This window comes from Emys orbicularis, chromosome 3 (assembly GCF_028017835.1).
Source record: "Emys orbicularis isolate rEmyOrb1 chromosome 3, rEmyOrb1.hap1, whole genome shotgun sequence".
Lineage (NCBI taxonomy): Eukaryota > Metazoa > Chordata > Testudines > Emydidae > Emys > Emys orbicularis.
This window is the reverse complement of record NC_088685.1, coordinates 3,285,387-3,424,970: the sequence shown is the minus strand read 5'-3', so window position 1 is coordinate 3,424,970 and position 139,584 is coordinate 3,285,387. Positions and strand designations below refer to the sequence as shown.

The 139,584-nt window shown below is 54.5% G+C and overlaps 4 protein-coding genes across 5 annotated transcripts; 2 read left to right on the top strand and 2 right to left on the bottom strand.

The window, feature by feature from the left end:
• Positions 1-6,204: 6,204 nt before the first annotated feature.
• Positions 6,205-18,566, top strand: ADGRF3 (adhesion G protein-coupled receptor F3). Its single transcript, XM_065400626.1, has 12 exons — positions 6,205-6,304; positions 6,938-7,117; positions 7,621-7,839; positions 10,253-10,462; positions 11,207-11,350; positions 12,391-12,587; positions 14,616-14,873; positions 15,501-15,977; positions 16,014-16,919; positions 17,234-17,275; positions 17,444-17,506; positions 18,486-18,566. Exons 1-12 carry the CDS (start codon positions 6,205-6,207, stop codon positions 18,564-18,566), a joined length of 2,877 nt encoding a protein of 958 aa, XP_065256698.1.
• Positions 18,567-29,487: 10,921 nt separating this feature from the next.
• HADHB (hydroxyacyl-CoA dehydrogenase trifunctional multienzyme complex subunit beta) lies at positions 29,488-49,059 on the bottom strand. The gene is made up of 16 exons (XM_065400687.1): positions 48,996-49,059; positions 48,041-48,115; positions 47,500-47,541; positions 45,137-45,233; positions 43,888-43,932; positions 42,340-42,439; positions 40,897-40,984; positions 39,879-40,066; positions 37,232-37,412; positions 36,446-36,567; positions 33,816-33,895; positions 33,682-33,729; positions 32,712-32,799; positions 31,649-31,723; positions 30,930-31,094; positions 29,488-30,055 (listed from the first exon to the last, which is right to left on the bottom strand). Exons 2-16 carry the CDS (start codon positions 48,105-48,107, stop codon positions 30,020-30,022), a joined length of 1,422 nt encoding a protein of 473 aa, XP_065256759.1. The 5' UTR covers positions 48,108-48,115; positions 48,996-49,059; the 3' UTR covers positions 29,488-30,019.
• A 263-nt stretch (positions 49,060-49,322) lies between these two features.
• HADHA (hydroxyacyl-CoA dehydrogenase trifunctional multienzyme complex subunit alpha) lies at positions 49,323-88,222 on the top strand. Of its 2 annotated transcripts, XM_065400654.1 has the most exons (21): positions 49,323-49,480; positions 51,248-51,333; positions 54,909-54,950; positions 55,048-55,118; positions 56,086-56,219; positions 57,615-57,753; positions 58,930-59,049; positions 59,126-59,228; positions 65,981-66,103; positions 66,898-67,016; positions 68,017-68,073; positions 71,476-71,585; positions 74,762-74,896; positions 75,849-76,020; positions 76,878-76,964; positions 81,046-81,186; positions 82,638-82,706; positions 84,156-84,351; positions 85,292-85,406; positions 86,114-86,259; positions 87,698-88,222. In XM_065400654.1, the coding sequence occupies exons 1-21, from the start codon at positions 49,323-49,325 to the stop codon at positions 87,841-87,843; spliced, it is 2,469 nt and encodes an 822-aa protein (XP_065256726.1). In that variant the 3' UTR covers positions 87,844-88,222. The 2 variants fall into 2 exon arrangements, with proteins under 2 accessions (XP_065256726.1, XP_065256727.1); XM_065400655.1 differs by lacking the exon at positions 51,248-51,333 and having other exon boundaries at positions 49,378-49,480.
• Positions 88,223-94,420: 6,198 nt separating this feature from the next.
• Positions 94,421-139,183, bottom strand: GAREM2 (GRB2 associated regulator of MAPK1 subtype 2). The gene is made up of 6 exons (XM_065401932.1): positions 139,072-139,183; positions 124,750-124,890; positions 102,215-102,345; positions 98,809-99,948; positions 96,437-96,600; positions 94,421-95,378 (listed from the first exon to the last, which is right to left on the bottom strand). Exons 1-6 carry the CDS (start codon positions 139,181-139,183, stop codon positions 94,421-94,423), a joined length of 2,646 nt encoding a protein of 881 aa, XP_065258004.1.
• Positions 139,184-139,584: the final 401 nt, after the last annotated feature.

Here is a 139,584-nt window from a genome sequence, read left to right as displayed (position 1 = left end):
CCAATGAGACTCACTCCCACTTAAACTCCCCTGTTAGCAGCCCTGTTGGCCGGCTCCTGGGGGCCGCTGCTCGCTGCTAGGGCCGCTGCTCGGCTGGGAGGCCTCTTTTATAGGCCCCCTAATCAGCCAAGCTCCGCCCCCTAATCAGGGCGGAGCCCCTACTCAGGGCTCGGGGCTCAGCACACTGCCCCTACAGGCCTCTACACATACAAGCACTACAAAGACAGACGCAAGTACAGATACCTTCTCCTCCAATGAGACTCACTCCCACTTAAACTCCCCTGTTAGCAGCCCTGTTGGCCGGCTCCTGGGGGCCGCTGCTCGCTGCTAGGGCCGCTGCTCGGCTGGGAGGCCTCTTTTATAGGCCCCCTAATCAGCCAAGCTCCGCCCCCTAATCAGGGCGGAGCCCCTACTCAGGGCTCGGGGCTCAGCACACTGCCCCTACAGGCCTCTACACATACAAGCACTACAAAGACAGACGCAAGTACAGATACCTTCTCCTCCAATGAGACTCACTCCCACTTAAACTCCCCTGTTAGCAGCCCTGTTGGCCGGCTCCTGGGGGCCGCTGCTCGCTGCTAGGGCCGCTGCTCGGCTGGGAGGCCTCTTTTATAGGCCCCCTAATCAGCCAAGCTCCGCCCCCTAATCAGGGCGGAGCCCCTACTCAGGGCTCGGGGCTCAGCACACTGCCCCTACAGGCCTCTACACATACAAGCACTACAAAGACAGACGCAAGTACAGATACCTTCTCCTCCAATGAGACTCACTCCCACTTAAACTCCCCTGTTAGCAGCCCTGTTGGCCGGCTCCTGGGGGCCGCTGCTCGCTGCTAGGGCCGCTGCTCGGCTGGGAGGCCTCTTTTATAGGCCCCCTAATCAGCCAAGCTCCGCCCCCTAATCAGGGCGGAGCCCCTACTCAGGGCTCGGGGCTCAGCACACTGCCCCTACAGGCCTCTACACATACAAGCACTACAAAGACAGACGCAAGTACAGATACCTTCTCCTCCAATGAGACTCACTCCCACTTAAACTCCCCTGTTAGCAGCCCTGTTGGCCGGCTCCTGGGGGCCGCTGCTCGCTGCTAGGGCCGCTGCTCGGCTGGGAGGCCTCTTTTATAGGCCCCCTAATCAGCCAAGCTCCGCCCCCTAATCAGGGCGGAGCCCCTACTCAGGGCTCGGGGCTCAGCACACTGCCCCTACAGGCCTCTACACATACAAGCACTACAAAGACAGACGCAAGTACAGATACCTTCTCCTCCAATGAGACTCACTCCCACTTAAACTCCCCTGTTAGCAGCCCTGTTGGCCGGCTCCTGGGGGCCGCTGCTCGCTGCTAGGGCCGCTGCTCGGCTGGGAGGCCTCTTTTATAGGCCCCCTAATCAGCCAAGCTCCGCCCCCTAATCAGGGCGGAGCCCCTACTCAGGGCTCGGGGCTCAGCACACTGCCCCTACAGGCCTCTACACATACAAGCACTACAAAGACAGACGCAAGTACAGATACCTTCTCCTCCAATGAGACTCACTCCCACTTAAACTCCCCTGTTAGCAGCCCTGTTGGCCGGCTCCTGGGGGCCGCTGCTCGCTGCTAGGGCCGCTGCTCGGCTGGGAGGCCTCTTTTATAGGCCCCCTAATCAGCCAAGCTCCGCCCCCTAATCAGGGCGGAGCCCCTACTCAGGGCTCGGGGCTCAGCACACTGCCCCTACAGGCCTCTACACATACAAGCACTACAAAGACAGACGCAAGTACAGATACCTTCTCCTCCAATGAGACTCACTCCCACTTAAACTCCCCTGTTAGCAGCCCTGTTGGCCGGCTCCTGGGGGCCGCTGCTCGCTGCTAGGGCCGCTGCTCGGCTGGGAGGCCTCTTTTATAGGCCCCCTAATCAGCCAAGCTCCGCCCCCTAATCAGGGCGGAGCCCCTACTCAGGGCTCGGGGCTCAGCACACTGCCCCTACAGGCCTCTACACATACAAGCACTACAAAGACAGACGCAAGTACAGATACCTTCTCCTCCAATGAGACTCACTCCCACTTAAACTCCCCTGTTAGCAGCCCTGTTGGCCGGCTCCTGGGGGCCGCTGCTCGCTGCTAGGGCCGCTGCTCGGCTGGGAGGCCTCTTTTATAGGCCCCCTAATCAGCCAAGCTCCGCCCCCTAATCAGGGCGGAGCCCCTACTCAGGGCTCGGGGCTCAGCACACTGCCCCTACAGGCCTCTACACATACAAGCACTACAAAGACAGACGCAAGTACAGATACCTTCTCCTCCAATGAGACTCACTCCCACTTAAACTCCCCTGTTAGCAGCCCTGTTGGCCGGCTCCTGGGGGCCGCTGCTCGCTGCTAGGGCCGCTGCTCGGCTGGGAGGCCTCTTTTATAGGCCCCCTAATCAGCCAAGCTCCGCCCCCTAATCAGGGCGGAGCCCCTACTCAGGGCTCGGGGCTCAGCACACTGCCCCTACAGGCCTCTACACATACAAGCACTACAAAGACAGACGCAAGTACAGATACCTTCTCCTCCAATGAGACTCACTCCCACTTAAACTCCCCTGTTAGCAGCCCTGTTGGCCGGCTCCTGGGGGCCGCTGCTCGCTGCTAGGGCCGCTGCTCGGCTGGGAGGCCTCTTTTATAGGCCCCCTAATCAGCCAAGCTCCGCCCCCTAATCAGGGCGGAGCCCCTACTCAGGGCTCGGGGCTCAGCACACTGCCCCTACAGGCCTCTACACATACAAGCACTACAAAGACAGACGCAAGTACAGATACCTTCTCCTCCAATGAGACTCACTCCCACTTAAACTCCCCTGTTAGCAGCCCTGTTGGCCGGCTCCTGGGGGCCGCTGCTCGCTGCTAGGGCCGCTGCTCGGCTGGGAGGCCTCTTTTATAGGCCCCCTAATCAGCCAAGCTCCGCCCCCTAATCAGGGCGGAGCCCCTACTCAGGGCTCGGGGCTCAGCACACTGCCCCTACAGGCCTCTACACATACAAGCACTACAAAGACAGACGCAAGTACAGATACCTTCTCCTCCAATGAGACTCACTCCCACTTAAACTCCCCTGTTAGCAGCCCTGTTGGCCGGCTCCTGGGGGCCGCTGCTCGCTGCTAGGGCCGCTGCTCGGCTGGGAGGCCTCTTTTATAGGCCCCCTAATCAGCCAAGCTCCGCCCCCTAATCAGGGCGGAGCCCCTACTCAGGGCTCGGGGCTCAGCACACTGCCCCTACAGGCCTCTACACATACAAGCACTACAAAGACAGACGCAAGTACAGATACCTTCTCCTCCAATGAGACTCACTCCCACTTAAACTCCCCTGTTAGCAGCCCTGTTGGCCGGCTCCTGGGGGCCGCTGCTCGCTGCTAGGGCCGCTGCTCGGCTGGGAGGCCTCTTTTATAGGCCCCCTAATCAGCCAAGCTCCGCCCCCTAATCAGGGCGGAGCCCCTACTCAGGGCTCGGGGCTCAGCACACTGCCCCTACAGGCCTCTACACATACAAGCACTACAAAGACAGACGCAAGTACAGATACCTTCTCCTCCAATGAGACTCACTCCCACTTAAACTCCCCTGTTAGCAGCCCTGTTGCTAGTTTCCCAGTATCACCACCAGTGCCACTTGTTATGGGGATGAATGGTTATGAAAGCCAATACCCCAGTAAAAGAAAAAAGGTTCTCCTGATCCCAAAGGACCAAGCCCCAGACCCAGGTCAATATGCAAATCAAATCTTACCCACAAACCAGGCTGTTGCCAATCCTTTAGAATCTAAAATCTAAAGGTTTATTCATAAAAGGAAAAAGATAGAGATGAGAGTTAGAATTGGTTAAATGGAATTGATTACATACAGTAATGGCAAAGTTCTTGGTTCAGGCTTGTAGCAGTGATAGAATAAACTGCAGGTTCAAATCAAGTCTCTGGAACATCCCCAGCTGGGATGGGTCCTCAGTCCTTTGTTCAGAGCTTCAGTTTGTAGCAAAGTCCCTCCAGAGGTAAGAAGCAGGATTGAAGACCAGATGGAGATGAGGCATCAGCCTTTTATAGTCTTTTCCAGGTGTAAGAACACTTCTTTGTCCTTACTGTGGAAAATTACAGCAAAATGGAGTCTGGAGTCACATGGGCCAGTTCCTGCATACTTTGCTGAGTTACAAGGCGTATTTGCCTTCTCTCAATGGGTCCATTGTATAGCTGATGGTCCTTAATGGGCCATCAAGCAAGCTAGGCAGAGCTAACACCAACTTGTCTGGGATGTCACCCAGAAGCATAGCATAAGTTTGCCATACAGACAGTATAGAGCCAATATTCATAACTTCAACTACAAAACTGATACACACATATAGACAGCATAATTATAACCAGCAAACCATAACCTTGTCTTAGACACCTCATTTGACCCCCCTTTATACAAGATTTGGTGCCACTACAGGACTTTGGTTGCAACAATGATCTATATGGTCCCAGATTATATCAATAACGTCACAGCCTCTTTCATCCCTTCAGCACCTCCTGCACGCTGCTGAACAGCTGATCGTGCGGGCGGGAGGCGCTGGGAGGGAGGGGGAGGAGCCGATCTGCGGGGCTGCTGGTGGGTGCTTCAGCTGTAAATACAGTGCATGCAGCACACCTGTGCTATGTGGCTTGAGGGCCAGGGATGCAAGAGCAGGTGATCCTGATGCAGCTTCTGTGCACGGCCCATACTGCTGGCTGTCAGGAGATTGGAGTGGATCTGGGCCCAGCGACCCCACCCCTACCCCCTGTGAGGCCAAGCCAGGCTCTCTGCCTGCCTGTGTGGCTCTTGCTAATGCTCAGTCTCTCTCCCTTGGTCCTTCCCCAGGGTCTCAGGAGCCCAGCGGGGGAGAGCGATGGCCAGGCCCCCCTGGAGAGAGTCAGGAGGACAGCTGGTGAGCAGGGCATGGTGGGAGATGGGGCCCTCAGCGGTGTTTCCTGAGCTGGGGGAGGGCAAGGGATGGGAAGGGAGACAGGGGACAGGGAGGAACGGTGGGAAGTGTTGCATACTCTGCAGATACCCTGAGAAGTTGGCTAAAACCTACAATACTCTTGCTGGAAGGCTGCACCATCACCCAGTTTTATTTCTGAGAAGTCAGAACAATACACACCAAGCAGCAAAGCAGAGAGAGACAAAGCAGGCTGCTCCCTGTGGCTGCGTGGCCCAACTCCCCTCACCTTAGGCTGGCTCTCTGCAAACTGACTGCTGCTAGCCCCCTCCCCCCTCCTCAGAGCCTGCAGGCAGCACCAGGCAACCCCCCTGAAAATTCACAGTTGGGAAACGGGCCGGTCCGGAGAAGCAGAACCTGCCCAGGGGCTGACCGCTAGGATGGGGGAGGGATCATTTCAGTGCCTCAAGAGTGGAGCAGCATGGTACTGACAGGAGGGACACGCTGCCCCCTCAGTCCCCAGGCTTTTCACTTCCTGACGCCGCTAGATGAGATCCCAGGACCCCACCCAGCCGCTCTATGACTCCCCTTCCCTCACCCCCACCCCCAGTGGGCAAACCCAGATCTGAGAGCCAGGATCCTGCTGCCGGCACAGACACCCAGTGAAACCCAGCCCGGAGCCTGTGCCTGGCGAAGTGCAGCCCGGGGCTCCCTCGGCATCACGTAGGTCACAGGGTGGGTCGAACGCAGAGCCGGGTCGGGGTCGGCTGCTGCAGGCGCAGGTCTGGGTGTGGTCTCTGGCCAGCCAGGGACAGGATGGCCTCCAGCCGCGTCCTGGGGGGCAGGGGCAGGAATGCGAGAGGGTGTATCTGGTTAGGTAGCTCCCTACGCAAGATCCGAGAAGGGGGGAGGTCTCTCGAGGGTCTGTCTATGGCCCCTGCATGGCCTGGTGTCTGGTCTTTAGTGTATTTCTCCAGGGAGGCAGGTGCTGGGGGACTCGCCCAGGGCATCTGGCAGAGATGGGAAGTGCCCTGGTTTGCTATGTCCCTGGTTAATGTGCTAACCACTGGGCCACCCGATCCTGCCCCCCAGGCCGTCGGCTACGCACTGCGAGCCCCACAGGGTCCCAGGTCCCATGCCCGGGCATCCTCGCTCTGTGTGACAGCACCAGGGCTGGGGTGGGGAAAGCTGGGCACCGCCAGGCATCCCGCACGCCGTGGGGGGAGCAGAGGCCTCAGGGCAGTGCCCAGCCCCCTGCCCAGACAGGTTCGCTCTGGTGTTTCAGGCCTGCTCAGCGGTGCTGCCTACGTAATGCTGGCGCCGCTCGCCCCAGGGACGATGGACGCTGCCCAGATCCAGCTGCTCCTCGGGGCACTGCCTGTGCCTAGGCCACTCGTGGGCTCTGCGGGCAACATCACAACCCTGGGCGTCAGCACTGGTGAGCGGCACGTGGGCCCCCGGGGACGGGCAAGGCCCCTCTCAACCCACACACCCAGTGCCTCTCTCTAACCCCTGCCCCCCAAATGGCCTGACCCGCATCAATCCCCCCAGGCCACCTGGCCCGCGTGTGTCCAGCCCCCCAGAATGGCTGATGCATGTCCGTCCCGCCCCACCACCACCTGACCGGCACTCCCGAACATCTTACCCCTGGCCATCCCCTCAGGCCCCCAGACTGGGTGATGCATGTCCGTCCCGCCCCACCACCACCTGACCAGCATCCACACATCCCTGAACATCTGACCCCCAACCACCCCCCAGGCCACCTGACCCGTTTCCATCCGCCCCGCCAACTCCCCACTGCCTGACCTGCACCCATCCCCTGCTGACTCTACTGCCTGCTCCACCCCCTCACAGCCACAGTCAAGTCTCCTGAGTGCGCGTGGGCCTGGCCGATGCCCGGCTGGCAGCCCCGCGGTACGCCCCAGGGTAGGCAGCAATAGCAGAGGGGTCTCTGGGGTGCTCCCGAAAGCCTCTGGCTGGCTCGGCAGCCCCCGGGGGTACCTCACAGCAGGCACCGAGCTGAGCAGGCTCCCACCCGTCCTCACCATCTCCTCTCTCCTCCTGACCTCAGAGTGCGGCCCGGTGCAGGGCGCCAGTCGGGAGTGCCGCTGCCTGCCAGGCTACGAGTGGAACGGCGTCGTCTGCGGCCAGTACGCCGCCTGCGGGACCCTCCTCCTCTCCCCCTGCAGCTGTCTCCGCTGGACGGCCGAGAGCCCCGGATACTGCCAGCCACTGCTCCCCAGCACCACAGGCAAGCTCCCTGCTGCCCTGTGCCCAAGCCTGCCCCAGGGCCAGGCGCCATGAGACCCTTGAGGTGGTGGGTGAAATGATCCCCGAACTCCTGGATTCCCATCTCGCTTTGCCAGCCCGGGGGAGAGCTGACTGATGTGGGGCCTCAGGCCCAATTCTGCATGTGGAACAAGTGGGGGCCCCAAGAAATGAGGCACCCAAGGCAGTGCCATGCTGGCAAGGGGCCTGCTCACCCTCCTGTCCCCTTCTTGCGCTCACGGTGCCCAGCTGCCTCGCTGGGCGCACGGGAGGCTTCCCGGAAGTGCTCCGAGATGCTGGCTTGTGGGTGCGCTGGGCCGGGCTCCGGGAGCCCGTCAGCTCCCAGGCATCCTGCCCGTGTATCTGAAGGCTGCTGTCAGCCCCTAATCCGTGGAGAAGGGGCCTGCTTTGGGCTCACCCGACGGGCGGTGCCCAGCGGGGGCTGCTGTCAGCACCCTGGGCATGATCCCCTGCTTCTCATTTCAGGCACTGCGAGCCCAACGTCGGGCTCCCAGCTAATCCCAGCAGGGGGCGACCTCACCATCTCCTTCAGCCTGGGGGCGGGGGCCACCGAGGTGACATGGTACCTGCTCAGCCCCGACGGGAGCTTGGCAAGGGAGATCCGCAATGGGACTCAGACGATGCTGGTAACCAACGGCTCAGTGGCCGTCCTGAGAGTCAGCTCCATCTCCGCGGACTGGGCAGGTACATCCCCCCACACCCCAGTGGTAGGAACAGTGCGGACAGCAGGGGACTGCGGCTCCCAGGCAGTTCTCACCAAGACCGGCTGCTCTCCCCAGGCCACCTCTGGTCGAGGCAGGCCGGTGACCGGAGCGATCTAGCTCTAACCCCTCCGGGGGGCTGCATTAACTCCTGGGCAGCAGGAGAAGTCACCAAGTCTCCCTAGACTGATCCTTCCACCCCCTGCCCCGGTCCCGCTCTCTGTGAGCCGCTCCTAGCCGGATGAGTTTGACTGTTGCATTCCGCATTAGGGGAGGGCTGGTGGGTCGCAGTGCCCCTGAGTCAGCATGAGTCACTGCGAAGGGGCGTCACTCGGGGATTTCACACGGGCGCGAGGGGCCGGCTTGGAAGCCCCACATCCTCAGCTCTGGTGCAGCACAGGCGGTGCAAGCTCCACCCACCAGCCCTCACCTGGAGGGACACCCCTCCCCCAATGATGGGAGGGGAACTCAGTCCCCTTGGTGGGGCATCCTGCTCCATGGGACAATATTCTCCTGGCGGGAAGCGGAGCTGTCCTGGGATTTTTGCCTCTCCCTTCCACGATGTGTTACCACGTCCTGACACGTCGAATGAAGAGAGGGGTTCTTTAATTGTCCCTTGTGCTGGTTGTAATGCAGCCGGCAGCGACTCGAGAGCGGGGGTACCAACCTCAGGGACACCGTTAGGCACCAGGGCACAAACCCCTGTGAGTTCTGCACTTGGATCTCACCAACCAGTGGGCAAGTGTGAACTCCCCAGGCACGATAACAGCCCTAACATGGAGTCTCAGACAGTCCCCTTGGGTACGCCGACCTGTCTCGCCACCCAGGTGAGCCTGCCTTTGTGATAGATGGTCCCTTACAACAAGGATCACAGCTATATTCAGGTTACTCCCAGTCCCAAAGGACCAGTCACTGACCCCAGGTCAATTGCACCTTAGATCTCACACCAAAGACAAGGCTTGTAGCCAATCCTGTAATCAACTATCTCAAGATTTATTAAATAGGAAAAGGAAACCAGAGAGTCATTTACAAGGTTAAAGCAGGTAAACATAGATACACCAGTGAGTTCCAATCTTACATTTAAAAAGGTAATAGAAGCTTCTATAATCAGCAAACTCTATATGACCTCTAGGGCTAGCCCAGGCTAAGCAGCTGGGGATCTCTCGCTTACGCCTAGTAAACGTGGCCACCCAGCGTCCAAGCAGCATAAAGATCCTGTTCCCTCTTGTTTGGGGATTATATCCCCCTTCTCCCTTGTGCTCTGAGCTGCAAACTCAGATGATGGGAGAAATCCCTTGCATGACTCTGCTTCCCAGGAGGAAGACAAAACAGCCAACGCCGTTGTCCTCTTTAACATCCCACAATAGCCTGCCTGGTGCCAATAGACCTTTCTTGCTGGGCAGGACGTCACACCTTCTGTTGGAGATGAGCACTTCACTCTAGTTATCATCTCTCTCCTGTCTGGTGAGCTGTACAGTCACAGAGACTCACAGTACAACCGCTCAGATATTACCTTACCCTGTGGGCTGCAGATGTTATCAACGAGCTGAATGCAGGCAGCCAGGCACAAGCATTTAATAAAGTCTAAACACATTCTTATAATCTCAGTAGCTGTTTTAACAATACTAACACGCAGCTGAGCCAGACCGACTGCAGCTAGGGATGTGTCAGTGTTCAGTGGACACATGGGGACCATGGCGCGAGCAGGTTTCTGGTCTGCCAGCATCACACTAATCTTGCTGGACCCTGTGAAAATCAGGTCTGTCCCACCCAGAGCAGGGCAAGGGGAGACCCTGTTTGATGTGCACCCTGGGCCTCTTTGCTGAAGCTGCGCAGGCGAGTTAGGGATGATGCAGGCGTCCATTCACCCACTAGGACCCCAGCGCATGAGCCCGCTAAAAGCTGTCAGCCCATCAGTCACGCGCGGGCTGGAACGGAGCAGGAATTCTGCACCAGCCAACAGGCACAGCAGGATTTGCAGGGAGGAAGTATTTCCAGTGGGAAGTGCCGAGGCGGGGATACCAGGAGGCAGAGCGTAACGTCTCAGGTTAGAGCTGAGCCATGCCAATGGGGCTCACGCCCACCCTTGGGCTAAGTCCTCCAAGACAGTTAGCCATCACACGTGCTGAGGACCCTAGTTCTCCACCTCATCCAAAAACGGCAGCACAGCGCTCCCTAGTGCTGACTTGGAATACCATAGACCAGCTCCACTTACTGGTTCACCCACAACACGCCCTGCAGCCGCTGATGCCAAGCCCTGAGCCTGCCTCCTTGGAGGGAGAGAGAGAGATCAGCCCCCCAGGTGGTGATGGCGCTGCAGAGGGTGCCTCTCCCCTGCGCGAGGCAGGCGGGGGGCAGAGCGAGCCAGCCCGTGACTCTGTTCTGGTGTCCGGCAGGGGAGTACCTATGCCAGTACGTCTATGAGAACTCCCAGCTACAGCTCAGGGAGCAGGTCAGCGTCTCGCTGGGCCCCGAAGACATCGTCCAGACCCCGGCCCAGGTGTCCATGAACTGCAGCTCCTCCGGCGGGATTACCCTGCGGTGCTGTATCAGGAACAGAGGCAAAGCCTATCGAGTGTCCTGGGTCCCCGGCTCCAGAGCTCCAGGTGCGTGGGGGGCTGAGTGGGGGGAGTACTGCACACCCCGGGGGGACCCTGGAACTCTAGGAACCTGCCCTGACTCTGGGAGTGGAAGTCATGGGATGGGAATGCAGGACGCACCAGCCTGGCTCTGACCAGTGGCCCAGCTGGTCTAGTATCCTGTTCCCTGGCGTTCCACACGAGCTGGACGCCTCCAACCAGCTGGGCAATGCCGGCCTGTCCTTCCTGGCCCCCGCCGATCAGCTGACGCAGGAGACGTGATGTCTCTTAGCTGAGTTTTCCTAGCTAGGAGCATCACTAGTGCCTATATAAAATGACCCATCAGGCCACAGGCTTTGATTCACCCAGCTCCCGCCAGAGGGTGCCCGATGGGCTGGCTGCATGCTGCCCGAACGAGTATCTCCTCTCGGCATCACCGTGGTGTCTGGTGGTTAGAGCCGGAAAAAGGCCCTTTTCCAGCAGTCCCTGACGTGCTGGGTGGCCTTCCACCGTCACGTATCCCTCGCTCTGTGGCAGAGTCCCCGGCTCTGCACTGCGGCTGAGGCTTAGTCGCACGCAGGGGCCTAATTAACGAACGCGTGTTGGTCAGGTGCTTTGAGGTCAGACACATCCTCTCCGAAACTCCCCCTCTCCACGCTGACTGGCCCTGGCCTCTGCAGCCTCTCGTCACGTCAGCCCGAGCCCATCAGTTGGTGTGCTAGGCCTGCCGTGTCCCTCGCATGTACCTGTGTCTCCTGTTCCCTGTCTCAGCTGACCTGGTGGGTGACACGGACCCGCTCTGCCATTCCCTCCCCCTGGAGACCTGCCCCGCCCAGGACACCCCGTACCAGTGCGTGTTTGAGAGCGAGGGGCTGGGCGCGGCCCAGGCGGTGGTGACGGTGTCTGTAATACAAGGTGAGGAGCGCTAAGTGTGCCACGGGAGTTTGGTTTGTCCTCTCAGCTCCCCAGGGGTCGGGGCTGGGGGCAGCAGCCAAACCACACTGGAGATGGGGTAAAGCCACCCTAGCTCTCAGGGGCCCTCTATGCTTGTGATTCTCTTTGCTCGTACGCGCTACCATAGCGTGAGCATCTCCCAGCTGTGTGTCTGACGGCGGGCACGCGCTACCGTGGCGTGAGCGTCTCCCAGCTGTGGGTCTGACGGCGGGCACGCACTACCGTGGCATTAGCGTCTCCCAGCTGTGGGTCTGACGGCGGGCACGCGCTACCGTGGCGTGATCGTCTCCCAGCTGTGGGTCTGACGGCTGTGACGAACTGGGACTGTTCTTACTGTGATCTGTAAGTGCTGACAGGGGAGTGTGGCTGGGATGGTCTGCGTTGGGGGATGGGAGAATGACTGAAGGGAAATACCTGAGCCTGTAACATGAGAACCCAGGAGGGGGCTGGGGCGAGGTGACACCTTTGCCCGGGAAACTGAACAAAGGCTGTGGGAGGGGTCGCTGAAGGCAGACTCGGGGAAGCTGGCTGGTGAGGTGGCTGGAGGCAGGGAGGGCTCTGACCTCTGGAGGGGGGCTGGGATGCCCGAGGACCCCAAGATGGACCTAACTGAGGGGTATCCTGTTGTCTGTGCCTGCAAGACCGGTCTCGGACTGTATTCCCGTCATCTAAATAAACCTTCTGCTTTACTGGCTGGCTGAGAGTCATGGTGAATCGCAGGAAGCCAGGGGTGCAGGGCCCTGAGTTCCCCCTTACTCCGTGACACGGCGGGCACGCGCTACCGTGGCGTGAGCGTCTCCCAGCTGTGTGTCTGACGGTGGGTAGCACCGGAGACGCGCCGAGGACTTTCCCTGGCGATTGGACCATGCTTGACAGCTCCGATCCTTGGTGTGCACCTGGTTCCCGTTCTTTGCTCCACACCAGTCGATCGTTATTTACCGTGTCATCGTCCCACGCGCTTTGCTCTCACTCTGTCTTCTCCTCCCTCCCTGTTGTCCCAGCTGGGGATCCCTTCTGTCCCAGCAACGACTCGCAAGGCACGTGGACGGCCACCAAGGCGGGGCGGGTGGCCGAGATCTCGTGTCCTGACAACAGAGCTGGGATGGTGCAGAGGAGCTGCTCCGTGGGAGGAGTCTGGGGAGAGGTGATAACCAAGTGCACCAACGGGGAGCTCCTGGCTGGACTGCGCAGTGCTCAGGTGAGTGGAGGCTTCCTGCCATCCTCTTGTTCCTTAGCCCTACGATGCCACACACCCGTCTGCATTTCAGCCTCAGCGCTCGCTCTCCCCAAGGGGAGATTACTCTAGCATTGTCCCGGGGTCACTCCGGATGGAAATGAAGGAACCTCCTTCCCAACGATCCGTGTGTAACCTTTGGGTGGGCTAGAGTTCCCTTCATTGCCCGACTCCAGTGCCTAAAAAACCCCAACTCCCATCGAAAGTAGCTGGAGACCCAGCGTTCAGTCTCTCAGGATTTTCACCGATTGCACAGGGTCAACCTCCCACCTTCAAGTCCCCAAAGGAACTAAAGAAATGAATTTAATTCAATAACTCTATAAAATCTTATGATAAAGAAACAAATCATAATCTAATGTTTACAGCATGACCTGGCTACGTTATAACCACAGACATTATCTTCACAGTGATACAGAAACATCAATAAAGAAAACAAATTCAAATCTGAACTGTTCAGTCCCCTCAGAAACACAGCGAGAAGAAACTGAGCGTTCCCAAAAGCTTAGGCTGAGTTCATCCATGTCTCAGTTAGAGTCTTTGATCACCAAGTCTAGACAGTCTGAGTCTCAAACAGCATCTTCCCTCCACTTGCTTGTCGGGATCTTAAGCTGGAATCCAGGCAGACCCTTCCCCTGCTGAAACCCCTGCTAGCCAGCCAGCGAACTGATTAACCAGCCACTCCGTTACGTGTCTAGATTTAAAGAAAACCCTGCTGCAAAATGCTTCCGAGTTCGGGACACCAGCCGGCTGTCTGCTCCCGGTTCAGCTTCTCCCAGCTCACCCAGGGCACATGGCCCTTTGCAGAGCAGCCGCCCTGACTGCTGCCCTCAGGGACTGACCCCAGCCACCGGGAACCTACTGGAGCAGACCCAAAACTACCACCCCCAATTCCAGGAGCTTCTGGCTGTGGAGTGCTTAATCTGCCTAGCAACAGTGACCCAGACACAGCTCACTCCTACCTCCCCCCAATGGGTCTCTTAAAAAGATATCTCCCTATTAGGCACATGGGTTACACATGAGCTCCTGAGGTTGCCCAATTTCCCAGGGTCTGAATTCTGCCCTAGCTCTTATCCTCATTAGCTCTCACACCCCTTTACTAAAGAGGTCATGATCATTATCTCCATATTACAAATGGGGAAACCGAGGCACGGAGCGTTTGCCCAGGGTCACCTAGCAGCAGAGCCGGGAATAGATGGCTGGTCTCCTGAACCCCAGGCTAGTGGTGTCGATCTAGGCTCTAGCCCATCCTGCCTCTTGGAAAGCCCTTCTGAGTGAGAGCAGATCTTCCAGAGACAGCCAGTCTGATGGCAGCCCGCCGTGTCCCCAGCTGAGTTGTTCTGACGTGAACCACCCTCGCTGTTCAGACTCTCGCTGTTCAGACTTTACAGCCCGACTGGAGCATGAGACAGCACAGCTGCTCCCCGCAGCCTCGGGAGAGAAAAGCCCCAGCAGGGATCCTGATGCTGACCCTTTGCCGGAGTGCAGGAAACGTTCTTGGATGTAGGTAGAGAGCCTGGAAATTCACAGCCGTCCCTTCCAGCATCCCAAAACTCCGTTGCGTCCGTCAGTGCAAAGCATAGTCAGCGGGTTGCCTCTGCTGTTGCAGAAAGGGGCAGGACCGAGACCCCCTGCGGCCCAGACCTCCCTTCCACACCATCCCGTGTAGGGTGACCAGACAGCAAGTGTGAAAAATCGGGACAGGGGGCTGGGGGTGATAGGAGCCTATACAAGAAAAAGACCCAAAAATCGGGACAGTCCCTATAAAATCGGGACGTCTGGTCACCCTACTCCCGTGGGAGCTGAGAAACGGCCACTGACTTCAGCGACTGCACTGGCTCCTCTCCCGCATGGCCGGGGGAGCTGGGTCCCTGCACACCAGGCCCATGGGTTGGATTGGAAGTGGAAGGCTCCGAAACGTCCGTCCCTGAGATCGCCCCAGTGCCCCGGCCTGTTAAATCTCAGTCTCTCCTCCCCCCGCTTTTCACTCTCCAGCTGGTCCTGGCAGGGCTGGGCAACCCCCGGAGCGAGCTGGCGCGGCTGATTGAGTGGCTGAGGGCGGAGACTCAGCCTGGGCGGGGCTCTGTGAGCTCCGCCTCAGACCTGCTGGCTCTAGTGACCACGGTAGACACCATCTCCCGTATTGCCGGGGACGCCGGCCTGCACCTCAGCAGCAGCACCATGGCCGTGAGTACCCGGGACGCGGCGCTGGTCGGCTCGCAGACCCGGCAGGACGTGGGCAGCCCACACTGGGTGGGATTGGCCGGCGGGACGCTGCACATCTGGCACAGGGTGCTGAGGCTGGTGATCAGAGCCGGTTGGGAGAGCTGGCTGCCGGGCACGATGCGCTATGTTCACCAGGACTTCAGACCCCGTTGTGTGGGGCGCTGCACAGACACGGTGTCCCCGACCCCAGGCAGTAGCATTCTTATACGACGCATGGGTTTGGCCCTGGATCATTTTCAGTCTCTGTTTATTTTCAGCATTTGCAAAGCGAGGCCTTGTCCTGCCTCAACGAGGAGACTCAGAGAAGGAAAGGGGGGAGCCAGAAGGAAAGAGAAATGCGGGGGGAGGATGGAGAGAGAAAAGATGAGCTAGACGGGGAGCCCACACAGACCCCCTGCTGGCGTGGTAGACGTCAGAACGTCAGCATTCGCCGGCAAATACCAGAATGATCACAGTCACTGCAGTTATCTCCCGTGCTAAGCGTAGGGGCGGAGCGAGGCATCCCAGACAGGCCATGGCATAAACACTGACACTGTCGCTCCCGGAGGGGGGGGGGGGAGCAGGGAGAGGCCAGCTCTGGGAAATCAGCCCTTGAGGGGACGAGGCCCGTACAACCCAATCCAATGCTGGCAAATGCCGTCTTTGTGCTTGCAGACTTTCCTGGCAGTCGTCAGCCAGATGCTTGACTTCGATCCCCAGGCCCTGTGGGCCAAGGCACAAGCTGACGTGCCCTCTGTGGCCTCCACGTTCCTGCAGTCCATCGAGAACATCACCAGGCGGCCGGTCCCCGCGGACGGCAACTTCAGCTTCATCCTGCCCAATGTCGAGCTCCAAGGGTCCGTGTTCGGTCCGGATTCGCTGACTGACTACAGCAAAACCTTCCACGTGCAGCCCCTGCTCCAAACCTACATCAGCCAGGAAGTGCTGGAGCAGCTGGTGCAGCTGGGGGCCAACGTCACTGTGACCAGCATGGCGCTGAAGACGCTGGGCGGACTCCTGCCTGCGAACTACGGCCCAGGGCTGGGCAGCTCCAGCTACGTCCTCGACAGCCTGCTGTTGTCCAGCAGCATCATGTCCAGCAACGGGAGCGTGAGCCAGGCAGAGATTGCCATGACCTTTGGTCACAGGAACGTGACAGAGGAGGAGGCTGCGGCAGCCTCTGGGGAGGAGAGGCCCCAGTGCGTGTTCTGGGACCATGGCTTGTTCCAAGGGGAAGGAAGCTGGTCCTCCCAGGGATGCCAAACCTCTGGCACAGGCACCACCACCACCACCAAGTGCACCTGCCAGCACCTGACCTCCTTCTCCATCCTCATGTCCATCCATAGCATCACGGATAGCTTTTGGCTGGACTTCCTGAGCCAGTTCGGGGTCTGCGCTTCCATCCTGGCCCTGATCCTCTGCTTGGGGATCTACTACCTGGTCTGGCGGTTGGTGGTCAGGAATAAGATCTCTTACTTCCGCTACATGACTCTGGTCAACATCGCCCTGTCCCTGCTGATGGCCAACGCGTGGTTCCTGGGCTCCACCTGGATGACCCCGAGCCACGAGAACGAGCTCTGCGTGGCTGCCACGTTCTTCACACACTTCTTCTACCTGGCCATGTTCTTCTGGATGCTCGTCCAAGCCCTCATGCTTTTCCACCACCTGGTGTTCGTCTTCCACCAGCTGGCCAGAGCCTCCGTCACGCCTCTCATGGTGACCATCGGGTACCTGTGCCCGCTCCTCATTGCTGCTGCTGACATAGCTGTTTACTACCCCAAGCGGGGCTACGTCCAGGCCACGGCCTGTTGGCTCAATGGGCACAATGGGGCGATTTACGCCTTCTCTGTGCCTGTCCTGGTCATTGTCCTGGTCAACGTGCTGATCCTTTTCGTGGTGGTGATGAAGCTGATGAGGCCGTCGTTGTCCGAGGGACCCAAGGGAGAAGAGAGGAAGACCCTGCTCAGCATTCTCAAAGCCCTGCTCATCCTGACGCCCATCTTCGGCCTGACCTGGGGGCTGGGGGTTATCACCATGACAAGCAAGAGCTCTGAATTGTCCCATTACATGTTCGCCGTCCTGAACTCATTTCAGGTGGGTTATACGACATGGCAATCTGCCACATGTGCAAGACTCGAAATGCCCATTATCTCCTTCCAGCTGTGTGGGGCCCACATCCGGACACAAGGCCTGGGAGCCCGCTAAGGGACAGGCAGCTAGGGACTGCCACGGCACAGGGCCAGCCCAGCCATGTCCCCTTTCTCTCAGCCATGCCCCCTGGAGCTAACCTTGCTGAGCCTCGGAGGTCTCAGAAAACCAGGCTATAGGCTGGGGAATCACTGGACAGTATTTAAGCAGCATGAGGTTAGAACCGATAAGTAAATGCCCTTTATTTCTCTTTCACGCAGGGTGTCTTCATCCTGGTCTTCGGCTGCCTCATGGACAAGAAGGTGAGCTGCTCCTCTTCCCAGCCTTCACCAGTCACTCTTGGCCAAAGACACTTCCAACCAGCCATCAAAAACAACCGCCCTCTTAACAGCATAAGAATGGCCATACCGGGTCAGGCCAATGGTCCATCTCCCGACAGGATAACAGGAGTGACCTTGTGTTCCCTACAGGTGCGGGACGCTCTGCTCGAACGCATCCAGAAAGAGCTCACCTCCGTGGCTACCACCGCTCAGGTGAGTTTGACCCCAGCTCCTGTGTAGTACGCTGCACACCGGCACGGCCAGGAGTTAGCTGTGTTGTGGGCCACCGCGCTTCCCGACTGCTCCCCTTGGGAAGAAGGGAGCAGCAGCCACACAAGGTGCCGCAGGTTCAAGGCAAGGCAGTCGTCCAGGCTGAATAGCAAGAACGTTGATCCTGCTGGAGCTGAGAACAGACTCCCAAGTGAGGGGAGCCGGTGTCATTTACAAGAGACCAGACAATGCCCGGGAGCAGGGCGTGGCGAGATGGGATGAGGTGTAAGCTCACAGGCCTGCTCCACTGCAGGAGTCTCTAGCTCTCCCGAAAGGCTCGGTGAGAGGCAGTAAATGGGATGTGGCTAGAGACAGAGGCGACCGCACTGTGAGCGATCATCAATTTCAGTTCAGGCTCCTCAGCACGTAACGAGGACACGCCCGTTGGGCTAGGTGCTGTGGAGCAGACGTCTGCCCGGGAGGTTGGGTATTTCTCTTGGCTTGCGTGGTCTGGTGGGGATTGTGTTTGGGGACTGTGGGGGGAGGGGGCCAGAGGGCTACTAGCTGCTAGCGGCGTGGGCACTAGCCAGGATTTAGCCTCTTGTCCTTTGATCCTTGAGCGCACTTGTGATCACCCTTCCCCTGCGCGTTAACGAGGGCAGGGCTGGCCTAGGAGAGACTGGCTTGAAAGCCTGATGCTAAGCGACCAAGGGGGGCTAGTGAATGGGGGGCAGCAAACGCGGGGGGGGGTTGAGAGGAAGGTTCTAGGAGGGAGAGCGAAGAAAATCAGAGGCTGCATTGCCAGTGCCCGCACTGCTCCTGACGCCTCCACCTCCACCTGTGTCCAGCCAGGGATACCCCTGCCCAGGCCCTGGCGTGGGTTTGCAGAGACTGTGGCCTGCATTTTCCCCATCACAGAACGCCAGGCTGGCGGGACTGTCCTGTGTGAGAGGTGCCTGCTGGTGGAATCTCCCGGAGGCAGGCAGGAGAGCTGCAGGAGGAGGTGGCCAGGCTGAGGAGCAGCCGTGTGCACGAGGAATTACGGACAGGTGGAAACCGCTAGGGCTGAGGAAGCAATCCTGCTGGCGAGGACAGCCGTAGCACCACCAGGGGAGGAGGAAAGGGCACTGTCACAGGGAGGTCGCTGGCTGCTGGTTACTTCTGGCAGCAAGCAAAGCTCCACCCCTGCTCCCAACCCTCCGTCCATAGAGATAACAAACCGGTATGGCTGCCCTGGCAATGGAGGATGAGGAATCTCCCCCAAAGGGGAGGAGGAGAAGCTCTGTACCTCCAAGCGCCCCACCCCCGTCAGCTGGAGGAGCCCTGAGTGGGCCCCCCCTCGGCTGGAGGATCCCCAGGCTGGCCAGAAGAGCCTGAGCCCACCAAAGCCCTGAACCTCCCCCCCCCCACCTGCCCGGAGGTGCCCCGATCCCCCCTCCCCCAACCTCCCCAAGCCCCCACCCCTCACCCCAATCCAGAGGAGCCCCGGGCCAGCTGCATATGCGCCGCGCCTCCCCTCCCCAGATCCCAAACCGCTCTGGGGAAAAAGTCTCACTCTCCTCCCGAAGAAGCTTTTGATATGCCCCATGCAGGTTCTGGGGCGACTGAGGAGGCGGTATTTGCTACTCAGCTTCCTGGGTTCTTCAGTAATCTCTCTAGAACCCTTGGTGGGATAATACGCATGCCTGGAATATTGGTATAGAAAGGTGCAACTTGCTCAGGAGCGACCGGCAGGGAAAAAAGGGAGGAGGTGTTGCCTTATATGTCAAAGATGTATCCTCTTCCATGGAGGTTGAGATAGAAGTGGGAGACAGACATGTTGAAAGTCTCTGGGTAAGGATGAAAGGGGTAAAAAGGGTGATGTCATGGTAGGAGTCTACTACAGACCATCTAACCAGGTGGAAGAGGTGGATGAGGCTTTTTTTAAACAACTAACAAAATCATCCAAAGCACAGGACTGGGTGGTGATGGGGGACTTCAGCTACCCAGACATCTGTTGGGAAAATAACACAGCAGGGCACAGATTATCCAACAAGTTCTTGGAATGTACTGGAGACCATTTTTGATTTCAGAAGGTGGAGAAAGCGACTAGGGGAGAGGCTGTTCTAGATTTGATTTTGACAAATGGGGAGGAACTGGTTGAGAATTTGAAAGTGGAAGGCAGCTTGAGGTGAAAGTGATCAGGATTGGTAGAGTTCATGATTCTAAGGAATGGTAGGAGGGAAACCAGCACAATAAAGATAATGGATTTCAAGAAGGCAGATTTTAGCAAACTCCGAGAATTGGTGGGTAAGAGCCCATGGGAAGCAAGTCTAAGGGAGAAAAGAGTTCAGGAGAATTGGAAGTTCTTTAGAGACATTATTAAGGACACAAGAGCAAACAAACCCACTGCATAGGAAAGATAGGAAGTATGGCAAGAGACCACCCTGGCTTAACCAGGAGATCTTCAGTGACCTAAAACTCAAAAAAGAGTCCTACAATAAGTGGAAACTAGGTCAAACAAAGGATGAATATGAAAAAACCAACACAAGCGTGCAGGGATAAAATTAGAAAGGCCAAGGCAAAAATGAGATTAAACTAGCTAGGGACATACAGGGTAACAAGAAACCATTTTACAAATATGAGAAGCAAAAGGAAGACCAAGGACAGGTAAGTCCATTATGCAGTGAGAAGGGAAAGACAATAACAGAAAACACAATGGCCGAAGTATTAAATGCTTTTTTTGTTTCTGTTTTCACCAAAAAAGTTAGGAGTGATCGGACAACTAACATAGTGAACATCAGTGTCACTGGGGTAGGATCTGAGGCTAAAATAGGAAAAGAACAAGTTAAGAATTACTTTGATAAGTTAGGTGTCTAAAAGTCAGCAAAATACATCCTAGAGTACTTAAGGAACTGGTTGAAGAGATCTTAGAGCCATTAGTGCAGATTTCAGTTCCATACTCCTTCCCCCACCCTTTCCTGTTGCTAGTGGCCAAGGGAATGCTGGGAAATGTAGTTCTTTCCCTGCTCCAGGGCTGGCTCTATAGGCAGGGAGCTAACCAAGGAACTACAGCTCCCAGGGCCCCCTGTTGGTTCTCAGCTCCCATGCTGGATTCTTGCGCCCCTTGCAAATCTGCCGCCCCAAGCAACTGCTTGCTTTGCTGGTGCCTAGAGCCGGCCCTGGTCTTCACCTCCTGGGTCTGACCTTGGAGCATTCAGCATATGCCCCTCCGTGCGCTTCCCACAGCAAGTCTGCCCAGGCGGAGTCCTAGGGAAGCCAGAGGGTCCCGCACCCCCACTTTGCAGTCAGACGTGACTCTCAGCCAGCCAGTAAAACAGAGGTTTATTAGATGACAGGAACACGGTCTAAAACAGAGCTTGTAGGTACAGTGGCGAACGGGACCCCTCGGCCGGGTCCATTATGGGGTTCAGAGAGCCAGACAACCCCATCTGCCCTCCCTCCCCATCCCCAGCTAGCTCCAACTGAAATCCCCCTCCAGCCCCTCCTTCTCTGGGCTTTGTCTCTTTCCCGGGCCAGGAGGTCACCTGATCTCTTTGTTCACCTTTAGCTATTTCCTTGCAGGGGGGGAAGGGCCCTGGCCATTTGTTGCCAGGGAGACAGAGTGTCAGTGATTTATGCACACTGGCCTTTATCCCGCCACCTAGAGACTTAAGAAATGCATAGGGGAAACTGAGGCACCCACACAGTATTCAGAGGAAACATTAAGAACAGTCCCACTTCGTCACAGTGATAAGTAACAGTCAGCATGGATTTGTCAAGAACAAATCACGTCAAACCAACTAAATATCCTCCTTTGACAGGCTAACAAGCCTCGTGGATATGGGAGGCAGTAGATGTCATAAAGCTCAACTGTAGTAAGGCTTTTGCTACTGTGTCACATGACCTTCTCATGAGCAAACTAGAGAAATACAGCCTGGTTGGAAAACTGTTCCCAGAGAGTAGTTATCATGGTTCACAATTGAGCTGGAAGGGCGTAACGAGTGGAACCCCGCAGGGATCTGTCCTGGGTCCAGTTCTAGTCAATATCTTCATAAACGATTGGGTAATGGCATAGAGAGTACACTGATAAAGTGTGCAGATGATACCAAACTGGGAGGGGTTGCAAGTGCTTGAGGGGACATGATTAGAATTCAAAATGATCTGGACAAACTGGAGAGATGGTCTGAAATAAACAGGAGGAAATTCAATAAGGACAAATGCAAAGTATTCTACTTAGGAAGGAAAAATCAGTTGTACAAATATAAAATGGGAAATGACTACCTAGGAAGAAGAACTGCGGAAAGGGATCTGGGGGTCATAGTGGACCATAAGCTAAATATGACTCAGTGTAACATGGTTGCAAAAAAAGCAAACATCATTCTGGGATGTATTAGCAGGAGTGTTGTAAGCAAGACACGAGAAGTAATTATGCTGCTCTACTCTGCGCTGATAAGGCCTCAGCTGGAGTATTGGGTCCAGTTCTGGGCACCACACTTTGGGGAAAATATGGGTAAATTGGAGAGAATCCAGTGGAGAGCAACAAAAATTATTAAAGGTCTAGAAAACATGACCTATGAGGGAAGATTGAAAAAATTGGATTTGTTTTGTCTGGAGAAGAGAAGATGAGGGGGAACATGATAACAGTCTGGAAGTACGTAAAAGGTTGTTATAAAGAGAAGGGTGATAGATTGTTCTCCTTAACCTCTGAGGACAGGGCAAGTGGCAATGGGCTTAAACTGCAGCAAGGGAGGTTTAGGTTGGAAATTAGGAAAAACTTCCTAACTGTCAGGGTGGTTAGGCACTGGAATAAATTGCCTAGGGAGGTTGTGAAATTGCCATCTCTGGAGGTGTTTAAGAACAGGCTAGAAAAAAACCTGTAAGGATTGATCCAGATAATACTTCGTCCTGCCTCAGTGCCATGGGTTGGACTAGATGACCTCTCGAGGTCCCTTCCAGTCCTACACTTCTATGATTCTGACATCTCAGCATGGCTGGGTTTCCTCCTGGGTCCTTTTGGCAGCAGGGTCTGTGGCTGCTGCAGTGAAGGCTGCTCAGTTGCGTAAGGTCACCTCTATCCTTCGTCGCGGGGGTGTGCAGGTTCTCCTCCTCCAAGGCTGACGGGGAGTAGTCGGTCAGACCTGGTCTCTGGAGGAAATGTGTCACTCCGCATTGTGGACATCAGCATGGGACGTCTCGCTCCGGCTCAGGCTCTCCCCTGGTTGCCGTTGCTCCTCTCTGGGGTTGGACTGGGCTTTGTAGCTCTGTGGTTCCACCGTACGGTCACTGTCAGGCGAGAGCCTGCCTGGGTCATGCTCACTGGCGCTTGCTCTGCATGGGAGTCCCTAGCAGTCCAGCTTGTTGCTGGTACAGATCTGTCCTTCCTCCCCCTTATTCATTGTGCTTTAGGCAGGGCTGACGCCTTCCGACAGCTGGATTTTTATCTGGGTTGGGGTCCCCCTGTATTTCCCATGACTCCCCTTTGAAAGCACCCCCATGCTCACAAGCCCTGCATCGTGGCCTCTCTCCCGCTGAGCCGGGGCTTACCGCAGGGCCCTCCAGATGCTATCCTGGGGTGGGGGTTCCGATTTTCCTCTTCCCTCCTCTAGGGCCTGGGTGTGCTGCATCTGCCTGGCCTCCTGCCCAGCGAGGGAGGCACCAGGCAGATGTATCAAACGGGACTCACTCCCGCAGAGCAGGAGGAAGGGGCGCGAGACAGCTGCGTTTTGGCCATCAACAGGTGCCAGTGAGCTTAAAGTTTAGGGACCAAGTTCCCAGACTCCACACAAGGGCCCTGCCTGCTTGCATGGAAGCACCAGGCTCCTGTGAGCCGCTGGCTCTTGGCCAGATGGTGCTTTCTGCTGCACAGACGTGAGGTGAGCCTGACGGGTCTTCCTCTCTTTGCTCACAGAGAACAAGTGAAAGTTTGGAGCCAAAGCCAAGCAAATAAAGCGGCCGGAGGCCTGTGCATGTGAGTACGTGTCTGCTTGGGAGCTGCCTGGGCTTGGACTGCAGGGTCAGAGCCAGCACTTCCTTCCAGCCCTTAGTAGTTCTGGCCTGTATCAAACGGGACTCACTCCCGCAGAGCAGGAGGAAGGGGCGCGAGACAGCTGCGTTTTGGCCATCAACAGGTGCCAGTGAGCTTAAAGTTTAGGGACCAAGTTCCCAGACTCCACACAAGGGCCCTGCCTGCTTGCATGGAAGCACCAGGCTCCTGTGAGCCGCTGGCTCTTGGCCAGATGGTGCTTTCTGCTGCACAGACGTGAGGTGAGCCTGACGGGTCTTCCTCTCTTTGCTCACAGAGAACAAGTGAAAGTTTGGAGCCAAAGCCAAGCAAATAAAGCGGCCGGAGGCCTGTGCATGTGAGTACGTGTCTGCTTGGGAGCTGCCTGGGCTTGGACTGCAGGGTCAGAGCCAGCACTTCCTTCCAGCCCTTAGTAGTTCTGGCCTGTTGGAGGAGGAACCTTCCCCACTGTGACCGGATGCAGCACTGTGCATTTCCCTCCCGCACTGGGAGTCGGCAGGCAGCCTGGAACAAGCGCTCCAAGAGCAGCCACGCGCCTGCCTTCGTCTCCCTGGGCTGGGGGCCGGGGTAGGAGCTGCCCGCCCGTCCTACAAAGCAGAGCCGGGTTTGGAAAGGGAGGTGCGGGATGCTAAGGTTCATTTGCCTGCCCTGGGCAGCAGGTGGCTGCCCCCTGTAGCTCCGCGCTGTGCTCCCTCGCTGGCCACTGCCGCTACATGGCAGCCCCCCCCCCCCGCCACCCCCACCCCCCCGGCAGGCGACTGCGAGTCAACTCTGGGGGGAGGAGGGGGGGTTATCATGGCTGGACCTCCTGAGCAGCAGCCTTGGGGGCTTGGGTGAGTGTCACGCCAGGGCCCCTCCCCTCCTGGAGTTCGCTGTTGCACCCAAACTCCCTCCCAGCGCCCGCATCCCTCCTGCACCCCAATCCCAAGCCCACACACCTCCTGCACCCAAACTCCCTCCCAGAGCCTTAGACAGGTGTGTGTGGGGGGGTGGGACTTGGATCCATTCTGGGCACCACCAACGATTATACAAACCTGCCGCCCCTGGTGGCACCTAGGAACCCAGAGCTGCCTGTGGGTCCGGGTGTCCTGCAGCTAGGAGTAAGGCCCAGCTCAGGCAGACGTCCCCATGGTCGCTCTGATCAAGCTAGCGCACTAACAATAGCAGTGTGGCCGCCTGGGTGCCACCCCAGTACCACCCCACCTGAGAGCCTAGGCATGTGCTCATGGCCACACGGCTACGTTTAGCACTCTAGCCCAATCAAAGCTAGCGCCTGTATTTCTACCAGCCTGGGAATCACAACTCCAGCTGCCCTGGAGACGGCCATCTCCCGTAACAGCTAGGCAGGGTGTGAAATCCCTCGGGTGCATGAAGCATAGCTTGCCAGGGGCCCCTTTCCTCTGAGGATCTCCAAGCATCGCACATCTTGCAACCTCATCAACCAAGCAGTAAGCGCATGAACCCTTAAAAAGCTCATTCTGCTCCCCTTCCAGCCCCCAACGTTTAGCCCATTAGCAAAGCCCCATCTGACTTGGCGCATGACCTGGGCCACGCTACACCTCCCTAGAGTCTGTATGCCCATCTGCACAATGGATATCGTATACCCTCCCTTGCAGGGGGCACTGAGAGAGGTAATTCATATGTGCAAGGTGCTCTGAGATCCGCGGCTCAAAGGCAGCAAAATATATCGGCAAAACACCATCGTTGGCTGGGTGGATTGGGGCCCGCTCCCCACATTGCCAAGTGAATGCAATGCCCCCGCCACATTAAAGAACCCAATTCTCAGCATTAGGGGGATGGTTCAGTCCTGTTACATGAAGGCAAGGCCTGTTTTGAGGCCCTAAACTACTCAGTCATGGGACAAAGGTCACTCCTGTTTGCCAGCAGTCAGCATGAGCACTTGAGCAAGTACTGATGGCTGGTTACAGGCAGGAACGTGATTCCTGGTTGCTGCTCCCGTCTGTTTCCTTTGGGTGCTGTCTACACTAGGAAATACTGGACCCTTCGTTCTCCGTGCTTGCAGCGTCCCTGATCGTAGCTGTAAGTGCAGACCTGGCAGCGGCTCACAGAACAGGGGACCAAATAACCCATGTTCTCTCAGTGTCTCCAAGTCAGACCTGGTTAGTTCAGCCCTGCAGAGCAAACCAGCACTCACCGCCCCGATCTGTGTGCTGATTCTGTGGGGACATGAGCAGTTCAAGGATTTTTAAGGGGACAAGAAAGGGTTTGGAGAAGCCAGTCCAGGGTATCTCTATGCAATGACATCCTGTCAGCCCCCAGTAGCATGCCTGGTAAAAGTACCACCCAGAGGCGGCTTCCATTGATGTATACATTGGAAAAACTTATACCAAAGCTATTGAGAGAATTAACATCAATAAGTTTTCGTGCATCCGTCTCGTTACTTACAGAAGCAAATGCTTTTTGGAAGAGTAGTTCACTGTGTGTGTAGAAGTCTCTTTTAGGGTAATTAAAAAATGTTGACACATTCTATTGCTACAGGACCCTGTTGTGCAGTAATTTTTAAAGCCATTTTTCTCGTTTTACAACCCGCTTACCCGACCTCCATGTTGAAAGTGTAGCTTGTACACGTAAGCGGCCTGCAGCACTTTGCTGATTATGTAGTTTGATAAACATCAGCTGCCTTATTAATAAAACAGCTTTAATCTTTTAAAAACAGCTTCTAATGATCTCTTTTCTAAATATTTTTCTAATTGGCAGGTTTTTGAAGACAAAAGCGGCTTTCAACTGACTGAGATTCTTCCATATGTCTGCATCATAAAAGCATTTACAGCTTCTGCGGGTGTGGGGGTGGGGAGATGAAATCTGTAGCTTCATTTTTTACCATGTTTTAGTTCCTTAAAAAAAAAAAAAAATTCGATTCTAAATTGAAGTTGCAAAGATGTTTTACATTTTAAATATATGCAACCTGCTGCAGCGAGGACACGGTGAAGAATGGCAGCCGTCAGCAAAACGCAGAAATAAAACTTCAGCAGCAAATTCCTGTCAATATTTGAATGTATATCATAAAAAGAGGATGCTCATAAAATAGTAAAGTCATGTAGCAGTTGGTGTGTGCTGGCAGAAGAGAAGAGCTGATACAGTCTGTAGTGTAAATACGAGGCTATAAATACCAGCTTCTGCCTGGGAAATGCCAAGGTGAAGAATGACGTTAAAAGTTAAGTTTCGAGAGGACACAGGTGGAATAAGAGTGCTGGTTTGCTCTGCAGGGCTGAACTAACCAGGTCTGACGTGGAGACACTGAGAGAACATGGGTTATTTGGTCCCCGTTCTCTGAGCTACTACAAGTATTCCTTAGCCCAGTACAGCAACTCGAGCTGCTCAAGGAGCAGAGGTTAGCTGCAGCATGGTCCAGTGGGTAATAGGACACTAGACTAGACACCTAGTTTCTAATCCTGGGTCTGTGACCGACCTGCTGTGCAATTTTGATCAAGTCCCCTCTCCCGACCCCCTCGCCATATTTGGGGTTGGGAAGGAATTTTCCTCCAGGGTAGATTGGCAGAGGCCCTGGAGGTTTTTCGCCTTCCTCCGCAGCATAGGGCAGGGGTCGCAGGCTGGAAGATTCTGTTGTGGGTGAGTCAGCTTTTGTGGCCTGCATCATGCGGGAGGTCAGACTAGATGACCATATTGGTCCCTTCTGACCTTAAAGTCTATGAGTCTATGAGTCTTGTCTAGTTAGTTCATACGCCCTTTGGGAGCAGGACCACACTCTGACTGGGTTTGTACAGTGACTGGCACAGTGGGGACCTACTTGTATTTGGGCCTCTAAGTCTTACTGAAACACGTCTAATCAACACCCGTTTAGCAAGGGTAGCCACTGTGACAGCAGATAGTCAAAAGTACTCAGAGCTGTTCAGGTACAGCGTTGAGCAGTGGACAAGTAACATGCACCTGCTTGGATGGACAGAGAAAGTGCAGCAGTAAGAGAGCGACTTGCCAAAGGTCACCCAGCAATTCAGTGGCAGAGCTGGGAAAACAACTCGATCTCCCAGGCCCTGTGTCCTGGGCAACGCTGCCTCTCCCGTGCAGCAATGGCCAGCTCTATGGCGAAAGCTGGGGCACGCTTCCCTGGTCTCGGATGAAGTTGCGCCAGCTTACAGCCAGGGTTAATGTGACTGATGACAACTCGTAGGTTTGAACACCAGCTTTCTAGCAGGGAGAAGAGAAATCCCTTGACTAAAAACACAAATGGATACGTAGCCTCCCAGCGTTTACAGCTTGCCGAGGTGCCTATTTTAATCACAGCTGGTTCCTGTGACTGACCCTCCCCTTTTGGCTAGTGCCGTCACTGGTGAACTGCTTCTGGAGCCCCCTAAATTCATTCGGCTAGAAGGACCCCAAGGCACATCCTCCTATCTCCTAACCAGAGCGTCAGTGTAAGAGTTCAAATGGCGGGGGATGTTTTCGTTAGGCTCTGGGACTACGCTCCCTCCCACTAGAGAAAGCAGCTAACGTGGGTTTATGCTAAATTGCATGTTCTGGAGGCAGCAGTTCTGCTTGTTTAATCCCGTGTGTCTAAATCCAGGATACGTAGCCCCATTTTCAGCCAAGCTCCGCTCCCACTGGAGTTGACAGGAGTTGCGGCTGCTCCCCCCCTCGAAGCAGCCCTTGCGTAGATGTCTAACTTGGCCAGGCGAGCTAGGGACTTACGCTGCACCTGTCACTCTCCTATCCCAATGGGAAGGGACAGGTTGGTTAATAATTTACCAGCCATTAGCGGAACACAGCAGGTTTCCGGCCCAGCACTTCCATTTCCTGGGTGACAGAAGGTGACCGTATGGAAAAATGAATGTAACCATAAAATGTAATGGACACTCAGGATACATTTCGGACAAGCGGTTATAGAGAACAGGGCTTATCTCCCCAGCACCTGAACATTGCTCCCTTCTACCCAGTCTTGGTCACCCTCTTATGCAGCCGTCCCAGTGCTTGTGGAGCAACAGCATTATTCATGGCTTAGGAGGAAAGGGGGACCAAAACTAAGGCGATTTTGTGACTAGTATTTTAATAACCACTGGTGAACTCTGCTCTTAACCTCAGTTTCTGCCTCCGCTAATCCCGTGCATTATGTATTCAAAATCAGACCTGCAGTACGCGCTTCTTTTATACAAGGAAACTAGGGAAAATGGCATTGTTTAGTCAAAACTGTTTTAGAAAAGTCTGTTTCCTCACAGTTGCAAACGGCACAAGCTCTGTTCTGTTTAATGTCCTGAGAATTTTAAGCATACGACAGAAAAAAAAACAAGCCCAAAGTTACAGGCCGCTGTGACATATCCCATGTAGTTGTAGCCATGTCGGTCTCAGGCTATTAGAGAGACAAGGTGAGGGGGGGTAATAGCTCTTATTGGACCGACTTCTGTTGCTGAGAGCGACAAGCTTTAGAGCCCCACAGGTGCGGGAAAGGTGCTCCCAGCGTCACAGCTAAATGCAGAGTGGAACAAAGTGTCGCCCAAAGAAGAGCTCTGTGGGACTGAAAGCTTCACTCTCTCTCTCCCCAACAGAAGTAGGCTGACGTGAGATGAATCCTCCCATAATCCTGGTTTGGAGAGCACAGCTGATCTGCACGGCCGACAGCAGACAATGGAACTGAGAAACAATTTGATACTGAATTCAAATTCTTACATTGCTCCTATTTTTTCCCCTTCATGGTTCAATGTACTGCAGACTTTTGTATTAAAACATGGAACTAAGCTGTCCTGGGGGAAGCTGGAGGGTTTGGAAGATGAGTAGGGACAGTTTCACATGAACATATTAGTTTTATTTCTTAGCATTCAATTCTGGAGCACAGTTCTGCAGCACAGTGTGGATTCTGGGGCAAATTCTGCGGAGCCCCTTACTCCTATTTCCAAGAGCCCAGAATAGCCTGGTGATGTTTCCAAGCAGACAAGCCTCAGAGTACATACACTGATGGTTTCACGCGCTAAGTGTAAATAATCAAGAAGAAAAACAAACAAACCTGCCCAGTCTTCAAATTCTTCTCTGGTTTATTAAGGCTGACAAGTATCTAAAGCAGTTACAGTTACTTCCCAAGGCTGTTTGGACTCTGAACCACCCTTTATACACACTACCTCCTTCAACTCAGTTTGCACCTCCTCTTTGATAAGCCACATCCCTAACTGGACAGTTGCGCCTAAGAGACGGAGCCTGTAGATGGACACACTAAATACTTGGCAATTCTCTGTTTAGAACAACTCTTCACATTCCCAGACTGCATTACTCATTTCTTCCATAAGAAAAACCCCGTTTATAAAAAGTTACCGTTTTTTGGGTTAACTGCAGGAGCCCCGACAGGCCTAAGAGCCACGCTAACTGTTGGGTGGTGTATTTGACAGAGCGTTAATTTGTTCCAGGTCACTGACGGGGTAACGAGAAGATATTTACAAAGGCCACCAGGAATCCTTTCCAAAAAGGATCACAGCTATGTTATTAGTGCATTGAAATGGCATTGCCTGGCACAGGACACGTCCAATTCCATTCAGCAGTTCCTTGTCCTCTTACTGGGGGTAAAGTTCCACAATCATTGCATGGCCCTGAAATGGAGACGCAAAGCACGGTTACTCTAGGCTGAAAGGCACCGTCTGCAATAAACGTACAAGTCAGCAGAAGAGCTTCATTTCCAAAGGATGTTAGTCATATTGTAGGAACAGGAAGAGATTAATAGCAGGCGTTTACTCAGTGGCAGCACGCTACAGACATAATCCAACCTATCTGGTGCCATTCCCGAGGCACTGCAGGAGGCAATGCATTCCTTTCAGGGGATGGGATTAGAAAGCATGCTGCGGGCTACTCAGGGGTATCCCTCTCACCCAAATTAGAATGATTATGCAGCTTCCACAGAGAGTCTCAGCTAGCCCTCTTGAGATCGGTTAAGTGAGGATAGGACTGGTCTGGATGTGACCTCTCAAGTTACTGAGTAACCCAATCTACTGCTGCTAACCACAACTGCCTAACAGCAGTAGGTGTAATCCTTCTCTAGCGCTTTCCAAGTGCCACTGGAGAGCAGGTGCGATCTGCCTTTTTCACACAGAGATTCTCGTTCCTTACACGGGGAGATGGAACCTAACAAGCCAGACTTCAGTAGGATCCTCAGGGTTCATGAGACACTGAAAACCACCCCCGCAGTAAAGAATCATTCCTGCCTTTCGTACTATATCAACGGTGACATGCAGCACTGGCCACCAAATAAGGGTCACTCTCGGACAGCACTGAAATGCTGCAAAAGCAAGACTGGCTGGCTCCTTAGCCCAGCTGCCTGGATAGTATTAAGGCCACCTGATGGTAAACTTCAAAGCTGCACCGATGTCCAACGTACATAGGACATGACTTCTTAGTACCAAGAGGAACAGAGGAATTCCTGCCCTTCTCAGCAGAGGGCACAATGTCAGCAAGCCCATGCAGCATTACCTGTCCTCCCGCAGCACAGGCAGCAACCACACCGTACTGCCCTCCTCCTTTCTTCAGCCGGTGCGCCGCAGTCATTACTAAACGGCAGCCAGTGGCACCAAAAGGGTGGCCCAGAGACAGGGAGCCACCCCACTTATTGAACTTTTCCAGAGGCGGGGCTCCAACCTGCAAGAACAAACCAAAGGAATGGGCTTGCCAACCTCTGCCTCCAGGGAGCCTGTCCTGCTCCCTCGGAGTCCTTCCCGCCGCAGATGAGAACATAACCAACATGGAGATCAGGGACTGAAGAGACCTACGAAGCCAGCTAGTCTCTGCTGCTGGCGTGCTCCCTACAGCTTACATATGTGTTTCACTGCAGTGTAAGCAAATGTAAGAGGCTTTATGGTGATAGGATGCCATCTACAGCCAGTTAGCTGCTAGAGGCCAGTGGTTTAATCTCACCTATCATTTTTACTGAGAAACATTAGCCGCACAGCTCTAGGTCTTTGCCTTCTCTTGGTGCTGAAGTGCCAGAGGTCACGTCAGAGTAGCTACAGCTCCTCGAACTAGGAAGAACTGAACCAAATTATTGATTTTTAGGAAACTGAGTATTTCTCCCTTATATCAACACAATACGGGCCTTAGAATTGCTATGCAGTTCAGATAGGTTTTTACAGCAAGGAATGAAAATTGCAAAAGCAACACCGACCTTAAAACCTGCTTCCTCATTATGTCCTTACCTTAGACTTTCTGCCCATGTAGTTTTGTGCAAACCAATCTGAATCCATAGCTTTCAGGTTAGCCAGAATCTGCCCCTAGAAGGGAGGGGAAAAAGACTCAAGGACTACAGCAGACTCAGAATGAAGTACAGTAAAAGGTGTGTTATCCGGCCCTGTACCAACCGGAAAACTCTATAAACCGGCATTTCTAATCTTCAGAGAAAGTCCAGTTGCTATAGTCTGTTTGGCACCTGCCTGGCTCCCCATGGCTCCCCGGAAGCGACAACAGGTCCCTGCTGCTCCTAAGTAGAGGCTCAGCAGGCGGCTCTGCGCACTGCTTCTGCCCACAGGCGCCGCCCCCGCAGCTCCTATTGGCCGCGGCTTCCGGCCAATGGGAACTGCGGAGCCAGCATTCGGAGCAGGGGCAGCGCGCAGAGCCGCCTGCCATACCTCCAACTAGGAGCGGCAGGGACAGGTTGCTGCTTGCGGGAAGCTGCCCAAGGTGAGCGCCCTCCCCGCCCCCGGATCCAGCACCCCGAAACCCCAACCCCCTGCCCCGAGCCCCCTCCTGCACCCAAACTCCCTCCCTCTTAGTTAAATAGCATTTTTCACTTACCAGCACCCCCAATTCCCAACTATCCCAACATGCCGGACAGAAAAGCTTTTACTGTAAATGGTGGAGTACTAACAACTAACAATCTTAGTTTCCTCAAACTAGTCAGTGATCAAGAAGGATGAACACAGCTGGCTGTACACAAAGGGCTCAAAGGAACATCATTTGCATGAGCCTTGTCCCAGTCAGTTGACACCTTAGAGAAAAAATGTTGCCTCTGATTAACTGAATAAACTGTCTGCACAGAGCACCTCAGCCCAGACTAACTGTTAATGTACAAAATCATAGTGTGCATATATAAAACTTACATCCGATGAAGGAAACCGAATAAGAAGAGAGCTCTTTCCACTCCTGATATAAAACCAAATTAAATATCCTTGCTATAGATCTTACGCAGGAGAACCCAGATCTGCAACCCAAGACACACTGGTGTGTCACCTCCTCCATGCATGTTCCTGTGCAGATACTTACAGCGAAAGCTTCATGAAATTCAAACACATCAATATCAGCCAGTGTTAGACCAGCCCTCTCCAACACTTTGGGAGTACCATATGTTGGCCTAAAGAGTCAGAAAAGCAAGAGTGACATTAATGCATGTGTTCCATGGACTCCTCCCCACTTCCTTCACTACGATCCTATTATATCCTCCTCTCTCGCAAAATGGAGCTGCAGCGTTTAAGATGCCAAACAAGTAAGTGCTCACGAAGCTTTCAGCCTCTCTCACTCAAACTGATGTACAACCCAAAAGCCACCACCATCCCACACAGAGATGCGTTAGGGAGGTGAAGACAAGCATTTCACGCCATTTCTAAAGTTAATTGACCTCTTTTGGCTTTGTGTGCAAGTCTGGGAAGACCGGGCATCAAATCCGATTAGCTGGATTTTAACCACATTCAAATTCTCCAAGTCTTGAGATGTATGCTAACATCAACACTAATGAATCATAGAACTGGAAGGGACCTTGAGAGGTCATCTAGTCCAGCCCCCTGCACTCATGGCAGGACCATCCCTGACAGGTGTTTGTCGAACCTGCTCTTAAAACTCTCCTGTGATGGAGATTCCACAACCTCCCTGGGCAATTTTTTGCAGTGCAAAGTCTGGTGACTTGTTACTTGGCTGGTTAAGGCAGCTTAATACTGCCACATGTGTCAATAACCTGAGGCAACACCATGCCTTGCACATACCTGAGTACCCATGTAACTGTGTTGCTATAATCCCCGCCTCAGCTCTTCCCTATTCTCAGTCATCTCCATTTGCTGCCTCATGTCTTGTACCCAGATTTTCTCAGCCCTTTGAGGCAGGGCCCAGATCTCTGGCTGGCTGGAACGCGCCTAACTAAACGCTCAGACATTCTACAGCAAGCGAAGCATTTAGTGCTAGGAACTGATACTGTCCAGCAATGCGAAGTGTTTGACTATGCTGGCCAGAAGCCAGCACTTACCCCAGCAGGAGCTGGTCCTTTGGATCCTGGGACACGTACACAAAATCCCTGCACAAGAGAAGCACCATTAGTGCCAGAACAGAAAACAAAAGCAAGACCAGCTTTCAGAAGCCAGATGGAATGGTTCCTTGTACCTTAGGTAGGCCTTTGGTTTATATCCCATCGCCAGAGCCTTCTCCTCAGACATAATCAGAACTGCCGAAGCACCATCCGTCTGAAACAGCCAGACAAACTCTGTCAAGCAACTACTCACAGAGCGCTCACACCATGCAAAGGCGACAAGTCTCTCTTTGTACAGGGCCCCAGTCGCCGTAGCAGACACAATCTTAGTACGAACAAACAAACAAACTATACAAGAATGTAAATACAAATGCTGCTCTATAAACGTATCTATAACCATCCACCAGAAAGTTACATTACAAGTCACACTTGTCTGCGTGTAATTCATTAGGCTGTGGAACGGAGAGCTCCCAAGAAAACTGGCAGAAGCCTCATCACTTGGGATAAAGAACTAGGTAAAATACACCGTAGGGAACAATGCAGCACTGGTTGAGGCAGATGGTAAGATGACCTATGAGTGGGTTGGCCAAACCAATAAGGCTGCTGTGATAGCAATGTATCAGAGGGGTAGCCGTGTTAGTCTGTAGCCACAAAAACGAGGAGTCCAGTGACACCTTAAAGACTAACAGATTTATTTGGGCATAAACTTTCGTGGGTAAAAAACACTTCTTCAGATGCATGGAGTGAAATTACAGATACAAGCATAAATATATTGACACATGAAGAGAATGGAGTTACCTTAAAAGTGGAGAACCAGTGTTAACAAGGCCAATTCAGTCAGGGTGGATGTGGTCCACTCCCAAAAACTGATGAGGAGGTGTCAATACCAAGAGAGGGGAAATTGCTTTTGTAGTGAGCCAGCCACTCCCAGTCCCTATTCAAGCCCAAATTAATGGTGTAAAATTTGCAAATGAATTGTAGCTCTGCAGTTTCTCTTTGAAGTCTGTTTTTGAAGATTTTTTTTGTTGCAGGATGGCTACTTTTAAATCTGTTACTGAGTGTCCAGGGAGATTGAAGTGTTCTCCTACTGGCTTTTGTAGGTTACCATTCCTGATGTCCGATTTGTGTCCATTTATTCTTTTACGTAGAGACTGTCTGGTTTGGCCAATGTACATGGCAGAGGGGCATTGCTGGCACATGATGGCATGTGTCACATTAGTAGATGTGCAGGTGAATGAGTCCCTGATGGTGTGGCTCATGTGGCTGGGTCCTCTGATAGTGTCGCTAGAGTAGATATGGGGACAGAGTAGGAAATGGGGTTTGTTACAGGGACTGGTTCCTGGGTTAGTGTTTCTGTGGTGTGGTGTGTAGTTGCTGGTGAGTATCTGCTTCAGGTTGGGGCGCTGTCTGTAAGCGAGGACTGGCCTGCCTCCCAAGGTCTGTGAGAGTGAGGGATCGTTTTCCAGGATACGTTGTAGATAGTTGATGATGCACTGGAGAGGTTTTAGCTGGGGGCTGTAGGTGATGGCCAGGGGTGTTCTGTTATTTTCCTTGTTGGGCCTGTCCTGTAGTAGGTGACTTCTGGGTATGCGTCTCGCTCTGGGAGTGGCTGGCTCACTACAAAAGCAATTTTCCCTCTCTTGGTATTGACATCTCCTCATCAATTGTTGGGAGTGGATCACATCCACCCTGACTGAATTGGCCTTGTCAACACTGGTTCTCCACTTTTAAGGTAACTCCATTCTCTTCGTGTGTCAGTATATTTATGCCTGTATCTGTAATTTTCACTCTGTGCATCTGAAGAAGTGGGTTTTTACCCACGAAAGCTTATGCCCAAATAAATCTGTTAGTCTTTAAGGTGCCACCGGACTCCTCGTTGTTTTTGTGATAGCAGTAGCATACATAGACGTGGCTCTTTAGTAAGTGCGTTTTTGGCAGAAGGCTGGTCTGTGAATTGGGGGGGGAGGGTTGTGCCATTTTGGCAGCTACAGTGCTTGCACAGTCTGAGTTTCAGAGCATTGTAATTGGTTCACGTATGCAAAACTAAATCCTAATATTTTACAGCACAGTGTCCTTGATGCATCGATTTTATGGTGTCTCAAAAGGAGACTGTATTTCCAAGTTAATCTACAGCTCTGCTGTACGCAATGGCCCTTATATGCCAATATTTTGCAGTGGAGTCAATTCTAAAGTAGTATTACACCTCAGCAAGTTCCCAGGAACTCCAGGCAGAAAATGCTGTTGCTGCTTGTGAAACACCAGCATTACTTTATAGCACAAAGAAAGGAGCAGTTATTGCAAAACGTGAACAGGATCTAAACACTAGAGCATCTCCTTTGTGCTGCACATGGGGACAAGACACATACCTTGTGCATTCTGGGGGAGACTTTCAAAGGCATATGGGCAGTTAGGCACGCAACTTCATTCAAAGTCCCAGGGAATTGGGTGTGTAACTCCCATTTGTGCCTTGGGAAACCTTCCCCTGTCCTCTTCCGAGGGCAATTATAATGAAGCCAACAGGTAAAGCAGCCTCAAGTGTTTATAATGAACCTTCTGCTTTTATTTCAGGGGGTTGTTAAATTTAAATCTGTTTAAGAGAAAATGCAAGCGTCATTTTTCAACTTAAAGTGGATGACATTATGGAAAAGCCAACAAGGTTGGAGTAGTGTTAAAGTCACAGAAATATAGTGTAGGTAGCTGCAATAGGTAGAAAAATAGCTCAGTCTCACATATTGCTACACAAATGGATGGCGGTGTACGTTACCAGGAAGGAGGAGTTGGCAGCTGTGACAGTCCCATAAGGTTTGACAAAAGCAGCTTTCAGTTTGCCCATCTGCTCCATGGAGGATGGACGGACTCCATTATCTTTGATAACAGTATCTTTGCCTGTTAAAACAGAGCATTAACCTCAAAAGGACGTGGGCATCAGACCCCACTTTATAGAAAAGAATGTGAGAGAGAGAGAATCTATTTTCCATGGGAAATGGAGTGTAAGGAAAGAATGGAGGCGTCATTCATTTTATTTGATTTCTTGCCAAAATAGTTTAGTGTTAAGGGAACAGTCTTGAGTACTGAAAAAATTCTGCTTCTTTCAAATTGATGATTTTCTGAAAAAAAAGCTTTCTAAGGAGCACAACTGGTATGTGCTTCATCACACTGGCACTTTTCCTAGGCTGGTTTTTAAACTAGACTGGTTATTTCCCTGTGGTGTAAGTTGTTGCTTGTTAACTCTTTGATACAAAGAGCAGGATTCCTCACCTGTGAGCGCCTGATCTGACCCGTACTAAGGCAATAATCACCAAATAAGCAGGGATATGGAGTAGGGCGCTTCAAGATTTAGATCACAGACTCAGCAAGGACACATGCTCCTAGATCACTACTTTCTTGTGCAGGGACAGATTGTAAATGAAAGATTTTAAATAGATTTAACACTGCTGAGGAGTGAAAGCGTGCCGAGAGATACAAAACTCCATGACCTGGACCCTGGCCACTTTCCTTTATAAAGGGAGTGGCGCTATTTTGGGTTAGCATTAGAACACATGGCTTTTACCTGGCACTTTGAAGGGTACCACGTCAGTGAGCAGCCCCTCATCCTGGGCTTTCCTGGCCAAAGTGTGGGAACGCAGGGCGTACTCGTCTTGTTCCACACGGGAGATAGCAAAGGCGGCAGCCAACCTGTCTGCTGAGTGTCCCATGGTCTCACTGGTGGAAAACTCTGCTACAGCTGGGAGCTAGAAGAAAAGGAAGCACAAGGTAAGCATACGTAAATACCATCTGTTCCAATGATGGTTATGGGCAGCACACTATGCTACACCATTGTAACTTAATATTTGGATACGTTTCATACATGTAAATCCTTGACGTCCTCCATTGATAAACAGAGCAATTAGCTTTATACAAATAATGCACATTATCCTACTAAGATCCACCGAGATCAAATAAACTAGAGGAATCCCCACTTCTGAACCACAGATAACACAGGAATGCCCAAACTTGGACTGAGTAAGGACCATACTGGCCACTTGCCAGGGGCTTGAGGCCTGCTCCCAGGTTGCAGACAATGAGGCAGTTAGCACCTGCCCTTGTATTTAATATGGAGCTGCAGACCAGAGAGACAAGAGGCCCCAAAATAACGTGAGGCCAGGCGGCTTGGAGCAATGCATGCTGGGGCCTGCAGCCTCTGTGGCCCACGCCTCCATAGGAAGTAGTATGCTACACAAGTGGGCCAAATTCAAGTCATCCCTTATTTAAGATTTAGTCCTCCTCCATCCTGAGAGAATGGAAGACAGCTTCATCCACACGCATGTGAGCCAAGACTCCCACGCTGCTGGGTGTGCTATTTTTAGGGCCCTTCATTTTCAGTTTTTATTTTAATTTTTCCCAGGAATTTATCAGAGTTTATTACCACACCACCAAAAATGGGGAAAAAAATCAGTGCAAAAAACAATTCATAATTTTTCTGGGTAAATATCAGGGTTGTTTTGGTGGACAGAAACTCAGGGAAAAAGTATTCAGTGGATTGATGCTTTGAATTCCGTTCAATGTGGTTTGCTGCAGAACTAAAACAGAACTCAAAACACGCCACCTCGGAGTTTAAGAAAACAGTACATCTCTAGACCCCAAATAAAACTTTTCAGTTGAATAAACAGTTTACTGTTGCAGACTTAGAGCTATTAGCCTGTAAATATTTACATTTAATAATTGAGTCACACCATTCGCAGCGCATTTACTCAACTTCATCCTTTTCTCCTGTTTGTTTTTTTAAAGCTTTCAAATACTTCCTTGTGTTCGGAAACGTATTCTGATACCGATTTTTGTTGTTTTCCCAGTTTAGTGTGTCAAATCTTTAAACCGTTATCTGCCAACAGCTTGAAATGCATACATGGTGGGCGTGAGGTTCATCAGTACGTTCAGATGCACATGCACTTCAGAGCTTGTGTGCATGTCTGTTTATTGTGTATCTTCTAGACGAATGCCTTACTTCAATAGGCAGCGTTGCATACACACACAGACTAATGTATTATCGTAATACATACATCTCATATAATGTACTGTATTTTCCTAATAAAACAAGTTACTTTTTATATATTTGAATGATACAAAAGTAGGGTAAAAAATCAGAAAAAAACCTGAAAAATACTTTTTGTAAAACCCAAGAATTTTTCAGTAAAAATTGGTTTAAACTGCAAACGAAAGGGCTTAGCTATTTTCCAGTTCAGGGTGTCTGCAGCATTCAAATCCGGGTGTCTTATCTCTCAACTGCACTTTGAGTATCTCTGCACTTGTACCATTAGCGGACGATAAAGGATACTCTATTAATAGTATGTGGGCAAAAATAGCCTCTCTGGTGAGGACAGAACTCCAGGAGCCCTCAAATCATTCACTGTGAATAAAACCCTTTTCCTACCTATTTCCACCACTTTTCAAGTCCCCTTTCCTCCGACCAGGACAGCAGGTGGTGGGGCTTCCTTTACCATGAAATGGAGAGCCCACTATCTAAATGGGCAGGCTGCCCATTTTCACCTCTTCTTATGAAAGCATTCAGTCTCCTGCAGGACTGGGTCCCTGGAGAGTAAATGGATTGTGTATTTAAGAGGTGTCAATCAGATGCACAATCCCATTAATAGTGGGAGGGGAATGCTTGCCTCTGTATTCGATGTGCTGAAAATGCACCTGATGCGTCACTACTAGCTTGAAGAGCAATTCATTTTGTCCCTCAAACTCCAGGTTCTAAGAGTTTCAGAAGGTCAAGACGAATTGCACGGCATTTAGGCTGACAGGGTACGTTTCCCCCTTTACACATTTTAATGTCTTCAGTAACCCCTCTATGCTAGCAGTTCGATGAGTTGGGAAAAGAGATATTTTGAAGTTTAAATAGGTGAAGCTCACTAAGTGCGAGCCTGACTGTCAGGGAACCATGTAGGCAAAAGCCATAAGTAGTTCCTCAAAGCATTTTAGGAGCTATGCTAATTCACTGAAATCTTGGCCTAAACCTAAACAGGCAGCATGATGCAGAAGAAACAGTCTGCACCCCCACTTAACCATCACCATGTTGAATTCTCCACAGGGGCAACATTAAATTCCTTTCCCCTGGAGCGTGTGTTATTTTACAAGCAGCTATCAAATGGCAAACTACAAAGGAGGACAGACTTGAGAACCCTAGAGGCCTACTGAGAGATGGAAAGGAGGAGATTTACCTCGGGGGCAAAGTAATCAGGACGGATTTTAGCAACCAGTGCCAGCCTTTGGCCCAAGGTCTTGGCCCTGTTAAGGGAGAGCAGAGTCTTCCTCATCTTCCTGCTGTGACGAATGGGAACATCCGACATTAACTCCACACCACCAGCTACCACCACATCACACTGGCCAGATGCAATCAGACCAACACCTACAGGAAGCGATGGAGAAGAACATCAGAAGTGTGGGTGGACATCTTTAAAAGAAGCTGAAATACTTTCCCTTACTGAAGAGAAGCAACAACTAATCAAGGATTTCTCAGGAGCAGATGCAACCAACAGAAACATCTCTAATCAAGGAAAATATTTTGCTTTTTTGCACAGTTGGTCAGCAAACAGATTTTGGATCAGATGAAAAATTGAGATTAAAAAAAAAAGTTGTCCTGATATGGGACAAAGCACCAAAAGTTCAGAATTTTTCACAAAATGAAACTCCAGAAACCTTTGTTTCAGGTCTATTGAAATGAAACATTTCAATAAATTCAAAACTTTTTTTTTTCTGATTTTGACAAAATTAACAATATTCTAAATCGAACTCTCCGGTCTTCTGTAATTTTGCTTCTACTTCCCACTATTTTCATGCAAGGAATTGAGGCAACAATATCCCTCAAACAATTTGGGGTAGAAACCTGGATCTTCAATGTTTGCTCAGTTTGGGCTATACTGAAGGTGATGTTAGCATAACAGGCTACAACTTTGTCAAGTTCAAGTCTTTACCTTTCAGTTCTTCTGGACAATTTTGAATCTGAGTGGAGACTGCTCCTGAATGAAGCTGATGATCAAGAGCTGCTGAAGGCCTGGAACACGTACTTCAAAAATCTCTGCTAAATTTTACTGAACCAGTGGTTCAATAGCCTCCCCATCTAAGCCTCCTCCAGACACTTAACCATGTTCATTAAGGTGTGCAGGTAGGACAGGGGAATAGAAGATGGCATTAGCAGCCTCTCTTCTCATCTACTACCTGTTCTTTCAGCCAACATACCTGTGGTCATAGCTTGGTTTGAAGAGATGCAAGCCATAGTGACCGTGTGAGCTGGAGTTTTGTCAGAGAAGCCAGCTCCCAAGGCAGCCTATGGGCAACACAAGAGAATGATTAAAACCTCCCACCAGCTCTACCTCACAGTACTTGCTTCTTGAAACACTAAATGACAGACATCTTTGCAGAATTTAAGCTGCAAACGTGTCAAGTTTCCACCTATGCAGCTGAGGTAAGGCATTCTGCACGCGTTCACTATGAGGAATCTTCCTTCTATTGTAAGCAGAGAGCTGGCCTGCTGCCTGCCTCTCAAAGCTCTTTATCAAACTACACGGGCAACCATGGGCAGACCGTAAATGAACAGACAAATTCCTCTTATGCAACACAGCACCGTATTTCTGAAAACTTCATGTACTTTTGCTTCACCCTATCATCTATTATTTATAGATGCAAGAAAATGAATGTAATTTTGTTTGAGAACTTGAATACACTGCAGTAGAATAGAAGCTGTAATTTGCATATAACTGAACAAATGTTTGTGGCAGACCAAGCTTTCCTGAAAGCAAGGCTGTATAATGGGAATGACAACAAGCTCGAACAGAGCAGGGAGCGGAGGCCTCTGTCACAAAAGAATAACTATTCTGGAATACGTGGTGCCATAAGAAGACACACCTTAACTGACACTCAGCCAACTAGTTTAAAGTTCAAACCTTCTCTGGAAGTTAAAATTAAACCACAGTCTCAGTTGACTGACAGGAGGTCAAAGAAAACACTTGCACATACATAAATAACCTGATGATTGAATCTGAGAACTACTGGTAATAACAAGTGCAGTTAGGTGAAATTATGTAACAAGTTTTAGGTGGGATCCTTTCTGGTGGAATGGCGCTGGCTGCTATGCAGAACATCAACTGAGGTTTCAAAAGCTAGGTTGATTAGAGCAGAATCATGTCTAATGTTCTGGAGATGGCTTTATAGTAACAGATTTCTACACTTTTCCCTGTATTATGTGTAGTCACTTCTCTCTTTACATCTGCCACCAGGAAAGGCAGCTAAGCTAGCAATCTCCAGAGCACTCAAATGCTGCATCTTGGATCTCCCAGCTTTATTTTTCAAAAAAATATTGTAGTGTTATCAAGTATTTCTGGCAAACCAGATCGTGATCCCAAGTGGACAGTTCAATGATTAATCATCCCTTACCAGGGCCCTGCCTTTCTGGTATTCCCCCAAGAGGGATTTCGCAGTGCACAGCATTAGAACTGACAGGGTAGATTTATGATTTTAACGGGATGGGAGTGCCATTTAATTACTTGCTGCACCACACAGTGTGAATGGCTTATTTTCCCAATCCACAAGGAGCAGTGATGAACTGATTCTTTCCTAGAGGTTAGTTCCCTCAGGTTAGCTGTTTAAACCAGCTTTACAGAATACCTGCTTCATTTAACCCACCTCTCTAGCAACATTGCTTGTTTTCACCTCCTGAATAACTGTGCCATAAACAATGTAATCAACAACTTCCTTCGGGACGTTGGTCCGGTTCAGCAACCCACTGAAAGAAGAAGTCAGACAAGAAAATCTGCACCAACAAATAAAGTGGTAACTTTGCCAAGGTCCCCAGGCACCCAATTTCAAAAGCTAGCTTGCAAAACAGGGACAACAGCGAGCATGCTTCCCTAATTCAGAGAGGAGGTTGCATATATGGCTGCCCACAGAAAGAGCTGGAAATGGACTCAAAATAGAAAAGGGAAACTCCACCTCTTCAATAACCCCCCTTCCCCCAATGCACAAGTGGTTACTACCTCTCTTCCCCAGCTTGGGGCAGCCTCAAGTCAAAACTAGGGGAGAGAAGAGGGAGTCAGAGATGTCACACCAGCCTACCCCTCAGTGTTTGAACACCTACTGCTTCTACAGGGATACACAAAAGAGAAGCAGCAATTTTTTCATATTTCCATAGGAAACACCGTATACAAATGCTCCAGGATATCTGTACAAACAAGCCTATACACCTCTGCACCCCATTGCAGGGATATATGTAAAACTAAAATAAACACAAATTTGAATTCTGACTTCCTCAAACTATCATGTAAAAGGTAAGAGTAAACATGATGCAGGTAGGGGTCCCTATGGCAGCTTACTAATGCTACTACCAAATCCAAGCGGCCAGTGCACCACTTAACACCAGCATGCAGTCCGTGAATATAAAGTGCACTGTTTGCACGCCGCCAGTCAATCAGATTGACTCCTCTTTGAATCCCTCCTCTGGCTCCCCCTTGGCTGCTGCATCAACCTCACAGCCAGGGCTTTGCACGACTCCAACCCAGCCTTCAACTCTTTCAGAGTCATGTCCCCACTGCCTTGACAAACTCCTCCCCCCATTCCCCAAACTCCTGCCTTCACACCTTCTTCCACACTGCCCCCAGAGGGAAGTACGGAATGACCTGCCACAGTGCCAGGACCCCATCTTCCCTCCTTCAAATCCCTCCTAGTGACCCTCCTTTTCCACATGACCCGCAAACGCTGTCAAGCTGCAGGCTGGAGAAGGCATGGGAGAGAAGAGAGATGAAATGAGAGAGGAAAAACACACACAGTACTAAGGTAGCTTTCCCTGGGTCTCAGTCACTGCCCCAATTCGCTCATCGTTCATTTTTTGTATTATACAGCGCCAAGCACATTCAATAGTAGATCATTTGAAGCAGAGCTGGCCAGGAGGATGACACAATATCCCCCTAACACGCACTTAGACAGTGCCTTCCTTCTGAGGCTCTCAAAGTGCTTTACAAGCAGTCAGTAGTATCACCATTTTGCACGTAGATAATCTGAGGTAGAGAGGTGAAATGACTTGTCCTTAATCACATAGCTGAGTGACAAAGCGGGGAATACAGCCTAGGAACCCTGGGTCCCAGTATTGTCATCAGCACTAGATCAACCTCCCAGCACAAAACCCCAGTGCCAGCTAGCTTTCTGAGCTCCTCTTCCACTCAGTTCTTGTTTACTCACTGCAGCGAGGCTCTGGCCAAGTCATGTGGCATCAGATCTGCATATCTGGAAGTTAAGACACACAGGCTTACAAAATAATCCCTGACGTTATTTTATCATATCGTTCAGAGCATATATTAATAGGACAGACACAGTAAGGCATCAGATAAGCAATCACGGAGCTTTTTCACTTAAAAATGGCCATTTCACAGCCTTGTTTTGTGGAGTCATGTCTACATGTGACAAATCAACGTACAACTGCTGTATTAAGGAAAATCCTGAAACAAAATATAGCAACAGCAAAAGTCAAAACTCTATCCCCTATTTACTTCCCTATGTAGGGAATTGTTAGTAATGGTCCTGATTCAGCTATGAAGTTAATGGCGTTAAGTAACAGGTTTCTAACAAAGTCATCTCATGTAGTTTAAAGACTATGCCTGGGTCTTGGAAGCAGTTTTCAATCATAGATGCAATCACATGAATGGCACGTGAAGACAAATCAGTTGGGCTGCACGTTACTTACTGTGAACAGCGGACATATGTCAAGCCTAGAGAACCAAACATCCCAACCCAGCCCTTACACATCCCAATATACACAGGATTTTCTTTGTATTATTTAGTAATTCATCCTCAGTTCTCATCAGAATGTATTCTCTCCTTTCCCAAGCCAGACTGTCACACTGACTATGCCAGTTTCCTTATAGTTATAACAAAGAAGAGAGGAACCACTAGCTCACCTCTGCTAAGCATAAGGTACCACATGGTTGCAGCTACAGCCTTAGTTGATTGCAATCTTTTAGGTGGTGCTAATCCCTGTCAAGGAACACTGGAGTTGCAAGATATGTATTCTAACTCTTGGGGAAAATCATACAACTTTGGAATGCCCAATCCCTTTAAGCTTGTAATATGTATCAGGGCTCACATAGAGTTTCACCTGTATAACAGCAACCAGTGACCTCGCCAAGATTAAAAACACAATACAAGAAGGAAGGGATCAAAACAAACCACCAAGTTTATCAACCTGGTAAAGATCAGAAAAACAAGTTGTTAAACGCCTTGCAGGTAATTACATTCATTACTCTTTCCTATTATGAGTAAGAGTAGCTACAAATGTCAGAACACATAGCAAGCAAACATCAGGCACTGAACGAAGTGAAAGCAGTTAGAGAAGTACAAATATACCAAGCCCAATGTTTTCCATTCTGATTCTACCTGAATCTTTCTGTATGATTAACCAAAGCAAAGAGGTGTATTTTCTTTTCATACTTACGAGGTGCCAGACTGTAAAAATGGAATGCGGACCCCATCGACCACAACAATATTCTTCACGCCATTTTTGGCTAAGGTTTTCTTACTCTTGGGCTGGACTGTGAAGAAAATATTTAAACAGCTATTGGCTAGAATCTGAGCAAGTCTGCAGCAAGATTTTATTTAAAAAATAAATACTACTAGAAAGTTTGGGTAAACATTCTTCGGTGGTTAAGTCCCACATCAAGTAACTAGGAAGCCTGGATTGAATTCTTGTCTCCCCCATGGCATGCAGCCTGATCTTGGGCAAGTCACTTTACTTTCTGTATCCCAGTTTCCTCATCTGTAAAGTGATTCAACTAAGACCTTGCAGTGAGCCAACAGCAGAGCTGGGAACAAGACATCCAATTCCTGACTCCCATTCCCAGTTAGCACTAGGATACTGTGGCACCAGGTGTCTTTGTAATGCTGGATCACAGTCATTAGAAACGAAAGAGACCTACTTGAACACCAAATTTACCCTGTACCTCCCATCCTTAGAGTAAGATAAAGTAATATATTGCAATACAGTAACATCTGACTGATCACTGTCAGGAGGCATTCTGGACTTGGTCCTAGAAAAATACAATTAATAAAAAGATTCAGTGAGTCAAATTTCTAGTGCAAACAGGGATTAAGAGTCTCCTGATTTGTTAAGACAACAATACGAAGTGGCTGCATTTAGAAGACTGAGAAGGGCCATGGGATGTAAAAGCTGCTTAAATCCAGCTAAGCATGAGAACTTAAGCAAGTGAAAGTGCGAGTATGAAGATTCTGCCCAGTACTTGTGTTATTATAAGTGGGTTATCTGAGTAAAGCTAAGGGCAAGCATGAGCTATTTCCCAAATCAGAGTTGCTAGGCCCAAAATGGTTCCGGGGACCAGACACTAAGAATTAGAACAATCAACAGCTAAATGAAGCAGCACTTAAGAACCCCAGCAGGCATTTTTAGTATCTAACTGTATATACCCACACTAAAGCCTAGAGCCCCTTACTCTGCGCCACCAGCTGGACCTTATACCCAATACCACAAGCCTTTTCTGGCCAGGGACCATCTCTTGGTCGGCAGGAGGACCTACGTATAACTATCAAGCCTAGGCCATTCCAGTTTATCCCCTTTTGGTACGGATCCTCCAAGTTAGGACACTCTCTCATCTGTTATGGTCTGAGCTCTGGTTCAGGTCCTTCTTCTGGGCTGTGATTAGTCTCTTCTATTGCTTTTCTGCAGCTGTTCCTAACAACCTAGTGGGATCCTTAGGGTCTGTAGGGCTGCCTACAAAGACCATCCTACCTCCCAGTACCAGAGCCAGACAGACTCGGCCTGTTCCCGACCCTAAGGGAGGCTTTGTCTCTCACTTTCTGAATTTCCCTCTGGTTAGATGAGGAAAACCAATTAAGAGTCAGTTTCACTGTCAGGCTCCTAATGCTGCAATGTTGCAAAAACTCCAGAGAAAGCTTTGTTTTAAAGTCCCAATATATTTCCATTGGTCTTAGGTTTTATAAAACAAGCCAAATATTAACTGACAGCCTCCCTTGAATTGTGCACATTGAGTTCTCCCCACCTCACCTTTTTTCACATTCCATATCAATAGGATATTGACTATCTTGACATAGCAGGATATAGAAACTCTACTGAACATTAGGATGTTCAAGGTGCGTCATGCCATTTTATAGCTGCCTGCTACCAGCTCTGATAGTCTTCAGCTAACGGTAGGATTTGCACTCCATATCTTCTCAACAAAAATTGGGGCTCATCTCTGACACATTAGAAACATGTGAGATGCAAGGTGTTAGGTTTTAAGACTATTTTAAACGTTGACATTTGCTATACGTTAGGAATCAGGAGCCATATCTTATAGCCATAGAATGAAAGGAATAAGTACACAAATCAGAGACATTAGTTTTGTTTGTCCTCATAAGAAAGGGACTGACAGAAAAGGAATTTATATCCAGCCTGAAAATAAGCAAGTCCTACAGTCTGAAGGGTTGGAGTTTTGTTATTAAAAAAAGGAAAGTTAGGGAACAATTCTTTACAAAGCAACCTCATTGCATAAAGATTGGATTCTCTTTAATAAGGCAGTGCAAGATGAGCACACTTGCTTTATGAAATATGCTTAGGTAGAAAAATCAGATATTTAGTAGACTTGTTCTTTTCATAGACCAGCTTTAATGTACTGAAAAAATATTTTGGTAGTATATTTCTATGTTCATACTTTTAGAAATGTACCCCCCAAAAGAGGAAGATTACACTGCATTTCTGTATCTGTCTAGGATATGTGCAGGGATGGGGAGGCACCTTGCCAATTTACTCTTTCAGCAGTCCAATTTTTACTGTATTCACTTTACCTGCAGCATGTGACAGAGGGGAGCAGCTGAAGGATCTTGCAGCTGAAACACAAAAGACAGAGGCAGAACAATTACTAACAAAAAAAATTACTGATAATACTTTAAAATGTGCTACAATAGTAGGAAAAATTTAGACAAGTAATCTGTGGTAACTGCACATTTAGAGAAAAATGTTGTGTACATTGTGTATAACCAGTTTGTGGGTTTTTCACAGCAATGGGGGAGAAAAACACTTTAAAAATGCATCCGAAGAAGTGGGTTGTAGCCCACGAAAGCTTATGCTCTAATAAATTTGTTAGTCTCTAAGGTGCCACAAGTACTCCTGTTATTTTTGAGGATACAGACTAACACGGCTGCTACTCTGAAACTTTAAAAATAGGAAAAGTGGCTGTAAAAAAAAAAAATTACATGGTGGCAAGGAGACTTGGGTGCAGTTGGCACACCTGAATCTACTTTTAACCCATTTTTAAAAAACAGCTAAATGACAGTGTCCTTTTGCATGGCATCAACTTAATTTTTTAACAATAAGAAGAACACTTACAGAATCTGACAGCCCATGTGGAAGTAGCAGGGAGGCTTCTGATAGCACAGCTCAACATGGAAGTCATTTTGAAATCTAAAGCAGCGGAGGAGGTGAAAGACAACAATTAGTTTGTTCAGAGGTTTCAGGATGGGCAAGCTACCCAATTCACACACAGCCAAAGGAAATGGAGATACAGATAAATTTGTTAAGTATCTGAAGAAGTGAGGTTCTTACCCATGAAAGCTTATGCTCCCAATACTTCTGTTAGTCTTAAAGGTGCCACAGGACCCTCTGTTGCTTTTTACAGATACATTTGTTAGTCTCTAAGGTGCCACAAGTACTCCTGTTCTTTTTGAGAAGACCCTAGTGTCCAGTGGGGGAGGGACTGTTTTTGTGGCGGGTTTGTACTGTGCCTAACACTGGAGCTTTAGGCGCGATTGCAATACAAGTAAATAATAACCATGCCTCTTGGAGGATCAGGGCAGGACAGTACGTTGCAAGGTGTTCTGGGCAGACCCATTTTAAAATGCCCCCCGCCCGATCTTGCTGTTGGTTTGTTCATCCCGGCCCTGATTAGTCAGAAACAACCCCTTGTGCTGCCCCCTCCTCCAGGGAATCCGATAGGTGCAGATGCCCGGGCCAGGTGGGACGAGCTGGGGCCGCTGCCCCCTGAACTCAACTCCCTGCAACCGCCCTGGGGATCAGCTCCGGGGCAGGAGCACAGGCCCCCGGCACTGCCCGACCTCTGCCCGCAGCGAGAGAAACCAGCTCCACAACCGCCCCCTCGCCGAGCCCCCCTTCCTCCCGTCTCTTGCCGCCAGGCCCACCGCCTCCTTCAGCCCCCCCCCCCCGCCCCAGGCCTCCCCAGCTGCCGTCACTGCCCCCCGGGGCTCCACCCATTCTCCCCCGCCCCGCCGGTCCCCGGGCGCCCCGTCCGAGCGAGGCGGACACTAGGCCTCGCGCTGGGTCCCACCTCCGGGCTCGGCCGCCGCTCCCGTCGCTATGCGCTGGCAGCTCCCTTCGCCCTAACGACGCCCAAGGGCCTGCCCCGCCTCTCCCGGCCGCGCCCCGTCTCAGGAAAGCCCCCTCCTGCCTCTCCCATAGCTACCGCGGCAGTGCCTGATGGGAGCGCTCTCCTCCCCACGTCTGTCCGACCCCCCACACCCCACCCCGCATCTCGGCTTTGCTGTAACGGGCCGAGGGAAGGCTTGGGTGCGTAGCGAGGGGGGCGGGCCAGGGTTAGGATGGGGGGGGGTGAGTGAATCAGGCAACGCCGAGGGCAGCCCCGAGGGACCGGCGTATGAAAAGCCCCCGCCCCACACACGGGCGGGTCCTGTCGCCGCTTCTCTCATTCGACCTCCCTGAGCAAGATGGCGGCCGCGGTGCGGGCGATCGGGAGCCTGACGCGCTTCACGGCTGCTGCCAAGTACTGTCCGCCCCGCCGCGCCGGCCTCCCAGGTGAGGGGCCGCCCGGGGGCTGGGGGGGGGCGAGACTGCGTCTCTCCCGGGGGTGGGGCAAGTCCCGCTCTCTGGGGTGGGGGCTGGGGGGAGTGCTGGGGGGGCACCTCTGCCGCGGGGGAGCTGGGGCTGCGCTTCTGGCGGCGGGCGGGGGGGCAAGGCCTGTTGTGTGGGGACTGGGGGAGAGCTGGGGCTGCACCTCTACCTGAGGGGGGAGCAAGGTCCGTTCCGTGCGGTCGGGGGTTGAACCGGGGGGGGGGGGCAAGGCTCGCTCTCTGTGGGGGGGGGCGGCCCGCACCTCTGTCTGGGCGGGGGTTATGGTGGGGCAAGGCCTGCTCTCTGGGGTGGGGGCTCTGCCTCCCCCAGGGCGTCCCCTGCACGTGCTGGGGTCCCCCACTGCCTGCTCTAGGCTCCCTGTGCCCATGGGGAGGCCGCTGGCGGCAGTGTCTGGGCAAGGAGTCGGTGCTGCCCTGAGGGGGGGAAGGGCAGGGCTTGGTCTGCGTTTCTTGTTTGTTCTAATCCCGCTGCTGTAGGGGCCACGCAGCAAATATTGACCTCCTGGGGCTGTCTGAGGCCTGGCACTGACGGGTCCTGCCCGGGAGAGGGGTAGGCCTGAGTGTTCCCAACTGACAGGTCTTGGGATCCTTGCAGGCACCTTCCAACCACTCTAGAAGTGTCGCATTCCCCAGTATCTGGACCTTACTGGGTTTTAAATCCCCAGCGTGGGGGACTCTGAGGTTGTAATACACCTCCGCTGTTCTTTTTCCCACTGGCCTTCTTCACCCTGGGGTTTTGGGTGGTGATGGGTTTTAATGAATAGATTAGTTTGGTTTAAAATAAATTAACGGTTAATGGGCTCTATCCAGGAGTGTGGCTGTTTCAGGGAACTGGGATTCCAATGTAAAACCTGTCCACTGGATTAAGAGCCCACTGAATTTTGCACAAACCAGCAAACTACAATTGGATCTCAGTTAATTGGGGTGGCTACTGATTTACACTATCTTTGTCTGATGCATAACTTGACTAAATCAATAGTCACAAGAACTAATTAACATCTGAGCATAGTTTGCTGGTTTGTGAAATTCAGTGGGCTCTTAATCCAATGAACCAGTCTTCACATTAGAATCCATCACGGCAGTTGTCATTCGTTTGTTCCCTTCTTGTTACTCTCAGCAGAGGTGCTCAAGACACTGATCTACAACTATTCCTGGAGGCGCTTTCTCCAGGTCAGGGTGGAGGGTCCTTGAAGGCAGGGTTTCCTTCTGTAAATACACAGTGAGATAGTTTGGAGGGAGCTGGGTTCCCATATGAATTTAGAATTGTAACTTTGTCAAAATGATACATGATCAGGAGGGGAGTGCTAAAAAATAATATTGCGCTTTTAATTGCCAGAGGCCTCTCTTTGTCTTTTTAGTTTCTTGTTTTCAGGATTCTCACTTTGGCTGATATGCTCCCTTAATAATGTGTTGTTTGGACTCCCCTATTCATCATAGTTGATAGCAGTCTGCCTGGAATAGTCTTGTGTTCTTCACACCCCCTAAATGGCTGTTTGCCAAAATGGAGGTGGGGTGGGCAGGACTTCCACTGGCAGGGTAAAAACTGAGGACAAGAGCAGTGCACATGAGGAAAGTTACATGATCTTGGAGCCACCCCTATTGCAGACAGATTCCCCCAGCTGCTAGTAAAACAGGCAGCTTATTGTAGGGTGGAAATGTGGGCAACAGCCTGCCATCCCAAGTTCTCTTTTTCTGCTCCCTTGATGCTCAGCTTAGTTCCAGATCACAAGAGGCCTGGCCCTATGGAGCCACCTATGGACGCTGTTGTCCCCACCTCAAGCAGCATGCAATCTCCTGGTGAGTTGGGGAGTAGGGAGGGGAGTACAGGAAAAGAGACCAAAGTAAATAAAATGGTTAGGAAAAAATGAGACAGCAAATGGTGCGGGGGGTGTCATCCATATTCCAATTCATTGCAAGGGAAAGGGATACTCCACCAAACATTGGGAGCCACTCCCCTAAATAAAAGTTCTCGTGAGCTCGGCACTGTACTAATACTACTTTGCCCTTATAGTGCTGTCTGTCCAGAGGTTTACAAGGTGGGTAATTTCTCTGCCTCAGTCTCCCCATCTATAAAAATCCAGTTATGTTCTGCAAAATAATAGCACCACATAGTTGTGTGTCGATCATATTACAAGTAAGCTGGTGTTTCTCCTGGTATCAAAGTGCCTAAGTCCAGCTGGATATTTTCCTCCTTATTCATTCTCACCAGGAGTGAGTCTTGGTCAAATTCTGCCTTCAGTGACTCGTGTGCATCCCCTTTGTAAACTTAAATTCATTAATGTCTGTAAAACTTTTGATATCCTATAATGGGGAGTGCAGAGTTTTACAGAGGTAAAAATCAATTCTTCCCCCCCTCCCCCAGTTTGTTTGGTTTTGCAATAGTTTTTTACAAAAAAAACTGTTAGAAGTTTTTTTTATTAAGTTCTTTTAGGCATTGAAACAGTTCTTAACAAACCTTTTTTCCTGCAATGTTGGAAATCTAGTAAAAAAATGGAATTGACTAGAAACTATCAACAGAAATGAAACTGACTAATCTCTTTTCATTGCCCAAGCAGGGTGAAGAATACAACATAAATAGTGAAAAGTAAATCTAGATTTAAGTCTTTCAGTTCCAGTATAATGTTGAAGATATATAAGAAAATTAAATAAATAAATTGAGGCCTGCTGGTGTTCCTTTAAAAAGTGCAAGAGGATTTTATCTATAACCTTGATTTGTACAAATTCATGCTGCTAGTTGTAAATGATTTGCAGTTTAAAGTAGCAATGCTCTTACTGTAAACTGCCTCTAAGCCACATTTTATTGTGGTTGAGTTTTAAGCCTGGTTATTGCTTTCCAAGAGGGTTCTGGCCTTTGCAACTTTATAAAACACATTATCCTGGAAAATTTGTCATCAAAAGTATTTCACTGCTTTTGCATAGTTATTGGTAGGTCACCAAAATGTTTAGGTGTCTTGCAGTAATGATAGTGACAAGGTCCCTGCCCCAGAGAGCTTGCAGTCTAAATAGACAATGTGCAGGCAAAGGAAGGGGGAGGGGATATAGTGAAGTTTAGTATGTTTTGTTCCAGATTCTTGGTATCTTTTTATCTTTGTGTACCTTTAGACTGTTTTGCTGAAACTTCTTAAAAATGTTTGTAGAGAGCTTCCCGGAAAGTGTTTAAGGGGAACTTAAGAGAAGAAGCAAAGGCATGTTAGACCATGGAACTGGGAGGGGGCTAATTCAGCCAATCAGTTACTTGCATAACTTCATGAAATAAGAGATTCTATATCTTTAAAAGGGTGGAGCTATTTGGTGAAGTCTAGGATAAGTTGACAATGTCCAAGTGCAAACCCTTACTCTCCATATAAAAATACATCTGTTAGTGACCCATCCCCAGACTTTCCTATCTGGCTATGACTCTAGTGCAGACTCCTGGGGGAGGAGGGAAAGGGTTGGGGAAGCTACCAGTCGTGGTCTTGTAATTTAGTCTCAATTGTTCATCTAATTTCTTCCTCCTGCTTCACCTGATAGTGTGGTGCAACCCAAGGGCTACATTGAACAAGTTCGACAAGGCAGCGCACTCCTGCCCTTTATCACCGGAATGTAGCCTGCGAAAGCCGTACTGTGAAATGCTGCATTTTACTCCAAATTACAAGACTGATCATTTCGTGCTAGGGCCTCTAGTCTCAAGTTGCTGCATCCGTTATAAAGACGCGGGCAATGCGAGCGCTACATTTTGGCGATCACATTTGGCTGGCTGGCCTTTCAATGACTGAAGCCTAGGCACTCCCGAGCCTAGAATTTTAAGGCTATCAAAGATTTCACACAGGGTTTGTAATCTGGGCCTCAAACTTGGTCAAAAATCCTCTTAAAAATACATTCTTGGAAATCAAAACCAGGAGACAAATTTCTTAATAAGATGTTGCCGAGAATAAATCACTCCCACCGTTTCAGAAAGGAACTAAATGTGACACACTTTTTCCAGTCTCCCAAAGCAGTTTACCTTGCTCATGTTCCTGGGCATGATGAAATGTTGGACAAAGGTCACTCCCTCCCTTCAGAGGAGGAGACCATTTAGAAATGTAGGGGAAAGTGCATGGAGCAGCTCTAAGCCAAGATAACATGGCTGTGGGGGAAGGGATAAGTGCTTATTTGCGAAGCAAAGTGCAGGGTGCCTGATTAATCATTGTCTGATCTGAGTGGTTGATTGGAGATTCATCCCACCCTACTTATTCCCCCTCCTGGATTTCCCAGGTTGTTTTGCCTTTGGGCTAGGGATGGTCTGCCTCAAGGGTTGGCACCCTGTAAATAAACCAATGTGGTATTCTGTAATCTAATGGCTAGCTGCTGCCAACCGTACCAATTAGGATACGCTGTTTGAAGAGCAGCATTTTTGGTTGTTCATCTCACAATAGCTCATAGCAGTGGCTCCCATGGGGAAAGCAGTTGCTGCCTGCAGTAGCTAGGGGCAGCCCAGCGTTGCATTGGAAGAAGCTTTTGTCCAAGGTGAAGGTCACTTGAACAGAAGTGGGAGGGATTTTAGGGTAACAATAGGGATAACTGGAGGCAAAAATGTAAGATGCTGGCTTCAGGGGGGCAGGAAAGGGGATTCTTTTGCTGAGGTTCTGCAGGTCAAAGCTTAAATGTCCCTTTTCCCTTATTCTGACTTGTGGGGCCCTCTGACTGCACTAGAAGAGGGCAAGCTTATCTAAAGATTTGCACATGCAGTTGTCAGGGGTGGTGACTGAGATTTTGTTAGCATAGAGGGCAGGGGGAGAGAAGAAACGCCTATTTGTGGGGGCTTCATTTGTAGCCAGTCACGCATTCCTTGTAGATTAGACTAATCCCCCCCAGGGAAGGAGTGGAAGATGTCATCCATGTGATATTTAGGACTGCACTGGAGAATTCATTCTGCTAGGGCAGGTCTGCCGTAGCTGAGGAGGAATTTCTAATGTCAGATTTCTAGGCTTGGAACTCTCCAGAATGCACCATGTCCTGGGATCTCTGTAGTCTGAGATGGCTCTTTAGCTTGCTACACATGAACAAACAGATGTTGAACTATGCATGCTGACAGCAAAGGCAAACACTCCGTTCTGCTCGCAGCATCCGTGGTTAATACCAAGGTCTATGGACCTCTTGTGTTGGTATTTGTGATGCTGGAAAGTTACCAGTACAAAGTCTGTGGCACGAAGGTCACACAAACAGAGGCCTGCGTGAGTTCTATGCTCTCTTATTGAAGAATCTTTGTAGAAGCTATTGACTACTTGATATATGGGCGGGGGGGAGGAACTAAAAATATCACTCAGTGGTTACCTTGAGGACAGTCTAACTTAAATGTGTCTGCACTCATTTTTTGGGAAAGCCTGTAACTCCTGTTAACTTCCCTTCCTTAGGTTACGCCTGCCGGAATGTTGCCAGCTCCTCTTCTCTTCAGGGTAAGTGTAAAGAGACTGACTGTGATTTGTGACCTTTTCTGTTAAAATCCAGTAAGAACATAAGTCTGAGAGATGATCTTTTGCCTCTTGTTTACAGCTAGAACTCACGTTAACTATGATGTCAAAGGAGATGTTGCAGTTGTACGTTTCAACTCCCCAGATTCAAAGGTATTGCTTTAATCCCCTATGACTACTAGACATTCCTTTTTCAAAAAGGATAAAGTGAGAATAGAAGTAATAGTTCAGAGAAGGGATTGGAAAATGATTAGAGGTCTAACGAGACTGGAAAGGCCCATTGTTTAGATCGGAGAGGACACGCTGTAACAAATGAGAAGATATGTAAGGTGCTCCTTTTACTCTTTTCTACAAGAACAAGGGGGTCTCTACTGAAATTGAAGGGAAATGTATTTAAAGCTGACCAAGGGAAATTTCTGTACACAGTAAACTAACCTGTGGAATTCATTGCCACAATACCTCATTGAGTCCAAGAGCTTACTAGCTTTCAAAATAGATGATCCATTTGTATGGATAATGAAAAACATCCATAGCTATAGTATATAGAACTAAACAGGTTAAAGGGATCCTAAATCCTGATGTTCTACATCACAAACTTCCCCTATGGGCAGGTTATTTCATAATAGCACATTGTGAGATTTCATCTTTGAAGCATCTGGTACTGGCAACGTCAAGGACAGGATCCTGAACTCGATGGATCACTGCGATCTGCTGTGCAATTCCTGTATTCCTAGGGCACAGACTCAAGTGATCAGACTTTATAGCAGAACTCTGCTCTGAGTAATTTGGCTGAATACAGCATTATAACTGTACCAGGCTACAGGCTTACCCATCTGTCCTGGGGAATTCCCAGACTAGGTATCCTCTCCCCTGCATGAAGCAAGTATAAGAAGGTGTAGAGCAAGAGGGAGTTACTTGCTCTCGGGGAAGTTGAAGGAGAGGAAGTGGATTTTTCCATTCCTGCCTGCCACTAAGCTTTGGCTTTTTATAGCGGTTCTTTCTTTTCCCTTGGAAGTCTTTTTTTTGAATGTGGGGGAACAGAAGGGTATGTGCTCCATGAGGGGTTGAACTCTGCCTCTGTCTTTAGTCTGTATTTACAGTGTTCATTTCCTGTCTGCAGGTCAACACTCTGTCCAAACAACTGCAGTCAGAGTTCACAGAGGTAATGAACGAAATCTGGGCCAACGAGGCGGTCAAAAGTGCTGTCCTAATATCAGCAAAGCCAGGCTGCTTCATTGCTGGGGCGGATATCAAGTAAGTGGTGGGGAGTAAAAGCCACCTGCTGACTGGTGCTTTGTCCATATTGACTTTCTTAGCAGACCGGAATATCCTCTTAGGAGCTTATGTGACATGAGCTTGCTGTCTGTGCTTCCTCAGTAGCAAGGCAGCAGTCTGATCACCAAATCTATCCCCGGGTATCTTGACACAGGTTGCTTAGCAGGGCCTGGAGCTCAGATAGCTTGGAATGGTGGATTCCCCATCAGTGACCATTTTTTGGATGTCTTTCTAAAAGCTCTGTTCTAGGAATTATTTAGGGAAAGTTCTCTGGCCTGTGCTATGCAGGATCACTAGATGATCACAATGGTCCCTTCTGGCCTTGGGATCTATGGAGCATGGCTGGTCAGTGCAGCCCACTAAACTCTAACACATTGTCAGCACTTCCCTGAATGCAGAGGTGCATTCTGGGAGGGAAAAATAGTTTCCCGACTGTGATTACCGTGAGCCAGACAGCCTAGCTGGTTTGAGTATCGTATGCTGGTATGTGAGCCACGCATCAAAGGAAGAGCAGGTGTATTATGTGCTGTAGGCCTCAGGTTCCTTGCACTGGCAAGTTGCTACCTTTTGGTTATGCAGAATTTTGGACCTCCCTCTGTCGGGATGTTTAAACACAAACTGCACCCTGGCTCGCTAGTCTGAGGGTTAACCATGAACTCTGGCTTGCTGTCTGCTAAACTCTGCCTGCCCAGTTGTTAGCGCATCTGGACTTCAGGGTAACTTGGGAGACTTCTTTCCATACCCAAGATTTCATATTGTGGGTTCTCTGGAAATAGCAGCTACTTGACCAGGAGGCAGCTGTAATCTCTGTGCTCTTCAACAACTCACTGACTTCCTTACCCATCCCTGGGAAGGGAAGAGACTCTATGTAAAATGAGCCATGGAGGAGGAGACAGCAGCGCCAGCCAGAGCGAGTATTTTATTTTTTATTTTTTGAGAAAGGACAGGTTGAATTCAAAGGCTTCCTTTGGTCTCAACATGAAGATCCTGCTCTACTGCCTCTTGCTGGCAGCAGTGCCTATTCCAAATGACACTAATTGACTGACCATTTCCAATTGGAAGGAGTCCAGTGGCACCCCCTGATACGTTTCTAATTGGCAGTGTGTGAGATCAGAGTGCTGCTTTACAAATTATCCTGTTCTCTTCCACCCTCCCAAAGGGGCAAGTGTTTGCAAAGCCTTTTGTGTGAGCTCTTTCTCCCCTGGATTTGATCTGCATTGCTTGGCAATCTAGGGCTAGGGGGTTATACTGATCCTGCATATCTCTTAATAAAGCTGTGGGGAGTAGGAAACAGTGCCTGAAGCACTCCCTGCTTTACTGACGCTTTCTCGGCACTGCTATGCAAATCTGATCAGTCTTTCTACCCTGCTGCAGTATGATCGAATCCTGCAAGACCATTCAGGAAGTGATGCAGCTTTCTCAGGAAGGACAGAAGATGTTTGAGAAACTTGAAAAATCTCCAAAGCCCATAGTTGCTGCCATCAGTGGTTCCTGCCTGGGAGGAGGACTAGAGGTACTGTAGGGAGTTGCAGGGCTGCAGGGCAGATGCTGCTGTCATTCTGGCATGAGCCTGCAGAGGTCTCTGGGCTATTTGGGAGAATTCAGCTGCATTCCTGAGAGGATAGAGATGGGATTTCAGGCCTCATGGCAGCCAGGAAACCTGCTGAATTCTGTTTATGGTAAATGGCCTAGTTTTGTTGCATTTGAGGTCTTTGGCATAGTCATCCTGCTTAGCTTGTGAGACAATGACATCTAAATGCAGGGATGGACCGGGCCAATATTTGGATGGGAGGCCTGCAGGGAAAACACCAGAGCTGCCACAAGAGCCATTGGTGACTTGACAGATGGCGCTTTGTCCCGGTGTTGAACCGATACCTTAGCGCTGCGCTACAGGGCATGTTACTGCAGTTGCTGTTTTTCAGATGAGAAACAGAGTTCAGGTCCTGACCACTTGTGTTCCTTTACAGGCCCTTATCCGAGTGGGGGTGTAAAATGGGTCTCCTGGCCAAATCCCACCTTGAGTAATTGTACCCATCCTATCTACAGTTCCCTTGCATTTCAGATGGGTACCGTGTTCCATCCTAGTCTGAATGGTTTAGTGTTACACGCTGTCAAATAGCTACTGCATGCCCCTCGTGGGGATAGGAAGGTGAGCGGATCTAGTCTAGGAGGGTGGTAGGCAATAAGTGGTTAGCCTGAAGGTTGTAAACTGTAGCGCTCTTGTGGTGTCACTGGATGAAAGGCATTGCTTAAATGCAAGATGATTATTGCTAGGAATGAAATCTCCGGGCGTGTGTGTTGTGTCCCTTGGCCTGTCTCTGTGCTCTCCAGACCTCACTGATCTAGTGAAGGGTCTGGGCTTGGTATCAGCATGGGGGTAAATGCCATCTTCAGAGCCACAGGGTCAATCTGTAAATAAGATGATGCTCCGATTGCACTTAATGAGATTAGCCAGTAAGAACCAGGTGATGTTTAAAGGACCCTGACTGGGTGTAGCAGGGATCTGTGTGACTACATAGGACCCAATGTCCATCCCCAGAGCTGGAGGAGACAATGAGGGAGTCCCAGGCAGTTCTGCTCACGTAGAGGGTGTCCTTGGTGTGTATTGATGGGTTCTTGCATTTTCGCCCGTGAGATGTTCTGGAAGTGCAAACTATTCTATTGGCTATATTTTTGTCTCCTGTCCAAGGTTGCCATCTCCTGTCAATACAGAGTAGCTACAAAGGACAAGAAGACAGTGTTGGGCACACCCGAGGTGTTACTGGGGCTACTGCCGGGTGCAGGGGGCACTCAGAGGCTACCAAAGATGGTAAGTGAAGAGGATGAGCAGTCCCTTTCCTTCACATCGCTATCTCCAGGTCTGACGCCCTCTGTCTGCCTTCCAGGTGGGACTTCCTGCCGCCTTTGACATGATGCTGACCGGGAAGAACATCCGTGCTGACAGAGCAAAGAGGATGGGGCTGGTTGATCAATTGGTTGATCCACTAGGTCAGTGGCTAAGACTCGAGAATTGTCTTAAAGCTACTTAGGTGGCTAATCTGTTGCCCTTTGGATTAATTCCTCCAATTTGATTAAATGGGTAGAGAAGTCCTTGATGCTGCCATTCATCTAATGGGATGTAGAGTTTATCATCTGGGCTGGGTGCTGGTTTTCAGAGTCTCAGCTTTTGGGGAGGGAACAGGAATTGCAGTGCAGTGTATTCAGGGTGGGGAGCATATGTTTTACATAAGCTAAATGAATTTGCCACAGTTAGAATTCAGGGTGGATAAGACCCTGCATTCTTCACTGATCATGTCTTACTAATTGAGCACATCAAGTGATGAATCCATGGTATGCCCGCATCTTGAATACTGCGTGCAGATGTGGTCGTCCCATCTCAAAAAAAGATATATTGGAAATGTTCAGAAAAGGGCAACAAAAATGATTAGGGGTATGGAGCAGCTTCCATATGAGGAGAGATTTAATAAAATTGGCACTTTTCAGCTTGGAAAAGAGATGGCAAAGGGGGCATATGATAGAAGTCTATAAAATCATGACTAGTGTGCAGAAAGTAACTAAGGAAGTGTTATTTACTCCTCCTCGTAACACAAGAACTGGGGGGGGGGGTCACCAAATGAAATTAATAGGCAGCAGGTTTAAAACAAACAAAAGGAAGTATTTCTTCACACAACGCACAGTCAACCTGTGGAACTCTTTGCCAGAGGATGTTGTGAAGGCCACAACTATAACAGGGTTCAAAAAAGAACTAGATAAGTTCATGGAGGATAGGTCCATCGATGTCTATTAGCCAGGATGGGCAGGAATGGTGTCCCTAGCCTCTGTTTGCCAGAAGCTGGGAATGGACAACGGGATGGATCACTTGATGATTCCCTGTTCTGTTCATTCTAGCTGGGGCACCTGGCATTGGCCACTGTCGGCAGACAGGATACTGGGCTAGATGGACCTTTGGTCTGACCCAGTCTGGCCGTTCTTGTTAAAGGTAATGGATATCCCAAGGCCTGGATTTCAGGGCAGTATCTGTGCTCTGCATAATGATAGGTGATCTGCTGTTTCTCCAGTGACAGGAGAACCCCAGAGCTTTGGGCACTCAAAATTGCTAATTCACTTTCAGTTAGAAGTGGAAAGTGCTAAATCTGTTGATCTCTGCTATTCCTGCACTGAGGGACTTTTATTGGCCGGGGGCTTATTGGAGAGGGGAAACTTTAGCGTGAAAACTCAAGAAAGCTTTAAGAATCTGAAAACGGGGCTTAGAATGGAAACAATTGTGCGCTATTACGTTCTGGCAGCTGATCCTGCCATAATAGTCAATTATTGTGCTTGTTTCCCTGGGCCAACACCTGGTGAAGGGAGTGCGTAGGCCTCTTAAACTCTCAACTGAAAATGCTGTCTTCCAAAAGTGCACTGGATAAGGCCCTTTGCTTCTGTATCTTGCATCTCACAGTCTTGTCTGGCTTAACACGGTCAGCTTTCTTCTAAGTCAGTCAATTGCCATTTACGAGTGCCCCAGTGTGTACGTGAGTTTGATGTAAACCTTGTATGGTCGCTTACCCAGCGTAGTGCTGCCCTTTAAAAAGGAGCAAATATTCCTTGTTGTACCTCCAAATCATCTTGGCTTATTTGGAAAGTGCGGAGACAAGGTGGGTGGTGTAATGTCTTCTGTTGGTGAGAGAGAGAGAGGTCTCTGAGCCCACTCAGAGCTGGTCTTCACTGGTAACTTGCATCAGCTTAACTACGTCACTCAGGTGTGAAAAATCCACACCCCTGAGCAACATAGTTAAGCCAATCTGATCCCCAGTGTTGACAGCACTAGAGCAACAGAAGAATTCTTCCATCGACCTAGCTGCTGCCTCTCGGGGAGGTGGATTATCTATGCCAACAGGAGAACCTCCCCTGGGCGTCGGTAGTGTCCATGCTGAAGCGCTACAGTAGGGCCGCTGTAGCTTTTCAAGTGTGGACAAGCCCTAAATGCCAGGTAGAAGAGGATGGGACAGATTGTTCAGCATAAGTAACACTGCTCTACAGCCAAAATGCTTCTGAAATAAATGTAGTCAAACTTTACTAATTCTGGGTCACTGAGAACGAAAATGATGCTTAAAATTGTTGATTGGCTCTAGTTTTCAAGATATGCTATGGGTCAGTATATACGACCCTTGACTTGGGAATGGCGGAGGATAAGTGAGTTATAAAGGGAAGGGATCTCAATTTAAACCAGAAATGACTAAAATACATCTTTGACTGGATCTATGAATAAATCTATGACTGGGTTTGGACAGTACTTGCTTTTTAGGCAAAACAATGAATGATGCAATCTGAAGCTGGCATTGCGTCATACATGATATGAATTGCATCATGTTATTCCTCGAAGTCATGGATGATGCAATCATAATGAAGCTTACATCACTCTGCTGAACAAATTGCCCTATATCAGCTCTAGAAATCATACAGTGTCGTGCTCTTCTTTGTCAGTGTTTGATTTTGCAAAGGGACACATTTCTGTTTAGCCAAAGTGAGCAGAGATGCCTCGTACTTGTGTGAACAGTGCAGATAACTTCTGCTATGTTTGTGGTGAAGTGACTTTTGCATCACAAAAGCGCAGTATAACCACTATGGTTAAGAAAGCCTATCACCTTTATTTTGGCTGCAAAATTGGAGATCAGGACAAGAGGTGGGCCCCACACATATGCTGCAACACTTGTGCAACAAATCTTTGCCAGTGGTTGAATAGGAAAAGGAAATCTATGCCTTTTGCAGTGCCAATGATTTGGAGAGAGCCAACAGATCATACCAGCAATTGTTACTTCTGCATGGTGCCTTCAGTTGGGAAAGGTGTGTCAAAGAAGAAAAAGTGGACTGTGCATTATCCAAACATTCCATCAGCTATACGTCCAGTACCCCACGGAGAAGGACTGCCGGTTCCTGATGCACCAGAATCATTCTCACTTGAGTCAGACGAGGAAGAGGATGAAACTTCTGGTCCTGAACCATCAATGTCACAGGACCCACATTTTCTCCCATCCTCCTCCTCTGAACCACACCTCATAACACAAGGTGAACTGAATGACCTTGTCAGGGATTTGGAAATACCCAAGAGTAAGGCAGAGCTGTTGGGCTCCAGACTACAGCAGTGGACTCTCCTGGCAGGTGATGTTAGGGTTTCCATGTTCCGTGACCGTCAAAAGGATCTTGTCCCATTCTTCTTCATGGAAGGTGATCTTGTAGCCTGCAACAACATCGATGGTGTGATGGCAGCCCTCAACATCGTTCACAATCCAGATGAGTGGAGACTGTTCATTGATACATCGAAGACGAGTCTTAAAGCTGTTTTACTGCAGAATGGCAATGTTTTGCCATCAATTCCAGTTGGTCATGCAGTCCATATGAAGGAAACCTATGACAACATGAAACAACTTTTGAGGTGCATAAACTATGACCAACATCAGTGGCAGCTTTGTGGCGATTTGAAGGTTGTTGCTCTCTTGCTTGGTCTGCAGACTGGATACACAAAGTACTGCTGTTTTCTCTGTGAATGGGATAGTCGTGCAAGAGATTCCCACTACATCAAGAAAGATTGGCCACTCCGACAGTCATTGGAACCTGGGAGGAAAAGTGTTCAGCATCCACCACTTGTTGAATCAAGGAAGATTTTGTTACCACCCTTACACATCAAGCTGGGTCTGATGAAGAACTTTGTCAAGGCCATTGACAAAACACAAGCAGCTTTCAAGTACCTCTGTGGAAAATTTCCAAGGTTAAGTGAAGCTAAGATAAAGGAAGGTGTCTTTGTTGGTCCTCAGATTCATGAACTTCTTCGAGATGATGCATTTGACCATGCACTGCGTGGCAAGGAAAAGACAGCATGGAAAGCCTTCCAGTTAGTGGCAATAAATTTTCTCAGAAACAACAAGGCAGACAACTACAGGTTGTTGGTGGAAAACCTCCTCAAGGCATACAAAAGCCTTGGTTGCAACATGTCACTAAAGATACATTTTTTGCACTCTCATCTAGATTTTTTTTCCACCGAACTGCGGAGCAGTGAGCCACGAGCACGGTGAGCGATTTCACCAGGACATTGCAACAATGGAGAAACGCTATCAGGGCAAATGGAGCCCATCAATGCTTGCAGACTATTGCTGGACAGTGACAAGAGATGCTCCATTTAATGAATACAAGAGACAAGCCAAGAAGCGCCGAGTAGACTCTGAATAGAACTAAACTATGTACATAATAGTTTTTTGCCTTTTGTTTCATAATAAATTTTTATTGATATAACCCTTTTGCTGATTTTTAAAGTGTTACATAAACAGGTCAGGTGAAATATTATCCTGTAAAGCAACCATAAACACATGAAAAGACCTAGGTTTACAATTTAGGATTAAAACTCTACTATCTACACAATACACATAGACATAAAATGTAAAAACTTAAATATCTTAGAAACAGTAGCCAATCAGTTGTTTTAATGGTCAGATTTGAATTCAGCACATCAAAATACATAATAAATAGCACATTTTATCTCTGAAGCAGACGACTTCTCAAAAATTGTAGACCAGTGGAATTAACCCCCATTGAAATGGACTATTCAAGGTGAAGTGGGCAGTTAATGCCTCTGCAGTCATAGGATAAATAGTGGGTTACAGGTTGATGGAATAAGCCATAAATCCAGTGTCTTTAAGGGCAAGTCTACACTAAAAATTCTGCATGGCACAGCTGCATCAATGAAGCTGTGCCACTGTAGTGCTTAAGTGAAGACACTCCGACACTGACGGGAGAGAGCTTCTCCTGCCTGTGTAGTAAATCCACCTCCACAAGAGGTGATAGCTATGTCAACAAGCAAAGCTGTCGCGTTGACATCGTGCTGTCTACACGGGACGTAACTGTCGCTCAGGCGTGTGGATTTTTCACACCTCGAGCGACCTGGTTATACCGACGTAGGTCTGTAGTGTAGACCTGGCCTAAATCCACGATTTTCAGTGTCTAGCAAAGTTTTGAATTTAAACTCCCAGGCTCATCTTTTGAAAGTATTGTGCAGGTTTCCTTTGAGGATGAGGACTGAGAGGTCAGATATGGAGTGATCACTTTGTAAAAAGCGTTCACCCCTGGGTGATGAGGTGTATTTGTCTTTGTGTTTTTTGTGTGAGTTCATTCAAGAGCATAGTGATTGTCTGATTTCACCCACATAGCTGCTGTTGGGCATTTAATGCACTGCATGAGGTACATCACATGTTGTGATAGGGCTGTGTAAGACCCATGGATCCTGAAAGCTGTGTTGGGTGTGAGTACTGATCATTATAACGGTGCAGATATGCCTACAAGTTTGGCATCTATTATAGTAGTCTTGTGCTGCTTTGAGCTGGGGTGCCCTGGTTTGTGGAGAGCTTGCTTCTGATGGTGAGCTTGGTGAGGTTACGGGCTTTTTAAGAGAGGGTTTGGGATAGATTTCTTTCAGGATGTGGTCCCCATCGAGTCTGGGTTGTAATAATTTAATGATACCCCGTATGGGTTCCAGTGTTGGAGGGGGAGAGGTGGTCAGAATTTTTTTTTTTTTTCCATATTGAAGCAGGTTCTCTCAGGGTATCTGGCCTATTCCATGATGCAGTCTACTTCTTGGATGGAGTGTCCTTGTTTAAAGGTGGTTTTGAGCTCGTTTAGGTGCATATCCCAGACTTCCTCCTTGGTGCATATTCTGTGGTATCTCAGTGCCTGGCTGTAGATAACAGATTTCTTGGTGTGTCTGGGGTGGCTACAGGATCAGTGAAGGCAAGTCTGGTGATCCATGGGTTTCTTGTGTATAGTTGTCTGTAGGGTTCCATTGCTGAAGCTGATCGTGGTGTCTAGGAAGTTGATGCCGGTGTGAGTGTGTTCTAGAGAGTTGGATGGATGGGTGGTGGTTGTTGAAGTGATCGACATCTACAAGGGAGGCTAGGTAATCTGTCCAGATGAAAATACATTGATGATATCTCAGGTACAGCATCGGTTTTGTGATGCATTTTTTCCCCGGAAATTCTTCCTCAAGCTGGCCCATGCAGCGGTGGACATATTGGGGAGCCATCCTGGTACCCAGGGCTGTTCCCAGGCTTTGGACAAAGTGTTTTGTTGTTGAGGCTGAAATGGATGAGTTGAAAATGTTTGGCGTGCAGATCTGAGTGTTGTCCATGGTCTTGTAGCTATTTGAGGCAGGCGACGATGCTGTCGCTGTGAGGGATGTTGGTGTCTAGGGAGATGACATCCATGGTACAATGTGTTAACTACTTATGCTAAACAGTCTGTTCCACCTCGTATTTAGCTGTGACACTCTGGCTATCTTTCCCAGACCTGAAGAAGAGCTCGGTGGAGCTTCAAAGTCCAACAAAATATATTGCCTCGCCCACCTTGTGTCTCCAATATCCTGGGACCAGTCTGTCTACAACACTGCATCCAACAATGGATAATACACCCACTGCCTAGTCCTGTAAGGTTGTTAGCCCACCTGCACTGGCGTTACTCAGAAAATGCCATAATATTGAAGCTAACTTACAACTTTATGCTTTCCTTAAAAGCTGTTCGCTCAACTCTTTGGTACTTGATTTGTCTGTCTGGTAAAGCAGTTCTGTGGGCTGGGGTGGAGCTGTAGGGATCAGCAGAGGTATGTCCACTTTGGTCTGGTCTTTACAGAGAGAGCTGGTTCTAACAAAATACCTCCCCATCATGTAATCCTGCAGGCTGCGTTCCCCCTCTCTGACCCATCCCTTCTGTGTTCCCAGGACCAGGCACCAAAAGTCCAGAAGAACGAACAATTGAGTACCTGGAGGAGGTAGCGATTGGCTTTGCCAGAGGACTAGCCAATAAGACCGTGTCCCACAAAAGGGAAAAAGGGTTGGTCCAGAGTAAGTGCATGGGATGCAGGCAACAAAGCTTAACTTAAAGGCTTCTTAGTGGGTTAATTCAATTCTGCCTCTAGAGACATGATTTCAGAATCCTCAAGAAATCCCTCGTGAATTAAATTGGCCTAGTTTTAGACAGCAGTAGCCATACTGCGACAGCCCCATGAACTGGCAGGATTGCTGGTCTCCGATCAGGAGCAAAGCGTGCTGCACATCAGAACCAAGGTGCATTGGCAGAGCTGTGTGGAAGGGCCCATGACAGGAGGAGTAGGGACCAGGGTGCATTGGCTGAACTTCTGCAGCAGCTGCCCACCGTATACACTGGCTAGCCAGTGTAAGTGCCACGCTTTGCGTCCGAACTCGTGCACTGAATGTGGCTTTGATCCCCTTAGAAAAGCACTTCCACAAGTGGGTAATGGTTCTAATCCTTATTTAATGGAGTTCGAGGAAGCTGCTAAATCTCACTGTGAAGTCCTGCTCCACTGAAGTCAATTGGCGTTCTTGACATTGATTGCCCTAGGAGCAGCCTTTGGCTCTCCATTGAATTTATCACCCTGGAATGGATGCTAAGAAGGTTCAGCTGTCTAAGTGGCCTGCCCTCTAATCAGATCTGTGCTTGCCGTATCTAATAACGGGGTTTTTAAGATGAGCACACCTCTTCTCCTGCCATAGAAAGCTAGTGAGTCAGAGCTGCAGCATCCACACTGGTCACTGTAGCGGACTAGCTAGTGTCCATGTCAGGGTTGGACTTGGGCATACGACAGATCCCTGAAGTGTTACCTTGTGTCCTCTTGCAGAACTGACAGACTATGCCCTGGCTGTTCCCTTTGTGAGGCAGCAGATCTACAAAACAGTGGAGAAAAGGGTGCAGAAGCAGACAAAAGGACTCTACCCCGCTCCCCTGAAAATCATTGAGGTAACCCCCACCCTGAGTCACATGACACGAAGGTTGCATCTGGGTGAGATCAGTGAGCTCTCTGGAGGCAGGGATCATTTGTACAGCACCTTGCACAACAGGGTCCTGGTTAATGACTGGGGTTCCTGGGGGCTAGGATAATACAAATAATTGCCCTACGTAGAGGGAGATTGTCTTCCCCTTGCGCTTAATCAGGCCGTAAATAGCTGTGAGGATTCGGCTAAGGGACTAATCAAATGTCTGTCCATTTAGTGGCATGAGCAGCTTGTGCATCAGATTCAGTAGAATTCACAAGTGTTTCCAAAAGGAAACACATCCCCGTTCAAATACAAGTGTGCCAGTAGTCTGGTGGTGGGGAACACCAGAACCACAGTAAAGGGAAGGAAGTTAGATAAGAGAGAATACACTTCCTCCGTGAAACTTTCAATTGCAGCCCTTGCACCATTCTCACCCCATCTCTAGCTAGATAACATGATTATAAATCCTAGTATGTTTGTACAAGACCAAGCACACAGGGTAAAAATCTCAAATGCCTAAGTGATTTAGGCACCTAGAGCCCATAGGACCAATTAAATTTATGCTCCTAAGTCACTTAGGTGCATCTGAAAACTTTGCCATCAATGTCCTCTTATTTTAAAACTTTATAGCCGAGACCTCTTTCTGGGAGCCGCTTTAAGCTGCTCCTGCTGGCTCATGAGTGCCAGTTAGCCTATCCCCTGTGTTGTACACAACCCTACTGAAGTAATTCCAGATTCTAGGAGCTCTGTGCACGAATTAAACTGATGGCAACTTGAATGCCCCCACCATTGATATCTACTCTATGAATATGTTGCTGTGAGCTCGCTTAGAACAACATGGAACAGATACGCAGGAGTTCAAAGTGAATCTCATGAATGGAACTGGCCAGGAAGGGCTCTTCCTGGTGCTAAATATATTGTCCGCAAAAAGAGAACATAATGTATGAAATGGCCCATTTTCACTGCCTCTCTTCTGCATGTAGGTTGTGAAGACTGGCCTGGAGCAGGGGAATGAAGCTGGCTACCTCTCTGAATCCCAGGTAAACATACTGTGGAACTCTTGTTCTATTCTTAAGCTGCATATTGACCTCAAACTAGCTTTCAGCCTTGCACAAGGGAATGCTCTTAAAGGGACAGCCCCGGAGGGGGTAGTGTTGGGCACCCATCCTGTGACCCTATGCTGCTGCTCTGGGTGGAATTAGGTCTGTATCTTCCATCTCCGCACACAGGTTCACATTTTAAACCAATGAGATAATGTAGTCAAATATTCACAAGTCTGGCTAAGGTGCCCCCTATTCCTGGGTCATAATGGCTGTGGTCTTCTAGTAGAGTAGGCAAGTGTTCATAGTGAGATCACCGCCAGAGACAGAAGTGGGGGTATGAAACACAGGAACTGCCATACCAGATCAGGGCAGTGATTTGTCTTGTCCAGTGTCTGTCTGACAGTGGCCAGTACCAGATGCCTCAAAGAAGATTGCAAGAAACCCCCTAGTGGGCATTTATAGAATAACTTGCCCATAACGAAGCTTCTTCCTAGTCCCCGTCAGTGGTTGGTTCCTGCCTTGTGGCAGAAGGGATAACCTCCCTTAGGCTGTCTTAGCTAATACAAATGTCTAATCCTATTTAGTACCTTGGGATGCTTTTGGCCTCTGCCACGTGGCAGTGGGTTCCACAGGTGGTTTGTGTATCATGTGAAGTATTTTCTTTGATCTTTTAACATTATCCTTTCACTTTCACTGACTGTCCCCTAATCCTTGTTGTATGAGATACTGTAAATCAGCACGGCACGTATCTCCTCAGCACCTTTTTTTGTTTTGTGTTCCTCTGGCATGTCTAAACCATTCTAATCCTAGTCTTATGTGGAAGTCTTTCCCCACCTGTCTCAGAACCCTCTATTTCTGTTCCTGGGTTTTGTTACAGGCTAACCTGAACGAAGCACAGGGTTCTGGGCAATGGGTTAGCGCTCACTTATGTAATGGCTTTATAATTTCGTTATTTTCTGTTCCTTTCCTTCTACGTCCTAACACGGTTTGTTTCCTTTTTTGATCACTGCTTTGCACTGGGCAGGTGGTTTTTCTAGAGTTGTCCACAGTGATGCCTAGTTCCAGGTAATTTAGAACTCAGTGAAGTGAATGAGCAATTCAAATTATTCCTTCCAACACCCGTGACCTTGTATCTTGCCACTGCTGAATTTCCTCTGCCATGTTGTCCGTTCACCTAGGCTGGGTATGTCCCTCATTCTTTAGTCTTGACTAACCTACTTAATGTGTCATCTGCACATTTTTCCACCTCACTGTTCATCCCGTTTTCCAGGTCATGAATATTTAACATCTGCCCTAGTACAGACCCTTGGGGCATCCCATTGTTAACCTTTTGCCATACTGGGAACTGGCCACTTTTACTCTTTGTCTCAGCCAGTTTTCGATCGGCGTCAGAACTTTACCGTGCACCTTCCCATGGCCACTTGGTTTCAAAGAGACTTTGATAGCGTCCCTCCTGAGGCTATTAAGGAAAGTCCAAATTATTCAGTTCTGTTTTGTGGACATGCTCAACAAATCTTACTAGATTAGTGAGGCCCGGGTTTCCTTTGTAGAAGTCATGCTGGCTAGTCCCATATGCTGTTAAGCTGGGGGTGTTCTTTTTGTAATCACTTCAACCTGGGTACCTGGTACTGAAGTAGGGCTCACATCCTAACTCCCAGGATCCCCTGTGCCTTTTTTGACCCTCCAGTCCTGACACAGTAGCTGTTTTGGAAGGTTTTTGTTCCTGCAGGACTCCTGGGTGTATCCTGTCTGTTCCAGGTGACGCCGCCCTGTGAGGTGGTGCTGGAACAAACTCTTCTTGTGCTTTGATCTGATAACTCCTTAACTGAAAGAGCAGTCCAGGGTAGATTGCCCCAACATCCTTTGAAAAGTGGTGTGAGAAAATCACTGCGCTTATCAGCAATAGCTTTATATTCGATTACTCCTCTTTGCCCCCTAGGAATAGGTAGACTTGCAGATTCTCTTACTGGCTTCCTGTTTCTAATATGCTTAAAGATTTTTTGTTTTGTTTTGTCTCTGGCTTTTTGCCCTTCACAATGAATTTTACACATTGCCTCCCGTAGTGTGGACTGTGTTGTTGATTTCCCTGGAGTTGCATTCCAGCTTGAGTAACACCAGGAGCTTTGCTGTTTAACCAGACTGACATTTCTTGTCCTCCTGCTTCCTTGTTTCGTTAAATGGCAACGCTTGAGAGGTTATTCCGACCAAAGCCTGGGGAGGTGGCTCTCCAGCTTCTCCAAACCACTGACTTGAGAGCAGACACCGGCTGCTAGATAAGAGTAGAAACTGGTTTGCAAAGGGATGTAAATTGTTGCTTCAAGTGCATAAAGCCTTTGAGAGTAGGATCCTTATTGTGGTGTTTCCCAGGATGATCCTCCAGTTACTCCGGGAACCACAGGGAGCAGGAAGGTGTATGATCCTGAGCCTGCCCTTCGATGAGCATATACCCTCCCCCAGTGGCAGTGCAGCTCCTAATGCAGCTGGCCACAGGAGTAGTTCAGGCAGCAGCCTGTGGACTGCTCTCCTGGCACTCTGCCACACAGCCAGAGCGTACGTGAGCCACAAGTGGATGTCCCGTCTGTGAGTAGCGTGCAGGGAATGGAGGAAGAACAACAAAATGAGCAGAAAGCAACAACTCAAGACAAGGGGTGGAGGAATAAAGCAGGACAGGAAACAGACTGAAATCAAGTCCCTAGCAGGCACCCTCATTCATCACAAAGGAGGCACTGTCAGACAAAAGAGGAGAACGAGAGAAGTAGAAGGCCAGATTATATAGCCAGAAGGAGCCACTGATCTTCTAATCTATGAATATTGTGCCAAGGGGTGGAGGAAGCACATGCTCTTCAGAAGCCATAGATAATGCTAACTACAGGAAATCCTATCATTGAAAGAGCAGTCTTCTGCTTGTTCTTTTAGCAGCCCCAAGTGGGGGGAGGCCACTGGAACTTGATGGGTCACCACAGAGGCGCAGTGTTCTGTGGCTCTCAGGAGGTCACAGAAATCATAGAATCTCAGGGTTGGAAGGGACCTCAGAAGGTATCTAGTCCAACCCCCTGCTCAAAGTAGGACCAATCCCCAGACAGATTTTTACCCCAGTTCCCTAAATGGCCCCCTCAAGGCTTGAACTCTCAACCCTGGGTTTAGCAGGCCAATGCTCAAACCACTGAGAGATCCCCCACCCCAAGAAAGGAAATCCCTTGTTCCTTTCTTCCTCTGGAGGTTTGGCTATTCTGTACTTTCACTATGGGTGGCAATACTCCACCTGCTTGCACAGCTCTAGAATGTCTGCACTGTTCTGGAATGTTAGCATATTCTTTTGTCCTGTTGTACATGCTAAAAATGCTGGAACTGTTGAATCCAGAGGCCAAAACGTCTGACTTCCTTTCCCACTTCATTCAGAAATTCGGTGAACTTGCAATGACTGCGGAATCCAAGGCGTTGACGGGCCTCTACCATGGGCAGGTGCAGTGCAAGAAGAACAAGTTTGGGGCACCAAAACAAGAGGTCAAGTAAGTGAAACACAGACTGGTTAAAAGAGAGTAGTCAGAGCAGTAAAGAGAATCTTAGACCTGGCCATACGCCTCTAGCCGGTAGGTTCCGACATGCAGGCCAGTTCTATTCAGCTGTGTGGCAAAAAGGCAGTTCCAGTGTCCTCGGGAAGGTCTGACTTCTCACCAGCACGTAGAGTCTCCCCACTTGATGATACGTTTTTCTAGGTGAGCCTTGGCTGGGTTACTGCTGTCAGATAGAAATGTGTTCAGGCTGGGATCCGCCCTGAGGTTAACCAGCGTTCCTACTAGGAACTTTGTCTTCCCAGGGATCGTCTGCTGCTTGAATTGCATTGACTCTGACAAAGATCATGAAATTCGCACACAGATTCTTGTAACTTGCTCTTGTTTAACGTGTGCCTCCGGCTGCCTATTGGGTCAACTTTAGGCTGACCCCCTGCCCTAGACTCTGGGATTGAGCAAGGTCCTTGGGGTGATGCAGTCTGTCATGCTGTCTGGAGTGGCTTACGACCATGAGTGCCAGCCTCAGGGCAGACTCAAGAAACGGCATGGATCCCAAACTGGTTGTGTTGTATACTTAGATTTCACCAACTGAGTAACAAGTGTGAACGTCTCAGACACTAGAACGGCCTTATAGCGAGCCATAGACAGTCCCCTTGCATATTCCAGTCTGTCTTGCCACCCAGGCAAGCTTGACTTGGTGAGAGATGGTCCCTTACACCAGAAATCACAGCGATAGTCACAGGTTACTCCCAGGCCCAAAGGACCAGTCACTTACCCCAGGTCACTTGTACTCTGAACTCAGACCAAAGACAACGCTTGCAGCCAATCTAGTCACAAACTAAAGGTTTATTAACTAGGAAAAAGAAATGAGTTATTTACAAGGTTAACGCAAGTAAACATACACAAATATGAGATACAATCTTAAGTTCAAAAGGTAGAAGAAGCTTCTATAATATGCAAGCTTTTATGTCCTTTAGGGCTAAGCCAAGCCAAGCAGGTTGGGGATCTCTTGCTTATGTTTAAGAATCTTTGCCCTTCAGAGTCCAGACAGCTTAAAGTGACCAATTTCTCCTTAACAGACATTTTTATTCCCTCTCCTTTCCCCCCCCCCCCCCCGTTCAAGATGGGATGTGGGCTTGTGCTGTTTACCTCCTCAGTGGTGTGGGAGAAGCAATCAACAAAGTTCTCTGTCCACAATGGCTTGTCTAGTGACTGTAGACCTTTTTTGTGGGGGGAGAGGATAACGCCTCTTGTAGTAAACTGCTTGGTAATGTTTCTCCCCTGACTGGGGGGAATCGACAGTCTTGACAAACATTTTTATATGACCTGTACAATGCCTGTATTAACATTCCATGAAGTCTAAGCCCATCCTTATAACTCGAATATCTATTTTTAACAATACTAACCCAAGTGAGCCAGACTGTAGAGCCCCGCCTGGGACTAGTGTAGAGTCCTGCAGCAGGACTGGGATCTGCTACCAGAATAGCGGAAGCAGGATTTAAAAGTCCCGCGCAGACTCCACCAAACTGGATGCACTTGTCAGTGTTCAGTGAGGCCTGGGGGCCTTGGCATGAGCTGGTACCTTGGCTGCCAGCCTCTCACTCCCCTGCAGTTTGCAGGTCGTTTCCTTGAGCACTTTCCGTAGCCAGTGGCCCTGTTGATGCTTGGCAGGCTTCCTGCTTCTGAGGTACTTCAATATTTGGGTTCGTTTGTCTTTTTGTTTTTTTTTTTTTTTTTGGTTGGTTGGTTTTTTTGGCCTGCCTAATTATACTTTTCCACTTGACTTGCCAGAGTTTGTTCCCTTTTATTTTCCTCAGTAGGATTTGACTTCCAATTGTTAAAGGGAGGCTTTTTGCCTCTAACTGCTCTGTTTAGCCATGGTGGCATTTTTTTGGTCCTCTGTGTCGTGTCGTGTCCTTCCCCCTTTTTCCCTTTTTGAAGTTAATTGCTATTGTGGAGAGTTTCTTTGGAATTTCTTTTCTCCCACCCACCCCCCGCCCAGGGTGTGGAATTTAATTACATTATGGTCGCTATTATCAAGTGGGCCAGGTCTATTCACCCCGTGGGTCAGCTCCTGTGCTCCACGTAGAACTAAATCAAGACTTGCCTCTCCCCACGTGAGTGGGGTTCCAGGACCAGCTGCTCCAAGAAGCAATCATTAATGGTGGCTAGAAATGAGTGTGTTTGGCATAGGAGTGTTCGGCACCGTGACTGAGTATTATATAATCGTGTGGACACCTTGGCCCGCAAGGGTCGTACGCTGGGTGAATACAAGATCCCTTGCTGTGCAGCCCTCAACTCGGCTGGCAACGTAACTGCCGGAGCTGCAGCCCTGAGGCCGAAGTCTCTTTGAAGGGCCCCTCTCTCTCTCTGATTCTGGATTGTTGTGTGGATTCCTAGGTGTCTTAGGCTTTGTCTTCACTACCCGCCGATCCGGCGGGTAGCAATCGGTTTATCGGGGATCGGCTTACCGCGTCTAGTGAAGACGCGGTAAAATCGATCCCTGATCGCTCTGCCGTCGACTCCGGAAATCCACCTCGGCAGGAGGCGGCAGCGGAGTCGGCGGCAGCGCGGCAGCGGTCGACTTTCCCGCGTCCTCACCGCTAGGTAAGCCGACCTAAAATACGCAACTTCAGCTACGGTATTCACGTAGCTGAAGTTGCGTATCTTAGGTCGGACCCCCGCTGTAGTGTAGACCTAGCCTTAGCTTATGGCATGTATCGGGCAGTAGTTACAGTGAGGACATGACTGGCTGTGGCATCAGCTAAAGAATGTGCGGCAGTCTGGCATACAGGGCTTAGGCGATCTGAATGCCAAAGGGCCTTCCAGTCACACACAGGAAGCTAAATGGACAGCAGCCCTCCGAGCAGTCCCTGCGAGCCTTCCTCCTGTTACTCTGCAGTGAGGTTTTGGGGGGCGTCTTTGCCTAGGGAGAGAAAATCAAGATGGCAGGTAATTCTCTCTGGTGTAGAATAGCAGAGTAGTGCTCATTCCCTGCACCTGGGATGGCTTCCGACGAGAAACCCCGTCAGCATTCGGCAGATCCTTGCAATATGTGTGCTCCCCAGTCAGGCAATACTCAAGCGTAGGATTTACCTCTGGGGGTTGTTTGTTTTGTCATGCATCTCACAAATGAAAGCAGATCGCTAATGTGTCCTCCCCTTTCGCTGCAGGACCCTGGCTGTGCTGGGAGCAGGGCTGATGGGAGCTGGGATTGCCCAGGTGTCTGTGGATAAGGGGCTGACGACCATTCTGAAGGATACAACGCTGCAGGGTCTAGGCAAGGGACAGCAGCAGGTCTTCAAAGGGTACGTGAGCTGCAAACAAGCAGGGCTGGGTTGGATGGTGCCTCCTTTAGGCCAAGTACTGCTGTCTTTGCAAACTGAGTCGGGATGATTGGCACATCCACTCCCTGGAAGCCTGCCGCGTGTGAAGGGGCCTCTCCCGTCCCCGGGGCAGAGTGGGGTGTTTGCTCCTACAACGACCCCACGTGGGACAAGAAGAACACTGCTAGTTCGGGGGGGGTGATTGAGCAAAGGAGTTAAAAGGCTGGCTTGGCATGAGCATCCCACATGCTGCCCTGATCATGCCTTGGCATTCCTGCTTCCCCAGGCGTGTTCCTTGTGCCTGGCCCAGGCTGTAGCACTGAATATAAACAACTGTGTGGAGGCCTGTAGCAGGACCCTGGTGGGGGTAGTGAGAACAATGGGTGAGACTCACCTACCCCTAAAGGGCACTTTGCCAAATATGGGCTGCGCCATGTGTCTCTACTTGCAGGGGAGGAGTATGGCCTTGTCCCCCTCAGCATTCCCTGTGACCCGCAGGCCTGTTGCCTGCTGGAGGGAGTTAGTTAGCAGGTACTTGTTCTGAGTCACTGCCCCCAAAGCCCCCTCCCACTGCTGCCAGGGCAGGTTTCGCTTTGTGTAGCTCAGCTATTCCCTGGAGCAAATCTGGGCTGCCCAGCGCCAGCGTGTTAAGGAGTGGGGGGCTATAAAGCCTTGTTTCTGGTTCCTCCTCCTCTTCCCATGTGCCCCCGGAGGCTACAGACATGATGCTTGCCCTCCCAAGCAGTAGGTTTGCCCCCCAAGCACCACTGTTTGCATCAGGGGGGCACTTGCCAGCCCTCCAGGTTGCCAGAGGAGCATCCCTCCGACAGCCAATAGATGGGCCAGTGATCCTTGGCTGGATTTGATGCAGGTGTAAACGCCCGCCCCCCCCCCCCCCCCCCGCTCTGACCAAGCTCCTCCTCCTCCTCTCCAGGCTGAATGACAAAGTGAAGAAGAAGAACCTGACCTCTTTTGAGAGGGACACGATTCTCAGTAATATGACGGGGCAGCTGGATTACAAGGGCTTTGACAAGGCCGACATGGTGATCGAAGCTGTGTTTGAGGACCTCAGCATCAAACACAAAGTGCTGAAGGAGGTGGAAGCGGTGAGTTTTCCCGTCTCCAAACAGCTTCCAACCAGCCTGTGGTACGTGTATGGCAGAGCCTGCTCCACCCTCTCCATATCCCTACCAGGGCTGCTCTGTATGATGCCTGGAGGAGGTTACTCTTCGCTATCTAACTTCAGTGCAGGGGAGGGCTGCAGACCGGTCTCCCTGTTCTGTCTCGCCAGTTCTCTTGGCAGGATTGTGCCTGCTGTTGTCTGGCTTTCCACCTCCTTCTGGGACTTGCTGAAAAGTCTTTCTTAGGGGTTTGAAGTGCAAATGGGGCATCTCAACTACCCCATCACTCCTTAATCCCTTGTTTACTGCCTCATACAAACTTGCTGCTTCCCTGCTTGATGTTCATTGCCACCAGACTAGTGGGCTTCAGCAAATTACTCTATTTGTGTGAAAGGAACTGGTCTCTGTTCCTGCATGGTGCCCATTGCAGTGGCAGCTGATCACCTGATTGGGGTGTGTTGGCAGAGCCCTGCGGGCCCAGGACTGGAATAGTTTTGTCGAATTGCAGGAGCAATGCATTTGGAGGAGGAAGTCTGGTGTTGGCAGTCCCAGCTCGGAGCTGGAAGTGAGATCTGGCTTTGCCACTGACTCGGAGTTGCTGAACATCTCTGGCTTCAGTTTCCATATCTGTAAAACTATCCTACCTAATGGGGTGTTGTGAGGCTCCATTCACTGTCGTCTTAAAGAGCTTTCAGATCCTTTGGGGAAGGGTGCTAGAAATGCACAGTGGTACTAGGAGTCCTGAAAGGACGGCTGAAGCCTTGAGTCCAAACTACCTGCCGCAAAGTGTCGCTTGTGATGCTTGTACACCTTGTTTATGGTGCCTGTTCTTGTTTCCCTAGGTGGTCCCTCCTCACTGTATCTTTGCCAGTAACACATCTGCTCTCCCAATCAGTCAAATTGCTGCTGCTAGCAAAAGGCCGGAAAAGGTGAGTACCAGAGTCCCTCCCGCAGTTCAAACATAACGGCTTGGGACAGAGCTGTGAATGCCAGTGGGATGTGCCTTCCAATTTTGGTGTGCTGTTGGAGACGGGCAGTCATGGAGAGGTGGGAGTGCTCATTACATGTTTGGAACATGGAACAGCGCAACGTGAGCTCGCAAGGGCAGTGCTTTGCGTTACCTTTTTTCACCAACCTGTGGATACTGGGGAGGGAGTAGTGGGGAGCTGACTTTTTGTGCATTGGTGAGACAGGTACTGGAATGCTGCCTCCAGTTCTGGTGTCAACACTTGAAAACCTATGTTGGAAAATCAGAGAGGGAGTTAAAAAGAGCCACAAAACTGATTTGAGGGTGGGAAAAAATGTCTTAACATGATTTAGAGTCAATCCATTTAGCTTATCAAAGACTGCGGTGCCTTGCTTAGTGTGTAAGTACCTTCACAGGGAGAAAATACCAGGTACTAAAGGGCCATTTCAGAACATAAAATAAAAAGAGCCATACTGGGTCAGACCAAAGGTCCATCTAGCCCAGTATCCTGTCTACTGACAGTGGCCAATGCCAGGTGCCCCAGAGGGAATGAACAGAACAGGGCGATCGAGTGACCCATCCCCTGTTGTCAGTCCCAGCTTCTGGCAGTCAGAGGCTTAGGGACACCTGGAGCATGGGGTTGCGTCCCTGACCATCTTGGCTAATTGATGGACCTATCCTTCAGAGGGACTGGGGACAGTGGGGACTGTGGGAGAAAGGAGCCCTTGCTGAATTGCAGGAGAGAGCACGCTCTGAGGGCATGTATTGACCATGGTCCAAGGACCAAAGTGATGAGCTGCTTAAATCTAACTGGCTCAAATGGTTTCAGCTGGTTCCCTTGCCTCCTGGGGGCTCACAGTCCTTTCCGAGCAATGGAGGTATTCCCATTATGTTGGGTCAGGTGACGAGGATGTTACCCCGTCAGTGGTAGCGGGCTCACCAGCTCAGCCTGTGGCGGATCTGGGGACATGGTGAGGGGAGTTCCCCTCGAGGCCTGAGCTGAATGAGCCGTCTGTACCAAGAGTAATTCCTCTCCTCCATTCTCAGTTATACTTATCACAGTAACAGCTCATCTGAAATGCAGATTGTTCATTCAAACTTGCAAATGAGCTTCCGCCTCCACTTCCTCTTGCTGGATAAATTGCCTGTGTAATGATGCTTTATGGAAAACCAATAGGAAATCAGTTAACTAATTAACACACTTTAATTAGTGTTGCGGTCTGCAGCTCTCATATAAGGTGCCTCTGTCCTAGGCAGATGTTAGTGCTAAGTGTAGCTTCCAGTGGGCACGAAGGTGACAGCCTGATTACATTACTGCATTAGTCAAATAGGCCACAGAACTGAATTAGCTAAACTTAAACGATGTTCCTGTGGGAGGGTTGCACTTACCTCTAATTAGTGTCTGGAAAGGAACCGATTTGCACTTAAATTCAGATCATCACTGTAGCAACTACAGAAAACACAGTCTACAGCACAGGGAATTCACTCAACATCTGGTGGTTCTTTCCATTTCCAAAGCAGTGAACAGACATTAGTCCCTTCACCCGTCTCCCCCAGTGAGATGGTAGGTATGTACATAGCCTTGCTTTACAGAGGGGAAGGTAGCAGAGAGGTCGTGTGACTTGCCCAATGGCTGAGCTGAGATTAGAGTAGAGAGGATAGGTCCATCAATGGCTATTAAATTCACAGTCCGTTTTGGTCAATTTCACAGTCCTAGGATTTTAAAAATTGTAAATTTCACGATTTCAGCTATTTAAATCTAAAATTTCACGCTGTGGAAATTGTAGGGCCATGACCCAAAAAGGAGTTGTGCGGGAGGGTTGCAAGGTTATTGTGGGGGGGGGGCGTTGCAGTACTGCTACCCTTACATCTGTGCTGCTGCTGCCTTCGGAGCTGAGCAGCTGGAGAGTGGCAACTGCTGGCCGGTAGCCAGCTCTGAAGGCAGAGCCACCGCCAGCAGCAGCGCAGAAGTAAGGAGGGCCTGGTATGGTATTGCCACCCTTACTTCTGCGCTGCTGCCTGCAGAGCTGGGCCCTCAGTCAGCAGCTGCCACTCTCCAGCTGCCCAGCTCTGAAGGCAGCAGCGCAGAAGTAAGGGTGGCAATACCACGACCCCCCTAAAATAACCTTGCAACCCCCCTGCAACTCCCCTTTGGGTCAGGATGCCCATTTGGAGAAACGCTGGTTTTCCTCCGTGAAATCTGTATAGTATAGGGTAAAAGCACACACAAGACCAGATTTCACAGGGAGGATACCAGATTTCACGGTTCATGATGCATTTTTCATAGCCATGATTTTGGTAAGGCCCCAGCTATTAGCCAAGATGGTCAGGGACACAACCCCAGGCTCCGGGTGTCCGTAAGCCTCTGACTGCCAGACACGAGGACTGGACAACAGGGGCTGGATTGCTTGCTAATTGCCCTGATCTGTTCATTCCCGCTGAAGCATCTGGCAACAGCCACTGTCTGAAGACTAGATGGACCATTGATCTGACCCAGTATGGCTGCTCTTACGTTCAGAGGATAGATTCCTGCTTCCAAGCGCCATGTTCAATCCACTAATTTGCCTCCAGACTGTGCGAAACGCTGATGTCCTTTTTCTTTCAAACCTGGCTTGTTAGGGAGTTGTATATTAGCTTAAAAAAAGCCAAGCTTGATTCCTGTGCGAGAATGAAAATGTACCTTTTAAAGTGATATTTTGGTCAGTACTTGGCCACTGAAGTTAAGATTACAAAAGAACATCTCCATTCTGACAACTCAAAGGCTGAGATTTTCCTTCCTGTTAAGTTTCCTAGAACTTTCAACCAAAGTAGGGACCCTATCCTTGGTGTAACAAACAAATACAACTCTGCTTCCAGGCCACCACTTCAAATTATAGAATATCAGGGTTGAAAGGGATCTCAGGAGGTATCTAGTCCAACCCGCTGCTCAAAGCAGGACCAATCTCCAGACAGATTTTTGCCCCAGATCCCTAAATGGCCCCCTCAAGGATTGAACTCACAACCCTGGGTTTAGCAGGCCAATGCTCAAACCACTGAGCTATCCTTCCCTCTAAGATTTTAGTAGCAACTGAAAGCTTCTGTCTAAAACTAGTCTGTATCCCTATGGAAAACGGCACACCTGAAAACCACTCTAAAAACCAAACGTCCAGAAAAGCCTCTCCAGAGCATTATACAGCCTGTTCCCAGTTCCTTCGCTGGGATCTGTGGGCAACAGGGTTGCAGCGCCTCCAGAGAACTGGACGAATCCATCCCCACCTCGCTGTCCAGGGGTGGTGGTTGTAAGTGCTCAACACGTCTGAAAAATCCTTCTCAAGGGCGTGTTGAGATGGGCACTAAGGTCAGTGGCTACTTCTGAAAAGTTTGGCCTTGGTGGCCACCATGTTCCTGTACTAGCCCTGATCACATGTCTCAAACCCTTCTGTCTGCCCTGGCGCAGCGGGCACCGTTTTAGACCTGGGGTGGTAGGTAGGAAACACATTGGTGACGCTGGGCGATTGGATCAGCGCACGCACGTCTGGAAGCAGCATAGTTAGTGTGTGGCTGGTCTCACACAGCTACCCTCAGTCAGCAGGACACATTGAACCCAACAGGAGTTTGTCACTGGTTACATTACGCTCACTGTCATGGTGGGCTGATGAAGGAGTGATTACTTCAGCTTCCTGGCTCTACGTTCGTAGCATTTTTCAACTTGGGTCTTCACGTGAACTCACTCAGCCTTTGGAAAAGGTTCTGTCTCCTCCCCAAATGCAGTGAGTCAGCCCGTTCACACCACCAGTCTGCTCCTGAGAGGTACCTGGGAACCTCTGAGCGTAGCTGACCTGCAGTGGTTGGAGGACGGTTGTATTTGACACAAGCCAGCTGACCACCTGCAGGAAAAAAATAGGGTCGAATTAAGCCCTTAGCTACATTGTTAAGCCTTGAAATGGTTCAGTTCCCTAGTACAGACCTGCTTGTGATCCCCTGTCGAGCTGTGTCCAGGCTCTTCAGCTCTTTGGTCTGTGCCTTATTTTCTGTATGCTAAGCCCATAAACCCTTCCTGGCAGGTGATCGGCATGCACTACTTCTCCCCAGTGGACAAGATGCAGCTGCTAGAAATTATCACCACGGACAAGACCTCCCAGGACACAGCTGCCTCCGCTGTAGCTGTCGGACTCAAGCAGGGCAAGATCATCATTGTAGTCAAGGTAAAGTACTCTTGCTCGAGATCCTGGCAGGTCCTGAAACCGCTGACAGTGCCCAAGATGGCAGCTGGATGAACCAAGAGGTTAAACAGGAGCATGAAAGTCTTTTGGGCTTACTAGGTGGGGGAGGGGTTTGAGTTTCTCCACTACTAAAGGTTGAGGCGCTCAGGAATTGGACTAGGCTGGTATTAAAGCAGCAGGCCTGAAATGCACTGGAGCTGTTCACTAGTGCAGAGAACCCAAATGTGGAGGCTGGGGTGAACTAGAGTACAGGAGGAGTGCACATCCTCCCAGCCGCCCCCTTTGCAGCAGCCATGAAGGTCTGGGTAGGCTGGGGAAGAGTGCTCCATTTTTCCTGCTCTTGGAGGGTTGGGGGCTGCTAATGTATCAAAACGCCTCACTGGAGGCTGCTACCAAAAGTGGGACCCTGAGCAGGGACTAGTGCCTGGGTCAAAATCTCGCTGCCGCTCCTCGTCCCAAGAGCTGCAGGCAGGGTGGGTTTGCTGCTGTCGGGAGGTTACCCTGGGTTACCCTGATCTAGCTGCTTAAGACGACAAACATCCCTGGGCGTAGGGCTGAGGGAACTGGGAGCAGATCTGGACTAACGGGGAGGAGGTAGAGCCTGGTGCAGGGACAGTCACACGGAAGAGGAAACAGTGCCATGACCTGTGGGGAGAGGGCAGTGAAGCCAGAGCTGAAGTGTGCCGGCACCACCCCGGTTAAGGGATTCCTAAATGACTGACCGTGCCCTCGAATCCGAACACCGCTGTTGTTCCTCTGAATTACAGGGGTGGCTTTCCTAGGGTGTGACCTGGGTAGTAGGCTAAGTCTGGGACTAGCAAGAGTTGGATCCATTTGTCAAACCCTGCGCCTTGTCACTACTCCACTTCCATTAGAGTAGGGGGCTGGGACTCTGAGCCGGACTCCCTGCAGTGCCCGGACTGGTCTGCACTTGGTGGTAATGCTCTGCCTTGACCATTAGTCTCTGGAGAACACTCCCCCTTTTCTCGGAGTGAGTGTTAATCTTCTTCCCCTGCCTGCTGCTGCTGGGGCAGTTAGTGTGCGAGGTCACATCCCTTCCTATTAGTCGCCCCTGGCACAGACCTGTGAATTCCACCCCGCTGAGCGCAACCTTGTACAGAACGGACCCTGCGGCTGAGCGCTGCAGAGCTGGGGCGGTGACTGCCAGCTCCAGAGATCTCTGGACACTATTGTATGACACACATTTCAAAAACTTAGCAGGAAGCAGATGTGTGAGGAGCTTCCCACATTCCTGTATCTTCCACTCAGGTCAAAACAAGCCATTCTAGGAGTGCTGGAAATCCTGGGTGATTCTAGGGCTCTGAAATCTAGCGCAGGAAGCAGTTCTTACAGTTTTTAAGTAGGCAGGGGGTCCTTGGTCTTGCAGGGCTTCTGACGCTAACCTGCCTTGCTGTCCCATTTGCCTCTCCCAGGATGGACCAGGTTTCTACACCACCAGATGTCTGGGGCCAATGCTGGCCGAAGTGGTCAGAGTTCTCCAGGTGTGTATTGGAACCGAGTGTGCTGCTGGAAAGCACCGGGGTACAGAGAAGCTGCCAAGTGTTAAAGTAGATGAGATTCTCCTGCTTCTGCCTACAAAGTCAGGCTGGCCCAGAGCCCAGCCGTGTCCTAGAAGGGTGTATATAGAGAAACTCCTCACTGGGTCTCCCGTCTCCCAGACTGGGCAGACCACTACAACCCCAGTGCTGCTAGAAGATAGGACTCCGTGGTTCCTCCCCCTTCCCCAGGGTGTCTGTTTTGGGAGGATGAGAATGTGCCCACCAAACCACAGATCCCAGCCAGCCGAGCGGCTTGTGGGATTGTTCTAAAGAGGAAGTGGGGAAGGATGGAAAGAGGTACATCATTACTGTCTTGCCATCTTGTCCTTGGGTATCGAGTTCAGACCCAAAGCTTGACCCTTGATCATCTGAGTGAGCTCCATTTCCATGACCCTGCGCCTGGCCAGCGTGTTGGGTTATTGGCTGAACGTGCGTCCAGCCGCAGGGATCTCCTACCCGGGAACCCCCAGGCAGCTCAGTTGGTGCCACGCTGTAGTTGAACTTGTGTAGAACGTTTGGGAACTCCCAAGCTGCTGTTCCCCCAGTTCATCAACCGGGGATTTCCCTGGAAGAGAAGTGGTGGAACTTTCCCACCCGCAGTCCCCTCTGAGCCCTGACCCAGTGGTGCTGTCTGCTGTTAAACTTCGCACGTGAAAGAGCAAGTCACTTAACCGCTTCCCCACCTATCCGAGAGGGACAGCTGCCGCTCGGAGGGTTGGGAGTTAATGCAGACCTCGCAAAGCACTTTGAACTCACTGGCTGGAGGAGCCTAGTGAAGGGCAGAGTTATACAGCAAGGGGCAGAATAGACCTCAGCCCGGGCAGGAGGAATGGAGTGGCCAAAATGTCTCCTGACTGGAGCAAGGGTTTGAGTTGGGAGAGTAGCAGGTTCTAATCTCATCTCTAGCACTGCCTTGATAGAAGGCCTTGGCAAGCTGGTTATCTTCGGCCTCAGTTTCCCCATTGGTGTAATGGGGGGTGCTTGCCCATCTGTGTAAAGCCTGGAGATCACGGGGTGGAACAAAAGTGCCAAGGTCTTTACGAAGGTTTAGGAGCCTACACTCGGGCCGTAAGTTCTTTGGGGCTGGGACGGGCACCTTAGCACAATGGGGGCAGAGTCCAGGACATGGGCTCCCCCCTCACCGAAGGAATCTTCTGCCTGGGAGCAGCCTTGCGGCTGGCCATCCCCAGCTACTGACAGACCTCCTTGGCTTGTGCAGTTCCTGAAGCCATTTGCCCAGCTCCCTAGCAGGGTGTTGAAGCCAATGGCCAGAAGCTGTGATGTACCAGCAGGGACTAGGCCTGCACTGTCACTGGGGCCCGCGTGGGGCCAGGCTCTGCATCTCCACAGGCCCGAGTGCTCATAGGGCTTCCCCCTCTCTGCCCCCTGCAGGAAGGCTTTGACCCCCGGAAAGTGGATGCCCTTTCCACAGGGTTCGGCTTTCCCGTGGGTGCCGCCACCCTGATCGACGAAGTGGGCGTGGACGTGGCTGCGCACGTGGCGGAGGATCTCGGCAAGGCCTTTGGCCAGCGCTTTGGGGGCGGGAACGTGGAGCTGCTCAAACGCATGGTAGAGAAGGGCTTTTTAGGTGAGTGGCCCCAGAACGCGTGAGCTGGGCTGTTCCGTGCCAGCCCCTCCTCCCTCTTGGTCCCCGGGCTAGGCTCCCGGCAGCCGCCTCACACTTGTGCTCGAGCCCACAGAAGCTGTTCCCATTGTTCCCTGGGACGCAGCGTTCCCTGCTGGACGGGGCTTGAGCCCTTCCAAGTCGTGGCCTGATAAGACCATTATTGACCGCCTGCTCCTGGGATGGGCTGCAGCTCCAGCCCCCTAGAGCCGCATGAGATGCAACTGTGACAAAGCCACTGCTGGCCACTAGAGGCCACTGTTCCTCAAATGTGCCGACTGCTCCACAGGGGAGTGTTGCATGCTGGGACCTGTAGTCTGTGTGGGCTCCGTCTTTGTATTAAGGATGAAGACAGCTGCATTGTAGATATGGACTGCGATTGGCCAACAGGCTGCACTTGGGTCACTCGGGTCTCAATTTTGGGATGTCTCCTGTCCCCAGCAGGCCCCTGCTCTTAAGCATTGATGAGATGCAAACTCTGGGCAGGATCTGCTGTCCGGAGAGCCGTGGAAGCCAGTCATCCCACCTCTCCTCTGCCTCAAAGCATCTCCAAGGCTCAGACCAGTGGAGACTGGCAGTGCTGGCTGCTTCTTGGCGAGGCCCAGCAGATCTGCTTGACCACCCTTCCTCTGATGGCCTGCCCCTTCCCTCTGTACATGAACTGTTCCCCTGTCTCCAGGGGGCTGAGATCCAGACAGCCTCCTCCCTTCACTGCAGTGCCAGGAAGCTGCTCCCAGGTGCCATTTGAGCGTGGGGGTAGCCTCTCGTCCCACAGGTACCTGCTGCTTGTGCCGGCAGAGACGCACCTACCAGGTTAGCAGTCCGTATGGCCCAGGCAACCCAGGGGATCAGTGGCAGTTGGGGGGCAGCTCAGCCAGTGACTGACATCCCCCCTTCCTGGCAGGCCGCAAGGCAGGGAAGGGTTTCTACGTGTACCAGCAAGGCGTGAAGAACAGGAGCGTGAACTCCAGCATGGATGAGATCTTGGCACAGTTCAAGGTGCCCTCCAGGCCCGAGGTGTAAGTAGATGGTGTCCGAACCCAAAAGGGTGGGGGGGGGGGGCAGCATGGGGTGGTTCTGGGCATCCCAGCCTCTCCCAGCACTGATGCATCTTCTGTAGCCTGCTGCTGACAAACCCTCTGGGGGCACTGTCACAAGGGCTGTGCTGGGCCTCCAAGTAGAGCAGCCCCAGGAGCTGGCACTGGTCCCTCAGACTGGCTGATCTCCAGTTTAATTGGCCATCCCTCACCTTTAGGGTGCTGGGGGTCACTGGCAGCTGCTGGTAGCACAAGGCACTGGGGGTCTTCCTGTGGAATGCCCACTGCGGGAGGGGCGGGGGGGGGGGGGGTTGTACTACAATGGACACTGGTACTGTGCCTCGGGCGACAGTCCCCCCAGGACTTGGTGGGGATCCGTATGGTCCCCTGCCCCTCCAGCTAGGATCAGCTACGTGCTGAAATCAGATCTGTGGCATGGCCTGACATGTCTCCTATAGTTGCCCCAGTGTGAGGCCTGACAGATCTCTGCCTTATCGTGGGGGTCCCTGGCTGAGTATCAGACTGATCCTCGCTGCCTCCTCCAGTCAGAAGGCAGGTCCTAATGCCACTCCACCAGCTGTGGCTTCCTCTGGCCCTGCCCCCCCACCCCCGCGTGCTCTTGGCTGGTTCTCGAGGCCTGGGCCCCAGGCTGCCCCGCCCATGATCTGAGTAACGTGGCTCTGTTCCAGCTGCACCGACGAGGACATCCAGCTGCGCTTGGTGACGCGGTTTGTGAACGAGGCGGCCATGTGCCTGCAGGAAGGGATCCTGAGTAACCCGGTGGAAGGAGACATGGGGGCTGTGTTCGGCCTGGGCTTCCCGCCGTGTCTGGGAGGTGAGTGGCTTCCCCCAGCTGCCTGACTGAGTAGGGAACTGGACTAAGCTGTACTGGCGGTAACGCTGGGTCCACGCTAGGAGCGCTTTGGTATGGCAGAGCAGTATCGCAGCACCAGCAAAGCCGTACGCGGAGTCCTGGCCTACGGCTTAGTCTGCGCTACGCAGCTATGGGGACTAGAAGTGCATCTAATCACCACCTAGCCAGGGGTCTGTGCTGGCAGAACGCTCTGGCTAGATGCAGCTGCCCACAGAAGTTTGTCCATGTAGCGTCCTTCAGGGAGGTGGTGTAGCTCTGCTGGCCAGAGAACTCCTCCCCTGTCACCACTAGGGGGCTGTGCTGGCATAGCTATGCCAGCCAAGACTGCAGTATGGACAGGACCCGAGTCACAAGTGCCTGTGTGCATTCGCCCTCTAGCGTGCGGAGTCCTGGGACTGTCGTGAGAGTGAAGCTGTGCACGGCGAGTGTTGATAGCATAGGCAGGAGCCAGGCACTACTAGCCCCTGGCTTGAGCACTGAACTAGTCTTCGGAGAAACCCAGCGGTGTGTGGGGCAGCGTGGCTCGCCACGGGGCAGTTGTCTAGAACGCCGTCACGCTGCACCTCCCCAAGCATGCCAGGGCCGGGCAGGGGGCTACTGAAACCAGAGTCACGGCTGCAGATACAAGGGACCCCCGTCATGTCGCGTAAGCTGCCCCGAGGGCCGAGCTCTGCAGTCCCAGGCTGTCGCCTGCGACCACAGGGCGTGTCTGCAGGGGGAGCCTGCAGCTGATTTTAATATGGAATTCCCCACACTGGGCTTGGCGCCCAGTCTAGCTATTCCCCTGGCTCATGGGGTTCAAACACTACCCCGCCCCTTAAATCCTAGGGTACGTCCCCTGGCCTGGGGGCCCTGCAGCTCAGCGGTGAGGTGGCTGTGCGTGAGTCCAGGCCTGCCCTGCGCACAGCGAAGCCCCTCGCTGTCAGTGGGGGCAAGTGCTGGCAGCCGGTGTCTCTGCTCCCCTTCCAGCTGGCATGTCCCAGCTGAGCACAGCAGGACACTTGGCTCCAATGTGCAGCAGTTTGCTCCTTGAAAGTGTCCCTGGCCTTGATTGTGAACGCTAAAAGGCCCCTGAGCACAGCTGGGATTGTCCTAAAAGTAACGGTGGCAGCAGCTTTTACGTCCATTACAACACCACCACCACTGGAACTGCTTAGTCAGCGGGGCAGCGCGGGATGCAGGGGCTTGCCTAACCCTAGCCAGCCGCTCAGCCAAGCTCACTGCTCGGGGGGGGGGCCTCCATACACTGCAAAGCTCAGCCCGAAATCCAGGGGCATTTCCTCTGGGCTCAAGTCCAGCGTGTTTGCCCGTCTCCCGGGCTGGGCACAGCTCTCCTGCAGGCTCTTGAGTGGTGCCCTCGCCCAGTCTCCCCCGCTGACTAGCCCCGTGTTCTGTGCAGGCCCTTTCAGATACGCAGACTCGGTCGGAGCCAAGCAGCTGGTGGACAAGCTGCGGAAGTACGAGGCCGTCTACGGAAACCAGTTCACGCCGTGCCAGCTGCTTCTGGATCACGCCAACGACGCGAGCAAGAAATTCCACCACTGAACGTGTCCACGTGCCTCCAGCCATAGATGCACTCGCAACTAGAGCCCGGGGAGAGCCTGCTCCAGCCAAGCTGCTCCATTCTGTCCGTTTCTCTCAAAGCCGCGGGGCTGGGGGGCAGTGAACTCGGGAGGTTTGTAGCCCTTTAAGTGCCTTAGCAGCTATTGGGTCTCAGGCGCTCGCTCTCCCACTCGTCCCTGGCTGGTTGGATGTTGCGCCTCCCGTTTGAAGCTGGAAGAGGGGTTTTGTGTTGTCTCCACCCAGTGCACCGTGCCCTCCAGAGCCTCCGTCCAGCAGGCGTTAGCCGCCTGGCCATGCCCAGCGCAGCTGCTCCCTGCCACGGTTCATGGCAAATGTTTAACAATAAACCACCGATCTCTTGTTTCTGGCCTCTCCCTGCTTAATCCTGTCTCGAGCCCTCCCCTGCCGAGGGCTGGAGCCTCTCGGGGGTGGAAATAAAGCACTCAGTGACTCCTCCAGTGTGTCCCGCTGTACAGGACAACCTGCTTTCTCTGGCAGTTTGCTGAGCCATGGGACGCTGACAAAGGGGGGCCTAGTGTTAATGGAGATGCGGCGGGGGGGGGGAGAGAACAGCCTATTCAGTCACCTCGGGCGTCAATCAATAGTTCAGAGCCTCCGGCTCCTGGCTGCCCTGACCCACTAGGGTTAGAGTGGCAGATGGAGCCTCCTGTAATTGCAAATCCATCCCCTGAAGGCCAGGAAGGGCTGCCATGGGGAGAACTAATTTAAACTAAAAGGCTTTAAATCTCTGTGCACCTGTCACTGATAGCAGGCCGGCCCCTTCCCCTCCCCCCCACCAGCCTGGTGCTTGTGCTTCCTTGGCCTGCTGCAGCTCCCTCCGCCCTCAGCAGGAGCTGTTTGCATGTTCCCCCTGCTCCTCTGGCTCTCATCTAGCTGTTACTGGAGTGAAAACAGAGCCCCCGCCCAGAGCTACCCCACCCTAGCCCTGCTGTGCCTTGTGTACCCTGGGAGCCTGGAGAGACACCCCCCCCCCCGGAGCTACCCCCCCTCGCCCTGCTGTGCCTTGTGTACCCTGGGAGCCTGGAGAGACACCCCCCCCCCCCCGGAGCTACCCCCCCTCGCCCTGCTGTGCCTTGTGTACCCTGGGAGCCTGGAGAGACACCCCCCCCCCCCGGAGCTACCCCCCCTCGCCCTGCTGTGCCTTGTGTACCCTGGGAGCCTGGAGAGACACCCCCCCCCCCCCGGAGCTACCCCCCCTCGCCCTGCTGTGCCTTGTGCACCCTGGGAGCCTGGAGACCCCCCCCCCCCCCGGAGCTACCCCCCCTCGCCCTGCTGTGCCTTGTGTCCCCTGGGAGCCTGGAGACACACACCCCCCCCCCGGAGCTACCCCCCCCCTCCCCCTGCTGTGCCTTGTGTCCCCTGGAGCCTCCCACCTGCCCTTTAAGCAAACACTTCCTCTTGCTCTAAGTTTCCTCAGTTCAGGTCTGGCCACCTGCCCTAGTTCGACCCCCTGCTCCAGGCCTGGCCGGTGGCTGCCCAGCTCCTGACGGTGTTTCCATTCGCCAGGCCGGGGGATTTCCATGGGTCTCGCGGTACGCAGCAGAGCTCTGCCCCACGCAGGGCCCAGCGCCTCTCCTCTCCAGCTGCCTGCCTGGTTCCAGCAGCTCCCGGCTGTTCCAGCACCACGGCCAGGGCCTCGGCTCTCGGGTGTGGTTGGTGTCGCTCACAGCTGCCAGCGTGGAGCCAGCTCCTGTGGGAAGCGGGGCCCTTGCCCACTGCTGTGTGCTTAGAGGTACAGCTGTGGAAGTGCCTAGATCCATGGGCTACAGGCTCCCCTCCCTGCGGTGCAGACCTCACCCCAGAGGGCTAGGACCAGTTGCTCCCCTAGCATTCAACCAATGGCTGCCTGTGCCCCACATGTTTGCAAGAGGTGTCCAGCTCTCCCCCAAGGGCCAGCAGGAGCCTTGCTTTGGCTGTTCAGGGAGCTCACATCTCATCTACGCTGCAGCCCCCAAAGCCTTGGCTGACACCTACTGCTGGAGCTTGCCCTGCCCCAGGCTGAAGGCACCTTTCTCTGCCCTCCCCTCACGCCTGGCAGCAGCGGGCAGTCTCCTCTGGGCCTAGTCTCCCGCCTTTGCTGGGGAAGGCTGGAGCAGCCAAACACCCAACACTCAGCATAGCCTGGACCCCTCTCACCCCAGGGGGGTCAGCATGTGGGGCGGTAGGTCTAGCCCCACCTCTCAGCTAGGGTCACACTCATCCCCTTTGCAAGTCCCGCTCCCAGGCTGAGTGACTCAGGACAGCATTTGTCCCAGAGTCCTTGTGGTGCTGCTCTGTGCCTGCCTGTGGGCCAGGGATGGTACCAGCCTGGAGGTGGGCCTGAGCCCCCCCCCCCTTGCTTCTCTTCCTCGTGAGGCCCTGGCCAGGCTGGAAGCTGGAGCCGGACCCTCCACCTGCCCTGGGGAGTGCAGTCCAGGGGGCAGGAACACGGGCCACAGGCTTCGCTCCGGCCCCCTACGCAGGGCAGGTGGAAGGCCTGGGTTCCCTGGGCAGCTCTTACCATGGTCTGGCTTCTGACCTGGCCCGGGAGAAGAGGCGGAGCAGAGGGTGGAGCCCCAGAAAGAAGAGGTGAGGGGGCTTCTGCACGTGCCCCGGTTTTGCAGTTGGAGGTGGTGGCCCTGCTGTCCGTGCTGCTCGGCCTGCGGGGCCTTGAGCCAGTCTCTCGTCCCGCTGCCCGCTGAGCCTTCCCCCAGCTACAAGCATGATCAGCGCCCCTCACCTGGAACCCCCCGCTGCTGGCCACGGCCTCGTCCCTGCTCCTTGGCTGCGTTGGCCATGGCTGGAGCTGCCCTGGGCGGGAAGCTGAAGCAATCTCGTCCCGTGGGGCAGCTGTTGTCGCTGGGTGCTTGGGGGAGCCATGAACGGGGGGGTGCACGTGGGGCTCTCCCCTGCCCCCTTCAGCCCCCTGCCCCTTGCGACTGACCAATGCCAGGGGGTTACAATTCAGACTCTGCATTTCCCTTCCTCCCTCCCTCCCCCCCCCCGGTCTGTGTTCAGCGGAGGACCCCAGCCAGGTGTCAGCGCGGCTGCCTGGAGCCCTGGCCGGCACGTCCCTGGGGAGCTGTTCTGATCCTGGGCCCATGTCCCGGAACGGCTCCAGCGGGCGGAGATCTGACCTCAGCCAGCGCCCTGCAGTGTCGCAGCCACCCGGGGGCAGCTGGGCTTTGTTCCAAGGCAGCCGTGGGGGCGGGGGGGTCTTAGGGCCAGGCCTGCCCCAGAGGAGCTGCCGAGGCCGCAGCCTGCTCCATGTCACCCTCCCCCTGCTCCAAGCGCTGGTTTCACGTCCACTCCTGCCCTAGCACAACCCCCTTGGCCTCCGCCAGGGCGCAGCTCCCGAGTGCTGAAAAGAGCAGGGCTGGGTTGCTGGAGTGGCCCATCCCCAGCTGTGAGCTCAGGGCCTGTGTTGTAGGGTGTGGGGATACGGCCCTAGCAGCTGGCGTAGATCCGTGCGGTGGGGTTCAGGGATCCAGCCTCAGTCCCAGCTGCGAACGTAGGGCCTGTGCGGTGGGGCGCAGGGATCCGGGCCCAGCTGCGCGCGTAGGGCCTGTGCAGTGGGGCGCAGGGATCCGGGCCCAGCTGCGCGCGTAGGGCCTGTGCGGTGGGGCGCAGGGATCCGGGCCCAGCTGCGCGCGTAGGGCCTGTGCGGTGGGGCGCAGGGATCCGGGCCCAGCCCCTCCTGCACAGTGGGGCAGGGCTCAGTCCCTACTGGCCCAGGGTGAAGGTTGGAAGCAGCAGTAACGCCATCCTCCCTCCTCTGGCTGGGGCAGCGGGCATGCAGCTGCCCCCCAACCAGCTTCTTTCATCCATCCCAGCTCCCAGGCCCTCCCGCCCCTGCAAAGAGCCGTCCCCGGAGGCCAGGGCTGCCTTTCTTAATCTTTATTTCACTAATCCACAAGGATTAAGTTAAACCACCAGAACCAAACCCAAGTCCGGCCCCGCCCGGTGGGGCTGAGAGCACGGTGCCAGCCAGTGTTAACCCGAACGTGGGGTGAGCGTCCGAGCGCCTGAACTGAGCCAGCCGGAGCCAAGCTCCTCGGGGGTTGGGGGAGAGCAGCCGCAGGCCGCTGAATACCCCAGCCCCTGGGGCAGGCGAGTTAAACACCCGGGTAGTTAATGGCAGTGCCCAGCAGCAGCTGCTGACGAGCGAGCGGCAGGCCCCGCACCGGGGCTGAGGGCAGTTCGGGCCGTGCCCTCTTAGTTCCAGTGCCGGGGTGGGTGGCAGGTTAAAGACGCGGCTCGGAGCCCGCGGACGCCGGGGCTCGGACGCTGTCCAAAAGGCCATGCTGGTTTGCAGCCAGGGGCGGGGCGCTGGGGGCTTGCCCCGAACGGAAGGTGCTAGCGGGATCTCCGGGCCCCCCGGTAGCTGCCAGGCGGCTGCTGGAGCCCTGCCCTGTTCCTGTCCGGGCAGCCTCCGCAGCAGAGGTGAGAGGCTGTGCTGCACAGAGGGATGCTGACCCCCTGCGGGCTGAGGCAGCTGCACAGTGGGGGGAGGGGAGGTTGAGGGGCAGTGGGAATGGCTGGGTAAGAAGCGTGGCGCCTGCACCACTGGCGGGGGGGTGAGGCAGGTGACCCCCATCCCAGGACAGGGCCCCGCGGTTGGCCACAAGCTCAGCACCAGCCTGCATTTGCCCAGGGTTCGGGCGCCCCAGCCAGCCCTTGCACCGCGGCTGAGATGCCCTGGGAAGGGCAGCAGGAACCACGGGCTCCCTAGCCGGGGTGAGGCCTCAGGAGCTCAAAGGTGCCAGTCCTGGCCTGGGGGCAGAGACCTGACCAGCCGTTTGGGGCTGAGTCCCTCCCTTAGCCCCCGTGGGATGAGCGTGGGAATCTCGCCTGCCCCTCATGCGCTGAGGTCCCTGGGCAGTGGCTGGGTCCAGCAGGGGCACCCGGCGCAGCAGCCCAGGCTGTCACACCCTGCAGGGCCAAGCACCCTTCCTCTGCGTGAGCAAGGGGCCCGGGCGGTGGGGGCTGCGGTGCCAGCCGGCGGGAGGCAGAGCGTAAAGCCCCAGCTCAGCCTGCAGTGCTGCCCGCGGGCACGGCCTGCCCCCTGCCACGGAGCCCGACGGGGCCTGGGCTGCAGCCCGGTTCTTGGGGGCAACGGGCATTACCCCAGCCACTCGGGGAGCTTCCTGCAGCCACGCAGCAGCACAGGCAGGCCCCTGCCCCTGCGGGGGGGGGACGGGGAGTAGCAGCCCACCAAACACACAAGGAAATGAATTGCAGCAAACTCTGTTAAGGCTCCGCAGTTAAATGCAGGCGGGCCTGGGGCTCGGGTACTCTCCTCTGGTCAGGTCTCCAGGGCAAGGCTTGGCCCCTCCACTGGGTCTGGGCTGGGCCCTGTGCTCAGGGGCGGGGAGGGGGTGAGTCCGGCATATCCAGCCCAGCACTCCAAACCCCAGCCCTGCACGCAGACAGCCCCTGTGTTAGCCTCTCTGGGGTGCAGTGCGCCCCAATCCCCCGGCTAGCCAGCTGTCAGCACTACCCCCAGCCCTCTGTGCCCACAGCCAGACCCCTCATGGCTCCCGGGCCCCCTCCAGCCCGACGCCCCCTCGCGCTCCGCTCCTCCTGGGGGGGCCCAACACCCGCTGCCTTGGGGCCCTACTGGGCACACGGGGGAGACACTGAATGCGGGGGGGATTTAGGGGCTGCAGCACCCCCAGGAGGCTGTCGTGGCACATGCTGAATGGAGGGAGGGCTCGGGGCAGAGAGGGAGGATGGCAGCATGGTACCGGGGTGGGGGGGGAGGCGGGCCTGAGATCCATCACCCCCTGAGCATAGGGGTAATGGGGTGTGTGGCTCAAGCAATGGGGTGGAGGGGAACCGGGCCCCAGGGGAACCAGGCCAGCTCCTCGTGGTCCCGGTCCAATGATCCCGTGGCTGGGGTCTGGATGGGACAACGTGCGAGTGCCTTGCTGGTACAAACCACGCCGACTGCCTGATTGCCGCGGGTTGGGCAGCGGGGGGTGGAGGGGCACATGCGGGGGGGCATGTGTGTGCCGCTCCGTGTGCTGGTCATGTGTTCGTGTGCGCGGCCCAGGTAGGCAGGGCCCCCCCACACCTCGGGGTGCTCTGTGCTGGGGCCCCAGTGCCAGTGGGCTGCTCCCAGGTCCCTGGGCAGGGCTGTGCACACTGGAGGCCCCACATCTGGCGTGGGCCTGGCACCCATGGACTGGGTCATTGTGCAGGGCCCCACCCCGACCAGCCAGGTCTAGCCACAGAGCCCAGCCTAGGGAATGGGTCATTCTATGGGGGCCCACCCCAACCCCACAGATTGCATCCACCAGCTGGGCCCCACATCAACAGGCCAGGCCTACCAGCCGGGCCCCACGTCCATGGGCCGAGCCCACCAGCTGGACCCCACGTCTACAGGCCAGACCCATGAGCAGGGCCCCACGTGCATGGGCCGGGCCCACCAGCCGGGCCCCACGTCCATGGGCTGGGTCCACGAAACGGGTCCCACGTCCACGGGCCGGGCCCACGATCAGGGGCCCACGTCCACGGGCCGGGCCCCACATCCACATGCCACGAGCCAGGCCTCAGGCTAGATCTTGGGCCGCCAGCCCTTGATGAACTGCATGATCTTCTTGACCTGCAGCTTGGTGAGGCGGAAGTCGTCGGCGAGGATCTCCTCGGGGAGCTGGACGAAGATGCTGCCGTCGATGCGCTCGCGGGCGAAGAAGCTCACCACGTCCTCGGCGAGGCCGATGAAGCGCAGGCAGCGGGACACCTCCTCCACGGACAGCGCCGCCAGGTCGGCGGGCGGCTGCCAGGGCGAGCTGTCGCCGTTCAGCCGGGGCGCACCGGGCACGTGGCTGGCGCTCTCGCCCGGGCCGCTGCGCGGGGCCGATGCCGGTGGCACCTCGATGACGCCCTGCGTGAGGTAGACGCGGGTGACGCCGCCCTCGGCCCTGCGCACGATGGTGGGCGAGAGCGGCGCCGTGCTGCGGATCACGAGGCTCTCCGTCTCCAGGCTCTTGGGGGGCCGGGGCGGGGGGGCAGGGCAGGCACCGCCCGCCCCGCCTCGGCCCTCCTGGCTGTAGCAGTGCTCCGACTCGGGGGAGGCGCTCTCGAAGGGGTCGAAGGTCTCCGGCGTGGAGGCAGAGGGGGGCTTCTGCCAGTCCAGGGCCTCCAGCCACTCGGTGGAGGAGGAGGGGCTGGGCGAGTAGGCGGGGTTGGCAAAGGGGTTCAGGGCCCCGAAAGGGGCGAAGCGTTTCTGGGGGTGGGGGGCCTTGAGGCGGGGGCAGCTGTGGTAGGTCTTGATGGGGGCGTCGCCCCCCAGCAGGGGCGTGGAGCGCCCGCTGGCCACGCTGGGGCCCGTGTCGGCGTAGGCCCATGGGTCCGACCAGGACATCTGGCTGGGCTGGGTGCTGGGCGGCAGGGTCCCCGGCAGCTGGCGGCCGGCAGAGTCCCCGGCCTTGCAGTCGCCCCAGGTGCAGGGGTAGCAGTAGAGGGAGTAGGAGTCTGGGGAGGGCGAGCAGCTCCCGCTCCGCGTCCCTGACCTGCCAGGAAGAGAGAGAAGGGTCGGGTAGGGCGCCGCTGCCGGCTGCTCCGTCTTCAATGGGCCTCACTCAGCGCCCGGATCCGCACGCCCAGAGCGCTGGGTCCACAGCCTGGATCGGGTCCCGACACGTCCGAGCATAGGGCAGGGTGGAAATCCGCTGGGCTACCCCACAGCTGGGGCATCTGCCACCGTCCCCTTCGTAGGGCGCTAGGGACCCAGCAGTGCATCGCTGGCAAACCGCCCCGGGGGCTGGATGGACGGACTGACCACGGGGGCTGGGTAAGCCGAATCTCTCCAGCTCGGCTACGGATCCGGGAATGGGCTACGGGCAGCCCCACGTCCCCTAGACATTGGAGTTTGCTGAGGCTGCAGGGCTTGAGAGAAGGGCCAGGCCCAGTGAGATCTAGGGGGCTGTGGGGGCATCTCTCCGGGCAGGGATAAGAGCCCTCGGGCCCAGAGAGGGGCCCAGCTGGACTGGATGGATCATTGGGGTGGGAACAGTCCTGCCCCGGGATGGCACCTAGGAGGTCCAGTTGATGCCTAATTTATAGGAGCCTGTGGTACTGCCTTCATGTGATTGGCTTCCCCACGCGTGGGCGGGGCCTCCCAGGGTGAGGGTGGGCCTATAGGAGAAGGTAACCCCTCCCCCTTGATCAATAGCATCTCATGCTTGTATGTTACTTGGGCCTGCCTCCCCCCGCCCCCCGCCTTTCCCAAAGCCCTTCCCCAGTTCCAGGCGGTGCGCCTGTCCCCGCTCACCGAAATGCAGCCACCGCTGGGCTGGAAGGCGGCAGCAGCACCGCCCAGGGGGCCAGGACAGGAGGTGGCTCAGAGCTGGGGCAGTAGAGGGGAGATGTAGGCGGGGGCGACCCAGGCTGGAATTTGGCCAGGGGACAGGCTTGGACACCCCTGCTCTTGTGAAAAGGGCCCAGGGCGTCTCTGACGAGGCTTCGTGAAAGCCGCCACTTCCACCGCAGCCACCATCCTGGGCCGCCTTCTGTCCCGCTCCCGGGAGTACCTCCCCCGGCGCAGCCCCAGGGCCCTGTGCTCACTCACGCGTCGTGCAGCCCGGACGAGTAGTACGAGAGGCTGGGACTGGGCGAATGTGCTGGCTGGAGCTTTGGGAAGCGCAGGGGGACGGGTGGGCTGGAGGTGGCTTGGGGCCGGCTGCCCCGGGGCGGGACGGGGGGTGCATTCAGCAGGCGGCATTCCTCCTTCACCTGGAAAACATGAGGAGCCGCGGCTAGAGACAGCATAGAGCAGCATGGACTCTTCCGCCCGAGCCCTGGGCACCCGTTAGTGCTCAGACCCCTGCCCTGAATGCCTCTCCCCGTCCCCCAGGGCCCTGCCTTGCTCGGCGTCTTGGTACCAGGCTGCCAGGTTTGTTATCACTTAGATACCGGCTCCACCACCGCTCGGCACCAGGAAGGAATTCCCCCTGGAGGATAGGCCTCCGGCGCCCTCCGGACTGCTCCTGCTCCTGCTCCTTCCAGCCCACGGGCCGCAGGGTGCGGTGCTGGGGAGGGAGAGGGCAGGAACTTTCTCTGGGTTTCTCGGCACACGGCCCTTTTCCTCCCGTGGGGCCCAGCTGTCCCCGTCTGTGTCAGAGCACCCACAGGCGGGGCGGCTGCAATGGATGTGGGGGACGGCAGCGGCACAGCCCACCTGCCACCCCGGCGCCAGAGATTAATGGCAGGGCCCTGCCTCTCCCTTCGGGTGCCGGTCAGCGGAACGTGTTCATCCCAGCGCGAGGAGCCCCCCGGGAGTGAGGCAGAGCTGGAGCTGCCCCTGGGTTCCCTTCACTGGGATCAGGGAGACGGAGAAGCACGACAGACCAGATCCTGCCCCAAGACTGAAAAACTGGGCACCACGGGCACAAGAGAGCCAGCCCCTGGGTTCCCATCTCACCCCAAAGACCCCCCCATGCCCCACCCAATCACACGCCCAGCCTCGGCCCCTGCACACAGCCAGGAATCATAGAAACAGGGGAGGTCAGAGTAACCCACTGGCAATATGGGGTGTATCCTATCCACCCCCACGGGCTGGTCCACTGCAGGATAGCAGCCTACTATTGCTACCAGCTGTCAGATTTATTCTTTTCCCCCGACTGGCAGAGGTGATGGAGGACCCGAGTTCAAACCCTGCTGACAATCCAGGAGGGGTCATTCCTTCAGCATCTCTTAGCACCTGGGCAATAACCTTAGAATCCCACCGGGTTATTACCCTAATCCAGGCCCAGGACCCCAGCGCGCTCGGAGCTGTACAGACCCAAGCCCTGCCCCAAAGAGATTACAGTCTAGGGCGATCCTCCGCTTGCTGGCCCTGGGAAATGTGGCTGCTCTGCCCCAGCCTGTCTGCTCCCCTGGGGACCGGCAGCCAAGCCGATCTCACCGCAGCCCCCCAGAGCCTCAGTTCATTCGCAGTGTGCCAGCAGGAGCCTGGGCTGGGGGTGCTGCCATCACTGCAACGAATCCCCCCCCACCACCACCAAAGAGCCACCAGCCAAGGGCTTGGGAGGGGCAGGGATGTAGAGAGAGCTGGAGCCAGGCGCTTTCCAGCCCGGCTGTGCCAGCCTGTGCCCGGAATGCCCAGAAGAGCTCAGCCCACCGGGCGCTGGGCCCTTTAGAGTCCCTGGCTCCGAGTCTGAGCCCAGCCCAGCCCAGCTGGCTTCTCCCCAGGTGGCAGGGACGGGAGCAGGGGTCCCCGGGGCTCGGCGGAGAGCACGAACCCAGAGCCAAGCACCAGCTCCGCACGGGCCCCTGCCGCCGGCTAGCGGTGCCAGGACATTCCCAGCGATGAGTCACAGCCACCACCCCTGGGCTGCTCTGCCCCGAGCCTGGAGGCCAAGGGAGCAAACCCACGGCTGGCGGAAGGGAAGGCACATCGGCCTACGCAGGGGCACGAGGCCGGCCAGGCCTTCACCCTCTCCCCCATGTCCTTCTGCTGTGACAGGCTTTTAGCCCTGGTTCCCCCTTGTACATACCCACGGGATCTAATTCCCCCGCCCCGCTTCTCCCCAGCGCAGGGGCTGGTCTGACCTCGCAGGGTATCACTATGGGTGCACTCCCTGCTGGCAGTAGCTGGGCGGCTCTGGGTCACGTGCGGCTGCCCGGCCCTGGGTCAGCTTGGCTGACAGCTCCTTTGGCCGAAGCTCGTGTTTGGAGTCAGCGGCTGGGTGCAGGGAAGATGCAGAGACTGAAGGACAATTTCACCCAACCCAGGGCACCCGAGGCCGGGCAGGACTCCTGGGTCCCTCCCTGGCTCTGCCGCTGCCTTGCCGGGGGAGCTTGGCCGAGCTGCACAGCCTGGCTCTGTGTCTAGCGCGGGGATCCCGGGTGTGGCTCGTGCTGAGGGGGCCCTTCCCATGGGGCGCCGGGCGCGGGCCGAACGGAGGTGGCAGAACTCCGACAGCCACAGGGCTCGCTTACCGCTTCGGATTTGGGGGGGACGGGAGGCGGCGTTTCCTCCCCGGGCAGGGTGGGGCGGTGCGGGGAGCCCAGCGGAGAGGAGGCGGCGAAGGACATGAGGTCGCGCTGCCCTTTGTTGGCGCTGCCCAGCCCCGGCCGGTTGCCGCCGGGCTCCGAGAAGTTCTCTGGGTTCTGGTTGGTCCAGAGCTCCTCGTAGGGGATCTCCAGGGGTTCCTGAGTCCTGAACTCGGGCTCGGCCCAGTCGGGCGTCACGTACTCCTGCTCCGAGTCGGAGAGGTCAGCCGGGGCCGAGCGCTCGTGGCGGGGGAGGAGCAGCTGCTGGGGCTGCCCGCCTGGCACCGCCAGGGGCTCCTCGGGGGCGTGGGCCGAGCCCCCACTATAGATGCAGAGCGAGAGGCGCTGGAAGGCCGGGGCCAGCTCCTCGCGGGCGCAGCCCTGCAGGCAGAGGCGGATGCGCCGGGGGCTGGCGCACTCCTCCGCCAGGTCGGGCTTGGCCTCCCGCACGGCCTTGGAGTACTCGTCGGGGTCGAAGCGCTCCTGGCAGACGGCGGCGCTGTCCCGCACCAGCTTCTCCAGCTGGGGGTCGCCCCAGAGCAGCCCCTGGGGCAGGGCGAAGCGCGGCATGTCGCTCAGCAGCAGGACGTGGAAGGGCACCACGGCCTCCTGGCGCAGGATGCAGCCCAGCACCACGGTCCTGGAGAGGATGCTGAGGAGCTTGTAGCAGTGCCCCTCGCGGATGGCGTGCAGGTCGTAGGGGTTGCGCGGGGGCCGGCCGGGCACCGCCACGTTGACGGGCAGCCGCACCTTCTCGATGATGCTGCGGACGGTGTGCTCGCCCTCCCGCATCTGCAGCTCCAGCGGGCTGCGGGTGCTGAAGCTGCCCTTGCACTGGAAGGGCAGGCTGAGGCTCTCGTTGGTGCGGTGGTTCATGCAGATCAAGCAGGGCACCTTGCCCTTCACCGGCTTGCCGCCCGGCGGGCCCGCCCGGCCCAGCTTGCGCAGGAGGGTGGGGAGGCGCCACTTCTCCTTCGCCCCCTTGGCGCACAGGATCTCGGCCTGGCCCATCAGCGTCAGCTCGTCGCCCACCTGCAGAGTGAAGTTGTAGACCTCGCTGTCCTCGCTGAACTCCCCGGACACCACCTGGCGGGGGGGGACACGGGCACCGGGTTAACGGGGCTGGGGGGGGCATGACAATTGGGAAGCACAGGGGCCCTGAGGCGTGAATGGGGCTGCAGAGGTGGCTGGCACTGCGAAGGGCATGGGGGCTGGGCAGCACACAGGCCCCGAGGGGTGAATGGGACTGCAGAGGCGGCTGGCACCAGGGGGCACGGGGGAAGGGCAGCACAGGGGCCCCGAGGGGTGAATGGGACTGCAGAGGCGGCTGGCACCAGGGTGCACGGGGGAAGGGCAGCACAGGGGCCCCGAGGGGTGAATGGGGCTGCAGAGGCAGCTGGCACCGGGGGTAAGGGGGATGGGCAGCACATAGGCCCCGAGAGGTGAATGGGGCTGCAGAGGCGGCTGGCACCGGGGGGTACAGGGGCTGGGAAGCACAGGGGCCCCGAGGGGTGAATGGGGCTGCAGAGGCGGCTGGCACTGGAGGGCACGGGGGATGGGCAGCACACAGGCCCCGAGGGGTGAATGGGGCTGCGGAGGCGGCTGGCACCAGGGGGAGGTACAGGGGATGGGCAGCACAGGGGCCCCGAGGGGTGAATGGGGCTGCAGAGGCGGCTGGCACCAGGGGGCTCGGGGGATGGGCAGCACACAGGCCCCGAGGGGTGAATGGGGCTGCAGAGGCGGCTGGCACCGGGGGGTACGGGGGCTGGGAAGCACAGGGGCCCCGAGGGGTGAATGGGGCTGCAGAGGCGGCTGGCACCAGGGGGCTCGGGGGATGGGCAGCACACAGGCCCCGAGGGGTGAATGGGGCTGCGGAGGTGGCTGGCACCAGGGGGAGGTACAGGGGATGGGCAGCACAGGGGCCCCGAGGGGTGAATGGGGCTGCAGAGGCAGCTGGCACCGGGGGTAAGGGGGATGGGCAGCACATAGGCCCCGAGAGGTGAATGGGGCTGCAGAGGCAGCTGGCACCGGGGGTAAGGGGGATGGGCAGCACATAGGCCCCGAGAGGTGAATGGGGCTGCGGAGGCGGCTGGCACCAGGGGAGGTACAGGGGATGGGCAGCACAGGGGCCCCGAGGGGTGAATGGGGCTGCGGAGGCGGCTGGCACCAGGGGAGGTACAGGGGATGGGCAGCACAGGGGCCCCGAGGGGTGAATGGGGCTGCAGAGGCGGCTGGCACCAGGGGGAGGTACAGGGGCTGGGCAGCACAGGGGCCCCGAGGGGTGAATGGGGCTGCAGAGGCGGCTGGCACCAGGGGGCTCGGGGGATGGGCAGCACACAGGCCCCGAGGGGTGAATGGGGCTGCGGAGGTGGCTGGCACCAGGGGGAGGTACAGGGGATGGGCAGCACAGGGGCCCCGAGGGGTGAATGGGGCTGCAGAGGCAGCTGGCACCGGGGGTAAGGGGGATGGGCAGCACATAGGCCCCGAGAGGTGAATGGGGCTGCAGAGGCAGCTGGCACCGGGGGTAAGGGGGATGGGCAGCACAGGGGCCCCGAGAGGTGAATGGGGCTGCGGAGGCGGCTGGCACCAGGGGAGGTACAGGGGATGGGCAGCACAGGGGCCCCGAGGGGTGAATGGGGCTGCGGAGGCGGCTGGCACCAGGGGAGGTACAGGGGATGGGCAGCACAGGGGCCCCGAGGGGTGAATGGGGCTGCAGAGGCAGCTGGCACCGGGGGTAAGGGGGATGGGCAGCACATAGGCCCCGAGAGGTGAATGGGGCTGCAGAGGCAGCTGGCACCGGGGGTAAGGGGGATGGGCAGCACATAGGCCCCGAGAGGTGAATGGGGCTGCGGAGGCGGCTGGCACCAGGGGAGGTACAGGGGATGGGCAGCACAGGGGCCCCGAGGGGTGAATGGGGCTGCGGAGGCGGCTGGCACCAGGGGAGGTACAGGGGATGGGCAGCACAGGGGCCCCGAGGGGTGAATGGGGCTGCAGAGGCGGCTGGCACCAGGGGGAGGTACAGGGGCTGGGCAGCACAGGGGCCCCGAGGGGTGAATGGGGCTGCAGGGCCCAAGAAGGGCGCAGCCGTGTCTGTGGCTCAGACGAGCGTTTTGGGTGCCATGGGACAGGACACCAAACGCCCAGGGCTCTCCAGTCATCTGCGCCGGAGCAGGCGCCTGCCTTGAGCTGAGCGGGCCAAGGCCACGGGTCCCCGGTGCCGGGATCCCAGCGCTGCTCCCTGCAGGCCTCCTGCACAGCCGGTGCCGACCAGAGGGCGCTGGGCCCCAGGGACCTGCTCCCAGCCAGCCCAGCGCCGGGGCGCCTGCTGCTGGGCGCTGGGCCGGGCGCTGACCTTCACGCTGAAGCTGATGGCCTCCATGACGAAGACGCGGTCCGGGAAGCTGCTGGCCACCTCCTCCACGCTGTTGAAATACTGAACTGGTTCCCGCACGTCCCGGTCTTGGTCCAGAAGCTTAAACTTCCCTGCAACGGCCCAGCCCAAAGCCCCGGTTAATGGAAAGAGACCCAGCCCTGCAAGCCCTACCCCCCTCCCCAGGCAGGTCCCAGCTCCATCCCTGGGTGTGTTTGGTCGAGCGGCCGCCAGGCCGCGCGGGGGCGGGGGTTCACCTAGCAACAGCCTGTGGGTTCTGCCGCTCGGATTCCTGCCTGGAGAGCTCATGTTTGCCCACGGACAATGCAAGCCCAGGGCATCCATGCGAAGCCAGCCCCAGAGGGGTCCCAGGGGGCGGCCAAGGGGCTTCATCCATGAGAAAGGCTGAGCGCCCCCATGCCTGCCACCTCCCCAGGAGGGGGTCCCCTCGATGCAAATATTGGGGGTTCCTGCCCCAGGCTTCATTCACGGGGCAGCCCCGGGTCTCCTCCCTCCTCAGGATCTGCAGCACCCACGCTCACTGCAATAGCGGTGCAGAGGGTGCCCGGGATGATGCGAGGCGGGTACATTCACTGATGGGGAAGTGCCCTTTGGGAGCACGTTCCCGGGCCGGCCTTCGCACGATCCCCCCAGGGCTGGGAGGACACGACCCAGCTTGTTAAGAGCTGCAGAGAGATGACAGGAGAAGAGGAACTGTCCAGCCCCCCTCGGCAGGCACCAGGTGAACGCCCACAGCTGGGATGTGGGGGAAGGTCCAAGGCTAACAGGGCCAATGGGGCAGGGCAGGGCCATGGGGCCAAACCCATCCCTCGGGTTCGGGTAGCTCCATTGACCCCAGAGAGGATGGCGAATTTTGTCCCATGATTTTTATCATTATACCAGCGAAGCCCACTGACTCCCGCCCAGCCCTTTCCCTCTCCTCCCTGGGACCCTCCTGGTCAGAGGGAAGGGGGCAGACAGAGATGAGGCCAGCTGGCTTACGGGAAAGCCACCTCCCCCCGGCATGGCGTGGCGAGAGAGCAGGAAATCCCTGAGCAGAGGGAGGGCCGGCTGGATCAATGGGCCACGGCCAAGCACTTCCTGCTCAGCAAAGGCGACGTCCCCAGGGCTCACTTCCCACAGACCTGAGGTCAGCCCCCTTCCGCAGCCAGGCATGGTAATACCCAGCCATTGCCAACAGGGGGCAATGGGACACCGCTCCAGCCCCCTTACCCCCTCAGTGCCCCTGTGCTTCCCAGTCCCCCCGTGTCTCCCCAGTGCCACATGATCGAGGGGGTGCTAAAGTTATTCCTCTGATTAGCTGAGAAACTTTCTAATGAGTTAACACCCGTCCTCCAGGAGAGCCGCTGAGATCCAGGAGTTTAGGGACAGCCCGGGGCCGCCTGGCCTTTCTGCCTGTGCCGGAGCAGAGGGGCACTTGCAGCTCTGGTGATGTCACTAAGTAAGGGCCGATGGCGTATTCCCCACACACACACTTTCCATACGCCTGGCGGGCTAGACAGAACCGAGCCGTGTGACGCAGCTCCCCAGGCCCAGCACAAACCGGAGCAGGGCCGAGGGAAGCTGACACACATTCCCAGCAGATCCGCTGCTCTCCAGCATCACCTGGTTCTCAACCCCGCCGAGCCAATCGGAATTCATCTGGGCCCAGAGTTTGCCAGGCCTCTGGGCGGATGCGGGACTTCACCTTGGCCTGGTATAGGCCCCTTTGCCCCTCTCACCCTCTGCAAATGTCCCTGGGCACCTGCTGGCTCCAGAAGCTGGTTTGTTGTGGGGCTTATTTGGCTCAGAGCTCTTTCTTCACTGATGGCAAAAAATTAAGCCCTGTTACTTCTTCATGACTGGCCAAATAAACCATAGGGGATGGGTTTCCCTTTCCTGATGGGACAAGTGTGCAAGAACTTCCAGCATATATACTTGTGTGTGTGTGTAACATACACACCTACTACACCAGAGCACAGCGGAGTAGCTTGCTTAACTGGCAGCAGTAGTAGGCTGTTACCCTCAGCACCAAGGCACTAACTTCCTTAGCTGGCAGCAGTAGTGTATGACGCAGTAATGCCATTAACTGGCAGCAGTAGTAGGCTTTTATCCTCAGCATTGAAGCTCAGCAGAGCAACTCCCTTAGCTGGCAGCAGTAGTGGGCTGTTACCCTTGATGTGGAGCAGCCACTAGTGGAGGGATACAGCACTCACTTTACCAGTGTGTTACACATACAGGTTAAAGCCATGGGGGAACCATTGTAGCCCCTACGCATGATGACTACGTTAACGAAGCTAACAGAGAACTCTGTGACACCCCCTGCTATAAAGAACTCACAGAAGACCCCACATCACAAGTCACACAGGAATTTAGAATTACCATCAAATCCTTCTCCAGAGAACTCCAAGAAAAACTCTACAACCTCATCCCCCATGAAGCCACCCCAGGGACCCTCCAAGATACATACAAAAATTTATTTATTTATTATTTATACACAAGGGAACCCCGGCAGACCCATCATATTTGGCCACGGAATTCTTACTGAACAGGACTCAGAGAAACCATCCTGAAACTACTCACCATACAAAGGGCCAACTTCCTCCAGAAACTCTAAAACATTAACAACCTCCCTCAGAACACCGTCCTCACCACCATGGACATTATCTCCCTATACACCAACATCCTTCATTGCTGCCTGCCTCAAATATCTGCAAGACAATGGACAAAGCTTGGAAATCCACCCCACATCCATCGCCAAACTCACCCATTTCATCCTCACCCACAAAAGTGTCACATTTCATAGAATCATAGAATATCAGCGTTGGAAGGGACCTCAGGAGGTATCTAGTCCAACCCTCTGCTCAAAGCAGGACCAATCCCCAACTAAATCATCCCAGCCAGGGCTTTGTCAAGCCTGACCTTAAAAACCTCTAAGGAAGGAGATTCCACCATCTCCCTAGGTAACCCATTCCAGTGCTTCACCACCCTCCTAGTGAAAAAGTTTTTCCTAATATCCAACCTAAACCTCCCCCACTGCAACTTGAGACCATTACTCCTTGTTCTGTCATCTGGTACCACTGAGAACAGTCTAGATCCATCCTCTTTGGAATCCCCTTTCAGGTAGTTGAAAGCAGCTATCAAATCCCCCCTCATTCTTCTCTTCTGCAGACTAAACAATCCCAGTTCCCTCAGCCTCGCCTCATAACTCATGTGCTCCAGCCCCCTAATCATTTTTGTTGCCCTCCGCTGGACTCTTTCCAATTTTTCCACATCCTTCTTGTAGTGGGGGGACCAAAACTGGACACAGTACTCCAGATGAGGCCTCACCAATGCCGAATAGAGGGGAATGATCACGTCCCTTGATCTGCTGGCAATGCCCCTACTTATACAGCCCAAAATGCCGTTAGCCTTCTTGGCAACTAGGGCACACTGTTGACTCATATCCAGCTTCTCGTCCACTGTAACCCCTAGGTCCTTTTCTGCAGAACTGCTGCCTAGCCGCTCGGTCCCTAGTCTGTAGCAGTGCATGGGATTCTTCCATCCTAAGTGCAGGACTCTGCACTTGTCCTTGTTGAACCTCGTCAGATTAACAACAATTTAACAACAAACACTTTGTCCAAACCATGGGAACAGCCGTGGGTACTGAGATGGCTCCTCAATATTCCATCCTCTCCATGGGCCACCTTGAGGAAGAAGTTCTATAAAAATGCACAACACAACCAACAATGTACCTGAGATACATCGATGATATTTTCACCCTCTGGACAGACGACCCAAACTCCCTCGTAGATTTCCACCGCAACTTCAACAACCACCACCCATCCATCAAAGTCTTTCTAGAACAATCCCGCACCAGCATCAACTTCTTGGACGCCACAATCAGCTTCATCAGTGGAACCCTACAAATGACTTCATACAAGAAACCCCTTGATCACCCCACTTACCTCCACTGATCCAGTAGACACCCCGAACACACCAAGGAATCTGTTATCAACAGCCAGGCACTCAGATACCAAAGAACATGCTCCGAGGAGAAAGTCCAGGATACACATCTTAACACAACCAAAACGGCCTTCACCAAACAAGGACACTTCAACAGAGAAGTAGATTGGATTATGGAATGGGCTGTCTAAATACATTGAGGGATAGCTCAGCGGTTTGAGCATTGGCCTGCTAAACTCAGGATTGTGAGTTCAATCCTTGAGGGGGCCATTTAGGGAACTAGGGTAAAAATCTGTCTGGGGATTGTTCCTACTTTGAGCAGGGGGTTGGACTAGATGACCTCCTGAGGTCTCTTCCAATCCTATACACATTTTAAACCCCCCTGTGACTGCACACCTCTAGTTGTCACCTACCACTGCACACTAGATCCCATGCGGGATATCATCAAACAATTACGACCCATATTCAGTGTGGACTACAGCCGGAAAGAAATCTTTCCTGAGCCCCTCTTCTGGCCTTCAAACAACCCCTCAACCTCGCCAAACTCATCTTTTGAAGCAAGCTCCCCACAGACCAGGACCCACCAACTCGAAGCAGCACCAAACTCTGCCAGAACAACAAATGCAAATCCTTCATACATATCGCCACGGCTACAATGATCAACGCCCCCTGCGACACACCTTTCAAGATCTATGGGTCCTACACGTGCCCATCACAACACGTGGTGTACCACAATCAGTGCATCAAATGCCCCAACAACAACTCTCTGAGTGAAACCAGAGAAACATTACGCTTTCAAGGGAACTCATGCAGAAAAATGACAAAAGACAACACCCCCGTCACCTGTGGGTGAACTTTCCACAAAGCGATCACTCCATATCTGACCTCTCAGTGCTCATCCTCAAAGGACACCTGCACAACACCTGCAAAAGATGAGTCTGGGAACTTAAATTCATAACTGCTGGACACTAAACACCACGGACTTCGCAGAAACGCTGGTTTCACGGCTCATTACACACCCTGCTGCCTGCTAACCCTCATTTGCCCACTTCATTTTAAGTGGTCTCCTGCAGCATGTGTGCACCACTCATGCTTAATAGTCTGTCCCACCTTGTGTTTAGCCCAGACACACTGAAGAAGACTCTGTGGAGCTCAAAAGCATGTCCCTTCTACCAGCAGAAGTTGGTCCAGTAAAAGATATCACCTCACCCACCCTGTCTCGCTCACATCCTGGGACCGACACGGCTGCAGCAACGCTGCCGACAACACGTACAGGTGGATAATCTGGGTTCCCCACGACCCCGCGGCCTTAGCTTTCGCTTCCCGCGGCTGCTTGGGCCAGCCAAGCTCAATCGCTCTTGGGGAGCAAAGAGGAAGCAACCCAGGGAGGAATATTCTTGGGCAACGTTGGGCATCACACACCAGCACCAGGCCTCTGCTTGGGCTGCCCCACCTCAGTGTCCTGGGCTGGGACCTCCTGGGGTTCGTGTGAACCCAAGGAGAGCCCATGCCCCCCCCTCCAGCCTAGAGGAGAGCCCACAGGGAAGCAGGCAGCTCGGCCACACGGCAGCTCCCGGCTCTCTACTGCCCGCTGTGATGACACGGATGGAGGGGAAGCAGCTGGGGGTAGGGTGGATCCCATGGAGGCAGGAACGGGGTCTGCCCAGACCGGAGGGAGATCAAGACGAGGGAGGGGTGACCCCCGTGGGTCAGTGCAGAAGCGCTACAGAGGGGGATCCATGCCCTGCAGGATTGGGCCCAGAAAGCTTGGGGTTTCTCTGGCTCCTTCCCTCCTCTTTAGCATCTCCTCTGCCCTCACCCTCACCACCACCTCCCAGCCCCCTCCAGAGCACAGTCACGTAGCCCAGCCCCGGCCCTGCAACTCCTGCCGCTCCCAGGATGAAATGCCAAATGCCAGCCGGTTCCCGGTCTCCCACGCCAGGGCTCCCCCACCCGCTCGCTCTGCATGGCTCAGCGACAGCTGACTGGCAGGAAACACGCTGCCCAGAGGGGGGAGGCTCCCGGGCGGGCAGCAGGCCCAGCCGTGCCATCTGGGAACCTTCGCTGCCCGGCAACCAGCCCCGAGTCGAGAACGTTTTTTCCTGACCCTGGACAGCCGAGATCAGCGCCCCACCCCTCAACGCGCCGCTTCAGTGGGAGGACGGACAGACAGACCTCAACTCCCCCCAAGCACCTGAAGGGCTTCACCGGGGGTTTTGGTTCGCAACCTTGGCGAGGCCCGGGGCTGTCTGCTCACGCTGGGGGTGGGGGGCAAGGACACATGGGGGGGGCGTTTCCCTTCCCCGGCGAGGCAGCAGCGTTAGCTCCCGCTCCCAGACACCCTCGGCTTCCCTCCCTGGTGGTTTCCAACATCCCATTGCCATGGAAACTGCTGGCAGGCTGCTCCGTTCCCAAGCCCGCCACGCCTGCCACAGCTCCCCAACGGGCTGCGTGGGGGGGTCCCTGTGCCCTGCCTCGGCCTGCTCCGCACCCTCCCCCCCCGTCCTCTAACAGAGCCAAGAGCCAGGGCCCCGGGGGCGGCTGACAGGCAGAGCCCCTCCGGAGCTGCATCTGTCGCGGCCTCACGGCGCCGCATTGGCCTGACGGCCACCGGTCATCCAGCGCCGCTGCCAGCCGCGCGCGAGAGCAGCAGCCCCTCGTCCGGCGTGTGCATGGGGGGATCGAGGCTGGGGCGGCTGGAGCCATCAGAAGGGGGCCTCCCTCCCTGCCAGCCCCTGCCCCCCTCTTCACACCCACTCCTGAGTCCATGATCCGCCTCCCAAGGGAAACAGCTCAATCGGCAGGCAGCCAGAGCCACCACCTGGGTCTGGTCCCCTCTGGCGTCCAGGCCAGGATCCCAGAGATCCACGGATCGGCCTCCCCCAGCCCTACGGGGAACGCACGTAAGCCCGGGTGCTGTGTTTCCCGTAGAGGGTCAGGAACGACCCCAGCTGGGGGGCCAGACGGTGGTGACGGGGTGGAGGGTGACAGCAGGGGCCGAGCTCCCGCTGGGATGTGCAGACCATACTGGCTGAGGGGAGAAACCGATCCCCACCCCCCGGATTCTGACTCACTCCCACGGGGCTCTGCCGGTTACTGACCAGCTCGAAGCCCTGGCTGACTCGCAGCCGACCCACCTTGCACGGATTCAGATGTCCCAGACTGCCAGGTAACTGGCCCCGCTAAGCTAGAACATCCACAAGGGCTGGGAAGGTTAATGTCTGGCTGATGGTCCCGGCCTTGCTCTGCCTCAGGGCTGGGTTCAAATCCTGTTTTAGTCACAAGTGGAATGAGTTTGCTGGTCTCAGTGAATGTGGGTACACAGAGGAGTCCTGACTCGCACGTGTGGGTCTGAGCCACCGGCGCACGCCGTCTGCTCCCCAGCACTAGGCCCGCCTGCTAGAGGCCTCCAGCTGTTTTCTGAAATAAAATAATCAACCCCCTCGGGGAGCTACTGTTTGGGGTAAACTCCTGCCTGCCCCGAAGTGCTACAGAGCCTGGCACAGCCCAGTCACCACCACTAGCACCAGAGCAGGGGTGGAGACGGGTTATTAACGATTCTCATGCAATCACAGCCAATAGCCGTCTATTGGCTGGAACCAATTACCAGCCAGCTGGCAAAGAGCAAGGCCTTGTTTTAAAATGGGTCGTCCCTCCGGGGCACAGAAAACAGCCGAGTTTCCCTGGGGGTTAAAGGGTGGAAGTGGGAGGAAGAGAGGGAGGGTGTTGAGGGCTAAATTGCCTTGCAATTTAAAACTTTTCTATGTGTGGATTCAGCTTTGGTCTCTAAGAGACACGACTGACCCAGAGAGGCAGAAACGTTTGCAGGGATCTGAGCTTAGCCCGTCCCCCTGGAAGTTGCGGATTTAGTTGGGGTTGGTCCTGCTTTGAGCAGGGTGTTGGACTAGATACCTCCTGAGGTCCCTTCCAACCCTGATATTCTATGAGTCTATGAAGTCCTGGAGACCCAAACACAACAGCAGCATCAGGCCATGGTACCAGAAAGTCACGGCGAGGATAAACCCGACGGGAAACTGACCAGCCCAGAGTCACTGCCCCAGAAGGAGTGAAATGCAAAAAGAAAACAACCTGCGTCCCTGGGGACCAGACAGAGATTCTGGGCTGACTGCGGCCCCTCGCCTCCCTCCCTGCCCGGGGACTGCGACAGCTGCTGCATACAACACCAACCCGGAGGGACAGGGCCCAGGCAGGTGGCCTGCGGGAGTGAGCGGCGGCTGGGGAGTCACAGACCCTCCCAGCTTGCGTTACCCTCTGACCCCTCCCCACTCAGGGGCCTGTGCAATAGAATTAAGCTTCTGCCTTGCCCTAGTAAATGCTGCGGGCGCGGAGCCGACGTATGTTCAAGGAGATGCTGCTCGGGGCTAATGTGGTTGCAGACGTCGCTTGGGGAAGGGTTGCTTCCAAGATTGTCGCCGGGGCGGGGCGGGGCAGGGTCAATGACACGCTGCATCGGCCTAGCCCTGCTCCCACTGAAGTCAAGAGTAAAAGGCCCATAGTTCCCAGTGCCCAGTTACGCTAAGGCCGAGTGACCCTGCCTGGCCCCAGCACCACAGCTAGGGCGAGCACCTGGCTCTGCGACGCTCCATTGGCAGATCGGAAACCCAGATCACCCCGTCACCCGGAGCAAACCCGGCTGCCCCAGGCCATGGTAACAGCTGCACCATCCGCCCCTAGGTCACGTGTCGGAGCCAGCCGCCAGGGTCAGTCCCACAAAACCCAAGGGCCGCTGGCTCGGTTTGCAAGAACGCCCCCTGCCAGATTGCCAGGAGTCACATGCACCTGCTCCGTCACTGATGGGAAAGCAAGTGCTGGCTCCACCGTGGGAGCAATTAGATCTCTGCAGGGGGCTGCTCGGGGCATGGCGCTATCAGGAACATAACATATAAGAACATAAGAACGGCCAGACTGGGTCAGACCAAAGGTCCATTTAGCCCAGTATCCTGTCTGCCGACAGTGACCAATGCCAGGTGTCCCAGAGGGAATGAACAGAACAGGTAATCATCAAGTGATCCATCCCCTGTCACCCATTCCCAGCTTCTGGCAAACAGAGGCTAGGAACACCATCCCTGCGCATCCTGGCTAATAGCCATTGATGGACCTATCCTCCATGAACTTATCTAAGTTCTTTTTTGAACCCTGTTCTAGTCTTGGCCTTCACAACATCCTCTGGCAAGGAGTTCCACAGGTTGACTGGGTGCTGTGTGAAGAAATACTTCCTTTTGCTTGTTTTAAACCTGCTGCCTATTCATTTCATTGGGTGACCCCTAGTTCTTGTGTTATGAGGAGTAAATAACACTTCCTTAGTTACTTTCTCCACACCAGTCATGATGTATAGACCTCGATCATATCCTCCCTAAATTGTCTCTTTTCCAAGCTGAAAAATCCCAGTCTTATTAATCCCTCCTCATACAGCAGCTGTTCCATACCCCTAATCATTTTTGTTGCCCTTTTCTGAATCTTTTCCGATTCCAATAGATCTTTTTGAGATGGGGCGACCACATCTGCACACAGTATTCAAGCTGTAGGTGTACCATGGATTTATATAGAGGCAATATGATATTTTCTGTATTATTATCTATCCCTTTCTTAATGATTCCCAACGTTCCCAGCCAGGCATGGAGGGCGGAGAGCGCCAGGCAGGGAGCGTTGGGTCGGTCGGTTACCCCCCATGTGAGAGAGATGTATGGGAGTGTGTGTGTGTCACCTCTCCCTGTGTGTGTGTGTGGGGGGGGTCACCCCACCCTGTGTGTACCCTAAAGCCTTAAAGATAAGAAGGTAAATAAAAAGAATCCAACTCCGCAGTATTTCTTTTTAACAGTGGCTCAGTCAACTGGATGTTAATTTGAACGTTTGTCCTGCATAGTTCTGATTGATTGCCGCTGAACTCACTTGAATACAAGTAATTTTACCAGGTGTCCTGTATTCAGCATAAGGAAATGTGGTCACCCTAGTTTCAGAGAACTATCCACAGTGACTCCGAGATCTCTCTCGAGTGGTAACAGCTAATTTAGACCTCATGATTGTATATGTAGAATTGGGATTCTGTTTTCCAATGTGCATTACTTTGCATTGATCAACATTGAATTTAATCTGCCATTTTGTTGCCCAGTCACCCAGTTTTGTGAGACCCTTTTGTAGCTCTTCACAGTCTGCCTGGGACTTAACTATCTTGAGTAGTTTTGTATCATCTGCAAATTATTTTGCTACGTCGCCCTCTGCGCTGCCGTTAACTTTCACTGCAACAGCAAGATGCGCCTACAGGAGAGGAGTCAAAATAAGTGGGCGGGCCTCTGGGGGAGTGGCCACGTCTGTGAAGGAACGCATGCATTTCCCTTGTAGCCAAGGGTGGAAAGCGCTCAGAAACTCAGGCGCCGGATTTGCACGTTTGAGGAATGATGAATTATTGAAGAGCTCTCCCGGCCGCTTTACTCTCCTGTGCCTACAAACCAAGCCCCTCTGGGATGCATTTGATTAGCGAACGTTTTCATTGTTGTTGCTTTCCCAGCGTCCTTTGTAGCAGAATGTCACGCTGGGAGCTCCACCGCAAAAAGAACCCCACACCAGGCTGGGAGAAGAGAAGAGAAAAGGCCAAACCGAGCTGTCCTAAATGTTATAAAGCAAAGTTGCCCCAATCCTACAAACAACATGTTCCACCAACCCCCTTATAAACCTCGATAACTTCTCTGAGAAGAGACCCCTTTCATGGATAGCCCACAGCCCCAAGTCAATAGAAAACAGCTGTCAAATCTGTCTATAAAATCCCAGCGATCGCCCAGGATTTTCTCCTCTTTCCTGAAAGGAAGAAGAGAGACAGGTGAGGTTTTTACCTGGCTAGACGGAGTTCCCTAGCAAGGGGTGAGCTTACAGGCTCAGAGGAGCACGTACATTCGAGGTTACACGTCTGACAGAGGAGAACACCACGAGCCCAAAGGAATTTGCGGGACTGAAGAGAAGAACCATCCACAGGCGAGGTTCGCGTTCCAAGGACCAGCGAGGTCTGATGCACCTCATCACCCACTGTTCTAGTGCCCAGGCCACGCAGGGAGACAAGCATCTGCTACCGAGCCAGCCCTTGAGCTCAAGCAGTCGACAGTCCTGCCTGTAGCACCGAAGATCCCAGGTTCAAACCCTTCTGCTGACCCAAGTGAGGAGCCCTGGTAAGGGCAAAGGATGGGCAGTCAGAAGCACCCCAGGTCTAATGACTGCTCTGACACCGACTCGCTAGGTGACATCGGGCAAGTCTCCAATTCAGCCTCAGTTTCTCCATCTGTAAATCGGAGGAATGATACTGACCGGCCGGCCTCCTGAGGGACAGAGCCAGGACCACATGTCGGCGAAGGGCCCAGAGAGGGCAAACCCCTCCATGCTACGACACGCCCTGAGGAGAGGTGACACTTCGGTCTCCTCGCACTAGCTAATCACCCTCCTCCTGGTCACAAGCAGGGGAAGGGAACGCTTCTTCCTGCCCACGTCTCATCCTGACAGCTGGGCTCAGCTGGGGGTACGTCTGGGGCTGCTGTGGGGCGGGGGCAGGGGCTCTTCTCTCTGGAATCCCCTTGCCTTGATCTGGCAGGCCCCGAGTGCAGCCTGTCAGCTCGGCTGGGCACTGTGACCGCCGGCGCTTTCTGCGCTCCCGTTGGCTGACAGCGGCGTGTTCCGGTCAATGGGGTTGGAATGATAAGAGCTACGCGGCGAGAAGCGTATCCCAGGCACTGAGCAAATCTATCAGATCAATAAAGTCGGAGGTTAGTGAGAAGGGGCTGGAGGCCGGGCCGTAGCTGGAAGCACAAACGCCCCACCCCCACTCTTGTGCGTGCAGATGGAAGGCGAGCACGTCCCACCTGCACAAAGGGACGGGAGCGGTTCCAGGTGCACCCAGGGGCGTCCGTTCCACGCCTGCAAAGAATCCTGTTCCCTTGTGCTTTGGCCCCCGGAGCCACGCATGGAATTGGCCAGCTGGACGGTGCGTGCATGTGTCACCAGTGGATATAGGGAACTTGGACTTTCAGAAAGCCTTTGACAAGGTCCCTCACCAAAGGTTCTTAAGCAAAGTAAGCTGCCATGGGCTAAGAGGGAAGGTTCTCTCATGGATTGGTAACTGGTGAAAAGATAGGAAACAAAGGGTAGGAATAAATGGTCAGTTTTCAGAATGGAGCGAGGTAAATGGTGTCCCCCAGGGGTCTGTACTGGGACCAGTGCTGTTCCACATATTCATCAATGATCTGGAAAAAGGGGTAAGCAGTGAGGTGGCAAAATTTGCACATGATACAAAACTACTCAAGATAGTTAAGTCCCAGGCAGACTGCAAAGAGCTACAAAAGGATCTTACAAAACTGGGTGACTGGGCAACAAAATGGCAGATGAAATTCAATGTTGATCAATGCAAAGTAATGCACATTGGAAAACAGAATCCCAACTTTACATATAAAATGATGGGGTCTAAATTAGCTGTTACCACTCAAGAGAGAGATCTTGGAGTCACTGTGGATAGTTCTCTGAAATCATCCACTCAATGTGCCACGGCAGTCAAAAAAGCGAACAGAATGCTGGGAATAATTAAGAAAGGGATAGATAATAGGACAGAAAATATCATATTGCCTCTATATAAATCCATGGTACACCCACATCTTGAATACTGCGTGCAGATGTACTCACCCCATCTCAAAAAAGATATATTGGACTTGGAAAAGGTTCAGAAAAGGGCAACAAAAATGATTAGGGGTATGGAACGGCTGCTGTATGAAGAGGGATTAATAAAACCGGGACTTTTCAGCTTGGAAAAGAGACAATTTAGGGAGGCTAGGATAGAGGTCTATAAAATCATGACTGATGTGGAAAAAGTAACTAAGGAAGTGTTATTTACTCCTCATAACACAAGAACCAGGGGTCACCCAATGAAATGAATAGGCATCAGGTTTAAAACAAACAAAAGGAAGTATTTCTTCACACAATGCACAGTCAACCTGTGGAACTCCTTGCCAGAGGATGTTGTGAAAGCCAAGACTATAACATGGTTCAAAAAAGAACTAGATAAGTTCATGGAGGATAGGTCCATCGATGTCTGTTAGCCAGGATGGGCAGGGATGGTGTCCATAGCCTCTGTTTGCCAGAAGCTGGGAATGGGCGATACGGGATATTCCCTGTTCTGTTCATTCCCTTTGGGACACCTGGCATTGGCCACTGTTGGAAGACAGGATACTGGGTTAAATGGACCTTTGGTCTGACCCAGTCTGGCCTTTTTTACGTTCCCTAGGGAAGTCACAACTGGTCACGCGCGTGTCTGTTGCTCTGTCGTGGCCTGCAGGCCAAGGGGATAAAAGCTCTAGTATTGCAGCATCAATGGAGAGTCTCCCGGAGAACCTCCTGGGATTCTGAAATTCTCACGGGCCACCCTCCCCAGCCTCTGGCAAACCCGACCGCAGCTGGGCGCTGCTTACTTAGCCCCGGGTCGCTGCCTGCCTGGCTCCCAGCCGCAGGGCCGGCTTTAGGCCGATTCCACCGATTCCCCTGAATTGGGCCCCGCCCCTAAGAGGGCCCCGCGCAGCGTCCTTGCCTGAAGCAAAGCTCCGTGGCTCTCCCGGAAGCAGCAGCTGTTGCTGCTAGGCAACGAGAGACGCTGGGGCAGGGGGCTGAGGCAGAGGCAGGATGGGGAGGGGGGGAGAAGGCACATGTGCTTTGCAGCCTTCCCCTCCCCTCCCCCCAGCACTCACCTGGAGGAGACCCCGAGGGGGCTTCCGGTCCGGTGGGAGACAGGAATCTCTGCAGTGGACCTCACTCACCTGAGCAGCTGCTGGGGCTTCGGTCGGTGAGTGTTTGACCCCGTGATTCCCCATAGGTGTGTAATATTGGGTTGGTTTTGTGGTTTTCGGTGGTGTTGCTGTTTGAGGGTGAGTTTGTACCTGCCTGTGTCTGTTTCAAAACTAAACTCGGGATCATGTAACGCAGGAAGAAAGCCCAGAGCCGGTACTTAGTGCTGTGAATTCCAGGTGAGAGAGAGAGGGAGGTTTGGAGGAGGAAATCAAATACATCAAGAGGGGAGAATGCGAAAGGTCTGCAACACGGCAGGCCGAGACTTTTATCTCTCCCTTCTCCCCCGAGAGAGGGGAAACTGAGGCACGGAGTGATCTGATTCCCCTCCCCAAATTATTTTGCAGAGGAGGGGGATGGGTACTCCTATCCAAACCAGTTCCCTTCCCATCAACTCTGCTTCCCCTGCTGCAAGACCACTGTAGGGGCTGAATATTTCCATTAAACTCTGGCTCCTTTATTTGCCCTGCAACAAGAAAATAGACCGGCTTGGGGGGGGGGGGAGGAATATCCCCCCCCCCAAAGCTCTGTGGGCATTAAGTTTTTTTTGCGGGGGGGGGGCACAATAATATTCCCAAACACCCAGCTCAGCTTTCTAGCCATCTAACAGCTCTAGGGCAGGGAAGGAAGGTGCTCTTGGTGCAGAGTGGTCGCAAAACAGGGGTGAATTTAGCGGCGGGGGGTCCAGTTGAAATCCCGCCCGATGCAGCCACACAGAATCGCTGGCGGCGCTGGGAGAGGCCAGGAGTGGAAGCAGGTGGCCCAGGGGTGGGGGGACATTTGCCCTCAGTCCTGGGCTCTGGGATGGACTAGACTGGGTGGGTGGTGGGTTCAGTCTAGTCTTCCAACCTGTTGCTCTCGCTGGGGATTGTGGTTTTCATCTGGCTCCACCAAAAAGATCAAACAAGCCCAGTAGAAAAGGGGGGTGAGAGAGGCGGGAAGGGGTTTGTAAGGGGTTAAAGTGACCCATCAACGAAAGAGTAAAACCAGAATTTCACTGGGTTTCCCCCCAGCCACCACTCCTGCAAACACTGGGCAAGGGGCAGCCCCATCCCCCACCGAGGCTATGGTGAGGGGCAGCAGGGGAGGAAGGAAGCCACATGTGATGGCAGTCCCCTCCCCCCCAGCACCCACCACCCCCTCTCCGGCCCCCAAACTCTGTCCCAGAGCCTGCACCCACCCCTCCGCACTCCCTCCCAGAGCCTGCACCCCTCCACCCAGCCTGCACCCCACACCATGCCCCAGCCCGGAGCCTGCACCCAAATGCTGTCCCACTCAGCCCTGGGCAAAGCTCTCCTTGGCTGGCTCTCAGCCCCTCTCCAAGGGTTGCAGCTGTCTGGAAGTGCCTGCCTTCCACACCTTCCTCATTCACACCTCATTCATTCAACAGGTCAATTGATTACAAAGTGGGGGGAAGATCTTATTCTACTTCTAGCAAAAAGACATTTTTCTTTTACCTTAATTATACTACCTTAGGGGCCAGCTATAACATTACCAAGGTTCAATACAAAGTCATATAAAAGTTATACAAAAATGCATAATGCAGAGATTTATCTACAACTGCACTGATTGACTGCTGTGTGTAGTAATATAGTGACCCCTGGGTCTTTGAATGAGGCTTTATACTTGGGGGGGCGAGCGGCGAGCGGGTGGGCAAGCGGCGGGTGGGCAAAGAGGCAAGCAGTGAGCCAGCAGGGGTTCTAGGTGCGGGTATGGGGGTTTCTGGTAGGGGAGGGAGAAGGTGAAAGGAGGCAAGTGGTGGGTGGGGGACTAACTAGGAGGGACACAGCAAGCCAGCGGAGGGCTAGGAGGTGAAGAGGGGTGTGATGGTGGGGCCAAGCGGGGAGGGGTCGGGTCCTATTTTACTGCTGTGATCTGGTCACACTATGTGTGCTGTTTCTTCCGCCCCCCCAACCTTCCTTTTCCGCCCACAGCTGTTTCAGTGGGGCGGCGCTGGGGAAGCAGGATTTGTTTCCGTGGGCCGGGAGGCGCTGCAGGGGGCAGGGAGGAGAGCACAATTTTATATTAAGGAAATATTTTATAAATTTTAATAAAATAAACATTATTGAAGAAAATCAGTTGTACAACTATCAAAACATGAATTATTTTCCTAATATGAAAGTGAAAATCAGCTAATTAATATATGACGCAATGTATGTAATATATAATTTTGTTATTATTTATATAGTCGTGGAAGAAATGAAACGTTCTTTTTAAGTGGCTTTTTTTTAAATCATCCCTAATGGGGCCCCGTCAAAACTGTTCGAATTGGGCCCCGCACTTCCTAAAGCCGGCCCTGCCTAGCCGAGAAGCCCTCGTATCCTAACTGGAGCGCCAGGACCCTCCTCTTCGCTGGGGGGCCTCTCCCCAGGGCCGGCTCCAGGCACCAGTTTAACAAGCAGGTGCTTGGGGCGGCCAAGGGAGAGGGGCGGCACCTGCGGCATTTCGGGGGCGGCAGGTCCCTCACTCCTTCTGGGAGCGAAGGACCTGCCGCTGAACTGCCGCCGCCGATCGCGGCTTTTTTTTTTTTTTTTTTCCAATTGCCGCCGCCGATCGCAATCGAGGCTTTTTTTTTTTTTTTTTTTTTTTGCTTGGGGCGGCAGAAATGCTGGAGCCGGCCCTGCCTCTGCCCTCACCTCCACATACTGGTATCACAGGGGTGCTTGGGCGCTCAGGCTGCAACCGGAGCCCTGCTGTGGCGGGAGCCGCTGGGACGTCTCTTCTTGGACCTCATTTGGACGCTTTCCAGTTTATTTTGTTTGGAGCAAAATCCACCCTGGGGCTCTGTGCCGTGGGCAGGGAACTTTCTGCTTTAGGCTTTTGTGTCCGTGCACGACTCAGCCAGGAGTGAGCTCTGGGAAGGGGACACTTTCCGGAGAGCTGTCCCCCCCCACCCCCGGCTCATTCACACACACACACAGAACTAGCTCGCCCCCGCCCCACGAGGGATTAGAAAACGCCATTGGCACTTGGGCGGTCGGGATTTTACTCAGCGGCGGCTGCCGGCGCCATGGCAGGGAAATGGTTCCTCTGAGAGTCTGGGGGGTCCTGAGTCCTCGGCAGTTACAGAGACGTGCCTCACCGGGCCCCACCTCGCACACGGGCGAGCAGACCCTGCCCAGCGTCAGCCGGTGAGTTCACGGGCACGGCGTGGAATGGAACCCACCCTAGCGGCCACCCACTGCACCGCGCTGCCTCTGGGGAGGTCGCGGTGCAGAGAGAGCGTCTGGCCTGAAACCCGTAAGCCCTGCTCTTGTGCTGCTCATGCGGCTCTGGTAACATCGCTTCCCAGAGACACTGCTGCCGCTGTTCCATGTGCAGCGGCCGACGGGGCTGAGCTGGCGGCCCTGGACCCCGGATCCTGCTGTCGCTGCGTTTGGCATAAACCCAGGAGCTCCCTGGACTCCTCCAGTTTCACCCTCAGCGGTCGGCCCCGTAACGGCGCCATGTCCTGCTCGCCCCGGGGTGTGTGAGACTCAGAGCTCTTCCAAAGGAGAGCGGCTCCGAGTGCCTGGACCCGGGGACACCCGCCCAGGTCCGAGCCGCGCTCCATGCAAGGGAACGGGAGAGAGCAAGGGGCGGCCTTATTCCGCAGAGCGCTTCCCACTCCCAACCACCAGCCGCAGAGTCACGGCCCGCTGCCCTGCAGGGAGCAGCATTGCAGACCTACGGGCCAAGGCCCCGCCAGCACCCAGGCACATGCGGTGCCCCAGAGCCTCCCCCTCCAGCCCTGGAGCATGGCCCCCTAGGACCAGCTCGGCAGCTGGGCTCAATCAGTGTCACTCTACGGAGCGCAGAGTTGTGCTGACAGGCCCCCGCTGAGGCTTGGTTATTACAGGACTGGGCCCTGTTGTGCTGGGTGCAGCACAGACATGGAACAAAACGCCGGTCGCCGCCCGCAAAGCACTGACAACCGAAGACAGACCAAGGGGGGGCAACGTGGGCCAGAAGGAGGGGCCGTGGTCTCGGCTCACCGGCTGCCCCGCCCATCATCCCAGGTTCTGTAGGCCTGTTGGCAGAGGAGAGGCCTAAAGAGAGGTGTGATGGGGGACAGTGAGGGGGTCCTCCCACATCTAGGTCTAGCCCCGCCCACGGCTGCTCTCTCCCGCCCCCCAGCCATGCCCAAGGAGTGTAGAACCAATGTGAATGAAATTGTTTTTAGTTATTCACTGTACCATTGTAACTTCTGTTCACCATTTCATTACACTTGCCATTTTGCCTACATTGTAACATTGTAACTTCTGTGCAATATTGTAATTCAAAACCCATTTTAAAATGCTGACTCCATTTTGTAGAAGGCTTGTGCTGCAGCCTCCATTTTTGCAAGCCAGACTGTAATTTTATTAGTCTAGTTGAGATGTGTGAATGAGGTATGTATGGGTGATAGAATCAACCTCCAGCACCAGCCCGTCCTGATGAGATAAAGTTCAAATGCCAACGGCTGAAGAACTAGACATAAGAACTAGACAACAGCCCTAACTCAAGCAAGAAGCATCCACCCTAAAAAGAAAAAAACAACAGAAGGAAGATCAAAGCCAGGTCCCAGGCTGACAGTCACGCCTGCAACTGACGGGTGATCAAGCACCAAACCCAGAGGCGGCGTGACACAGCGAGACCTAGAGACTTTGAATCCAAACTAAAAGCCTATAAAAAAGGAAGGGTGAGATGAGAGACTTTGGGTAACGTTCTGCTATCAACATCAAGGAGCATCGGTGCCCGACAGAGACCCAGCTCCTCCTCGGGCTCAGCTTTCCTGGCCAGTTAGCTGCCACGAGCTCCGATCCCAAGCTGCAAACTCAAACTACAATCAGGACCGGTAACTATCCAGCAGCTGCAGAACATTTTGGTGTGTGTGTGTGAGTGTATGTGTATAAGCATTAAGGTATTTGCTAATAGTTACAGATTAATAATAAATGTGGCATCTTTATCTTGTCCCCTTTAATAAGATCCTGCTAGTTTTTATTGGTATAACAGGAGCGTCGCTTGCTGTCAACTTTTACTCAGCCAGGAGAGATCAGCTCATGGACCACGTGCCTGGTAGGTGCACCCAGCGGGCAGCATGTGTCCCTCAGGGGCCCAGACTCAGCGCAGTGTCCTCTAACGTCGGTGACGCTGCCCCGCTGCCCCAAGGGCTGCAGTGGGTGTCGCCGTTGCCAGCGCTGTTATCTCACCAGGTACGGTGATACGGGCGAGACCACAGCCTGGCACTCAGTAATTACGTTCACCGAGGGAAGGCGGAGAATGACGTGTCCGGGGCTTTTAGCTGCCCGGGGAACCAATCACTGGGGAGTGGCGAAGGAGACTGGGGAGCACTGGACAAGTGCAGGCGGTTGGCTAGTACTGCAGTGATGAGGGAGGCTGCAGGTTTGAACTAAGGGGTGCCAGCAGAGTTGGGGGGATGTCCAGGGCTGGAATAGCAGAGATGCGGCCAGTTATGGGGCGGGGTATTGGGACAGCCCAAGACTGGACTAGCGCGGGGAAGCTGTGGGCATCAGTAAGGAAGGGCATCGGCTGAGCTCTGGAGGGCTGGGGAGGTAGCAGGATGTGTGTCGGGGGCATAAATAGACCTGGGGGAGCCCATGATTGGGATAGCAGGAGGCAGGATTCAGGGGCACCAGCTGAGCTGGGAGTTGGTGTGGGGAACCCCGGGCTGGGATAGCCGGGGGGCTGCAGGTTAGGACTGAGGGGCACCAGCAGAGCTGTGGGGGAACCTGGGCTGGGATAGCCGGGGGCTGCGGGTCAGGAGTGAGGAGCATCGGCAGAGCCGTGGGGAGGGGGGGGAGCCCAGGCCTGGGGTAGCAGGGGACTGTCGGTCGGGACTGAGGGGCACCGGCAGAGCTGGGGGGACCCCAGGGCTGGGATAGCAAGGGGGCTGTCAGTTGGGACTGAGGGGCACCGGCAGAGCTGGGGGGAGCCCAGGGCTGGGATTACCAGAGGGCTGTCAGTTGGGATTGAGGGGCACCAGCAGAGCTCGGGGGAGCCCAGGGCTGGGCTAGCTGGGGGGCTGCAGGCCGGGACTGAGGGGCACCGGCAGAGCTGGGGGGAGCCCAGGGCTGGGCTAGCTGGGGGGCTGCAGGCCGGGACTGAGGGGCACCGGCAGAGCTGGGGGGAGCCCAGGACTGGGATAGCCAGGGGCTGCGGGTCGGGGTTGTGGGGCACCGGCAGAGCTGGGGGGAGCCCAGGACTGGGATAGCTGGGGGGCTGCAGGCCGGGACTGAGGGGCACCGGCAGAGCTGGGGGGAGCCCAGGACTGGGATAGCTGGGGGGGCTGCAGGCCGGGACTGAGGGGCACCAGCAGAGCTGGGGGGAGCCCAGGACTGGGCTAGCTGGGGGCTGCAGGCCGGGACTGAGGGGCACCGGCAGAGCTGGGGGGAGCCCAGGACTGGGCTAGCTGGGGGGCTGCAGGCCGGGACTGAGGGGCACCGGCAGAGCTGGGGGGAGCCCAGGGCTGGGCTAGCTGGGAGGCTGCAGGCTGCATTAGGGGCGTTAGTTCTGTCGGGGTGGGGGGGTCACCCGCTCCCACTCGGCCTGGCCCAAGCTACTGAACTTCACAAACATGTAACCTGACCAAACAATCCCATGAGCCTTTGCAGGGTGCAGGAGCCCAGCCCCGTGGGGCTCCCCCAGGAGGCGCCGCGGGCCCTTCGGCTGCGGCTGGGCCCAGTTTGGAGCCACCGCCGCTCTCCTATGAGCCCAGTAAAGCAGGTTAACACGTTTCTCGGGCTCCCCCTCCCCGCATCTCCTCCTGGAACCGGTGATTGCCCCGCCCCCAGCCTCCACGGCCCATTAGTTATTTATCAGCAGGACTCATTACCAGCGGGGATGCACTTAGCGCAGGCATCAGAGCGCTCGCCACAGCGGCTGCAATGAACTCAGCGCCGGGCCCGTCCCTCCCCCCCGCACACACCATCTGCCCAAGGAGCTGAGCCACGCACCGGCCTGGCGCCGACTCTCCTGTACGACCCCTGACCTCTGACTCACCTGGGCTCCCCCCCCCCAGGTTACCTTTCGCCCCTCACGGAGCCGCTGGTTCCTCTCGGAGCTCCCCAGGGCCCCTCCGGGAAGTCCCGGGGCTCCAGTGAACCATGCGACGCCCCAGGGCTGCAGCCACCGCTCGGCTTGTGATGGGCTCAGGCCCTGGGACACTGCCGCTCCCCGAGGGGCCGCACTCAGCCCCGGCGGAAGCAGGGCAAGCTGCACGCAGGAGAAAGGGAGCTGCGGCCCCTCGCTCTCGCTAGGGACTGGGAGCCGGCTAGAAGGACGCAGCCGGGAGAGCGAAGCCCAGCTAATCCTGGAGCCCACCCACCTCCTGGAGATGAAGGGACGTTCAGGGTTCATACTAGGACAGCACAGGAGGGAAACAATGGAAGGAGAGAAAGAGACTGAAGAACCAAGCCGGGGGGGGCCCCAGTTGGCCTCCCCCAACCTGGGCTCCCTGCGTCCAGCTCTGGGCGCAAGCCCCAAACGCGGACAGAGCGACTTGTTCCCAGCTTGATCCCCCAGCTGGCAAGTCCACTGCCCAAGGGAACTGGGCTGCTCCACACGAACGTGCCCCTGTGCACAGCCCACCGGGCCCGGCCAGCGACCAGCCCTGGCACAGAGAGGCAGTGGGGCGCAGAAACCATTAGCGTCACAAGCTCTCATTTTACACGCACGGGCTTCCCTGGATCCTGTCCGGCATGGGGTGGGGGACACCACTTTGAAGAGCGCCCCACCCTGCCCGTACAGTGCATGCGAGGTCACGCCGGTGGGGGCAGGGTCTCGCTGTTCCCAGAGTACCGGAACGTCTGGTGTTCGGGGGGCGCGGGAGTGGCCCCCCCAGCCACGGGGCAGGGCAGGGCTGCGAGCTCTGCACCCAGCAGCCAGGGATGCGCCAGGCTGTGCCCAGGGCATTACACCAAAGCCCAACTGCTTGAGCGCAACTCCCATGGGCATGGAGGGGCCGGTGGGGCTGGGACCCTCGCCCAGGAGCCCCAAGCTGGGATCCAACCTGAGCGTTCCCAGCTGCGCCCCACAAAGGAGGAAGCCGGTGGGAGAGACAAGGGCAGAGAAATGTGGCCGTTCCCACGCAGAGGAAAATAGCACCCAGGGGACTGGGAGCCGTGCCGTGCTGGGGCCACAGGAGGGACCCTGGGCACGGACAGCTAATAAACCCGAACCTCGTCAAACACCCCTCTGAGCTAGCAGGGAAATCTCCACCAGCGGCACCAATCACCCTGAGCCAGACACGCGTCCCTCCGGTCGGCAACACCCGCTACGGGCAGCGGGCGGGCGGGCACCCAGATGAGGTCAGGTCATGGCAGGCTCACCCCTGCCCCCATTGGTTCCCACAGGCCTGGCTGTGACCCGTGGGGCCAGGCAATGGGATGTTAAAGGGATCCCAGGGCAAACACAGCTGGGGTCATCCTGCAGCAGTGGTGAGAACGAGATGCCATCAGATCCCATCCCGAGCCCCCGGAGTCACCGCCACATCCCGGAGTCCCCGGAGCCACCGCTACGTCCCAGAGCCCCCAGAGCCACCGTCACGTCCCGGAGCCGCCGGAGCCACCACCACGTCCCGGAGCCACCACCACGTCCTGGAGCCACCGCCACATCCCGGAGCCACTGGAGCCACCGCCCCGTCTGCGCCTCTGGGAAGCCGCAGGTTCCTTTGCCCCACAGAAACGGGGGCGCTGGGCTGCCCGCGGAGCTCGGACACCGCCCGGGTGAGAAGCCCCAGCCCCTCCCCCCGATGTCCCCAGTACCTGGGTACTGCAGCGGGATGTCGATCTTGGGCCCGATGACGTAGTGCCCCTCCTCCAGGCTGTGGGCCGTCACCGTGGTCCACTGGCGGCAGGAGTGAATGAGGAGCACGTCCTGCTCACTCACCCCCTCCACGTACTCTCCTGCAGCGGGGACAGGGAGAGCCCTGAGCACCGGAGGCTGGCCTGATCTCCCCCCACCCCCCGCCCCCGCACCTCTCTGCGCCTCCTACGCAGCCAGCCCTGAGCATCCCACGCCAGACTTATACCCTCCCCCAACACCACCCCACCTGCCCCAGCCCCCTGCGCCTCCTACGCAGCCAGCCTAATCCCCTCCCCCAACACCACCCCACCTGGGGAGAGGGCTCTGCCCTTGCACCCAGAGGCTCACCTCACCAGGGCCACGGGAGTGAGCACACAGGGTAGGACAGCCCCTGGGGATACAGCCCCAGCCCCACATGTAGACTAGACTCAGCAGCATCCACCGGGTCTTGGCAGGGCCACAGTGGCACGTGGCAGCCCAAGCAAAGGACTCAGAGCCAGGCCTCCTGGATCCAACCGAGGTCCGACTCGCTGGGTGGCCTGGGGCATGTAGCAGCCCCACTCTGAGCCTCAGTTTCCCCTTGGATTTCCTTGTGTTTTTAGTTTTCTGACCTATGAGGAAAGGTTAAAAGCCCTGGGGGTGTTTAGTCTTGAGAAAAGAAGGCCAAGGGGGGAGCTGAGAACAGCCGTCCAATCTGTGAGGGGCTGTTCTCACCAGGATGGAGATCAATTGTTCTCCATGGCCCCGGAAAGTAGCACAAGACTAAATGAGCTTAATCTGCAGGAAGGGAGACAGGTGAGAATGAGGGAAAACGTCTCACTCTACGGGAAGTTAAGCTGTGGGGACCAGCTCCCAAGGGAGGTTGGGGAATCCGGTGGTTCAGAGAACAGGCTGGACAAACCCCTGTCAGGGATGATCTGAGGTCACTTGGTCCTGCCTCAGCGCCGGGGGCTGGACTCTGGTTCAATGACCTGTCAAAGGAGGCCAGTGATACCTCCTCAGGGGCAGGGTTTGAGGCTGAATTCGTAGTCAGCAAATAGCTGGAACAAATCAGTAACCAGTCAGTATGCAAAAGTGTTAGCTAAACCAATAGCAGTAGGTCGTAAACAGAGAGCAGCGGGTCCACACCGGGTGTGCTCCGGTTTAACTGGTGCAATTGTGTGTGTAGACAAGCCCTTGTAGGAATAGGGGGAGGGAGCATGGAAGATCAGTTCCATGGTTTGGGGGCCCCCGTGGGGACAAGAACTGCTTTCAGAGCCGTGGTGGCTCTCGTCCCCGGGTGCTTCCTGCCACCCCGGGCGATGTGGCACCACAGCAAAGCAGATCTTGGACATGGAGCGCGGGATCAGTGGGGATCAGTGTCCCACGCAAGACCCCCCACGCTAGGGCAGCCCTGAGGGAAAGGCAAGGATGATGGACACCTGCCTGGAGAGAGCTGGGGACACAGATCTGTGTGGAGCGGGGGGAGGCTTGTGACAGAGTCTAGCCAGCTTGCAGTGTGAACAGCAGGTTTTGCTGGGCTACTCCCCACCATTTTAGCCAGGCAATGCCCTTTTGCTGGCCAGGCGGATCCTTTCATTTCTCTCATGGAACGTGTGCACAGCAGGCGTCAATTGTTCCTGATCAGGCAACTCAAGAGACCTGGGTTCTAGCCCCAGCTCTGCAGCTGGCCTGCTGGGTGATCCTGGGCAAGTTATTTCTCCCCCCGTGCCTCAGTTTCCCCTCACTGTGCCTCAGTTTCCCCATCTGTAAAATGGGGAGAATGCTCCTGCCCTCCTTGGTGAAGCGCTGTGAGATCTAACGTGGAAAGGCACTAGATAAGAGCCGGAAATGATCACTATTGTCTGTCCCGGGCCTTCTAGGAGGTCTGTGGCGTTCCTGCTGTCATTTGAGCTAACCTGTTGTTTGGTGAACAGGCTCTTTTATGAAAATTGTCACTTTTATTTACAGTTTGTCACTGTTACCAGCCTGGCCAGGGCCTGCAAACCCTTCCACATGGACAGCAGCCCGAGCGGCCTGGTGATTGCAAAGCGAGCAGCCGCCTGGGGGGGGCCCGTTCCCTTTACACGGCTCTTCAAACCGGAACGTTGGGCGTGAAATGGTGATTTCAAAGGAATCGTCCCATCAGCTCCCAGAGAAGCCCAACGCCGCCTTTAGAACGGGGGGCAGGCGGGACTGTGAAAACCCCAGGGCTGGTCCTAAGTAGTCACTCCTAGGTGAGGGAGAAATATGATTCCCCGGCACTGAAACGTGGCGACAGACGTGATTTCAAACACCCAGCCCAAAAGCCATTTTTGCTAAGAAGAATTTCCCACTCAGGTCACTCCCCTGTAACTCCTGCCTGCGGCTGCAGCATGAGCCCCGTGGGCCGAGCGTTGCGCACGGGGACCAGTGGGGGGCGTGGCGCGCGGGCGTCTCTGTAGGTCGGCACGCTCCATCGATCGAGGGTGAACTGGGGCCATTAGCGGCTGCCGGAGCCGGGAGAGCGAGTCCTCCCCTCCCCCAGACCTGCCTGGAGCTGCCCCTTAGACGAGGCCATTTCGGGGAATATTCCCCCCGCCAATCCCGGCGGATGAGCAGGTCTCCGCTGCCAAGAGTGGCAAGTTGCCCTGGCAACGCCTCTTTGTTCAGATTAAATAGCCGAAGCAGCAGCCGCAAAGCCCAGCTGGAGCGACAACTTTATTGATACCAAATCCCGCCGCCGAGCGCGTCTAGGAGACAGCACCGCTGGGAAAGCAGAGCTGCGGCCAGGGGGGGCAGAGCCGCCGACTCCCACTCCACGGCCCACGGCGTGGCTCAGAGCCACGGGCTTGGTTCGGTTAGGAGAGCAGCTGCAGCAGCACAGCACCCCCTTGTGCCATGCTGGGGTACTGGGGAGAGCGCCCCCCTACGGAGCCCCCCTAGCGCCGCCCTGGGGCATTGGGCTCAGCCCTGACACCGAGGGGAGAGCGCCCTCTACTGAGCCATCCCCCCACTGCAGCACAGCGCCCCCTAGCGCTGCACTGGGGCATTGGGCTCAGCCCTGACACCGAGGGGAGAGCGCCCTCTACTGAGCCATCCCCCCACTGCAGCACAGCGCCCCCTAGCGCCGCCCTGGGGCATTGGGCTCAGCCCTGACACCGAGGGGAGAGCGCCCCCCCCCCCACGGAGCCCCCCTAGCGCCGCCCTGGGGCATTGGGCTCAGCCCTGACACCGAGGGGAGAGCGCCCTCTACTGAGCCATCCCCCCACTGCAGCACAGCGCCCCCTAGCGCTGCACTGGGGCATTGGGCTCAGCCCTGACACCAAGGGGAGAGCGCCCCTTACTGACCCCCCCTGAACTGCTCCCTGCAGCACAGCGCCCCCTAGCGCCGCCCTGGGGCATTGGGCTCAGCCCTGACACCGAGGGGAGAGCACCCCCCCCCCACGGAGCCCCCCTAGCGCCGCCCTGGGGCATTGGACTCAGCCCTGACACCAAGGGGAGAGCGCCCCTTACTGACCCCCCCTGAACTGCTCCCTGCAGCACAGCGCCCCCTAGCGCCGCCCTGGGGCATTGGGCTCAGCCCTGACACCGAGGGGAGAGCGCCCTCTACTGAGCCATCCCCCCACTGCAGCACAGCGCCCCCTAGCGCTGCACTGGGGCATTGGGCTCAGCCCTGACACCGAGGGGAGAGCGCCCCCCTACGGAGCCCCCCTAGCGCCGCCCTGGGGCATTGGACTCAGCCCTGACACCGAGGGGAGAGCGCCCCCCCCCACGGAGCCCCCCTAGCACCGCCCTGGGGCATTGGGCTCAGCCCTGACACCGAGGGGAGAGCGCCCTCTACTGAGCCATCCCCCCACTGCAGCACAGCGCCCCCTAGCGCTGCACTGGGGCATTGGGCTCAGCCCTGACACCAAGGGGAGAGCGCCCCCTACTGACCCCCCCTGAACTGCTCCCTGCAGCACAGCGCCCCCTAGCGCCGCACTGGGGCATTGGGCTCAGCCCTGACACCGAGGGGAGAGCGCCCCTTACTGAGCCATCCCCCCACTGCAGCACAGCGCCCCCTAGCGCTGCACTGGGGCATTGGACTCAGCCCTGACACTGAGGGGAGAGCGCCCCCCCCCCTACAGAGCCCCCCTAGCACCGCCCTGGGGCATTGGGCTCAGCCCTGACACCGAGGGGAGCGCGCCCTCTACTGAGCCATCCCCCCACTGCAGCACAGCGCCCCCTAGCGCTGCACTGGGGCATTGGGCTCAGCCCTGACACCGAGGGGAGAGCGCCCCCCCCCCACACGGAGCCCCCCTAGCACCGCCCTGGGGCACTGGGCTCAGCCCTGACACCGAGGGGAGAGCGCCCTCTACTGAGCCATCCCCCCACTGCAGCACAGCGCCCCCTAGCGCTGCACTGGGGCATTGGGCTCAGCCCTGACACCGAGGGGAGAGCGCCCCCCCCCACGGAGCCCCCCTAGCACCGCCCTGGGGCACTGGGCTCAGCCCTGACACCGAGGGGAGAGCGCCCTCTACTGAGCCATCCCCCCACTGCAGCACAGCGCCCCCTGGCGCCGCACTGGGGCATTGGGCTCAGCCCTGACACCGAGGGGAGAGCGCCCCCTACTGACCCCCCTGAACTGCTCCCTGCAGCACAGCGCCCCCTAGCGCCGCACTGGGGCATTGGGTCTGTATTTACTCCGAGAGGAGAACGCGCTCTCACTTGCACTGCCGTCATCTTCTGCAGAGTCCAGTTTGTCCAGCCCCAGGGCTGACAAGACCCAGATCTCAAGCCCAGTTGGGTGGAAGAGCCCAAAGCCTGAAGCAGGGGCTCGGAAAGGGGGTTAGAAATCAAGCAGGCCTGAGAAAATGCATCCCTGCGGCTTTGTGTGCGTGCGCAAACACACACCCACACACACAGGGAGCAAGTGTGCAGTGAAGCCAGGGACGTCAGTGGCACACCTTGAAAAGTACAGCTTCACTTCCAGGCTCTGCTGTGCAGCTCGGCGTCGGTGCAGAGAATGCTGCTATCATGATACAATGTTGTCATGGCCACCCCCATTCACCGGGCCCAAAGCTGAGCTAAGCTTTCTCTCCAGCCTCTCCAAGGTACTTTGCTGGGCCCCGTCCCCTCAGTACCTCCCAATCGTTAACATATTTATCTCCCACCCTGTAAGGCAGGGTGGTGCATTACTGAATGGAAGCCCAGGGAGAGTAAGTGACGTGACCAAGGTCCTACAGGAAGCCTGTGCCAGAGGAGGGACTTGAAGGTCTCTGGTGTCCTCAGTGCAGACCCTAATCACTGCACTTCTGGAGCAGCCCACGTAGCCCTGACTGGAAGAGACCCGGTTACTAACAAAGACATCTGGGAATGAGCCTGCCCCCCCCCCCGCCGCCCCGGGAAAACACAGCCCACACCTTCCCCCATCAGGGATGTTGGGACCATCCTGCCACTGCTAGAATGAGGGGGCACCTTACCAATAAGCAAAAGATCCCCTCCCCCCGACCCTGGGGCAGATGGACTAGATGGGCCCTAACTAGACTGCCTCTCCCTAAGGACTATGGCTTCTCAAGTGTCTGTGTGTCTGTCCAGCCTGCTGTCTTCCTGCTCTCAATATACCAACTGCACCAACGCCCGCGTTGTGCTTTCTGGGGAGTGGCTGGGACACACTCGGGGTCAGGAATCCATCTTTCCCCGGGTCGCTAAAGACACAGCAGAGATGATCGAGGCTGGGAGACCCGTTGGAAACCACGTCTCCTTTTCCCCGCACGGACGCTGGTCATTTCCTTGTGTCACCGCACTCGGCTGGGCCAGTTTCATGGTCTATTTCCACCCAAACCCACAGCCTAAAGCTTTCCTCCCCCAGCCCCAGTCTGCCAAGCCCACCCCGGCCTGCTTTAAAACCTCAGCAGGCAACTCATTTGGGAACAAAAGGGCATGGTTCACCCAGAGCTCCCGGGAGCTGGTTCTCCACCCATCCCCCTTTTCTCCCCACCTTCCCATCCTCTGCTCTGCTCTGAGCCCTTGGCTCTCTGGTCCCTGGCCTCCCAAAGCGCCTGTCGGGAACAGCATCTGGGATGCCAGGGCCGCGGCTCTCTGTGCCAGGGGCGGGTGGCAGGCAGGGAGCCCTCCCCAAATGTTGTTCTCCGAACCTCAGCAACAGTTACTAGGGAAAATCTGCAAAGTTCCAAGGACTTGAAATCCAACCGGCCCCTTCTGGCAGCTGCTGGCAAGCGGGCCTGGGCCGCAAAGACAGTCCCTTTGTGTCGCTGCTGCTGCTGCAGCCCGGAGAGAGAACGCACCCGGAAAGCCATCGCAACTGTGTGCTCTCGCTGGCTGTGTGCGGTGTGTGTCAGGGCTCACACAGCCCAGCCTGCTCAAGGACATGCAGCCAGGGGCGGACACGGACTTCGAGGCTCACGTTCCAGACGTCTTGCAAGCAGAAAGCTCCTGAGAAGTTGAGGGGGACCAGGAAGAGCTACAGAAAAGAGCTGGGGCTGGAGGGCCTGACTCCTGGGGAGGGAGAATGGCTAATTGGGGGAAGAGACCCCAGTGGCCTGCTAAGAGCCTGCAAGTAGTTGGAGGGTGTAGGCCCCCAGGAGCGAGGGGGAGACTTTGGGTGCTACACAGGTGGGGAAAGGGGCAGGTGTAGTGGGATGAAACTGAGTTACTCTGTGCACACTGGTTCACCCAGGACACCAAGCAGCACGTCTCCTATTCCAGGACTGCCTTATAGATAGTCATAGATTTTAAGGCAAATCCCCCAAAGCTGCCTCCTCAGTACGTCTCAGGGTATCGATCACACGCCCATCTCTGTTCCTGGGTGCAAAGCCGTTCCGTAGGCAGACTCCCAGCTCCGGAGCCGGGACACTCCAGGCCACCTCCCCCCGAGGAGCTGGACCACAGCAGCCCCAGCCTCTGCCTTCCAAGAGGAAGTGGAAATCGATCCAACAATCAACGGGTAACATGACAGTTTGTAACACAGGCAAAGCCTCCATACTTAGCTCCTCCCGGAGCACCCGGGGCCCGCAGGAAGTCCTGTCAAGCAGCCGACAGACAGCCTGGAAGCAGCACAGCTTATGTGGGGGAGGGACACAGCCCGATGCTTCTACTGCAAAGTGCACACGTCCCTACCTCTAGAGCGCTAGCAGTGGTACAGCTTTTATCCTGCCTGTGGGCTGCAGCCACTAGAGGGCAGTATAGTCACACGCGCACCCGTTATATATGACGCCCAGCGGGGTTTACCGCTAAAGTTTAATGGTGCTGGGGACAAGACCCCTGTAAAACCCAGCTACCTTCCCCCCCATAGGGCCTGATCGAAAGGTGACTGGCTCAATGGGGGGCTTTCCAAGGAACTACGGAGCAGGCCCTTTGGGCCCAATCCTCCCCCAAAGGCTGCTCTGCACCTTGCAGGATCCAGAAGACGGCAACTCTCGTCTTGCCCCTCGGTGCCTGACTGCGGGACAGGATTTGGGGTGAGTTCTAGTCAGCTCCGCCTGTGCAAATCCTCCAGAGACAGCCCGGCTGCCCAGGGAGTCGAGTGTGAAGGGGAGAGGGCTGCCCTGTCGAGCCCTCTGCTGGCCGTGCGTGGTGCTGCATGCCCTCCCTGCCTCGATTTCCTCCTCTGAGGTGGGTCTCCCCACCCCAGCCTTCCCCACACAGGGTGGAGTCTGTGCCAGGCCTTAGCCCCGCCCAGCCAAGTCAATAACTAACATTTAACCCTTTCCGGGATAAACAAACCAAGAGTTTGTTTGCCCCCTTGGGCTCCTCTTCAGCCTGCCTCCCGGGCACCCTTTAACTCTCTGCACTCGGGGGCAGAGCGCTGACTCGAGGCTGACTTCTTGGGCATGCCCGCCTTCTGCCAGCCCTGTGCAGGGCCTCTCCCACGCCGAGGCCTGGGCCACACTTCCAGTTTAGACCGATGGGGCTGCGGTGCTCAGGGGTATGCAAACCCCACCCCGCTATGCCGGCTCCGCCCCCAGGGTAAACGGGGCTCAGTCAGTGGACGAACACTTCTGCCAATCAAGCTACCGCCTCTTAGCTGCTGGATTACTTCCAGGGACGGAAACACCCTCCCGGAGCTGTCGGAAATGGCCGCACAACGGTGCCACAGCAGCAAAGCCTGGGTGGGCCCATAACATAGGCCTGGCCAGAGTCTTCACCGCCTGTCTGGAAGGCCCAAATTTTCAAGCTGCCACCTGACCCCAATTGTCCACCCCCCTTAGGCTGGGAGCCAGGGGCGCTGGAACAGGGGGGCTTTACCCTCCCACTTTTTATGGACCATAAGGGCGAGTGATGGGGGGAGGGGAGGAGAGGAGCGAGTGGGGAGGGGCTTGGTGGGAAGAGGTGGGGCGGGGCCTTGGGGAAAGGGGCGGTGTGGGGGTGGGGCCTTGGGGGTGCAGTGCAGCATGGCGTGGCGTGGGGACGGGCATGGTTCAGGCACCTGTGGCCCCACACACACACACACACTTTTAGGGAGCTTCTGCCTCTCCTGCTGGGAGAGAGCTAATTATGGCCCAGGTGGGGCTGAGCAAACGGACCTGGCAAGCCCCAGAGCTCCTGGCCCTTCAAGAGGCAGGCTAGCCTGTTCCACGAGCAGGGGTCACTGGGGCGGAGCAGGTCCCTGAGGACATACCCCCGAGCAATGGAGCGATGTCAATCTACATTTTAAGTGTAGGCCGGGGCTCAGATTGGGAGAGGAACGGCTAATAACTGACGACATCAAGAAGGCCGAGGTGTTTAATACCTTTAGTCTTCACTCAAAGGTTAATGGTGATCAGATACTCACCGCAATTAATATTAATGACAAGGGGAAGGAAGGAAACTAAACTAGGGAAAGAACAGGTTAAAGGATATGTAGATACATTAGATGGACTCAAGCCGGCAGGGCCTGATGAAATTCATCCCAGGGTACTAAAGAAAGTAGCTGAAGCAATCTCAGAACTGTTAGCAATTATCTCGGAGAACTCCCGGAGGACGGGTGAGGTCCCAGAGAACTGGAGAAGGGCAAACTCAGGGACCTGTCTTTAAAAACAGGAACAAAGAGAACCTGGAGAATTACAGACCAGGCAGCCTCACTTCAATACCTGGAAAGCTATTGGAACAAATTTTAAACAATCCGTTTGTAAGCACCTAGAGGATAACTGGGTGATAAGGAACATGGATTTGCCAAGTATAAATCATGCCAAACCAACCTAATGTCCTTCTTTGACAGGGTCACTGGCCTAGTGGCTAGGGGGAAGCAGTAGATGTGATAGGTCTGGATTTTAGTGAGGCTTTTCACGCTATCCCACATGACGTTCTCATAAGCAAACTAGGGAAACGTGGGCTAGCTGATATTACTATAAGGTGGGTGCACAACGGGTTGACCGGACTCAAAGAGTCGTTATCATTGGTTCCAGGTCCGCCGACAGCAGTTCCGGGCTCCAGGGCAGAGCAGTCAATGGGCCCCACACACACAAGCCGCGCTCGCGCGGACACCGTCCGCCTGACATTTGGGCGGTGCTGTGCCTGCGCTGGCTGACGCCCAGTGAGTGCCGGCTGTGCTGCTGGGTGTGCTCTTCCGGCACGGCCAGGGCTTCCACATGCCCGCCCGGTAGGGTTACCAACTGTCTGATCCCGCAACCCCAAAGACCCTTGTCCCGCCTACTGCCCCGCCCCTTCCCTGAGACCACGCCCCTGCCCCACCCCTTCCCTGAGACCACGCCCCTGCCCCGCCCCTTCCCTGAGACCACACCCTGTCCTGCCCCTTCCCTGAGGCCCTCCCCCGTTCACTCCATCCCCCCTCTCTCCGTCACCCACTCTCCCCCACCCTCACTCACTTTCACCAGGCTGGGGCAGGGGATTGGCATGCAGGAGGGGGTGCAGGGTGCAGGCTCTGGGAGGGAATTTGGGTGTGGGAGGGGGGAGGGGTGCAGGCTCTGGGAGGGAGTTTGGGTGTGGGAGGGGGTGAGGGATGAGGGCTCTGGGAGGGAATTTGGGTGTGGGAGGGGGTGAGGGGTGCGGGCTCTGGGAGGGAGTTTGGGTGTGGGGGGCGGTGGGGGGTGCGGGCTCTGGGAGGGAGTTTGGATGTGGGAGGGGGTGAGGGGTGCGGGCTCTGGGAGGGAGTTTGGGTGTGGGAGGGGGTGGGGGGTGCGGGCTCTGGGAGGGAGTTTGGGTGTGGGAGGGGGTGAGGGGTGCGGGCTCTGGGAGGGAGTTTGGGTGTGGGAGGGGGTGAGGGGTGCGGGCTCTGGGAGGGAGTTTGGGTGTGGGAGGGGGTGGGGGGTGCGGGCTCTGGGAGGGAGTTTGGGTGTGGGAGGGGGTGAGGGGTGCGGGCTCTGGGAGGGAGTTTGGGTGTGGGAGGGGGTGGGGGGTGCGGGCTCTGGGAGGGAGTTTGGGTGTGGGAGGGGATGGGGGTGCGGGCTCTGGGAGGGAGTTTGGGTGTGGGAGGGGTGAGGGGTGCAGGCTCTGGGAGGGAGTTTGGGTGTGGGAGGGGGTGGGGGGTGCGGGATCTGGGAGGGAGTTTGGGTGTGGGAGGGGTGAGGGATGAGGGCTCTGGGAGGGAGTTTGGGTGTGGGAGGGGGTAAGGGGTGCGGGCTCTGGGAGGGAGTTTGGGTGTGGGAGGGGGTGAGGGATGCAGGCTCTGGGAGGGAGTTTGGGTGTGGGAGGCGGTACAGGCTCTAGGCTGGGGCAGGGGGTTGGGGTGCAGGAGGGGGTCAAGGGGTCAGCGCTTACCCCAGGCAGCTCCCAAAAGTGACCGGCTCACCCCTCTGGCAGCGGCTCCTAGGCGGGGGGCCCAGGGGTCTTTGCGTGCTGCTGCTCACAGGCACCTCCCCCACAGCTCCCATTGGCTGCAGTTCCCAGCCAATGGGAACTTCGGTGTCGGTGCTCAGGGCGGGGGCAGCGCAGCGCATGCAGACCCCCTCCCCAGAGGCTGCCGGACATGCCAGACGCTTCCGGGAGCGGTGTGGAGTGAGGGCGGACAGGAAGCCTGTCTTAACCCCCCTGCATTGCTGGCAGCGGCGGCCGGGGGCCCCTGGGCCCTTTTAAATCATCTGGGCCCCTGGGCAATTGGTTCACTGTCCAACTGGGAGCTCGTATCTAGTGGGGTTCCACAGGCGTCAGCCCTGAGCCCAGCACTAGTCAATATTTTCGTTAATGACTTGGATAATGGAGTGGAGAGTATACTTAGCAAATTTGCAGATGACACCAAGTTGGGAGGTGCTGCAAGCACTTTGGAGGACAGGTTTAGAATTCAAAATGACCTCGACAAACTGGAGGATTGGTCTAAAATCACCCTGATGAAATTCAATAAAGACAAATGCAAAGTACTACACTTAGGAAGGAAAAATCAGAACAAAATGGGGAACAACTGGCTAGGCAGTAACACTGCTGAACAGGATCTGGGGGTTACAGTGGAGCACAAATTGAATATGAGCCAGCAATGTGATGCAGTTGCAAAAAAGGCTAATCTCAGTCTGGGCTGTATTAACAGGAGTGGTGTATGTAAGACACAGGAGGTAACTTGTCCTGCTCTACTCAGCACTGGTGAGGCCTCAGCTGGAGGACTGAGTCCAGTTCTGGGGGCCTCACTTGAGGAAAGATGTGGACAAATTGGAGAGTCCAGAGGAGAGAAACAAAACTAATCAAAGGTCTAGAAAACCTGCCCTCTGAGGAAAGGTTAAAAAAACGGGGCCTGTGTAGTGTTGAGAAAGGAAGGACCTGATAAGTCTTCAGCTACGTTAAGGGCTGTTATAAATATGATGGGGATCAATTGTTCTCCATGTCCACTGAAGGTAGGACAAGAAGAAATGGGCTTAATCTACAGCAAGGGAGATTTTCATTAGATAGCAGAAAAAACTTTCGAAGGATAGAGTTAGCCAAGCTTTGGCATCCGCTTCCCAGGGAGGTTGTGGGATCCCCGTCACTGGAGGTGTTTAAGAACAGATTGGACGGACACCTGTCAGGGCTGGTCTAGGTTTACTTGGTTCTGCCTCAGCGCAGGGGGCCGGACTAGCCAAGCTCTCGAGGTCCCTTCCAGCCCCACATGTCTAGGATTCTACAACTCTGCTTGCAGAACCTTTATTGCAGGCGCTTACAAACGGGGAGGAAAGGGCCCTGCTCTCGTCTCAGATTCCAGGTGGGGTTTGTGGGCCTGGCGCCAGGAAGAAACACCCACAGCTTCTTACTTGTAACCCGAGCGCGTCTGACACGAAGCGTGCGGCCCCCCCGGCGCCGTTACCGTGTCACTTTCAGAGGAGCATGTCACATGTAAGAATCCAGGAGTTTGTCCAGCTGAGTTTGAATTTGGCAGTTAATAAAATTCCAGCCAATCGACACAGCTCTGGTAACCGGTGTCTAACTCATCAGCGAGAGAGATGGGCACTGTCATCCCGGCTCTTTGAGGGGGAAGCTCAGCTGAAAGTTTGCCTTAGTGCAGCCATGGTTCTCGTAAGCCTCGGCGGACTGGATGCTCTTACGTGGACCAGAGAAGAGGGCAAGCAGGGGAGAGATGGCGGCCTCAACTCCCACTCAAGCGTGGTATGCCGGACAGAACAATTCCCCAGAGCTCAGCGGCACAGCTGTGATCCCAGGCAGCCACTGGGCCGAGTGAGGAACAGCCCAGCCCAGGGACTTTCACTGTAATTTAGAAAAATCTCATGCAGACTTGAGCTCTCTGATGAAAACACATGTAGCCGTGAAACTAGGACCAGTGAGGGCGGGACCTGGGCCTGAGCCTAGACAAGCCTTAAAGCTCAGCGGGGACAGGCTGGATTCACCTGTCCCCAACTTCCATTGCTCCAGCCAAACGACGTCCCTGGAAGTGGGAGACGGGCGCTAACCCTGAGAAGTTAGGAGCTGGCAAAGCCCCACTGGACCATCCAGCCCGTCGCCCTCCCGCTCAAGCAGGTCACATTGCTCCTGTGAGTCTCTTCTCCAGGGCTCAGCCCCGTCCCATAGGAGATGATTCCTGGGCTCCAGCCTGAAATCCCCTTGGCTTATTTCTTCTCCATCTCCGAGCTCCAACCCCTCTGAGCCGGCTGGCCGTCCCTCCTCTGCCCCATAGACTGGTGGGGATTGTTTATTACCGACTGGCATCCGTGCCCGCCCCCCAGCCCACGCTTGGCTCTCCCGAGGAGCTCAGACAAAAGGGACACAAGCCATTATCCGGAGCTGGCTTTAGAGGCAAGTCAGTCACAAGGAAAAAGAAAACCTGGCAGCCAAGTGCTCTACAGAGGAGAAACCCAACAGCCCCACAGCCCGCTCTGCTCCTCAGCTCCCCTTTCACACACACACCTCCGGGCTGGCAAAGAAGGGGGCTGGGAAAACTCCTGCCTTGTATGAAACCCATGAAGCACATTATCTGCTCTGTACATTTCTTGAAGGTCAGAGCTCCTCCGAGCTGCACCGTCCCAGGGCTAGTTCTGCACACGGACACGCATGCCCCCACACACAGGGACACACACATGGACGGGGACACATACCCATGCCAGAGCCCCGCAGCCACCCTGGAAACTCACACAGCCGACAAAGCTGCGGCCACAGGATGGGTTTGGGCTGGAAGTTGCTGTTTTGCAGAGGAACATGGGACTCACCAGCCCCTGTCCTGTCCATGACCAGGACGCCTAGTGGCTATGGCAATGCAAGTAAATACTAGCAATAATGATACTGTAGGTCCTGCATATCTGGGGCGGGGGGGTAAGGACTCCCCTCCGCCCAGACAAGGGGTGTTTCCAGATGCCCCCTCTGCTCCCAGCTCCGGGGGAGCCCTGCAGGCAGGACTGGGGCTGGCCGCGCCCGGCTGCTCTGGGCCCCCGGGAAGTTGGGGGGCGAGGGGTCTGCGCTCCGGGGCCAGGGTCGGCTGCGGCTGCTTTCCCCGGGCAGAGCCTCGGCCCCATTCACACGGGCAGGACCGGCCGCTGCCATTAGCATTCAGGGCAGCACACGTGCGCCTGCTGCTGCCACAGCCCCCTTCTCCCGGCCCGTCCGCAGCACCCCAGCCGGGCAGCCCGCCACGGCCCTGCCCGGGGCTGCCCCCTCCCTCCCCATCGATCGGGGCGGGGACAATCGGGGGGGGGGGTCGGGGGGAAGGAGAAAGGGCTGGGGGGGGGAGAAGATGCGAGCGGGGAGTTCTTGTTCTTTGTAAATTTCCCCAGTGAAATCTCCTAGAAACTTTGCCCCGACGCTGGCTCCGATCCTGCCCCCTCACCTGCCCCCGATCCTGCCCCTCACCTGGCCCCGATCCTGCCCCCGGGCCGCCCCTCACCTGGCCCCGATCCTGCCCCTCACCTGGCCCCGATCCTGCCCCCGGGCCGCCCCTCACCTGGCCCCGATCCTGCCCCCGGGCCGCCCCTCACCTGGCCCCAGGCGCACCAGCGTGGGCAGGCGGCACTTGCTGACGATCACATCCAGGGGCAGCGCCCCCGAGCTCCAGCTGATCTGGGCGAGCCCGGCGGCCAGTTTCTCCATCTCTCTCCGGCAGCCGCATCGCCCCTGGCCGGGCTCAGACGCGGGAGCCCCGCGGGGCGGCCGGCGGCATCTCCGCCTCCCCGAGCAGCGCCGGCGGCAGCAGCCCGGCCGGGCGCAGCATCAGCACCAGGGCGGCGGGGGGGCTCCGGGGCCGCGGCTCCCGCCCTCGCCGCGCGGGGTCCGGGCTCCGGCTGTAACCCGAGCGGGAGCGGCCCGCCCCCAGCCTCCCGGCCCCCGCCCCCAGCCCCGCCCGAGGCCCCCGGCCCCCGCCCCCAGCCCGAGGACTCCCCTGCCCCAGCCCTGCCCGTCTCCTCTTCCCAACCCATCCCTGCCCCCCCGTCTGGGGACTCTCCCCCCAACCCAGCCCCCGTCCCTCTCCTCCCTCCCCCCACCTGGAGAGT

Excerpts from the sequence above, each read along its gene's own strand:
- ADGRF3 (XM_065400626.1), top strand. The coding sequence starts at position 6,205 with ATGGACGCTGCCCAGATCCAGCTGCTCCTCGGGGCACTGCCTGTGCCT. Across the intron at positions 10,463-11,206 it reads CCCCGGCTCCAGAGCTCCAG|CTGACCTGGTGGGTGACACG; the intron begins GTGCGTGGGGGG and ends TCCCTGTCTCAG. Across the intron at positions 14,874-15,500 it reads ACGTGGGCAGCCCACACTGG|ACTTTCCTGGCAGTCGTCAG; the intron begins GTGGGATTGGCC and ends TTGTGCTTGCAG.
- HADHB (XM_065400687.1), bottom strand. The coding sequence starts at position 48,107 with ATGACTTCCATGTTGAGCTGTGCTATCAGAAGCCTCCCTGCTACTTCC. Across the intron at positions 40,067-40,896 it reads AAACCAAGCTATGACCACAG|GTGTTGGTCTGATTGCATCT; the intron begins GTATGTTGGCTG and ends CGCTTCCTGTAG. Across the intron at positions 36,568-37,231 it reads GGTACCCTTCAAAGTGCCAG|GCAAAGATACTGTTATCAAA; the intron begins GTAAAAGCCATG and ends CTGTTTTAACAG.
- HADHA (XM_065400654.1), top strand. The coding sequence starts at position 49,323 with ATGAAAAGCCCCCGCCCCACACACGGGCGGGTCCTGTCGCCGCTTCTC. Across the intron at positions 59,050-59,125 it reads CTCAGAGGCTACCAAAGATG|GTGGGACTTCCTGCCGCCTT; the intron begins GTAAGTGAAGAG and ends TCTGCCTTCCAG. Across the intron at positions 76,021-76,877 it reads TGCTGAAGGAGGTGGAAGCG|GTGGTCCCTCCTCACTGTAT; the intron begins GTGAGTTTTCCC and ends TTGTTTCCCTAG.
- GAREM2 (XM_065401932.1), bottom strand. The coding sequence starts at position 139,183 with ATGGAGAAACTGGCCGCCGGGCTCGCCCAGATCAGCTGGAGCTCGGGG. Across the intron at positions 124,891-139,071 it reads GCTGGTGCGCCTGGGGCCAG|GAGAGTACGTGGAGGGGGTG; the intron begins GTGAGGGGCGGC and ends TCCCCGCTGCAG. Across the intron at positions 99,949-102,214 it reads CCATCAGCTTCAGCGTGAAG|GTGGTGTCCGGGGAGTTCAG; the intron begins GTCAGCGCCCGG and ends CCCCCCCGCCAG.